General features: G+C 44.1%; 2 protein-coding genes and 1 pseudogene across 17 annotated transcripts; 1 reads left to right on the plus strand and 2 right to left on the minus strand.

The window, feature by feature from the left end:
- The first annotated feature begins 4,678 nt into the window (after nucleotides 1–4,678).
- MAP7D3 (MAP7 domain containing 3) lies at nucleotides 4,679–40,682 on the plus strand. 10 transcript variants are annotated; one of them, XM_067022978.1, is made up of 19 exons: nucleotides 4,679–5,011; nucleotides 10,958–11,056; nucleotides 11,151–11,234; nucleotides 12,447–12,610; nucleotides 15,605–15,716; nucleotides 16,261–16,359; nucleotides 19,648–19,737; nucleotides 24,335–24,804; nucleotides 24,853–25,758; nucleotides 26,385–26,515; nucleotides 26,781–26,989; nucleotides 31,758–31,890; nucleotides 33,396–33,531; nucleotides 34,474–34,578; nucleotides 35,563–35,616; nucleotides 37,219–37,321; nucleotides 38,355–38,550; nucleotides 39,476–39,747; nucleotides 40,334–40,682. In XM_067022978.1, the coding sequence occupies exons 1-19, from the start codon at nucleotides 4,957–4,959 to the stop codon at nucleotides 40,339–40,341; spliced, it is 3,426 nt and encodes a 1,141-aa protein (XP_066879079.1). In that variant the 5' UTR covers nucleotides 4,679–4,956; the 3' UTR covers nucleotides 40,342–40,682. The 10 variants fall into 10 exon arrangements, with proteins under 10 accessions (XP_066879079.1, XP_066879076.1, XP_066879077.1 ...); XM_067022975.1 differs by having other exon boundaries at nucleotides 24,853–25,842; nucleotides 40,334–40,681; XM_067022976.1 differs by having other exon boundaries at nucleotides 24,853–25,842; nucleotides 26,784–26,989; nucleotides 40,334–40,681.
- Nucleotides 40,683–44,263: 3,581 nt separating this feature from the next.
- FHL1 (four and a half LIM domains 1) lies at nucleotides 44,264–106,209 on the minus strand. Of its 7 annotated transcripts, none has more exons than XM_067023368.1 (8): nucleotides 106,029–106,160; nucleotides 81,730–81,802; nucleotides 48,686–48,867; nucleotides 48,369–48,543; nucleotides 47,590–47,759; nucleotides 46,957–47,143; nucleotides 46,184–46,383; nucleotides 44,264–45,828 (listed from the first exon to the last, which is right to left on the minus strand). In XM_067023368.1, exons 3-8 carry the CDS (start codon nucleotides 48,839–48,841, stop codon nucleotides 45,745–45,747), a joined length of 972 nt encoding a protein of 323 aa, XP_066879469.1. In that variant the 5' UTR covers nucleotides 48,842–48,867; nucleotides 81,730–81,802; nucleotides 106,029–106,160; the 3' UTR covers nucleotides 44,264–45,744. The 7 variants fall into 7 exon arrangements, with proteins under 7 accessions (XP_066879469.1, XP_066879470.1, XP_066879472.1 ...); XM_067023369.1 differs by lacking the exon at nucleotides 106,029–106,160 and adding an exon at nucleotides 105,805–105,881; XM_067023371.1 differs by lacking the exon at nucleotides 46,184–46,383 and having other exon boundaries at nucleotides 106,029–106,209.
- LOC131748890 (chromobox protein homolog 1 pseudogene) lies at nucleotides 95,448–98,054 on the minus strand (annotated as a pseudogene).
- Nucleotides 106,210–144,179: the final 37,970 nt, after the last annotated feature.

A 144,179-nucleotide genomic window follows, 5' to 3' on the forward strand; every position in this document is an offset into this window, starting at 1 on the left:
GAGGTGATCTCCCTGGGCTATGCGGCTGCTTCCCACTAGCTAGCTATTTGACATTTGGTAGTGTGTACATGTCCCTGCCCCTCTCTCACTTCGTCACAGTTTACCCCTCCCCCTCCCTGTGTCCTCAAGTCCATGCTCTAGTAGGTCTGTGCAGCCGACTCCTCTTGTCTTCTCATTTTCTCCCATCTAGATTTTACCAATCTTTAGCTCTATTAGAAATTCCAAAGTGTCTTTAAAGGGTATTCCTTGATATTTTATGCTTTTTGGCATCCCCTGAAACTTCCTTTATATTATAGGCCCCGTATTTAGAATGAGAAGGCACAGCCCGTGTTTGCTCTACTTTATTTGAAGTTAAGGAAAAAAATGAGGACATTTTCTTGCCCTTTAATAATTTTAAGTCTAGACCTTTTCAACACCCCGGTGGCCATTGAAAATTCCTCCTTCAGTACTGTGGAGGCTTTCAATACTCTTTCATTCATTCAACAAATATTCATCGCAGGATAAACAGTGCACTAGATGTGGCACATTTTCCTTTACACATGCATTTTGAAGTCAGTCCTGTGTACCTGGCATTTATGGACCCTGTGAGCCTTTCTAGAAGGAAGACTGCTTAAGAGGAGTCTTATTTATCTTTACTACCAGACATAGTAAACACCCATTTTTTCAATGGTTTCTTATGGAATAGTTTAAGTCAATCCTAGGAAAGACTTAAGAGACTGCTGTAGTGATACTTGGGTTAAGAGATGTAGTTGTACGAAGACGTTACCACTGATAAAAAGTGCATCTCGGGACTTCCCTGGTGGTCTAGTGGTGGAGACCCCGAGCTTCCACTGCAGGGGGCACGGGTTTGATCCCTGGTCGTTGGGAACTAAGATCCCGCATGACACATGGTGAGTAGCCTAAGTGCGGGGACTGGATCAATGGAGAAGTGAAGACGTGGGTTAGGAGTTGAGTGGACCAGGGCTCATCACCTGGTAAATTGGGAGACACAGTGGAAGGAGTACTAGATATACATGGCTTTGAGAACTGGCTCTGCCACTTCCTAGCTGTGCTAACTCTAGGGAGGTTAACTCTTTCCTTATCTGTAAAATGGGGATGATAACAGAAGCTATCTCATGATGCAGTGGTGGGGATTATATGAAACGATCCACGTAAAACCTTAAGCACTGTGCCTGCCAGTGTGTAGGCACTGGACAAATGACACATCTCTCACTGTTTACTTGTGAGTATCCAAGACGCAGCAGCTACTGCGCCAAGCAGATTGCCACGGCTCCCACCGTGCTCGTCCCCTCTGAGCTTTGTCTGATCCTACTGACAGTGTGGCCTCTTCTTCCTCTCCCCGGAAGCTCCCAGCCCCCAACCCTGGTGAGCTCAGGCCGTGAGAATCAGCCCCCCACCCTATCCCTGGAAAGAGAGCAAGGTTACCCTGGTCCTCAGGGCAAAGGGAAGGGGAAGGGGAATGGGGGAGGGGTGGTGAAGGGTCATTGTGGGGAGAGGGGGGCGAGGTGCCGCAGCAGGAATTCCGGAGCTGGGAGAGCTGCCATCAACCAAACAAGACATGACCAAAGCCTGAGGTGAGTCTGTAACTTAGGAGAGAAGGAAAGTGCAGATTTGGGAAAAGAAAGGAAAATGTGAGTAGAATTGGCAAGAGATGAGTCCAGAATGAAACATCACTCTTTCCCCTGCGTCACAGCCAAGCTGCAACAGATGCGAGGCAAGAGTCAGAAATGAGAGGAGAACGAAGAACCAGAGCCCCGACTCCGCTGTGCGTGTGCTGGATGAATCCGACAGGTAGCTAAGGATGGAGAGGAACAGCCATCTCAAGGCTGGGAAGCTTAAAACTCTTACTACAGAGCTGTGATGGTGGCAGTTTAAATGCAAATTTGTTAGACTTGATAAGTCCACTGGGTGTTTATTACCTGTGCATTCAATATTTTAGTGACACTTCCCAGAGCTATGATGACTGTGGGGTTTCTGAATATTTTTCCTGCTGGTATCAGGTTTAAGGGAAAAAATAGCCAAGTAGGAAAAAAATAGTGAGCAGGATTCCAGTTCTTTTTTGCTCACTGGGGAACGTAGGCTTTCCAAACACGGGCAGAGAGGGGTCAAGCCTCCTGGGTTCTTTCCCATCTCTGACTGAGTTGGCTCCAGAATAGACTAACTCTCCCCAAGCTGGCAGTCTTCAGTTCCAATATTTTTCTGAGAAATGTACAGACAGTCCCGTGGGGGGCTCCTTAGGGAGCTGCTCTAGCCCCAAGGAAACATCTGAGGGGATCTTTCCTGTCTCTTTCTCCCCAATACTGAATGAATGAACGAGTTGTAAATTTCACAGTGATCTGTCAAAGATGTTAGAGGAAAAGAAGGGTTTATCTATAGATTAAAAGGCGTATCAATTAATGCCATGTGTGGACCTTGTTCGGATTTTCATTTGAACATAAAAAAGGAGATAATTGGGAAAGTCGAATGTTGATTAGCTATCTGATCATTTTATTTGCCCTGCACCCTGTTTTGCAAAACTTTGAACTTTGTCATCATTGTTTAAAAAGAGATTTTACATTAAAACCTAGATTTCCATCTTATTTTGAGAAATAGTGCAGTCTAGCCACAGATGGGCACATTGCCTCACTAAGCCACCTGCGGACCTCTCTTTTGGTCCTCAGGTCCAAAATAAGTGCCAATTCTTCCACCAAGGGTTCTCTGATCATCCCAATCATGAGTGATTTCTCATCCCTCTGCGCCCTTGGGACCCATTTTATTTTATTTCTTGAAAAATTTTTATTGGAGTATAGTTGGTTTACACTATTGTGTTACTTTTAGGTGTACAGTAAAGTGAATCAGTTATACATATGCATATATCTACCCTTTTTTTAGATTCTTTTCCCATGTAGGTTATTACAGAGTACTGAGTAGAGTTCCCTGTGCTATACAGTAGGTTCTTGTTGATGGGACCCATTTTAATTACTCACCCAGCTCCCAGCCTATGCCTCCTGTATTTGTTTTCTTGTAGACCTCTTATTGCTACTCCTCCCCGCCAATACACACCTGGGCAGGATTAAGACCTTTAGAAGTTCTAAATGCTGCTAAGATTATGGAGGGTGTCTCCCTGTATACGTAATGCCAAATCAAGTTTTATTTTTCGAAGTGGTGATGTTTAGAAGTAAGCTGAAGACAATCTTTCTAGATTTAAAATAAATTCTCCAACTTATTTTGAAAAATTTCAAACCCATGTTAAGAGTTGAAAGAAGAGTAGAACAAGCCTCTATGTAACCATCTAGAGTCACGAGTTTTTAATATTTCGTGATATTTGCTCTGTTTGCTCCTATGAACTACTTGACAGTAAGTTTCAGAACATTATGATGCTTTATCCAGCAGTTACTTCTTGAGAAAAAGGACATTTTCCTACATGACCACGATACATACCATTCTCACACCCAAGAAAGTTGACTTTAATACAATAATATATAGTATACAGTTCATATTTGAATTTTCCCAATTGTTCCAATAATAAATGCCTTGTTAAAAAATTTTTAAATCTAGGTTCTAATCAAGGATCATGCATTATTACACTTGGTCTCTGTTGCCTCCTCTGATCTGAAACACTTCCCTGATGTTTGTTTTTAATCTTTCATTTTGAAGCATCCAGGTCAGTTATTTTGCAGAATATGCCACAGCTTGGATTTGGGCGAATGTTTCCTTATTATTAGATGGGTTCAACATCTAACAGTGGGGGTCAACATTTTCAGCAGTTTTGCAAGAAACTACAAAGGTGATATTGCATTTTTCTAGATTTTCTGTTTGTGAAGTTCCAGATAAATTCATCAAAGCTGAATTTGTGTGTAGGTATATGTATTTTGCTGGTGCCTTAATCATGTGTGTCATAATAATCATAGCTACCATCACGTGTATCATGCAAAGCATTAGTATCTGTATATATGTAGCAGCAGGGCTTCAGGGGATATAACGCCAAACTTTTTCCCCCCACTAGTGTTTTTTTAATTGAAGTATAGTTGATTTACAGTATTATTTTTCTCCACTACTATTAAACTATTTCCTAACCAACACTTATTTTCCACTCTTTAATTTTTGCCAAATCTGTAGGTGTAACACGATATCCGTGGTTTCCTTTTGTATTCTCTTGAGTGCTTAAGAGTTTGAGCATCTTTTCTTATGCTTATTGACCATTTGTGTTTTCTTTCCTGAAAGGCATCTTTATGCCTTTTGCTCACTTTTGGGGGGTTGCCTATTTCTTAAGTAATTTAAAAATCTTTATGCATTCTGGATACTAATCATTTACGAATATTATATATCTATCTATCTGGCGAGATTAACACCAATAAGTCCTCTCCTTCACTGTAAAGACCCACAAACACCCTAAGATAATTCACACAACTTTGAGACCTAACCGTGTCACGATTTATTCTCAACAACTTAAAGTCTTTACTCGTGATCAGGACCCCTAGCACCTCACAGGAACCCATCTCTCTCCCAACCCCTCTCTAGGCCTCTTCACCCAACTTGGGCCTCTGTGTCGTGTTTCAAAGACTAGCAAACTCTTGATGTAAGCGCACGCAGGAGGCACTAGGGCTCCCTAAGTGAACGAATAAAGGAAAGAACGTTACTGCGTTTCTAGGTAACAGAGATGAACAGAATAAAGGAACAGTGGAGGGCCACGCCGGCTGATGATTGGCTGGCACCCAGGATGGAAGGTGCGGGGAGAACACGGGACATTGGAGACGGTTTATTTACACCAGGTGGTCGCCGCCCAGCGGCTCACTAAGTGGTGCGCAAAAAGCTGCGCTGCGGTAATCGCTTGTCCGAGGCTTGCGCGGCGGCCCTTTGGGCCCCGCCCCTTCCCGCCCCCCGGAGCCACGGACCCGGCCCCCGCGGCGGCCACGCCAGAGCCTGCGCACTGGGGTCCCAGCGCCTGTGGCGACTGCCCGCTCGGCTTCTCTGAAGATGGCGGAGCGCGCCGGTGGTGGCACATCCCTGAGGGGGCTGCGAGAACGGATGGGTGAGCGAGCCGGCGGCTCCCGGGGGGGCTCGGGCCCGCGCGGGAGGCGGGGTTCCCGCGGCCACGGGGACTGTCGGAGCGGCGCGGCTCGCGCCGGAAAACTTCACTCCCGAGTCGCCTCGCGCGCCGTCGGGTGCTCCCCTCACCCCCGCCGGAGCGCCCTAGGACGGGACGGGGCGCCGAGAGGGGACGCGGGCGGGAGGGGAGACGGCCGGCCTGCGCCACCAACGACCCAAGCCCGGCGGCCCAGCTGCCACCGCCAAAGGCCGTACCCCCGCGGGCGGGCGGGGCGCAAGAGAGTTAACGGGAGCTGCTGGGGCGGGAGGGCGGGGGCCTGGCACCCCGTAGCCCGCGGACGGTCCCGAGCCCCGCCTGCCATTGGAGAGAGGCGGACGCCCTCGCAGCCGCCGGAACGAACGCGCCGCTGCCCGGGAGGTGCGGGCGCCGGGACGGCCTCGCGGCTCGGGGCGCTCGCGCTTTCATTCTCTCCTACGGTCGCAACCCCGGTCTCTCCCGCATCCTCCTGGTTAAGGTCCGGTGAGGAGGGGGCCTTGGAAGTCTGGCTTTGAAATTTGGGATGAAACGTGGTCCCCTGCTCCTCCTGGTTTGCCTCAGCACATGACTTCGCCAGGATGTCACCTTCCGTGGGACATCTGCAGACCTTAGGCTGAACTGAACGGGACTCAGCGCTTCAGAGTGCTTTCTTTTAAACTGGTCCCATCGCCAAAAAGTACCCCCCCCCCCCAATAGTTAATTTTATAAAATTTGGCAGGATTTGGCATTGCTTAGCCCAGGAGACTGCTTCACTACTTGAGCGAGGTAGTATTTCTTGCTTGTGGGAGGTTGCTTTTAGTTCTCGGGCTAGTTTCCTCCTATATGAGCTTGAATAAAACAGCTTTGCTGATTTTACTGAAATCCTTAGGGATTGTTTTTATTTGCAGTTGAAAAATTAGACCGGCTGCGATTGGGAGGGTTTATGTTACTTCAGAACGCTTTGAATCAACTCCCCAGAGAATAACGTCAGAAGCAAAAACACTTTCATTATTGCATAGCGTGAAAAACTCTTCTGTCTCTAGCTTGTTATGGTTCACCTACAGGGAGAGTTTGCAGTAAATTCATTGTTTTATTGCTTATTGACACCTAAGGTCCTCTGACATTGAATTATTTCACTGATTTAAACTAACAGGCCTTCTGGATAACCCCCCAACGTATTTGCACACCGAATGTTGAAAAGTATTTTTAAATTTTATATGGGACAGTTGCTTGAATTCACAGTATTTCAAACTAAAAACTTAAGCAAAAAAAGGCTTAACCGAGAACCTAGTTGACCTCCTTTGCTGCCCATTTTATATTAGGAATTGAAAACATCACATGTTAAGCTTTTACAGAGGACCACCTTGACCAGAAAGTAACTTACTTCATGGTCTCAGCATTTTCCTGAAGGCGACAAAGAGTCAGTGAAATATTCTGCCACTGTGTGGCAATTGCTTCTTTTCTGTTATCCAAATTAACAGTGAGTAGACTTTGTTGCTGTTTTAGGCAAAGCTCCCTGAATCTGCCTTATTTTTGTGGTTCCCTGATTGCACATGTCTTTGGTTTTCTATTTTTTTCTAATTATTTTATCACCCTCTCCCCGGCCTAATGACATGCACCCTGTAATAAGGCCATGAAGAGAGAGACCCTTGGTATGGGTGGAATGGATCTGCACTCCCCACTGCTCAGCTTTGAATGAGGGTGGATCCAGGACTGGGCCGGCAACTGTGCGAAGGGTCAGGGACTGGGCTGCTGGAAGAGAGTCTGCTGCTAGACACCCCCCAGCCTACACTTTGAGGGCTACATCCAGCAGGAGAGCAAGATAAGACTTTGTAGCAATTGCTTCTTTTTATTCTATTATCCAAATAATGGTGAGTAGCCCTGTATCCACTAATCTGTAGCAGTCAGCCGTAGCCCTTCTTACAATAATTTTTAAAAACCTTTCAATCATATATATATATATATATATATATATATATATATATATATATATATATATATATATATATTTGCAATCTACGCCCTTTGCTACCTAATGAGAAATACTAGTTTACTAGTTTGTGTGATCTAATGTTTCTAATTAGTACAGAAGAAAGGTCATGGAGAGGTGGGGCTACAGATTTTAGGTCCAACTCTGACTGAGAGTGATGTCAAGAGCAGCAGCTGAGGCAGATGATACAGAATTGCTAATAAGTACTGGGATGAGTATTTATCATTGGCATCTCATGGGATTAAGCATTTGGGGGTGATTGTGCTTGGGTGCAGCTTTAGGAAGATTCTTGAACTAATTGTCATGGAAAAGTGTTCTTCCTCCCTTTCTTGCATTTAGCTTGCCCTAGTGGAGCAGAGCTCTTGTGACACAGGTGTGTGTGTGTGTGTGTGTGTGTGCGCGCGCGTGTGCGTGTGCGTGCGTGTGTGTGTGTGTGGGGTGTGTGTGTTGGGGGAGTGGGGTTTCTGGAGAGAAGCAGAAATATTCCACTATGTTGAAGTCAGTAGTGACCTAAAATGCTTTATGTCCAGAAGGGGCCTCAAAATTTCAATGACATCTTTTAGAAATCTATCAAGTGTAAAGCATTCTTTAATTTTGGCATCTTAGTGGCAACTATTTTTGGTTCATTTCATTCTGAGGTTTTTATTGGGCTAGATGACTAGGATGATTGAGTTTGTTGTTTTCCCATCATAGAAGGAGAATGGGGGAATTCCATGGTGGTCCAGGGGTTAGGACTCTGCACTGTCAGTGCGGAGGGCCCGGGTTCAATCCCTGGTCAGGGAACTAAGATCACACAACCCGCGAGGTGTGGCAAAAAAAAAAACACAAAAATGGAGAATGATTTTCTTTTTGTAATGTCTTTTGCACATTTTCTCTAAACTTAGGCTTTTCTTAGCCACAGTATAACAGTGCTTACTTTAGAGAAAAAAAAAACAGTAAATGTTTTATTTTAAAATATTTCCATTGCTGTATTTCCAAAGTATGTTTTAAACCAAAGCCCATATATTTCATTTACTTATTGTTGAATAAATTTTATACATTTAGATCTTAATTCCTTCATTGTGATATTTTAAAAAGAAGTAACTTTAGAAGTAACTGAGGTGGGAATATTAAACTTAAGTCATATAAAGGTTGATGTGGGTTTTGTACAGTCTGGTGCTTGATAATTATGTAATGTTTCAAAGTTAAGTTGCTTTTTAATCTACAATTAAGTTCTGGCTTTACCAGTTGCTACCTGTGTGATCTGGGAAAGTTATATTTAGCCTCAGTTTTCTCATCTGTAAAAAAAAAAATGAAGAAAATAATAATATCCACTTTATAGGATTGCTATGAGAATTAAATGAGGTAATAACCAATGAAAACAACTTCATAAATGGTGGTATACATTATTTGTTATGGCAATTTTTTGGAAATACAGATTAAGATTCATAATTCAGTTTTAGTAATAAACTGTACATGTTTTCTTATGTAATCTCCAGGCAAAAGGTAACTTTTAACTTTAATTTTGGATTTAGAGTTAGTATAAGAACTATAGAAGTACTCTATTGCACCTGTTACTTTAAAGTGAATTAAGTAAATTCTCTCATTGAATGGAGTTGAATAAAATGTTCATTTTGTTAGGTCCAGACATAAAGGCTTTCTCCCATTGTTTGGATATTTTTAAAGCCTGTTCTTTTGGTGAATGTGTTTCTTGCCAGTAGGAATTTGGACGTAAAGATCTAAAAATAAGATTTGAGGGGAGTTCCCTGGCGGTCTAGTGGTTAGGGCTCAGTGCTTTCACTGCTGTGGCCCGGGTTCAATCCCTGGTCAGGGAACTGAGATCCTGCAAGTGGTGCGGCACAGCCAAAATTTTAAAAAAATAAATAAAAATCAGATTTGATAATAACCTTTATATGATTTGGTTCATTATTGCCACCACAGCTATTTCTTAGGTTACTTCTGATTAATAAGATCTTAAATCTGGTAAAATTGTACATTTTGAGAAAAATTGTCCTTATGGCCAATTAAATTATGCCAAAATACGGACTTCCCTTAGGATTTTTAAGCAGGAAAACTGAATGTGCAGAAGCAACAGTGGTTTTCTCTATGCTCACATAGAAATGTTGTGAGTGGAAGGGAGGGGGTGTGTAGGATGGTTTAGTTAACTTATAGAGAATAGTTAAGAATTTTCTTAATTTTCTTAATACTCAAATTCAGAGGATAATCGTGGTCCACAAAATTGATGCTAGTTAAATAACTGAAGAAGCTGACAAGGCTCTAATCTTCAAATTGCTAGATCATGGATTATCTGAGCTGTTAGGTCTCTGAGATTGAAAAAAAAATCCTTTTCCCCTTTTGAAATGGCGATCTCTATGGCAACAATTGTGGCATCACTTTCAAGGTTACTCTATAAAATGGCTCCCAGATATTTTTCCTCAGTGGCAAGTAACATCTCAAAGTCCATTCATTCTGAGTACAGCCACAGTCCCTCTATTCCCTTATTTTATAGTTGCCCATCTACAACTGTTTTATATTTTTCTTGATATGTAGAACCCAGAATTGTATGCAGTATCACCGGGGCATATTTCCTGTGCTCTTATACGAGAGTAGAAGAGTTTTCAGTGTTATTCTCCAGCTCCTTGCTGAAGATGCCTGGTACCATGGGGCATTTTAGATACAGCCGTATATGGAGTTAGAGTTCAGGGAATTCCCCAAGAACTTGTGTTTGTATCATCTTAGAATTTTAGTTTTTCTTACTTTCCCTCAAATTGTGCCCCCATACTCGTATATTTCACCCTTATTGAAGTTTATTTGCCATTTTCTACCTGTTTACACAAGATGTGTAAATTTATATTATATAATCTATATTTATTTGCTTGACATTTTCCTACCTAGAAAAATACCATCACATTGGCAATTCCTTGAGTGTTTTTTCCGCCTTCACTGTGCATCAGAATAGGGCTTTTAGCAACTGCAAAGGCCTGGGCCCCATTCTCAGAGAATGGAGGTGGGAAGGGGAAGGCTTTGCTAATTTTTTGAAAAAGCAATTTGGGTGACTCGTGTGGAGCCAGGGTTGGAAGCCCCTGATCTGGGTAGTTTATAAATACACTCCTTATCTTGGGCCCAATCTCTGAGGCTCTCACCGTTGACACTTTTGCCTCCAAATTCAGATCCATAAACTCCAAATCTTTTCTAAATTCCCCCAATTTATGGCGAAACATTTTTCCAAATCCTTGCCAGCTCAGTTTTTCTAGTACTTGCTGTAATGTCTGTCTGAGGCATTTTTCAAAGCTATTGATCATTAGCTCTTACTCACCCACCAGCTCGCGCTGCTGCTTCTGCTGGCAACTCTGTGGGCACAGGTAGGCCGGCATGTCTACGGTAAACACCGTTAGTTCTTTGTTGAATTATTGTTGAACATCATAGGTACTCAGTATGTCTTTGCTGACCTAGAGTCTGTCATGATTTTGCCGTGTATAAGAGATTCTGTCCTTTATCATTGAAGATACAATTGGCTGTGCTTTGCCACCCCTGGATTAGCTGTTCGTATTCTTTTTTTTAAATTAATTAATTTATGGTTCTGTTGGGTCTTCATTGCTGCACGCGGGCCTTCTCCAGCTGTGGCGAGCTGCGTCGTTGTGGTGCGTGGGCTTCTCACCGCAGTGGCCGCCCCTGTCTCAGAGCACGGGCTCCAGGTGCGCGGGCTTCAGTAGCTGTGGCACGCGGGCTCAGTAGTTGTGGTTCTCGGGCTCTAGAGCCACAGGCTCAGTAGCTGTGGCGCATGGGCCCACTTGTTCTGGGGCATGTGGGATCCTCCCAGACCAGGGCTCGAACCCATGTCCCCTGCATTGGCAGGCGGACTCCTAACCACTGCGCCACCAGGGAAGTCCCACTGTTTGTATTCTTGATATCAAATCCCTTTCCTTTATCTCCCTGTATTTTAGTTGCTGCTGCTAATGCCATTGCTGAAGAAAGACGGAGTCAGGGTAGCTTTAGCGCTCTTCCATCACAGCCCTCAAATATAAAATCAGCGTTTAAACCAGGTATAATTTCTAGAATGTTTTGATAGATGTCAAAGTGTTATATCCTTAAAGTTTCATATCCTATGTCTAACTGTATTCTTTCTTTTTTTTTTAGTAATAGATGGATCTGTGCTAAAAAATGATGTAAAGCAAAGATTAGCAAAGGAGCGCAGAGAGGAGAAAAAAAGACAAGATGATGGTATATTTTAGACTTTTTTAAAAAATTAAAATGAATGAATTTTACGTTAAGGTTATATATTTCCAAAGTGGTTTTACTTACTTTTTAATCTGTTCATATGATAGATTACACGTTTTACAGTATGTGTTGTATTGGATTAAAAGCTTATACTAAATGAGATAAAGAAGGTCCATGAAAAATATTTGACCAAATTGTTTTATTTTTGAACTAGTACTTTCTGTTAGCTTTAATTTTCTTAAAATTAAGGTATGAAAATTTCTTCAACATTTGTAGAAACAAGCAAAATGGGATTTCAGAAAAATGACTTAGAAACAAAAATGAGGGAATTCCCTGGCGGTCCAGTGGTTAGCTTTCACTGCCCGGGGTGGGTTCAAAAACCAAAACCAAAACCAAAAAAACAAAACGTGGAGTTGATAATAGTCCTAACATAGATATGGTATCTTTCACTGATTGCTATGCTCTTCAAGTGTAACTTGTTATCGATTAGGATCTAAAAGAATAATATCTCTACACCTTGAGAGAATACTTTTTCAACTATGTGTTTTTCTCATCTGGCCCTGTAAATCCGCTGCAAAACTAGTGCTCAACTTCATTCAGATAAAATAGCAATTGTCTTTGTTTGGGTGAGGAGCTGTGTCTTCCTGTAGCTCTTTAGAGGAGTATTTTACAGCTGCATAGATGGCTCTCCAGGCTTTAGTGAGGGGAAATGTGAACGCAGGAAAACATCATGCTGGTCAGTAATGTGCCTAAAGCCCATGAAGGTCAAAGTGGCATACGCTTAACGTCATTGTCTAGATGAGGCTTTGAAAAGAAGTTTCCTAGTAGAAGGGAAAAAACATATATTCTGGCTACGTGTTGTTTTCACGTCTTGTTTTAATGTATAGCATATTAATCTGATGGGGTTTGACTTTAGCTCAAGTCAGCAGAAACATCACATGAAAGACAATATTTCTTCTGAATTTGGAATTTTAGTTCGGACAGGAGGAGAGTCATCTAAGCCAATTCAGTTCTCAGGAGTTAAATGAACACCCAGTGGAAATGATTCTCTTGTGGCCATCTCTGTTCACTTACATAAGAAGTCTTTAGTCATTAGCACAGGTTATGTTATTTTTAAGAAAGATAATAAAATATAAACTTTTTCCTTCTCTGTCTGTAATGTGTGGAAAACTTAAATATTTTCTTGGCTCTTACCTTGCATTTGGAATATTTCAGCTAATAAAGAGACACAACTACTTGAAAAAGAAAGAAAGTCTAAGATCCTATACGAAAAACAGATGGAAGAAAAGCAGCGAAAGCTGAGGGAACAGAAAGAAAAGGATGAACAACGGAGAATATCTGCAGAGAAAAAGAGGAACGAAAAGTTACAGGAAGAAAGGGTACGTGTTTGTCTAGCCTGTTAATCAGATGATGCACTGTGTTGCCTGGTTCTGCAGTACTTTTTTCTTAGTCCTCTGCTTTTACTGGAACCAATCCCAATTCTTTCATCTTTCCTTCAAATTAGCACCTCTTGCCCCATCCTGATCCGATCCTTGCACGTCCAGGGAGAGAACCCTGTCCACTTGCAGGGTGCCTGCGGCCTGGGCTTTGCTCTAAGCGGCTTTCTCTCCTACAAAAGGTGTTGTCCCATTGCTTAGTGTTCACCTACCTACCGTCCCGGGGGCGTCTGACCCTGACCCGCTCTGCTTCTCACCACCGTGTGAGTGGCAAAGGCCCAGCCAAGCCAGAGCCTCGCGCTCTCCCGCGGTTCCCTGGCTCCCTCTCCTTTGCACTCTCCCCCCTCCCCTTCTTGTTCCTTTTTCTCCTCTCTGTTGTTTTGTAGCCCCGCTCTCTCTTTTCCTGTCTGGACTCTGTTTTGGTGTCTTTGGCACTCTGTTGGTATGAGTCACTGCCTCTGTTGTGCCCTCTCTTTCTCCCTCTGTCCCTCTTCATTCAGTTTGTCTTTGACTGTTGTGTGGGCATCTGGCTGCCTGTCTCAATCTGTATGATTCTCTCTGGCACCAAGTTTTTCTCCTGTAGGCTGTTCCACAGCTCTACTTGGAGTGTCCTTGGCTCCTTCTGAGTACACATGTCCTGGCTTGTTCCTCGCTGTCATTCTCTCTTTTCTTTGTTCCGGTGACTCTCAAGTGTCCCTGAGTGAGTCTTGGTCTGTCTTCGGCTCTCTGTCTGACTGACTCTGGCCTTTTTCTGCCCGGGGCACCTCCCTTTTCTTTCTGCTTTCTTTGTCTCAGCTTCTCCCTCTTTTCTTTCCCCATCTTTAGAGTTTCTGCCTCTCTCAATATGTGGGGTTTTTATCTCCCTCTCTTTTTTTCTGTTGCTCCAATTTTTTTTTTTTTTGCGGTACGCGGGCCTCTCACTGCTGTGGCCTCTCCCGTTGCGGAGCACAGGCTCCGGACGCGCAGGCTCAGCGGCCACGGCTCACGGGCCCAGCCGCTCCGCGGCACGTGGGATCCTCCCGGACCGGGGCACGAACCCGCATCCCCTGCATCGGCAGGCGGATTCTCAACCACTGCGCCACCAGGGAAGCCCTGTTGCTCCAATTTTTAAATGTTTTTTTCTCTCCTTTTCTCTTTGGTTTCATTTCTCTCTAAGAGCCCCCTTCTCTGCGTCTTTCTCTGTGGTGCTCGCTTTTCCTCCTAATTTTTGCACACAGTTGGCTCTTGGAAATGCCTCACCCCCCAGCCCTTACCCCCATTGGCGAATCTTCCTTGTTCTAGGACTATTCCTGTGCTGTTTCTTCCCTGTCCATGGTCCACTAGCACTTTCTCTGTCTTTTTTTTTTCCAGCACATTCCAGTATTTAATGAATTCTCATTCAGAACTTGTGTCACTCTCTGGCTTCCTCTGTGAAACATCTCCTTAATTTACTTCTCTGTGGTAAATAGAGTGAAGGCCAGAGAGACTGAATTAGGTAAAGAGAGAACCAAAGAAAGTAAAATAGAAAACTGTGTGCAGAGTCGGAGAGGTTCCCTGGAGGAGAGAGAGTCCCGGGGACTGTGAGAAAAAAAGACCATCTTAAAGAAAGAGGAACCTGAGAGAGAGAACACAGAGAAAGAAGAAGCAACAAAAATACTATAGACAGAGCGGGAGCCAGAGACAGGGCAGGAGAAGAGGCTTGAAGACAGGGAGAAAGGGCAAAAGAGAACCGACCCCAGAGAGCCAGCATGGGGGAGTCCTAGACATAGCAGGGACCGTTTGACACTGTGAGGAGGCTGCACGGAGGAAAAGAGAGAAAACGATTCATTCGAGAGCACAGAGGGTCAGCACACCTAGAAACAGCAGCTTAGAATGCTTAGGAATCAGAGATGTTTTAGTAATACAAGAATATTCTCTGTTTTTAGTCTTTATTATACTTTTTGGGTGTCTAAGTAATTTAGAACAACTTACTTTCTGTTGGAAAATGTGATTTTAAAATATTGCCATTAGATAAGTTTTATTTTAAGAATTGCAGTTGCTTTTCTCCTCAGGATAAGGGTGACTTTCTGTTTTCCTAGTGTGTTTACCCTATTTGGCCTCAGAGAAATGGTGGGAACATCATAAGGATGATGTTGCTATGAAACGATTGTTGTCAGGGAAGAATAGGAAACCTTCTGGCCCTGAGTTGATTTGCTTACCTGAGTGTAGTCCATGGTATGTTACAGCACAGGATGAGGAATAGCTGAGAAAAGAAAACTGCCTCTCATTTCCAGCAGTGGCCTTGTTTCGCCACGGTGTAGCATTTACATTTGTAGAGCTGTTATCCTGCCCAGTTCAAATTGAAGCTGAGGTCAAGACAAACACATCTCTTTTTAAAAATTTGATTAGTTAACACCAGAATTTAAGATGTTACAAATGTGGGTATAACAGATGATCTGGCATAGATATCACATATGTGTATTAGTTGATTTGTTTTTCCTGCCTCATTCTACAAAGAATTTAAGGTATATTTTAAAAAAGACATACCACCACCAGATGAGAAAATAAGTGGTTGAGGGAATCGAGCAGAGGGGGAAATTAAAGTAGGAAAATAATAAAACATAAGGTATGATTAGCATACACCAAAGTGTACCACTCAGTCTTTGTATAGTTGCTAGAATAGGCTACCCGTTTGGTTCTAAATTTCCCAATGATATAAGCAAAGAGGGAAGCACAGTCAGCTCCTCGATTCATGTCCATAAGATTAAAACCTAGTTATTCGGGAGAACGTGGATTGATACCTGAGATGTATTGAACTCTAACTTTTTACCTGAGATGTTTCCAGTTCTATCTTTTATTAAAAAAAAATTTGCCTGATTGAAAAATTTGGTAGTGGGGGTATTTTATAACCGACAGATCAAAATTATACTAACCAATATAATGCATATGTAAAAATTTGTTGGCATTTGTTTTAAATAGGAGAGATTCAAAGCTGTCCTTCATCGTACACTGGAACGGAGCAGCCGTATTGATCATCAAAAAAGATGGTCATGGGAAGGCTCTATAACAGTAAACTCTCAGAATAAAACTGGTAATTAATACAACTGCTAAACTTTAAGTTCATTCATTTTCACATGTAAATATTGGCTACTGGTATAAGGTTGCATTTAGTACAAAAAGTTTTGAGCTTTGTATCCTAGGTGAAAACACTGCCATGTACTTACTCTTTGGCATGCGTTTAAATTTGTGTTATATGAGATCGCCAAAGAACCAGGTGAAATTTTATAGTAATTTTATTTTATCTACTATATCCAAATTCTTACCATTTAAACTTGTAATCAGTGTAAAAATGAATAATAATTGATAAGCTTTACACGGCTTTATCCAGTGCGTATTTTAAAAATAGTCCTGTTTAATATTGATGTACTGTAAATTTTTCCTATGTGTGGACATAATTCTATACAGTTGCATAAAATGTAAGTTAAATTTATATAGTTTGTAAGGAATGACTGACAGCATTGTGTACCTAATTAATACACGTTTATGCTCCATAGAAGTACATCATGAACTCGTTTTGTTTCAGCTAGTGATGCTTTTTTAAATATGAGTACAGTAAATCTTATACCTTTTCTCAGCCAACAGACATTCTGTATCTACTGAAAAGCTTGAACAGGGGACTTCTGGATTACATAAACAGATGCCATCTGCAAGTCCTCAATATTCTCTTGCCAAGAGTAAGTCGTTATTTCATGTATTCTACTGAGTTTCCAACCAATGAAATCAATTCTTTATGTGTATATCCACAGTACCACTTATTCTTTAGATTGTAGGACATTTAAATATTTCAGAAGAGCACCACCTTGTTTTACAGTAGAGATGGTCATTACTATTCTGTATTTTCATCAGTATAAATCCTTGTTTCTTGATTTGTGTACTAATCATATCAGATGGGTTTGTTGGGCTTAGGTAGCCCAACAAATATGAAACATATTTTGACCAAAAGACATTGCCATTAGGTGGCACAATAATTTATTTTATAATTAATTCATATTCTGTCTAACCTATAAATGAAATAACTTTTTCTAGGGACTAGACTAGTCATTCAATTTGCATTAAATTTCATGAATATTACCTCATTTACAGAAAATAATAGCAAATATATAGCAGTGGACAGGTTGATCTGCTTCACATATATATAAAGTTGACAGGCAAGTATAATTACCTTCCTAGTTGTATAGTTAAGACCCCAAGAAATTCGGTGATTTCCACTCCACCATACTTACTTATGGTTTATATTTTGGTCATCTGATAGATGGATCATGGTATTTAAATTGTACATTCCACTAGCAAGTCCATGTTTTCCCCCAAAGCAAATAAAGTGGTAACAGTGTTTAATGAGAGAAGTATTGCTAAGCTCCACTTTACAACTCTTCCTAGAGGTAATGCAGTGTTCTTTAAAATAAAACAAAGTTATCTACTATGGATACTTCAAATACCTTTTGCTCCTAGTGTTTGCACTTTTAATTAGCGTTCCTTTTTTTTTTCTTTTGGCTGCCTGGCTTGTGGGATCTTACTTAGTTCCTTGACCAGGGATTGAACCCGTACCCTACGCAGTGAAAGCACGGAGTCCTAAGCACTGGACAGCCAGGGAATTCCCTAGAGTTCCTTACTTTTAAAAAAATCTTTACTAGAGTGTGTGTCAGTGACCATTTCTGGCTTGTAGTACATGGTGCTTCTCATTGATAATTGAAATGGATTAGACAACCATACCCATCCGGAGAAAAAAACAGAAGTGATCTGGGCAGGAAAAAGACATGGCAGGCATATTCCACATTACTCCCTCAAACTTAGCCATAAGAAAAGAAGAAATACCACCTTTGTACTTTGTGAATTGAGACAAAGGCATAATTATAGTTTGAATTAAAAATGTTTCTTTTGTATTATTAGGTGCCTTGGCAGTTCTTTGAGCAATACTGATTGCTCTAAAATTCCACTACAGCAAAAGATTCTGGACCTCATTTAAAATATAATTAGTTAATTGTAGCAGGGGTTAACTTAGTAGGAAAGATTTCCATTTTTGTCTAAATATTATAGTTTTAATATGTTGAAAAGGATTTTTGTTTTGTTCTTCCATACGTTATTTGTACTTTTAGAACTCTTACAGTTTCCAACGATGAACTTGAGAGGTCTTTCATTGTTAGTCAGTCTTGGTGCATCTAATTTTCTCTTGTAATGGTCCAACGAAAGTTGATCCACTTTCCACTCTTACCCTCAATATGCTTTCCCAGAGCACTTTTATGTGTAGCCCAGGTTCATTCATAGATTGTGGGAAGATTTTCTCTAGCACCTTGCTTGTCATGTAATTAATTTATTATTCACAAACTCAATCCTTTAGAAAAATTAGGTAACATTCTTTGCAACGTTATGTTTATATACTTTCATTTTAATTTATTTTAATTGTTTCATAAGCATTGGCCATGTTTTACTATCTAATTGCTTGGAGGAATTAGCAAAGATTTCTTGCACAAACATTTATTAACATTTTTAATATAATGAGCAGACACGTGTATTTTCATTAATATGTGTGCCTGCTGTATCAGTGAGACATGTAAAGAGAAGGGACAGGTGATGACTTTCAAGTTAATAATCAGTTAAATTGCACTGAAGGAACAATTCCAAGTAACTTTTTAATATAAGAAGGTATGTGTGGAAGATACTTTATGAAGGAGATTGCTTAAAGTTACAGTATATTGCACACTCTGAAATGAATGCCGTTAAATTAATGATTCCAATAATTTTATTGAAAATAAAAGCAATATTGTCAGTGGCTTACCTTTGTAAAATCCCTTCAAATTGAAATAAAACCTGTTCAATCCAGAGAGATGAACATTTCAAACTCAAATGAAGTTCATAATCTAACCTGTGATATTTTTGCTTTAAATCTTGACTGATTCAAATAGTCTGTTTTTCTTCTGCTCATTGCTGACTTATAATAACTGTTCACACTATTTTGTCATTTCTTGCAGTGTGATAATGAGGGATAGGTGATTTCATCACATGGTTGAATTGATTACACTTCTCTGGTTCATGCTGTGCAATTACATTATCGATTCAAGAATTTTCACAAGACCCTATATTGTCAATATGTACTTTTATTTAGAGGTTCCCAAAAGAGAAGTTCTTCTTTAAAGACTTTAATCAGTATCCTGAGCCATAATATTTCAAGGGAAATGGAAAAGACACAAAAGTGTCTTTTCCCATATGACTGGTTTGGGTTGCTAAAATTGTGACATCTATACCAAATGTTAATGATCATTTTTATTTAAAAAATGCTAGTTCTTCCCTAGTGGCACAGTGGTTGAGAATCCGCCTGCGGATGCAGGGGACACGGGTTCGTGCCCCGGTCCGGGAAGATCCCACATGCCGCGGAGTGGCTGGGCCCGTGAGCCATGGCCACTGGGCCTGTGCGTCCGGAGCCTGTGCTCCGCAACGGGAGAGGCCACAGCAGTGAGAGGCCCGCGTTACCACCAAAAAAAAAAAAAAAAATGCTAGTTAAGGGACTTTCCTGGCAGTCCAGTGGTTAGGGCTTGGTGCTTTCATTGCCTTGGCCTGGGTTCAATCCCTGGTCAGGGAACTAAGATCCCGCAAGCCGCACAGCACAGCCCAAAAAAAAAAAAAAAAAAAAAAAAAAAAACAAGTTAAAACTAAACTATAAATTACTTTAGTAATAGATGTTATGGACTGTGTCCAAAATTAAATGTTGTGTATTCCTAATTTGGGAACTATGATGTTGTCAGTATCAGATTTTCCCACTTAATTTTTACTGTTTCCTAAATAATTTTATTTCACTTCAGATAACTTACTTAAAGAGTAAATTAGTTTTAAGTTTGGGCATGTAAAATTTCTGCATAATACTTGAAATTTAAATAAGATAAAAAATGTTTGGAAACGGGTGGCTCACCCCTGAAATAATATATATAAACAGCTTGTAAAAGGTAATATTCTTTGCCCTTGATCTCCAGAAACAGCAGAAAAGAGGAGAAGCTCATCACTGAATAGAAGATGTAGCAAACTGCATTCATCTACTGAACAAGTGGAAGAAAAAACACCTGGTTAGTTATTTCTATGTACTGATCTTAAACGGTGGTTTAAAAGTGTTATATTTATGTCAACATTCAGCTGCTTGAAAAGCCATTCCAAAACATTGGAAGCCAAAATATCCCTTCTTAAACTAAAAAATGTACTTTGGTGCCATACTTATTTGACTGAAGCCAAAAGAGTCTCTTTAAATGAAGTACATAATTCTGCAGTGAAGCTGAGGAGCTAGACCACAGAATGCTGGCATAGACAGAGTTGTCCTGAAGCACTTGATCCCCTTCAAACGTTTCATCAATTCACACATTGAAGTTCTAAATTACCGGCAACATTTTGAACTTCAAAGCTTTGCTTTGGTAGGCCTGTGTCTTTATTCCTGAGAATGGACTTGAGGATATGCGGAGGGGGAAGGGTAAGCTGGGACGAAGTGAGAGAGTGGCGTGGACATATATACAGTACCAAACGTAAAATAGATAGCTAGTGGGAAGCAGCCGCATAGCACAGGGAGATCAGCTCGGTGCTTTGTGACCACCTAGAGGGGTGGGATAGGGAGGGTGGGAAGGAGGGAGACACAAGAGGGAAGAGATATGGGAACATATGTATATGTATAACTGATTCACTTTGTTATAAAGCAGAAACTAACACCATTGTAAAGCAATTATACTCCAATAAAGATGTTTAAAAAAAAAAGCTTTGTTGCTTCACAGCATAATCCACATCTATCCTTTGGGCGTGTTTTCACTGCTGATGATTACACGCAAGATTTCAAAATTATTACTGAAGTACTTCTTTATGTAAAGTTGTTTCTAACACCCCCCCTAAGTTTTCCCTGTTAAACATGATTTTCCTTTTTTTTCCGTAACAAACTGTTCACTTACAGAAGACTCTCCATTTAATTGATTCAGGTCACATCCTGTTATAACAAATGTCATTGTCACAAGGATCTTTCTTTTTATAAATTTATTTTTATTTTTGGCTGTGTTGGGTCTTTGTTGCTGTGCACGGGCTTTCTCTAGTTGTGGCGAGCAGGGGCTACTCTTTGTCGCGCTGGGTGGGCTTCTCGTTGCAGTGGCTTCTCTTGTTGCCGAGCTCGGGCTCTAGGTGTGCGGGCTTCAGTAGTTGTGGCTCATGGGCCTAGTTGCTCCGTGGCATGTGGGATCTTCCCGGAGCAGGGCTCGAACCCGTGTCCCCTGCATTGGCAGGTGGATTCTTAACCACTGCACCACCAGGGAAGTCTCCACAGGGATCTTTTTGAACATAAAAATTTATTGGAGCAGGCTATTTACAAGATTTACTTTTAACAGAATAATTCACTCAGTCTCTTGGAGCTATTGGCAATTGACTTGATCAATATGACTGTCAGTGACATACATCTGGAGGAATCCATGTCAGAGTTGTTTTGTCATGTGCAACTATTTTCTCCACGTGTGAGTTCCTCTGTAGAGACTCCATACATTGGGTATGGCTCTGCTGGATACATTACCTGGATCCCTGCTTTGGGGTTACTGTGGTGTGCCTGGGGCCTTTTCCCTAGCGGTGTAGTCCCGTCAGGTGGCAGTTTTCAGTCCTGTTACATATGTGTGGCTCTCATTGCCTCTGCTTTTAGGCTGGGAAAGTTATCATTTGCAGCAGTTCACATTGCTCCTTCTTGCTTTGCATTTATTTGTGAGACCTCAAATCAAATCCTTTCCGTTTGTTCTCATCATTTAGTTTGTCAGCTATACACTAGTCTTTGGGAGAATAATCAGTCGCCTGTTCGTCCTAACAAAAGTGTCGGTAGCCAGGAACAAAAAGTACTGCTTCATTATTAATTTCTGGAAGCAGTACTCCAGGTAACAGGCATAGAGTAGAGTGCTTGAAAGTGTTAGTATTTGTGCTTAAAAGTAGGTTGTATCACTTAATTTTTTACAGTAAGGCATAAAAATAATTTGAATCAATACTTTTTGAAAATGAGTGATTCTACCCAACATTTTATGTTGCATATTTATGATTTCTAGCAGGGTAGAATAGTTATCAGTGTAATTTATAGGATGAGATAGGGACCTTTGGTTGTTAAATTGTAAAACAGTGGGTTTCTTAACCTGTGTTTAAGTGTATCACAGTACTGTAAAAAGTACTGGATTTTAAAAATATAGAAAAACAAATAATATCAAGGGAGAAAGTGTCCTACTCCACCCTTCTTTTTTTCTTAAAATGTGGAAGAATAACATTGAGTGGCTCTTTAGCTTTTAATTAACATAAAGATTGTTAGTAAGATAAAACAGATCTTCAGGGTTATGTGGATTTTCTCATTTATAGGTTACATATCATTTTAGACATGGCTTTAGGTAGTAAGTCCTTAGTAATGTAGAGCTCTAGTGCATTGTTCCCATCCTTTTTGTCTTTTTTTCTCCACTTTTTCCTTTCCAGAATATATCCCACCCCCTTTGCTTATTTTTATGTCAATATCCATATGATTAGTAAACCAAAGTGCTGTCATAGACTTTGTGGTAGTGCAGCTTTACTTCTCTTGGTTCAAATTCCCAACTTTGTTTTATGCCTAGATGTGTGTCAGATTATTTTCTACCAGTCTCCCCTCAGTCTATTGTAAGGTATTCTAATTACTTTCATTTTATTTTAATATATTACTCCTATCAAAAACCTCAATATTTTGTCTTAAATTTCTGTAGCTATTAGAAATCTAGTTATTATACTTACTGTATTTTCTGTAGCACAGTCAGTGTTAAATAAGTGACTGTTTAGGCACATACAAGTATGTAAGTAAAATGCTTTCTCTACCAAAAGTGAGGGACTAAAAAATAACCGAGTCTTATATTTACCAAGTTTTTAGAAAGCCACCACCGAATACCGTCCTTAAAATGTTTACTTTAGGGAATTCCCTGGTGGTCCAGTGGTTAGGACTCCATGCTCTCACTGCCGAGGGCCCGGGTTCTGTTCCTGGTCGGGGAACTAAGATCCCAGAAGCCACGTGGTATGGCCAAAAAAAAAAAATTCACTTTATTATAAAGCAATAAACATTTAGCATAGAAAAATTTTAAATATTATTTTCTATTATTCCAATACCCACTGATAACTGAATATTTTCTTTACATTTACATATTTTTTAATAGAATGGGATCATAACCTGCTGTTGTTTAAACTCAACATATACCATTTTCTATGTCCAAAAATTGTATATTATTACTCTTAATGACTGTCTTAGTATAGTCAAGTTTTGTGTTAAATATTTAGTTTATATTTAAATATAATTATTAAATTATATTATTAAACAATGTTGTAGTAAGTAATCTCATACATACATTTTCATTTATTTATCTGACTTTTTCTTCAGAATAACCTAAATGTGAAATTGTAAGAACAAAGAGTGGACTTTTTATTTTAAAAAAATATTTATTGATTGATTGATTTGGCTGCGTCAGGGCTTAGTTGCGGCATGCAGGATCTTTTTGGTGGCGCACAGGCTTCTCTGGTGTTCACGCATGGGCTCAGTAGTTGCGGCATGCAGGCTCTCTAGTTGTGGCACGTGGGTTCTAGAGCGTGCAGGCTTAGGTGCCCAGCGGCATGTGGGATCTTAGTTCCCCAACCAGGGCTCGAACCCTTGTCTCCTGCATTGGAACGCAGATTCTTAGCCACTGGACCATCAGGGATGTCCCAAGTGTGTACTCTTTAGAATGGCTTTTGATACACTATTGCCAAAATGCTTCCCAGGGAGCATATACCAATGCATAGTTACACCAGCAGTGCATGAGGTTGCCTGGTTCCCAACATTGGTATTACCACTTTCCTCTATCTTAGCTGGTACCGGATATTATAATTTTTGTCCATTTGTTAGGCTAAAAATATTTAGATTGTTAAAGCTGGAAGAGACCTTGGAGTTCCAGCCCATTCTGATTAATGTCTTATTACAATTTTTAGTATGGGTGAGAAAATGTTCTTTTTTATACTCTATTTTAAAACAATCACATATAGAATGCCTTATGTAATCACCTGTAATGGTAACATCCCTGGCCTTGGTGACAGTTTAGATTACTTTTTTTTTTTTTTTTTTTTTTTGCGGTACGCGGGCCTCCCACTGTTGTGGCCTCTCCCGTTGTGGAGCACAGGCTCCGGACGCGCAGGCTCAGCGGCCATGGCTCATGGGCCCAGCCGCTCCGCGGCATGTGGGATCCTCCCAGACTGGGGCACGAACCCACGTCCCCTGCATCGGCAGGTGGACTCTCGACCACTGCGCCACCAGGGAAGCCCCTAGATTACTTTTAAAAAGCGTTGAAGGTCTTGTAATTTTCTATGAAAATCATTCTGAACTATAGTGTGATGAAAATAGAAATGGCTTACGGCAAACATCAGCTTTGGAGAAGCATCTTATTTTCATCTGGAGTGGACTCTTGTTTCCACAATGCCTCTCTTGGTGGTGGTGCTGCTTCTGAAGTACCAACTTTGCCATGCTTCTGTTCTGTGTCTGTGATCCATTTCAGTAAACATTTCTGTGTTGTGTGTAATCCCTGTCATTTCCTAATAAATGGAGTCTCTTTTTATATCGTTACATGGTACATTTTTGTCTCATCAAATTTCTAGCTGTGTGGAATTTCACTCTCTGTCCTCATTTACTTACAGGCATCCACAATATATTCCAATGTGTAAACATGCCCCTGCTTAAGCATAGCAGTGGTGAATTGAAGAGTACCATGGTGCCTCACAAGTCAGCGCTGGTAATACCTCCCCAGGAGAAAGTAGACACACCCTCCAAGACAAGCGTGGAAGCGGCCCCCAAGGCGAGTGTGGAAGTGCCCCCAAGGGTGAGCGTGGAAGCACCCCCCGAGGCAAGCATGGAAGCACCCCGTGAGGCGAGCGTGGAAGCACCCCGTGAGGCGAGTGTGGAAGCACCCCCCGAGGCGAGCTTGGAAGCACCCCCCGAGGCGAGCTTGGAAGCACCCCCCGAGGCGAGCTTGGAAGCACCCCCCGAGGCGAGCGTGGAAGCACCCCGCGAGGCGAGCGTGGAAGCACCCCCCGAGGCGAGCTTGGAAGCACCCCCCGAGGCGAGCGTGGATGTACCCCCCGAGGCGAGCCTGGAAGCACCCCCTGAGGCAAGCTTGGAAGCACCCCCTGAGGCAAGCTTGGATGTACTCCCTGAGGCGAGCGTGGAAGCACCCCCCGAGGCGAGCGTGGAAGCACCCCCCGAGGCGAGCGTGGAAGCACCCCCCGAGGCGAGCGTGGAAGCACCCCCCGAGGTGAGCGTGGAAGCACCCCCGGAGGTGAGCATGGAAGCACCCCCCGAGGCGTGTGCAGGAACACCCCCCGAGAGCGTGGAAACATCACCTGAGGCAAGTGAGGATCTGTCCCTTGAGGCAAGTGTGGATCCGTCACCAGAGGTGAGCATGGACTCATCCCCAGAGATGAACGTGGACTCGTCCCCAGAGGTGAGCACGGGAGCGTCATCTGAGGCGCGCGTGGAAGCATCTCCTGAGGCGCGCGTGGAAGCACCCCCCGAGGCGAGCTTGGATGTACCCCCCGAGGCGAGCGTGGAAGCACCCCCCGAGGCAAGCTTGGAAGCATCCCGCGAGGCGAGCATGGAAGCACCCCCTGAGGCGAGCTTGGAAGCACCCCCCGAGGCGAGCATGGAAGCACCCCCCGAGGCGGGTGCAGGAACACCCCCCGAGAGTGTGGAAACATCACCTGAGACAAGTGAAGATCTGTCCCTTGAGGCAAGTGTGGATCCGTCCCCAGAGGTGAGCATGGACTCATCCCCAGAGATGAACGTGGACTCGTCCCCAGAGGCGCGCGTGGAAGCATCTCCCGAGGCGCGCGTGGAAGCATCTCCCGAGGCGCGCGTGGAAGCATCTCCCGAGGCGCGCGTGGAAGCATCTCCCGAGGCGCGCGTGGGAGCATCTCCCGAGGCGCGCGTGGGAGCATCTCCCGAGGCGCGCGTGGGAGCATCTCCCGAGGCGCGCGTGGAAGCATCTCCCGAGGCGCGCGTGGAAGCATCTCCCGAGGCGCGCGTGGAAGCATCCCCAGAGGAGAGCACAGAAGTGCCCTCTGAGGCAAGTATGGAGGCGCCCCCTGAGGCCTCCCCTGAGGTGACCATGGGAATGACTTCCAAGCTGAAAATGAAAGACTCTCCACAGGTTTGACAAGTGCCTTTCATTGAGAAATTTTCTATTAAAATCTGTATGTTTTGTTGTATAGATTATGATAGGTCAGATTTCACAACATAAGCAACTTATTTATAGTGTTCTGTGATAAAATAAATTCACTTTAATAATCTAAAATTATATGATATTCATTGTTGCAGAGTTTACCCCCCAAAGCTGGAATATTAGTTAATTTTTAGTAGAAGAGACAAAATAAAGCAGTTTATATGAACTGTGTTTCTAAACTCTGAAGGAATGTTTTTGAGAACTATTGCAAACCTCAATTAGGATTTAAAAATAAAAGTAGGTTTTGAAGTAAAAGAATTCTTTTAAATTATTTCTATGGCATGCTTGAATTGTGTAATATAAATTGTTAGTCTGGAAGAATGTATCTCTGTATCTAGTTCTCATGCATGAAAGGAAAATTGAGAGTTTAAGGAGCTATAATTATGTTATTCAAAATATTTTTCTCTTGAAAAGCCAACTGCAAAAGGTAATGGTAGTAATTTCTTATCTGATTGTATTGATCTGTTCAGAAATCAGAAACGGACAAACAGGCCTCAAACCCGATTACGAAGAAGCGCCTACCACCATCACAGATACCGTGTTATAAATGGTCATCTTCTCCTACAAGCAGGTGGCGTCCTCCATCTCCCATCAGTGCTAGGTAAGTAGCTTATTTGCCACTGTTCCTGATACATATTTTACCAGGATAAATTTCACATCAGTGTTTCATAAATAATATAGTATGCATGGTAATGTAAATATAAAGGGAAAAGCCTTTAAAAATGGATTTACCTTTGTCTGTTATAAAATATCATTATATCATAAAGTCAGGACATTATAGTTTATGAAATGGTACACTAAAAATCATCACATATGTATTACAAAACCATACTAGGCTTCCCCCATTAACTATTACTTTTTCCCAGCAGGCAAATCCAAAAGAATCGGCCCCCGTCACCTTCACCCGTCACGTCAAAACAGTCGACACAGTTTTCTTTTTCCTGTAGAGTAATTCCTATGCAGCGTACCGTATTTGCACAAAATGCATTAGGTACTATTGGAATGAAAAGTGAAGCCATCTCTAACACCATTAACAGCTCTGAGGCTGCAAGCCAAAAGGATATGATCTGTGAAGGTGAGTTCCTTCACTGAGAAGTCCATTTCAGCAACACAGAAAATCTTATGGTAGTTTGGGAACTGTCAACGTCATTTTATTCTCCAGTTCAGAAAACTTTAGGAAGTGGACTTTCTTTTAAATAAAGAGAATTTCACCAGTCACACTGGCACACTGCTTTTTTTTTCTTGCTGGAACTTCTTACCCCCATTTTTGAAACTGATGTTGGAATTATGGGTGGGTTGGATGAGCGCCATGGTCTAGGTGGTCCCTGCAATTCCTTCCAGCTCCGATAGTGGGTGGCCCTAAGGTATTTTCCATCCTTGGAGAGAGCACTCCAGCCACTTGTGGCTGAGCAGGTTTCCTTCAGGAGCTGTATGGCAGTTTCCGTACATAAACCATACATGTGTCAGGTCAGTATGTGGGTTCCAAAAAGTATCATATTGGTAATTTGCCATTCTTTTTTTTAACTGAAGTACAGTTGATTTACAATGTTGTGTTAGTTTCTGGTATACAGCAAAGTGAATCAGCTATATATGTATTCTTTTTCATATTCTTTTTCATTATAGGTTATTACAAGATATTGAATGTAGTTTCTAGTGCTATACAGTAGGACCTTATTGTTTATCTATTTTATATATAGTAGTTCATATCTGCTAATCCCAAACTCCTAATTTATCCCTCCCCCTGCTCCTTTCCCCTTTGGTAACCATAAGTTTGTTTTCTATGAGTCTGTTTCCGTTTTTTTTTAAATTTTAATTGAAATATAGTTGACTTACAATGTTGTGTTAGTTTCAGATGTACAGCAAAGTGATTCAGTTATACATATATATATAAACATACACATTCTTTTTTTACATTCTCTTCCATTATAGGTTATTACAAGATATTGAGTATAGTTCCCTGTGCTATACAGTAGGTCCTTGTTGGTTTTCTGTTTTATATATAGTAATGTATATATTTCAATCCCAAACTCCTAATTTTTAAAAAAATTTTATTTAATTATTTATTTTTATGGCTGTGTTGGGTCTTCGTTTCTGTGCGAGGGCCTTCTCTAGTTGTGGCAAGCAGGGGCCACTCTTCATCGCGGTGCGTGGGCCTCTCACTATCATGGCCTCATTGCGGAGCACAGACTCCAGACGTGCAGGCTCGGTAATTGTGGCTCACGGGCCTAGTTGCTCCGTGGCATGTGGGATCTTCCCAGACCAGGGCTCGAACCCGTGTCCTCTGCATTGGCAGGCAGATTCTTAATGACTGCGCCACCAGGGAAGCCCCCAAACTCCTAATTTATCCCTCCCCACCCCTCCCCTTTGGTAACCATAAGATTGTTTTCTATGTCTGTGAGTCTATTTCTGTACTGTAAATAAGTTCATTTGTATCATTTTTTTAGATTCCACATATAAGCAATATCATATTTTATTTGTCTTTCTCTGTCTAGCTTACTTCACTTAGTATGGTAATGTCTTGGTCCTAATACGTTGCTGCAAATGGCATTATTTTGTTCTTTTTTATGGCTGAGTAATATTCCATTGTATATATGTACCACATCTTCTTTATCCACTCCTCTGTCGATGGACATTTGGTTTGCTTCCATGTCTTGGCTAATGTAAATAATGCTGCTGTGAACAATGGGGTGCATGTATCTTTTCGAATTAATGGTTTTCTCTAGATATATGCCCAGGAGTGGGATTGCAGGATCATATGGTAGCTCTATTTTTAGTTTTTTAAGGAACCTCCATACTGTTCTCCATAGAGGCTCTACCAATTTACATTCCCACCAGCAGTGTAGGAGGGTTCCTTTTTCTCCACACCCTCTCCAGAACTGATTGTTTGTAGACTTTTTCATGATGGCCATTCTGACCGGTGTGAGGTGATATACCTCATTGTAGTTTTGATTTGCGTTTCTCTGATAATTTGTGGTCTTGAGCATCTTTTCGTGTGCCTTTTGGTCATCTATATGGCTTCTTTAGAGAAATGTCTATTTAGTTCTGTCCATTTTTTTATTGGGCTTTTGGTTTTTTGTTACTGAGTTGTATAAGCTGTTTATATATTTTGGAAATTAAGACCTTGTAGGTCACATTATTTGCAAATATTTTCTCCCAGTCCATAGGTTGTCTTTTTGTTTTGCTTATGGTTTCCTTTGTTGTGCAAAAGCTTATAAGTTTGATTAGGTCCCATTTGTTTATTTTTGCTTTTATTCCTATTGCCTTGGGAGACTGACCTAAGAAAACATTGCTATGATTTATGACAGAGAATGTTTTGCCTATATTCTCTTCTAGGAGTTTTATGGTGTCCTGTTTTATATTTTAATAGTCTTTAAGCTATTTTGAGTTTAATTTTGTGTATGATGTGAGGGAGTGTTCTGACTTCATTGACTTACATGTGGCTGTCCAGCTTTCCCAACACCACTTACAGAAGAGACCGTGTCTTCTCCATTGTATATTCTTGCCTCCTTTGTCAAAGATTAATTGAGCATAGATACGTGGGTTTATTTCTGGGCTCTCTATTCTGTTCCATTGATCCATATGTCTGTTTTTGTGTCCGTACCACACTGCTTTGATTACTGTAGCTTTGTAGTATTGTCTGACGTCTGGGAGGGTTATGCCTCCAGCTTTGTTCTTTTTCCTCAGGATTGCTTTGGATATTCTGAGTCTTTTATGTATGGTTTCATAAAGATTTTAGGATTATTTGTTCTGGTTCTGGGAAAAATGTCATGGGTAATTTGATAGGGATCACATTAAATCTGTAGATTGCTTTGGGTAGTGTGGCCATTTTAACAATATTAATTCTTCCAATCCAAGAGCATGGGATATCTTTCAATTTCTTTAAATCATCTTCAGTTTCCTTTATCAGTGTTTTATAGTTCTCAGCATATAACTCTTTTATCTCCTTAGTCAGATTTACTCCTAAGTGTTTTATTGTTTTTGATGCAATTTTAAAAGGGATTTTTTTTCCCTTTCTGATACTTCATCATTAGTGTAAGGAAATGCAACGGATTTCTGTACGTTAATCTTGTATCCTGCTACTTTGCTGAATTTGTTTATCAGTTCTAGTAGTTTCTGTGTGGAGTCTTGTGTGGGTTTTCTATATATAATATCATGTCAGCTACATATAATGACAATTTTCCTCTGCTTCCAATTTGGATACCTTTTATTTCTTTTTCTTCTCTGATTGCTATGGCTAGGACTTCCAATACTGTTGTTGAATAGAAGTGGTGAGAGTGGGCATCCTTTTCTTGTTCCAGATTTTAGCAGGAAGGCTTTTAACTTTTCACTTTTAAGTATTAGATTGGCTGTAGGTTTGTCAAAGCTTTTATTATGTTGAGATATGTTCCCTCTATACCAACTTTGGTAAGAGTTTATCATGAAGAGATGCTAAATTTTGTCAGAAGCCTTTTCTGCATCTATTGAGATGATCATGTGGTTTTTGTCATTTCTTTTGTTGATGTGGTGTATCACATGGATTGCTTTGCATTTGTTGAATCATCCTTGTGACCCTGTGATGAATCCAACTTGATCATGGTGTATGATCTTTTTTGTGTCGTTGGGTTTGGTTTGCTAACATTGTTTTTGAGAATTTTTGCATCTGTATTCATCAAAGATATTGGGCCTGTAATTTTCTTTTTTGGTATTATTACATGCATTCTTCTTTTTTTTTTGTAGTACGTGGGCCTCTCACTGTCATGGCCTCTCCTGTTGCGGAGCACAGGCTCCGGACGCGCAGGCTCAGCGGCCGTGGCTCACGGGCCCAGCCGCTCCGCGGCACGTGGGATCCTCCCAGACTGGGGCACGAACCCGTGTCCCCTGCATCAGCAGGCGGGTTCTCAACCACTGCGCCACCAGGGAAGCCCTACATGCATTCTTAATATCCATTGACATTACTTAATTTTAAATACACTTGTGAATTTTGCTTTTTGAAGGAATTCCACTGTGAATTCTTTGTAACAGAAATGATCTTTTTATTACAAATTATTTATTCCTGATTTTTTGAAATCCTCATTTTTGTATGTAGTTTATTTAAAACAAATTCATCATACTTAAAACAAGTTCGTCACATGAACTAAAATGTTATGCCTCCATGTGGTCACCTTATTTTACTGATAGTCTTGGTTCCTTTGGTTATCTACAGTTAGCCACTTTATGATCAACCAAATATATTAGCATACTATTATCAACAGTTAGCTAAACAGTATTTATTTAGTAAAGATGATGCACAATGTATGCTGGATATATTATTTTTTTTAATCGAGTAATTAAGATTTGTACACTTCAGGGAATTCCCTGGCGGTCCAGTGGTTAAGGACTTGACGTTTTTACTGCCAGGGCCCAGGTTCGATCCCTGGTCAGGGAACTAAGATCCTGCCAGCTGCATGGCATGACAAAATAACTTAAAAAATAAAATATCTGTACACTTCATTTGGACCTAGCATAAGCTTGTCTTCCTCTATATTCAGTATATCTTAAGTTTTTTCCCATAGAGGCAATTCAGTCAGGTATCTCAAAACAGCTAAACCAAAGCAGGAGTACATTATTTCATTTTGGAACAGGTAGTTGTTAAAAATCAACAATATGCTGCTTCTGTTGTTGGGGGGTGGGGGTGAGGGGAGTGGGAGCTGGGCTTTTGAACAAGAGCTGGTTACATAAATCACTTATAGTTTATTTATACATTTTAGACCACGGACATACTGTTTGGTTTATTTTAACATCACAGGTTGTCTTGCACCTCTTTGTTGGACTTAGAGGCAGTAAGTTCCCTAAACTTAACTGTTTTACATGTCAATTTAAATTAGAGTCTGGTAATAAAAGCACACCAGGGCCTATGAATGCTGAGGAGGCAACAAAAATTTTGGCAGAGAAACGACGCCTTGCTCGTGAACAAAAAGAAAAAGAGGAAGAAAGACTACAAAAAGAGATGGAACAAAGGTTGGCACAAAATCATCCTTTCTATACTGTAAATCTTGGCTGGGGCCTGAATTCTGGAAGTCACACTTTATCCTCAAGTTAGATGTATTATAAATTCTCAAATAGTAACTGACTTTTTCTTCAGTGTGAATCAGAAATGACTCGTCGCCTTCTAAACAAATGTGGGGAGCATTTCAAGCAGACAGGACGCTGGTGTGTAGATGAGTGTATGGTCCTTTTTAGTCTCTTTGTGTCATGTGCCGTCAGCTGTGCTGTAAAGATGCATAGAGACCTGAACGCACGTCGGGGGCCTGGATCTCAGTGGGAGCACCTGAGTGATCACACAAGACTCTCTGTTGCCATTCACTGGCATCAGCCCCTTTCTTTATTTCAAAAGTCCTTTATAACTTGAGAATTTGTAAACCTGTTTAAGAATAAGTTGTACACATCATGACCCTTTCCTACTAAATACTTCCGTGTATACTTCCTAAGAACAAAAGCATTTTCTGACATAACCAGAGTATAATAACTAATATAAGGAAATTTATTATTTTATTTTCTTATTCAGAGTCAGCAGTTCAATTTGCCATTTGTCCCAGTGACATTCTTTATACGGTTTTTTTTTTTTTTTAGTTCAGAATTCAATCCTTAGATGGTTCATAAAAAATAATATATATACACACGTAGAGTTAGTAACTGGTAAAGCAACTTTGCTTGAAACGTTTTTGTAAGTTTGAAAATAAAAAGTTACCAAAAAAAGAAAAAAATTGTAAACCTGGAAAGGACACTTCTTGTGTTTTACTGGGTTTCCAATGACGTGTGGGCTGCCATTGTCATGTACAGTTGTGTGCATTCTACCTCAATCTAAAGGTTTCTTGATCTTGGATCTCAAGGCCCATTTGATTTGGGGCCTTCTAATGGAAACCTCTGTCCACTGCCTGCAAAGAATAACTAGTCCTGACTTTGTTTTTAAGGATTAAGTGTTTCTGAATCACAGTCACATGCTTTCCATGTACCTTATATGGGTTTGGGAGAAAGGAGGGGGAGACGTTGTGAATAGAAAAAAACCCCTATAACTTGAAGAATATTATTCATTGCTTCATGTAAACAAAGCTAGTTTAACATTTTAAAAGCCCTGAGTACCAGTCATTGTAGACGGGGCTTTTCTCCTCTGAGCACCACCAGACTCTCCTCTAATTTCTGTCTCTCACACCCCCATGTGAGACTGGGTGTGAGCATACGTCTAAAACAGTTAAGAAGGAGTGATTTTATATATGTGTGTGTGTGCACGCGCGTGTGCATTTGTGTTTTAAGACGCAAAGTAGCCCACTACTTGATAGAAATCTTTTTCTACTCCCAAGGGCTAGTTTCCCCCATTTAAAAAAGATGAAATTATGCAAATCCTGTGTAGTAACAACACAGAAAAAGTGGTGAATCTGGTGTAAATAGAAATTGTATTACGATACACAAGCAGCTTTACTATAAAAATACACATAATAAGAGTTATTTAAATATTCTATCATCAGGAAAATGAAAGACATAGCAAAGAAAGCCAATGAAGGCCAACAAGAGGAGTTCCCAAAATTTGGAGATGGGCAACCACCAGAGGAGATAAAGAAGAAAGGAAGTCAAGAACAAGAAGACCAAAAAGTAGAACACCAGGTTTGTCCGCTCCCCACTTGATCAAGGGATGAGAACCAGATTCTAAAATTCAGTAGAAACCCAAAGCAAAAGTCTATTTCTCCAAGACAGAAAACAAGCAGATGCTACACGCTCTGGTTGCATTCACATTACAGTCTCGCTATTACCAGTGTCTCTGTGAGTTGTTCTCAGCCACCCTTGGCCGAATCCCAGAATGTTTTCCAAGTGAAACAAAAGCAGAAAGCAGCAAATTACAGATGAGTGGTCCTTTAGTTTGTCTCCATAAATAATATTACAGCTTGGTTTCGGGAAATCCAGATCGCTCACAGAGATTAAACGTTCTGTCTGAGTTTTCCCAGCCCTGCATTCTGTGGTGACACTTAACACCTGCGCCACAACAGATGAGATACAAATTATGAATGCCTCATCAGATTCACTGATGACAATGTCACCCATGTAAATTTAAATCACCAGGTAAATAAACCCCCAAACTGAGCTCAGACTATACTCAGTTTATTATTGTAGCCTAATTTATATTCCAGTTTTAGTGTATCATTTATCAAAATCAATTAATATGTTACATAAATGATTGTATGCATTTGCATTCCTCGAGAAAGTACCTTTAGGAATCCTCTTGCTGCTTTTGAGAAGTGTAAGACTTGGCTTCTGATGCCTGTGTCAGTGGAAGACTATACAATCACATACATACTTGAAACGATTGTGGTCTGACAGCCCTGAGGTCCTGAAGGGGATTAACGTGGCTTGTAAATCCTTGTGATAATACTTAGGCTAGTTGTGTATATTTTTGCTAATGCTTTTAAAACTGTTGATCCATGAATGTTACATATGTGGGTACTCTCAATCAAAAGGTTACATTCTTTTATTCTGGACAACATCTTACTGTTTCACTGATGTCACTCAGATGTATTGAGATTAAATGATATTTTTATACAAATTTTCTAGAAAAGTGATGCCAAAATAAAAGCTCAGGAGGAGGCTGACAAACGCAAGAGGGAGCACGAGAGACTTATGTTACAGAATTTGCAGGAGAGATTAGAAAGAAAAAAGGTACTCCTTCTCTCTGTTTGGGGGGTTTGCTTCTTTGTTTAAAACAGTTGTTGGGCACATTATATCAAAACATGTTTTTGAAAATGACAAGTAAGTGATATGCTAGCCTTGGTTGTTTTCCCTCTGTACTCTTCGTATCCAAGGATCTGACCCCTTCTCCCTAGAATGCTCTCCTCTTACGGATCATACCTCTCCCTCGTGGACCACCGATGACCATTACAGGGATATCTGTATACAGCAAATCTCGGGGAACAAAGCTCCTTTGAACAGAGTCACTCAGGGCATGGTAGGGGTTGGTGGAAGTTAGAGTTTTTTCTAGACTGGCTGGAAATTGCAGCAGCTGCCTGGGAAGAAGCAGAAGGTGGAGGCTTCCCTGAGAGGCCAAGGTGCAGGCTGTTCGCAAGGTGGGGCCTCGCTTTGTGCGACGCTCGTGGCTTGTGTGGGAGCAAGAAAGGCCCTGGGCCAGGCAGGGTACTTCACGGCGCCTCTGTCAGGAGATCAGTCACCCTGAGGAGGCCAGAGAGCTGCAGCTCTCCTCGCCTTCAGGAAAGAAGGGAGCTCTTAGCCCTCCTGTGTGTGCTCCTTCTAGTAACAAAACCTCTGGCGGGGTTGCATTGCTGGGGTGCATTCTTTTCAGTAACTCTGCTTCACTCGTGGTCTGTTCAGACTAAAATCATGTTCACAAGTTCTAATTGGTTTGCAATAATATGTGCTTAGTCTAAGTAATAAACTTCCACGTCAGCAAAATCAGGAGTGAGAAGTCATTTGGATTTCTGTGTTAGGATAACAAGTACACCCGTCACTGCTCCGGGTGGTTTCTAGATGATCATGAAACGGGGCTTGAAGGAAGGCACAATATCAGTGACTGCTCCAGTGCCACAAATATTGTCTGCTTCTGGAACATGCAAATAATAAACTTCTTCAGGACCAGTGTTTTGTTTTTAATGTGTTTTCATGTTTGAATTTTTATTTTCCTTTAAATAGAGAATTGAGGAAATTATGAAGCGGACAAGAAGGCCAGATTCGAATACCTCAAAGGTAGTCTGTGTGCTCCTACCAGCAGTGTACAAGAACTCCTGTTGCTTCACTTTCTTTCCGACTTTTTAATTTTTGCCCATCTCTGGTGGTAATGAAATAACATATCACATTGGCATTTCCCCGATTATTAAAAAGGTTGAGCATGTTTTCATACCTTTAGTTAGCTTTCATGTTTTTTCTTGTATGGAACGCTTGTTTAGGTCTTTTGCCCAAAACTTTCTGGCTGACTTGTCTTTTCCTTACTCATTGGTAGTTCTTTAAGTGTTCTAGAAACTTCTTTCTTGCTTGTATGTGTTGCAGATATCTTCTCCCAGTTTGTGGCTTGTCTTTTCTTCTTGCTGTCTGCTGCTACATAGAAGTTCTTGATTTTCACATCACTGAATTTATCAGTATTTTTGGATGACTAATGGAGTCGGGTGCCTTATTGGCCATTTGGAGATTCACTTTGGGGAAGTGCCTTTTCAGGTCCTTTGCCCCTGCTTCCATTCAGTCACCTGCCTTTTCCCTATTGATCTGTAGGAGATTTTATCTGCTCTGCTTGTGAGCCCTTTGGACATCTGTACTGCAGTTATTAGCCCCTGTGCAGTAGTTTGCCTGACACTCTCATAATGTCTTTTGATGAACAGAAGCTTATTTTAATGAACTGAAATTTAGCAGTTTCTTTCCTTTATGGTTAGTGCTTTCAGGGTATATCTCATAAGTATTTGTTTACCACCACCCTTCCCCCTCCGGCCCCAGTGTCCTGTCTTTTGATGGTTTGCATGCATCTAAGGTCTCTTTCCCCCAGATTCTGTGTTCTTTACCCTCTGAGCTACAAAACTGATATTTTGCCTATTTGCAGTTGCCCAGTTGTGGTCACTCATATCATGAAAATTTAGAATAGAAATGTCATTCCTGAAAAGTGCTGGGAGTTGCCATCTCAAGGATCATTTAGCCCATTGGCCTGAGACGCCCTGCCTCAAGCAGCAGCCAAGAACTTTTTTAGCCAAGGCCCCACCTTGGCAGAGCCCCCATGCCAGCCCAAAGCTGTTGCCCCTTGGCTCCCACTCAGCGACGTCTTTCATTCTTGAGTGGCTTTCCCTAGCTGCAGGACACGGGCCACCTGTCCTGTCCTCTGTAGATTCTGTGGGCCAAAGAGGTTAGATTCTTTTTTTTAACCTTTTAACTGAAATGACAAAAATTAGCCATCAATCCAGGTGTGAAATCTGTCTTTTAAAAAAAAAAATTATTTGTTTTTATTTTTGGCTGCATTGGGTCTTCGTTGCGGCGAGCGGGGGCTACTCTTCGTTGCGGTGCGCGGGCTTCTCATTGTGGTGGCTCCTCTTGTTGCGCATCACAGGCTCTAGGCGCACGGGCTTCAGTAGTTGTGGCTCACGGGCTCTAGAGCGCAGGCTCGGGAGTTGTGGCGCACGGGCTTACTTGCTCCGCGGCATGTGGGATCTTCCCGGGCCAGGGCTCGAACCCACGTCCCCTTCATTGGCAGGCGGATTCTTAACCACTGCGCCATCACGGAAGCCCTGAACTTTCACTGTCTTCTTTGAAATAACTAAGTCAGGATGACTGACTATTAGATGTAATCATGACTTTCATTTTTCATGGTAGGCTACAGAGACATTCAGCAATGATGCATATGAGGAGGACGAGGCAGACGATGAGGACGAGCCAGAAAGTGGCAGTGATTCCTTTGATGACATGCATCCATCAGGTTTGCTTGCCTTCTGAGTTCTGTTAGTCACTATTTAGAAGCTGAACTGTCTAGGCTCATCCAAAGGTTTCTCTACTTCTGAGCTGTGTGGATTTGAGCAGGTTACTCAACCTCTCTGTTCAGTTTTCCCATCTGAAAAAGGGGAAGCTAATGTTGTCCTTTCCCTAGGGTGGGCATGAGATTGCACTGAGATCATGTAGTGCTAACAGTGCCTGACACATAGCAAACTCTCAATAAATATTAGCTGCTGCTACAGCTGTTACTGTGTTTCGGGTTGTGCTGAGAGACTGTAAATGGCAGCTCTTTCTCAGCTCAGTGTGAGGCTTATTAGCATCTCGCAGTTCAGGACCTTGTGGCGCATTCATGACTGATCATAGGTAGAACGCCACTCCCCGCCTCACTGAGAGAAAATGAGAATCACGTAGTGATATGAGTGCCCCTAAGTATTGTTGAGTCTCGTTCATTCCCTGGTGAGTAGGAGCCACTTAGTGGCCGCAGTAATGGCATTTGAGAAAACACGATTCGTTCACCCTTTATGGCGTAGCGGGTATCGAACACACAAGTCGGGCACTCTGCTAGCTACTGGGGCCTCAAGGAACCACAGACCGTGGTGCCGCCACAAGCTGGTCACACTTAAAAGAAGTTTGGCCAGAATGCCACGAGAACGGAGCAGTAGGGGCAGCTGAGCTGTAGGCTCCACCTTAGGGCGTTGGCAAAGGTTGAGGCCGGAGGCGAGACTAAAAGAAGAGGCTCATCAGGAAGGAGGCGCAAGAAGCGTGCTGCCATCCTGCCCTCTGGCCGTCATTCTCTGCTGGCAAAGGAGAGAGGGCAAGTTCCTTCAAGGTGGGGCTTTGTGCTTTGAGGGCTGGCTGGGCTTGTGCCCTGGGCAGTAGCCCAGGCCATGGCTCCGGGAAGTGCTGCCATGAGACAGCTCCTGCCTTCAGGCAGGCTTCCTCCCGAGCCGGCAGGCACCTTGCTTGTCTTGTTGAAACTCCAGTTTTAATCTTGTTGCTCTTTTTTTTTTCCCCTCTAGCTTTTATAAATGGCACGGAGTCATCCACAAAACCCAAAACACATTTAAAAAATGTGAAGAACACTCGCAAGCTGGTGTTTTTAGATGCGACTTCTAGCTACATCCGTAAAGAGACAAAAACACTTTTAAATTGTGACATGAAAACCTTCAGACAAAAAAGAGTGAAAGACCCTTTGAATCAGACAAAGAGTGCCAGGTGAGTCCCTAGGTGAGTTCATCAGAATACGCTTGGAGAGGTTATGATTGGCGTTCTTAGAAGGATGCATGAGATTATTGACTGAGCTCTTAGTTTGTACCAAACACTGTGTCAAGCACTTGACTTATAGAAACAAACTAATCCCCACAGCAGCCTTGCTTAGTAAGGCTGGGCACCCCTATTTTTACAGGCAAGAGAACTCAGGCGTGCAGAGATTATGGGCCTTATTTGCTCAACATCCCACTGTTCAAGGGCAGAGCCCAAATTCAAACCCAGATACACCTGACTCCAAACTGTTTTTATTCGTGCTGGCTAGTGTTGTCTCATACAGTCAGGGGAGGGGACACTGACTGAGTGACTACAGTATACCAGGCATTTTAACTATTTTAATTCTCGTGGCAACTCTGAGTTTGATATTAAAGTCCTCACTGTGCATATGGGAAACTGAGGGTCAGAGGTTAGGTCAGAAGAACAGGACCAGATTCCTGGAAAGGAAGGCTCCTTGGGCGATGGCCTGAAAAGGCGTTAACCTGCAAGGCCTGTGGAAACAATCTGCTAAGAGACTCACTCAGTGATGGCGTGGAAAGAGCACTGGAGCTGCCAAACCCACATTAGTCCTCACTCCGCCTTACTGACCGTGTCCCGGATCTGCTTGAAGTAGGGACAGCGTCCCTAGAGCCCTGCGTGCTCAGCTGCTCCCGGGGCCCCTCAGCGTCCCGTGGAACCCTAGGACCTGGGAGGACACAATTTGGAAACCAGTGTGTTCTGTGATCTCCAGGGTCCCTTCCATCCAGCCTTCCCATTCTGTGATTCTGAAAGTTTATTTATGTCCAAGGCATTTCTTAGAATTAAATTGTAAAGCTTCTTTCAGGCAAAGCCTTGGTTTGGGGATAATCCGGATTATAACCAAAATATCTCTTTCCAGATCCTCCACCAAAAGAACAGCCAACCGAGCAGCCAAAACCGGAAAGGCAGAAACCAGCAACACCGTGGGACCTTCCAAGAGCTTACATTCAGAGGCACAGGATTGGGTCTGTGACACGATTCCTGACATCACAAGCGAGACAGAACCACCTAAGTCCAGTATCCCTCCTGATAGCCGAAAACACCACCTGAAAGGTCCCATGACATCCTGCCTAAGTCACCAGCCGCCTATAGACAACAAGAAAACAAGCAGATCTGTTTCTGCTCCATCAGGTAAGGCCTCATCCCATCTTCACTTCATTTGAAAGGTAGTTGACCTTGAACCCTCCTGTGTTTCCAGCTGTTCCAGGGTTGTCTTGGTGAGGGAGAAGACAGTCGTTGGTCGAAAACTAGGTTGATGTCGAAGAGCCCTCCATTAAGTTAGTTTTGAGAGGGTAAATGACTTGATTCTAATTTTTATGGCCTGCATTTCCTGCCAGATATACAAAGTAGGGTTCATTTCAAACCCCAGACCCCTCAGGTTCCTCTGCACTCCTGACCCACTGGCTGCTGTACAGCGCACAAGTAATCATTTAGGGCAGAGGGCTAGTGAGTTTTTTGGAATTAGTCTCTCAACTTGTGTTTCTAAAACCAAAAGGCCTGTGTTTTTCTTTCCTTGAGAAGCTCTCTTTGAAATTGAGAGGAGCTTGGGCCCATTTGGGGCTTGGGGAACGTTTATAGGAGCACCGGTGTGTCAGCAACTCCAGGGGCGCTACTGAGGGTCCCAGGCCCACCTCAGAGCGGAGTCAGGGCCCACTTGGTGTGTGGAACCAGCATTTTCTCTACTAACCTTCATTCTTTTCTTTTTCCCTCTGGTCAGATATGTAAACCTCATCCAGCCTGGAAGAGAATCCATTCTCCACTCTGGTAAAAATCACGTCTCTCATTCTTGTGTTTTCCTGCCAACACGTTTGAGTGTGTATGAAGGGTGTCTTTATAAAATGCTAACTCTTGAGTTTCTGAGAGAATCTCTACCAGAGGAATGGTTTTTTCTCAGTATGTATTTGAAATCTGCAAATCGGGTTTACTTCATTTAACAATTACTTTAATTTACCAATTAAAATCTCACATTTGATCTTATAGAGATTCCTCACAAGAGCTTTGTTTGGATTGTTCTTAATATACAAATACAGAAGGTTGCAAAACATTAAATCACATTTTGCCACTGTGTCCGTATATTTCTAACTCTGCCATAGTCTGCCAGCCCCGTACACAGGCACTGATACCCCCAAATACTGCGAGCCCTAGAAGGTGTGGTCTTTAGCATCTTCCCTGCTTTTGGCAGTGTTTCATCTTGAAGTACATACTGCGGTTTATCTATAAAAACGTTATTATTTTTATTGTGTACATAAAGCCGTATTTGGCTGTTGTCTGATGGGGTAGGTTTAATTCCTCTAAATGTTTAGTGTGTATAATCTTTTTCAGCTTGTGCTCTCCAGGCCTGCCCTTCAGTATACACTCAGGCTTGAGATGTGGAATCAAAATTTGCTTGCCCTTCTCTAGCGGCCGGCTGCGAGTGAGTACAGGAGCAGTGTTATTCTTCGGTCCCCTTGATGGGCACAGAGACATACACAATGTACACGCACACACGTGTACACAGGATATATGTTTCCTGAAATCCATTGAATCCTGTTTAAACTTGACTAAAACTCGAATTCAAATTAGTGGTCCCGATGCTAATGAGTTTTCTGGTGCATCACAAATAGTTTGAAGCAGGCCTGTGTTCCTTTGTAGCCACCAGTCTTCGATTAGTAAAAGGAAGTAGTTATTCTCTCTGATTCCCTAGTTCTTTGCTATTCAGAGTACTGTATCTTTGTTACAGAACAGAGGTTGGTGCCTTAGATTTAAAAACTTTCTATATATTAGCTCTTTTATTAAAAAAAGGCAGAGATAGTCATCTTAACATGTGATTCTGGTATTTTTCCGTACAGATTTCACATGTTGAAACACTGTTACACCTTCATATAACTGTGTGTGCTCTATGCAATAAACTTTGCAGGTAAAGCAAGTTTTCTTATTTTAATAATAAAAAATGTACTGGTGGTGGTGTAAAGGTGACACCAGTTGTTAGCCAAGCCGTGAACACAGGCAACCAGTATGTTGGATAAGTTAAGTAATCAAACCCTCGGATGCCCCTCTGCAGTCACTTGGTGATTTGGCGGCGCTCCACCATGGGACATTAACATGTGAATTTTGAACTCTGGTCTTCTTCCTGCACCTGTTTCAATGCTTGTTAACTCTTCCCTGTGATGGCTCTGACTTATACTCGAGGCCAGTGATTAAAGTGTCTTTCTTTTTACTGTGGTAAAATTCACAAAAGTGGCATTTGGTACATTTACAGTGTACAACCATCACTGCTATCTAGTTCCAGAATGTTTTCATTATCCTAAAAAGAAACTCAGTACCCTTTAAGCAGTCACTCCCCATTCCCTCTCCCACAGCCCTTTTTTAAATGAATTTATTTATTTTATTTATTATTTTTGGCTGCGTTGGGTCTTCGTTGCTGCGTGCAGGCTTTCTCTAGTTGTGGCGAGCGGGGGCTACTCTTCGTTGCGATGTGCGGGCTTCTCATTGCGGTGGCTTCTCCTGTTGCGGAGCACGGGCTCCAGGCGCACGGGCTTCAGTAGTTGTGTCTCGCGGGCTCTAGAGCGCAGGCTCAGTAGTTGTGGCGCGATGGTTTAGTTGCTCCGCGGCATGTGGGATCTTCCCGGACCGGGGTACGAACCCGTGTCCCCTGCATTGGCAGGTGGATTCTCAACCACTGTGCCACCAGGGAAGTCTCTCCCACAGCCCTTTTAAACATCGCGTCCGGTGCTGGCTGCGCATGAGGAAAACACATTTGCGTTTGGAAGTCTGAGCAGTGCACTCGGGCAGTAATCAATCGTGCTCTGTTAACATGCGCACCCCTTCACGACGGCACTGTTACGGTGTGTGGCCAAACCAGTGTTTTGATCTGCCCGTAAATGTTTAGTTTCTAATCTGGAAACATGTTCCACTGCACTAGGTTTTGTGTTTGATAAGGTGAGGTCCTTGTTTATCCCTGATCTTTGGCACCTGGTGCTTTGAGAACAGCGGCAGCCATTCCCCACTTGGCATTCAGTGCCGGGCCATCCACTGGGGCTGTTGAACCAGGACATTCCCTGGTGCGCAGACAACCTGAAGTACGGTCAGAGCACCCTGCTGACAGCCCTGAGGTGATGGGCGCTGACCCGGCCTCCGCGCTTGCCGTAGGCTGAGGGCAGGCCCCTGGCCTCTCCCGGTGGACTCTGCAGATAGCGCATTTCCCACACCCGTGTCATCCGTGCCCCCCACTGCCCCCGTGTGCAGTGAAGCTTTTCAACAGCTCCGATCCCCGGCAACCAGAAAAACGCGGTGAGAACACTAGAAAGGATGCTGGACAGGAGGTCCGAGGACCCGAATTCCTGCTGAGGGGGCTGCAAGCCCTCCAAGCAACTCTGCGTCCGCCACGGCCCCTCTGAGCCGTTCCTGTCTGGTGAGCAGGCTGGGGGGCTGCGCTAGGATCTCAGAGGGCCCTCAGTTCTCAGGAGTCGCTAACTCACTGGCGAGAGCTAGAGGGTCGGGAGGTGGGCGTAGAACCGCAGCAGCAGCTGGCGCCAAGACGCACGGCCCGGAGGCAGACTTGCCCGCCTGTCCTATCAGGGTTTAGTCTGATCCCCGCACACCCCGCAGGCCTGGTCAGTTGAAACAGGTCCCAGAAAGGCCGCCTTGCCCTCGGTCTCCCTCCCCACCAGTCCAGTTCCAGTGTTTCCAGATGGGCTCGTCTCATAATTTCCCCAACTACTGTGTTGTAATAACTGTAGTTGTGTTTACGCATTCTATGTGCCAGGCACTTTACAGGTATCATTTTAAACCCTCACAGCCACCTTGTAAACTCCCTTGGGAAGCAGAAGGGTGCCATCCCAACTCCCTACCCCACCCCTGCTTCCTCGGTGCCCCAGATGAGCAGTCTCTCTCTCTCTCTCTCTCTCTCTCTCTCTCTCTCTCTCTCTCAGGGGTTCTGTCCTTTGATTAGCCCGAGCATGAGACGCCCCCGAGCCTCAGCCTTTAGCTGAGGTGTCCTGAGGAGTCTGCAGCGGACACCCGTGTCACTGGGCACCCAACGCCGTCCTGAAACGACCACATGGCGTGGACGGCTTGGACGCCCGGAGAACCTGAGCCTCGGGGGTGTGGCCGTGATCTACAAGCTACCTCCACCTCTGCCCACACTGTCCCCGTGTCCCCCCAGCCCTGAGATACAGGGGCCGCAGTGAGCAGCCTCCCAAATAAGCAGCAGCCTCGAGGGGGCGCCTTCTTCCGACGGTGGAGGAGCGGCGGTTGAGGGTGCAGCGGCTCTCGCCGCAGCTCGGGGCTCCAGGGGGCACAGGGAAAGGGCAGTCACCCAAACAGGGACGGATGACTTCTTGGTGACCAACTTCAGCCGCAGTTAGTTCCCCTCCCACCTCCAGTCCCCTGGCCAAAGGAAATCGGTGTGCTCTTTTTTAAGGGGTATGAACATCTGGGAAATGTTATTTTTGGGTCAGGATGATGGGGTTTTTTTTGTTACTGTTTTCAACTGGATCCGAGCGCTGTTACAGGTTTGTTTTTATCTTGTAATTCGTGTAGTTGCACTCCGGCGCACTGAACTGAAGCACGTCCTCGAAGGAAGGAAAAGTTAGTTATTCAGGTTTCTGGATCAGCAGTATCACCTTAGAACTGTTGCACCGGACAGAATTAGAAGTCAGGAGGCAAGTTATTTATATGCTGCTTTATTTCTGTAAGGATACACTGAAGTGTCAGATGATCATAGCTAATGACAAAATGTAGAAATGAGGCATCGGCTTCTCTAACCACTCCTACAAGAGTGTTAATGTGCACTGTCATTACATGTGTACTCTTGATATCGTCTCATTATACTATGTAATATAACAATGGAGCTAGAATACGGTAAGTAGGTGATCCTGCAATCTCAGGTAAGCGCTACGTGGAAATCCGGTGCTGCCTGCGGGGACAGTGGCCTCCTCCGCGTGCCCCCAGAGAGCCAGCTAAGCTCTTGAGGAACAGTCCTCAGAATCCCAAGGGAAGGGACTTGGCGGGCCTGCTTATCAACACACGGACACAGAGCAGGCAAGTACTGTGTTACACGGGATTCCACTTGTCACTGTTGGGAAATGTCATATCCGTGTCAATGACAGTCCTGGCGCCTGCTCACCTACCCCTCTCGAGTTTTATGGTTACTTCTGTAGGATGACTTTCAAAACTGCAGGCACGTCTGAGGGGGCTAAAATATCTCCATGCAAGTCTCCAAACCCAATAAGCTATGTTGCTATTAATTAAAACAAAAATATTATTAATTAAAAAAAAGATAAAGGACAGCTGGGTTAGTTTTGTTAAGCTTTCCAGAAGTATTCGCTGTGATGACGTTCTTCTGAAACAGGCCTGTTTGTTTTCTCAGATCTGCCTACACTTTCCAAATCACCTGCACGTTCCGTGTTTGAAAGTAGGAACGCTCAGAAAAACACGCCACACGGGGAAATCAAACGTTAGTACAGGGGAAAAGGTCAGTTGAGAATTACTGCTAAATTCAAATGTTGTTAATTTTCTGGAAATATCCGTGTTAGTCATTTGAAAGCACAAAAGAACAGAAGGAAGGTTTTGATGAGGAAGTTAAACCATGCATTTCGCTAAGTCCTTTCTGCTCACAGAACAGGGTGAGCAGCCGAGTTGGAGCAGCCGCTGCAACTCTGAAGTGTCGTGTGGTCGACACGGTGGGTCCCAGCTGAGCCACAAGAGGCATCTCAGTGGGGGGGCTTTATCTCTTAGGCTTCTTGCTTAACATCACTAAGCAGCTACATGGTCAGCACTTTTCTGCTCTATGATAAACATGCAGAAGAGTCAGTCTAGCTAAGTGTTCGTTTGCTAATTGCAGCTATGGAGGAATTAACTTGCCGCAGGGTTGCTTTGGCTAAGCCCTAACACGGCCACTGCGCGCTTACTTGAGTAGAAACTGTAAAACGGGAGGAGGGACAGGAGGAGCAACCCTGAAGGGGGGGAGGGGCCGCTCTCGCCCGCGGGGTGCCGCCGGGCAGAGGGCGGGGGCGGGGGCGAGGGCTCGAGGAACAAGACTCAAATTCCACTTCACAGGACAGGAGCCCCTGTCACTTTACAGCTTTTTGGCACAGTCGGGGCAATACACTTGCTCCTGATGGAAAACAAAGCGCTTGTTGGCCAGATTCATGGAGCATTTTTTGCAGTGGAAGCAGTAGTCGTGCCAGGACTGTCCTTCATAGGCCACCACACTGGAGCCTTTACCAAACCCTGTGGAGGAAACAAAAGCAAACAAAAGCGACAGCTGAGTGGACACAGGTGGCAGCCAGGCCGCCGCCTTGCCCATTCACGGAGCCGACAAGCACGCGGGCAGCGTCCGCCCGGCGCCCGGCCCCCCACTCCACCGCGCACCGTCCCCCGCGCCGCCGGGACCTGAGAAGATGCCGGAGCTCAGTCGAGGGCCCCCTCGCTCTCCAGAACCCACATCCCCTGCCACCGCCATCGCCCTGTGACTGATGCGCACCGACCTCCCAGCACAACCAGTTTCTTTGATTTAGGTCAGGGCCATGGCATCAAAGTGGCCACCAGGAGGCAAACTTGGGCTGTTTGTGGGGTGTGCACTTACCGGGCCTCGAGGAGCTGCTAAGCTTCGATTTTTTCTATAAAGAACCACCACCCACGAGGGACAAGTCCTCTCTCCACCCGGATGCCTGCCCCGGAGGTTGGCGCTGGGAAACAGGGTGAGAGGCAAGCGTTTCCCGTGGCACACTGGGGGCTTCCTAGCTTTAGAGACTGGGTGGCTCACTCTTGACACAGTCCTTTTCCCTGAGGATGGCAAAAGTCTTCTCAAATGTACATTTCAAGGCTCCCCGGGAGATGGGAAAATTGGAGGCGGGGGGGAGAGGGCCCAGGGCACGTGGACCGCGGCCGCGAGGTGAGGAATGAAGTGATTAGCTCGGCTCCTGATCGCAAAAGAACTGCCCCCTGGCACCTCTGAGCTAGCCTTCCGCTACGGGGTGCTCTCATCCCAGCTTCTCGCTCTCCGGCCTCCGCCCCCCTCCCCTCCCCTCCCCTCCCCCACCCCACCCCGGTCCTCTCCCCCCACCCCTCCCCCCAGCACCCCCGCGCAGTGCCTGCCCGTGGCCGTGGGTCTCAGGCTCGTGATCTCCGGCAGCAGCGTTAGTTAGTCGGCAGTCATCAGAAGTGTTCTGTGTTGCAAAGGCTAACCTGGCCTGAGGGAGAATCCAAACTATTTGGGGGCCTTCGGGACCACAGTGGCAGGGGGAGAGGGCATTCTTTGGGGCCTTTGTGGATGAAACCGACGACGTAGGAAAATGAGAGATGGTTACCATGCGCAAAACCTAGCCTGGCAGACTTAGCAAGGACTCTTTAGCCTACCAGTGATGGGGTTCTTGCATCCAGCACACTTCTTGGCCACAAAGTTCTTGTAGCAATCCACGCAGTAATACTGGTCCTCCACAGCGGTGAAACGCTGCCCAGCCAGCTTCTTAGAGCAGGTAACACACACAAAGCACTCGGCATGCCAGGGCTGATCCTGGTAAGTGATTCCTCCAGATGTGATGGCCTAGACCAGGGAGTGTAGCACCGGATTCAGATTCAACAACCATTTTGTTGAATGCCTACTACGTGCCAGGCACTGTGCTGGGCGCTCTGGTCTACAATATCTCATTGAATCGCCACAACGGCCATGGGAGGCAGGCGCTGTTATTATCCCCCAGTTACAGATGAAGACACTGAGGTTCAGAGAAGGCAGGCCCCTGTGCGAGGCTACTACACAGCAACTGGGTGGAGGAGGCCAGCCTCCAGAGCCAGTGCGCCCACGGGCAGCCTGCCCTGGCCTGGGCGCGGCTTTCTACTACCGCAGTCTCCTCATCTGTAAAACGAGAATAATAATTCCTACGTCGCAGGGCTGTCGTGAGGATGGAATGGGATAGTGTGTGTGCAAGTGCTCTGCAAACCGTCAAACGCCTCTAGAAGCGATGGTCAGCGCAGAACTCCCTTGACACGTACCTTGTTGCACTTCACGCAGTGCTTGGCAAACTTGGCCTCGTGGCAAGTCACGCAGTAGAAGTCCTCCCCTTTAGGGAAGAAGCTTCCCGTCCCGATGACTTGCTTGCAGTTGCTGCAGGTGAAGCAGTCTTTGTGCCAGACGGTGCCCTTGTACTCCACGTTCTGATCTCCTGCGGGGGGGAAGAGACGGGGTAGCCCCACTGGCAGTGCTCTGCAGGGGGCTGCATCCGCTGGCGCCGTCCGGGGCCCTCCAGAGGGGAAGAAATGCAGGCCCTGCAGTTCTTGGCCTCACGCTTCCAGTCACCTACCCGCAGGGGCTTCTCTACCGCGTCCTGTGCTCATGCCAACCCAGACTCGGTCAGGGAGGGGACCCCGGCTGTAGTGATTTAGGGTCAGATGCCCGAATCCCCGCCCGCCCCCCCCCCGTGGCCTTTGTGGACTCCGAGATTCAACGGGGGACTACGTGACCCGGAATTGCACCCTAAGGAAGAAGCATGCTTCGATCACTTACTATCCCAAGTGAGAAAGCGCTACATACTTTTCACTTCCTTCTCTTGCCACAGACAGTTCTCTCCAGTGTTCTTTAGTTGCCGAGTGTGTGCGTGTGTGCGAGCATATATGTGTACACATATATACGTGTATATATATGCGTGCATATATACGCTGAACTCCAGCCGCGGCTCCCAGCAGCACCAGCCCCATCACCGCAAGCAACCCCACGCCACGTCTGCCCTCAGGGCCTCCTCCCTGGCTGCCCCGGGGCTGAGTGCGGCCGGTACCTGCCACGATCGGCTTGAAGCAGCCCTTGCACTTGGGGGAGTCCTCCCGAGTGGTGCACTTGTTGCACAGGATCTTGTTGTCCTTGGCCACGAAGGTCTCATTGGCCAAGGAGCGGAGGCACTTGGCGCAGCGGAAGCAGGTGTCGTGCCAGTAGCGGTTCCTGTAGTGCACCTCCTGGGAACCAAGCAGGGGGCCGGGCGCCCGTGAGCGGGGCGTCCCGTCAAGATGACACGGTCCCTCACGCCAGAGCCGGAGCGGAAGGGCCGGCGCCCCGTCCAGGTCCACCCTCAGCCCCGCCCGCCCCCGCGGCCGCTACCTTGGAGTCGGCGCCGATGGGCTTGCGGCACTCCACGCACGTGTTGGCGCAGAACTTGTCGAAGCACTTGAGGCAGCAGTGGTGGCCGTCCTTCTGCACGTACTTCTTTCCCTGCAGGGAGTCCCTGCAGTAGTGGCAGTCCAATTTCTCAGCCATGGTGCCCACCTTGTAGCTGGAGGGACCTGCGGGGGACGAGCAGGTGGGACAAATGACCAACGGGCAGGCTGGAGCGTGGCCCGAGGGGCTCTGGGGAGGCCACCACGGGACCCAGGCGACAGGCGCTTCACCGTGACCGTGACTCCTGCGAAGAAAGCGCCCCACGGTGAGTCCCTGGGGCCCCGGGAGAGAGAGTCCCGCTGGGCCATCCCAACACAGCGCTGCCTCACAGAGGACACTGGGGGAGGGGGGCAGGGGTTCTGGTGGGCACGGGGCCCCAAGTGGTGAGGTGAGCGAGGGCAGGGCTGGGACGGGGCGGGCAGGAGAGGGGAGGCCGAGCCTACGCCAAAGGACAAGGACACAGCTCTCTGGGCCGAGTCTGCAGGCGGGCAGCCCAGCTGGCAGGGAGGGAGGGGCCCAGGCCCTCACTAGAGACGGAACCAGGAACCCCTGCCTACAACCTTCTCAGTGGGGAGAGCATCCTCCGGATGCCCGGCTGTCCTCCTACCTGCAAAGTGCAGTTCATCTGAACAGAAACTTACTGCTGACTCTGGACCACACTAGGCACGGAAGCAATGCTTATTAATCTATTTTAAACGTCCGCTTTTATTTTAAGTCTGCCAGAGCACTTTTTAATCCCTGAAAAGATCCTAAAGAATTATTTCCAAGATAGCTTACTGACTTTTGAGGCCCAAGCAATCAGGCAAGAGAGGACTTGTTTAAAATGCACTCTTGACGCATACCAGCCGGTTTTGCGAACTATCTGTCACAGTGATGTTCGGGTTTGTGATGCGCCGAAATCAAATCCCCCTTTGTTTAAGCAACTAAGGGTCAATACAGTCGATGAACTTATACGATTTAGGACATGTGCAATTTTAAAGTATAATCTGGGGGAAAATGGTTATTCCAAGAACCCCTTCCATTGCCTTCATATGAACTACCCCCTCCCACCCCACCCCACCCCCAGAATCACAGGCACTAAAAAGCACTCTGTTAATCCCGCCACCGAAGAGGTACCAAATGTGAGTTTCTATTAGCTCCCAACTTCTGTAAGCAGCCGCTAATTTCTTCCTCTCTCCCTGAGAAAGAAACTTACACGGGTAAATAGACAGCAATTATTTAATTTGCCCAGGAAACAGGAAAACAGAGACTACTTCTCCAACTACCCACAAACGTGGTAACTGTGCAAGCGAACACCCCAGGAGTAATTTAGAGAGAGAGAACGAGGGAAAAGAAACGAGCAGTTGCCCGGTACTCACCGCAGCTCTTCCACTAACTGGCCAGCCCCAGACTCCCACTTTGGGTCCCATTCCCAGTTTTTTTTTTTTTAATACAAACACATGTCCAAGTTGTTTGGATCCTGTTGCCGTAGGCAACCAAACAGCAGAGTGAGCTAAGGAAACCACACCCTGTGTCTGAGCACCGCCGGGGCTGGGCTAAGGCGGCGGACTCGCACTCAGACCAGCCTCCGACAAGGGCAGGTGAACAGCACCCCGAGGCCCACACACAGACCCTCCTCTCCAGACACCTGACGACTGAAGCCAGGGAGTGACAGTCCTGTGCGAAGACAGGTGCTTGGGACAGTCACGTCCCAGTCCAGAGATTTACTGAGACTAGAGAGTGGTTCTTACCGGCACTTCCCCCCCCCCCCAAAGAAAACCGGGGTGTTCCCTTACATAACTGGGTTAGAAAGGAAAAGTAGAGACATGATGAAACCAGGGTCTGTCTCCTTGAACTACGCACTGTTTACTTAAGGCAGCTTTTAAACTGTCTTTAGCCCCCGCGTACACCGGAAAGAGCACCTGTCACAGGGACAGAATGTTGAAAATCACTCTCCTTAATTCATTCTTGTTGGCCTTTCACATGTCACATAAAATCCTTGTCTTATTAGCTCTTCCATATTGAAACTGTGCACTCAGCGAAGATTTACTTTCTTGTTTAGAGCTGTGGAGAGAAACCAAATAAATCTCCGGTAACAGTAAGTGCCAGGAAATTAAATGATCAGTGGGTCCTAAATGCCATTTGGCAGGAAGTCAAAATTTGTAAGATTAGACAACGCTGGCTTCCTGCGTGGCTAGAGACTGTCTTCTTGGACCATATTTGAAAATCCCTCCTTCTCTCTTACCAGAGTCTCTATTTAGAGTTAAGTCTGAACCCAACTCATTTTAATATCACTCTCTTTTGATGTCATTCAAAGAAGAAACGGATTCTAAATATTTCTGTACTAGAGTACCATACAGAGACCCACCGAAGGGACGGTTCTGTCTCATGGTATTTCTGAATCCTAGCTTTATGGTAAAAATACAGGTACTTATGTCATACAAAGAACCAAAGTACCAGAAGACACAGTGGATTCCATTTAGAGCGTTTGGAGAGAAGAAAAACCACGATGGTTTCATGCTACCAGAGAGGTCTTACCTGCCAAGCCTTTCCCGCCTTAAAACCACATACTTTCAAACTATTATTTTACCAATGCCAAGTTCTTCATTGGTTAGTTTCATCGTTCTAGAACGTGACTCGCCCAAGAGTTTCTAGGCATCCACACGATGAACTAATCCATGGCTCAGCAATGAACACGGGCAGAAGCAGAGAGTGTTGAAAATGGAGTCACTGAATCTGTTCACCACTTTATCACACCTCCAGTGCAGGGTCGTAAAACCAAGCAGACGGGAAATTCAGTGAATAGCACGGAGGAAAGTCCCACCACTTGGTGTTTTTGAGTCCTAGCTGTAGGCGTTATTATTTTTGCTTTCTTCAGTATGAAAAGCCCACGGTCATCTCATATTCCCCGCCAAGGTATACTTAAACCCAGAGAGTGTGTATCCAGATGAGTGACAGATTTCAAAGGGCACACCCTTCAGAACAGCTTTCCACAGCTGCCTCGAGCCTCTTTCACGTGTGTGCGCACACTTACTTGTCGAGATAAAACAGGCACTTCTAGGAATGCGGGCCTTATTGCCTAAGAAGCAAACAGGCTGGAAAGACTTACAGCACGTTAACAATGTCGCTGTCAAATTCACGAACTTTAGTACCTTTTTGCAACACATCCAGTAAGTGGAACTGTGGGCGAACGGGAATGAGCTTACCTCGTACAGGTTTTCTAACCTTATGATTATTTGGTCCAAAACTATATCAAACCTTCACACAGTGTACTTAGGAAGAAGTTGGAGTAATACATTCCTGCTGCTGAGATAGTTACCACATCAGACCTCTGCATAAAATATGGACAACGTACAGAAGAGCAAAATATTTTGTTACTACTTATCCCCTAAGAGATTAACAACTCTAAGAAAACGGCTTATAAATGACAACGCCGACAGAGGTTCCTCAAAGACAGCAAATACCCTGATTTGTGGGCTGCACCAAATGAGCCACAGTTAAGCACTGACTTCATGAGGAGAGAAAAGCTCTACGCTCTCCTTGCTTTCCCCTTGTTAGAAATAAAAGAATAGAGAAAAAAAAAATGAAGGTGACATTTTTACCTCCTCTTTGGGGCTCTCTTTAATCTTAGTGAATGACATAGACTTAGGTGTATCTCTTAGGGAATAATTTTTTACCCCCTTAGCAATTTCTAAGTACATGAAATACAAAACCTTTTAAGCTTCCAAAACTTCCAGATCTGTTTGCCTTGACCTATTGCTGTTATCTGGGAAAGGGCGTCATCAATCGTGAGACGAACACACTGGATACACACCAGGAGGACACTACTTCCCTTCCTGCCTTTGTCCAGGACATGTTTGCCCCAGGGAAGCTCTCTGACTAATCATTTTATAACAAAGATTTCTGTTTGAGAAAATCAGGGGGCAGCGCCTGTGACCCTAAGGTGCTGATGTCTGACTGACAGTCCTTTATAAGACTTAGCCGGTTGGAATGCAGCTGGAAATGTGTCAAATTTTAGCTATTTATTCCAAGATGGTAGCCTGATTTTCTTGCTATGCCTGCTTCAGAAGACACATCATTCTTCACTTAATAAACAAGCTTCCTCTGTCAGAAAATTCCTGAAGTACATCCAACATTCTAAGAGGGGCCTATATAAACCTCAGTGTCTCAATAAGAAGTTTTGGCTTCCGATTTAATCATGTACACATACAAGAAATATAACATTGCAACATCTGTGATTTTTTTTTTTTTTTTTACTATAAACCTCATTAGAGAAGATCCAATTTGTATTTAATAGTCTTGTTTCTGCTTCATATGTATTCTCTCATGGATTTCTTGCTAATCTTCATTTTCCCCCTCCTGCCCAAGTGGCTCAAAATAAGAATATTTAGGGAAAAAGTGAGTATTATTACTAGGTAGCATTTTTCTAACTATGTGCTCTCCCTGAGTGGTATAATGTACAGTATAAACAATGAACAGCAACTCAAATGGGAAAAAAATGCAGGTTATTTCTGGTCTGTTACTGGCTAAGTGCAACACACCAGGACGTTAGTCACTCCACGTATGAGAACATTCAACACACGGAACGAAGCCTTCGCTGATGAAAGGGACGCTTGCGCAGCAGTCGCGCCTGCGGACCTGGAGGCGCCACCCCACGCGGGGGATAAAACACCTGCACAGCTGCGACAGGGAGGGGCTCACGGGTCACTGAAAAGTGGGTTTTCAGAGAATTTCACAGAAAATCGGAAAGTGGTTTTTCCCTTACAAACAGACCAGGTAAACAGTTCCATGTTATTAGCGACTTCGCCGGTACGCTGCGAGGAAATCCCCCGGCAACTCTCCTTTGGCTTGCTGGTCACAGGTAACCCGGTTTAGATGACACCCGGGATCGGGGGGGGGGGGGGCTGCATAGAGATGATCAAACGCAACATTACGTGCCCCTGAACTTACCCCGGGCAGATCCCATCCCAGAGCCACTCTGTCCTGACACGGGGCTTTTCTGAACGTCGCACACAATACGCGCAGCGCGTTCTGCCTCTCGCAGCGTAGAGAAAGGGCTTCCTACCTGGTAGCCAACTCAACATGTGTTTTCAGCTTTTCTAGTTGTGGCAAAGTAGCAGGCGGCCGTTTGGTGGTCGTTAAAAGTACAAAACGTTCAGTTTCACCCTCGACCAAGGCTTCTGACCAGCACTTTCCAGTTATTTCAGGAAGCCAGTACACCGGGTCTGCTCCCCTCACCCACCCGTTCCCGTCACATCCCTGCCTGGACGGGATGCTGGGTGACTTCGGTGCCCTCCCACCCACCCGGTCCTCAGCCTGAAAGGCCAAAGGGTAAAGGAATGAAACCTGCACAACTTTGCAGATGGTAAGTGTTGAATAACAAAAGGACCAATTCTTGTCCTTGAAACGTCCTCTCAAGGATGTGGATTTCGGTCCCTAAAAATGGATTCTCATCCATCCAATTATCCGAGCCTCTATTTTGTCCACGCAAAGTCCACTTGAGGGTACCGTGGGGCTTCTTTCTGTGAGCACTTCTTTCTCAACTGCTTTCATGGACCTATGAACCTAATGTAATAACACAAGATGACACTTCCTGATTTTAAAAATCATCTAGAAGGTGTCAGTTACAGCCTCCAGATTTGCTATAAGAATAATGTCAGGATTTGGTGCACTTTAAAAACCAAGGTTGGGTGTGTTATAAATATGTCACCTCTGAGATATAGTTCCCTATTCTGTCATTTAATTAGTAAACACAACGGGGAGTTAACGTGAGTTCAAGGTCCATTGGAACAACTGCTGCAGCTGACCGCTGTCTACACCCAGAGGATATGTACGTTGACCGACTACCACAATCTCAGGCGTGTGGTGCCATGTTTGTAAAATGGCTCCTGGGGGGCGGGGAGAAAGACAGGCAGCTCTTGAACACTTGGGAACAGGGAAGACATCGCACGCTGATTCATTAAAGCAGTGCATGCCATCACAGCATATTCGTTTTAAAACAACGAAAGAGAAATTTCTCAAAGTATTTCCATTGTTTAAGTATTGACAGGCAAGAAATATATGTGCATATATATTGACAAGCAGTTACAAGCTTTCAAAACATCAATTTTTCCAAAAGACTGCCGCTGATCATTATAACACTTTGCCCCTTAATCTGAGAGCTGGGAGATGGGACAAAGTGCCTGGTTGCTAAGAAAGGGGACTGTTACTTAGGCAGAGGGCAACAGAGCCACGGCGACATTCCTGGCTTCGCAGGAGAGGGTGGCAGCAGGCTGGCTCCAGAGAACCGGGCTTTCTGGGGAAACTGGCGGTCCTTCAGTCCCTATCCCGGGCGCGTCTTGCCTACGGCCCAAAGGGCTTCCTCAGTGTCAGGAAGACTGTCACGGCCATGACGACGGTCTAGAAGCTCCGAACCTCTGCCCCTTGGTCTGATCGGAACAATGAATAACCTACGTGTCATATCAAAAGTATCATAGCAATTTCTTCAGGAAGAAAAAACATGGCTCAGAAAAGGAGAAGACGTGGTTAAGTCAGTATGGACTTTCTTAGTTATAAATCTTCCTCCTTCCAGCTCCATATTCGATTGACCTTTTCTAAACACTTTAAATTCGATTTATAGCACTGTCCGGATGAAGATTTGTATCTTATAAATAACAAAAAAAAATTCCTAAAACAACAGAGAAAACCTCCTTCCTCACACAGTCTCTTTCAGCTTCATGAGATGTCCTGGAAAATGTACAATACAGTAGTATGTTTATACATTAAAAAAAAATAAGGCACTCAAACTGCTGATTTTACTTGAATAAGAATAATCTTTTGTCTTGGAAACGGCACTCGAAGAAGGCAAGGACAGAACAGAGACGAGCTATGAGTTACTATTTAGACAAGGCTAAAATCATTTCGTCGAAGAGTATCTTCTAGACAAATCATAAGATTCAGTGCCCAAATAAAACTGTGCTTCCTAGAAGATAAAGAATATGAAGCTTTTACCTGAGTGTCTATGGGAAGCCATGGCTTAGAGACCAAGTTCAGGAGCAGCACCTAGACCAGTCTTCCCTCAGGCCCAGCTGATAAGGCTGTGGCTCAGTTGTGAACATACATTTAAGGGGAAGCGGCTAACACAAAAATAACCAAGAGCAGATGGCCCACCCCTCCCCGGAGATCACAACCTTAATCCCACTAGAAAATTCTTAACCATTTTAGGTGATCCAAGGGAGAAGAATAGGACCCAGTAAAAATACCAAACACTACATATAAATACCTGTGGGGCTACTCAGCATCCAAATTAGCTCCAGAGCCAGAGAGGCCACATAGAAAGTGATCCCTGTACCGGAATAAAATTTGGACTCGGCCCTGGCATACCTTAACGCTGAGCCACCCTCATTAATCCACTTTATATGCCTAACGAGCTTGCATTGGGTCCTTTGAAGAATTCATTTGCGTGCTGGTAATGATAAAAGTAACTGTAAGAGACAGACTTATGCTACCAGTGTAATTAAAAGGGATTAGACACTATGAATATACAGATCAAGGGCATTATCTCTGTCCTACTTGGTCTGCACCAGAGATCAGGAGAATACTGAAGACAGCAATCCTAGCCTCGTATCTCCTTAGGGTCAGAGCGGGGCAGGAGGGAGAGACATACACACCCGCTATGTACACCAAGGAAGAGACACTGTCCCACAAACGAAATCTCTCGCTCTTCACTGTCGGGAAGAATGAATGTAAAAATATGGACGAAAACATGGCGCCCTAACATGTTGTAACGGCTCAACAGGTCATCCACTGGCCGGATCCGGGCTGGTCCTCAGGATGGAGCTTTCTAGAAGGAGCTGAGTTTCTGAGGAGGGCCTGCGAGTCCCTCCCCAGCCAGGGTCCTGGCGGCCGTCCCCTCAACACGGAGCCTCTCACGGCTGCTGCTCTGCTTCCCCCGAGGCTTTGCTCCAAGGCACTTTTTCGGTGCCGTCTTCTTTGGCCGCCCTGTTTAACATCGCAAACGTGCTCCCCACCCCACCCCCACCTCTTCCCCAATTTGCTCCCCGCGAAAACTGTATGTTGAAGACATGAATTAAAAGACGTGGAAAGTGTTAATCAAGTCACATATGAAACGGAAACGTGGTCCCACCCGGAACCCCAAAGTGGCTTCAGCCAGAGAACTTCAAGGAAAGGGGACCACCTGCGCTCCGGGGCAGGCCATGCCTCGTCTAGCGATTGTCACTGGTGTCACCCTCTTCATGCATCTTCCCCCCAGGCTGAGGGCCGGGGTCATGCTTTACTTGGCTTCCTGCTCCCCAGCACCAGCAGGGTAAGCGGCACACGCTTCACGAGGAATGACTCAATGAGCTTCACGGCGCTTACGCTCTTCAAACGTTTAATGAAAAGTTATTCTAAATAGATTTGGGACCCTTAAATGCAAAAATGACGAAAAACACAGCAATATTGTTATATGCGGGTTATATGAAACATACTCAGGAAAAGCAGCTGAACTGTCTTGGATTTATTAAAGTATGGTATGCATTCAACTTAAAAAAAAGAGAGCTAAAACTGTCAGTAACTCCTAGTTAGCTGGAAAATGATACAACAGTAAAGCCCCGGACGTTACAGGCAGATTTATTACATGTCAAAAAAAGAAAGATTAAAAACAAAAAAAGGAAAGCAAGCCTGGGAAAAGAAGGGAAGGGACGCTGCGCTCCCGCCCCCCCCCTCCCCCGCCCCCGCCCCCACCGTGCGCCCGGCCCGCCGCAGCCTTTCTTATCTCGGCTGATTGCGGTCTGGCCGGGAGGCTGGCCACGCCCCTAAAGCAAACTCAAACTCTTCACCCAGAGGAAAGGCTCTTAGCTTATCAGAGGATTAACCTTTACGAACCCTAAATTTTCGGTTTTAGTGAGGTGTATTTTTAGGTAGAGCTGAGGTATTTTTAAACGCCCCCCTCGCCGAGCCACCAACGAGCAGCTCAGCGCGCGCCCAGGGCTCTCCTCCGGGAAGTGAAAGGTGACAACAGAATACGGACACATCGAGAGCCATATAAAATGAGCAAATAAACCTCAATCTCTTTTGCCCGAAACACGAGGAAAAACCCCAAAAGCAAGAGAACTGCTTTCTGACCATTCGGTAGTCACCTCCGACCAGCCGGCGTGGGCCGGGAGCTCGGGCGACGACGACAGCATTTACTCCGCAGTTTGCACCGACCAGGTGAAGTCGGCCTTCCGAAGAACTTCACGAGGTGTGACCAACACCTGCTCTGACGTCTCTCCCCACCGCCCATGTCCTCAAGTCGCAGAGCTGTAACTTTCACAAAACCGAAACCGAAAATCAATTTCTCAGTAAGAAGAGTGGGGCCGGGGGGGGGGGGGGGGCGCTCAGTGGTTCAGCGACTTTGACCGTCACTCGGCAGACACCCGAACGGGCAGTGCTTTATCAGCGTCCGAGCCGCCTTCATTTCACGTCACCATCACATCACACATCACCAGCATGACGTGTGTGTACCAGCATCCCTAACAATCACTGTCCTGTTTACAAAGCGCCTTCCCACGCTGTGGGTGGAGCTGGCTGGTGTTTCACGAACAAATCTCTTTAGGGTCCGAAGGCCGCACCTCGGGCCTTCCGGCGTCCCCTGCTCTAGCGGGCACCAGGCTGGCTGGTCAGCGAGCGCCGGGCATCACAGCTCCGCGGCCCCGTCTCGCGTGGGGACCCCTGAGGCTCCGCTTGCCTCGGCTCATTTACACACCCTTGTCCCCCAACCGCGCTGCACTTCCATTTCACCTGCCTTTGGCTCCGCCTGTGGGGAGGGCCGCCCCACGCGATCGCTGATTCTATGGGAACACTTGCTGAACCCATGTCCTACGGTGCAGTGCACGACATTTTGCTGGTCACAAAGAATAAGAGACAGTCCTTCCTTTGCAGTGTACCCAGATGGACAGACAGATGAGTGGCGTGCAAGGCGCGGCACGGTGAGTGCGACGAGACACATGGGAAGTGGTGTCGAGGTTTATCACAGGCAGGGATCACATCGGGTTTGGGGGACCGGACAAGACTAGGTGGCTGGGACGGCATGTGCCCCGGTCCCCGAAGAACGGGGGATACTGCAGCACACAGGGAAGGGCGGGGGCCATTCCAAGAAAGGGGACAGCGCGAGCAAAGGTACGAGCGGGGCGGGGCCCGCTCCAGAGGCAGGACGCAAGCCCCTGCGGGCGGGAGCGCAGCACGGGAGCGCGGTGGCACACACGCAGACACACGCGAGGGGAGGGCACGGCCTGGCGAGGGATGGCGCGGGCAGCAGCCTGAATGAGGGCACTCAGGGCAGTGGGCACGGAGAGGAGAGCTGGAAGGGACACCGTGGGGCAGGACCAAGGGGACGGCTTCGGTATGTCAGAGGGGGAGGAGCCGTGACCCCTCTGAGGTCGTGATCCCGGGTGACGGGGAAGCGGTGGGGGCGTGGGGGGCGGAGCCAGGGTGGGGAAAAACGGCACTTTATTTTGGGCTTTATAAGGAGGTTCTTCTGAGCTGTCAACAACTAAGCCCCTTTAATAGGGTCCAAGTTGTCAAGCCGGGAGAGAAACAGGGATGAGGGTGAGGTTCCAGCGGAATCATGTTTGTGGGGATCCTTGCGCTGCAGTCGAACCTCAGAATCTCTACCTCACAAATCCCACTGGATCAAACTTCCAAAGTTCAAAGGGGTGCAACCTAAGAGTCAAACATGACAAATTCAGTGACCCAGTTGGCCCACATCTTGGGAGTTCCTCGCTCACGGCTTGGCTTCTGGTCGCCCTTCTCCCCTGACTGCAGTTTGCTTCTCCCGAAGAAATCTGAAAACTTAACTCAGGTTCACTTACTGGCTGTGAGTCGCCTCCCGAGGCAAGAGAAGGGTAAACAAGCCGGAATGGAGTCTTTGTGGCTGTTATCAGTGGTTTCATCGTAATTGTTCTCTCCCATTCTCCTTCTCCTCCCCATGCCTGCTACTATACTAATGCATTAACACACGGCAAGGTTTTCCTCGGTATAACTTTGTCAGACTCCCCAGGTCCCTCCACCAACAATCTTCCCGAGTGACTCCAGCTGCGAGATTAAGGCACCGAGTCCCACACCGAGACACGATGTGATTCACTGCTGAGCTCTCCAGAGTATTTCTGGCAAGAAAAAGCCCAGGCCAGCTTCTGCCATCATCATGTTCCTGTCAACCTTCACGGTGGGAAAGATTACTTTTTCTTAGCGAGTAGCCAAATTGTGCAGAGTCACCGCTTAAGTGTCACAACTCAGTGTCACAACCAGTCAAAGAATAAGACGAGGGGACCCCCCCCCGGAACCACACGGGGGGCAATTATATCAGGTAAGGCCCGAACGAAAGCAAACCTGGAATTCTTCCTCCCCAAAGGGCCTCTGAATCCCGGAGCGAAGGAAAGGGTGGCTATGAAAGGGGAAGCCCTGTTACAAATGAGATAAAATACATGAAACGGAAGAGCCTGGAAACGGCCAAGCACCTTGGAAGTGCTACTTCACTCCAGTGAAGGCCTGTTCATTTCACAATTCACCAGGGCTTAGAAAATCTCCGTGTGAGACTCAGAGATTAAGCATTTAAACACGTGCTGTGGCCTCTGCCATTTGATTTTTGAAAATGTCATTCCATGATTAGTAACAGTTTTAAATGTCTCCTGTCCCCAAAGCCTGCCCCTTCCTATACTGCTCCTAGACTCTTGCCAGGATGTAGGAACTGTACCAACCACATCCCAGAGATATTTCTGTGGGCTTCTAACCAGAAGTCACCACCAGGACAACACGAACAAATGACTTTCAAAGTTAGCCACTAGGATGACCTCAGATTTAAAAATATATACTTGAAGTGGCACTTAAAAGAGGAAATAAAGAGAAAACGACACAAGAAACGAAACAGAAATCAGAAAGACTTTTAGAAGGCAATACACAATACAAATACAGAATTTCAGATCAGAGGAGAATGAATATTTCATGAAACGGAGAAGCTTGTGGGGATAAATCTTTGTCATATTTTAGGTGTTAAAATTCTCTTCCAGTCTATTTCTACCACCACCCCCCTCACTTGTGATATATCTGTTTTATTTCCATGTTGCCATGTGCCATGACTCAAAACACCCTTTCAATCATGCTCACTCCTGGCATTCGCCGAGCCCACCTGTTACGGACATTTCAAGCCTCTGATAGATGCTTGAGAGCTAAACATTCCATGACCCTAGTCTATAATTTAGCCAGCTGATTAGTGTCCATAACAGGACAGAACAGCAAAATCAAAGAAGCTTGCATCTCCTTACTCTTAACTCTGCTCCCTGGGACCGAATGCCTGGACCAGAGGTGTGATCATAATAACTCACGAGCCCTGCTTTGGGGTGTGAGATCTCAACTAGTAACATACAACCTGTGTTCGGGTGCCAAAGGACTGGAGTTACTACATCCCCTCATTATGCATTGGTGCTTTCAACTCCGAAACAGGGGAAAGCCCCAGGATTCGGGGCAGAGGCTGGAAACACGAGTGGTTCTGCGGGGCTGGTCGTGGGGCACAGAAGTGGGTGCGGGTGCGGCGCACAGGGGGAGGAAGGGCGTCAAGCTGCGATCCGGGCGTCACTCAGGGAGTCTAGATTTTGCCAGGCGACAGCGCCGACTGTTTGATAGCAGGGCCAATCGCGTTTCCGGAGAATTGAGAGAGCAAACGTGAAGAACTTTCTGCGGCGAGAGCTACCGAGACGGAGTTAAGGCCGGTGCGCCCTGCCGTGAGGTTACTGCCCGTGAGTCTGTGCACGGGGAGGACGCGGCACGGGGGCACGGGCTCCCCCTTCATCAAGACCGCGTGACGACAGAGTCGGAAACGACCTCAGAGGCCTCATCTTACGGACGGGAAAACCGAGGCTCAGACACGGGCGGGGAGCACTTCCTCACCGCGTTAGCAGCAGCCCCAGGTCTGGAACCCGGGTGTCGGGCCCCCCAAGGCGCCGCTCCGGACACGCCACGCTGCCGCCAGCGAGGGCTCTACTCACGATGCCGGAAAACCTGCGCGCGGGTTCATTTATGATCAACGGGGGTCACGGCCCCTTGACCTGTCATCATCGGCAGAGGCTGGGGGCCTGAGTCACCGACACCGAGACTAAGGGACAAGCTCTACGACCTGTGGATGAAAACACCTCGCAGGTTCTCTCACGCTACAGCCAGGGTACCAGTCAAAGCGACCGTACACTTGAGCCGAGCTCAGCGGGAAGCGGCAGCTGATACGGGGCCGAGAGAGCAGGGCCCGGTCGACGGAGGAGCAGAGCGTCTCCCCGAAGCAGCTGACACTCCAGAAGCCCGAGCGGGTTGTTTCAAAGCGGGCAGCACACGAGCAGAACGACCGGGACACGAGGTCCAGCGAACACAGCCCAAGAAGGGGTCTGTAGCTGGGGTGGCAGGAGCCGCCACAGGTCTCGCACTCGGAGAGGTGACATCACGTCCCCCTCAAACTCCAAGCCTTCTTGCTGGCTTTCCAGCAGTGTGGCAATCAAAGGGAACAAGCACGTGACCACGGGCCGAGTGTAAACAAGACCAGACCTGCGGAGGCAGGGAAACCCAGACGAACGGTGCTGGTGGCCGCTGCATTCAGTGGAACACTCAGATGAAACGGTTCAGCCTGGACCATGACTATGTTTGAAGGCTTCCACGGAAGAAATTCAAGCCTTGATCTTGTATGAGATTGTCTGGGCAACCAACGTTGTTCTAAGACAAATGACACAGAGTTGGCCCTGGGTTTAATACGGGGTTGTTTTATAAAGTTCCTCAATTCGCTCATCTTTATTTATTTTTTATTTTATTTATTTATTTATTTATTTTTTTGCGGTACGCGGGCCTCTCACTGTTGTGGCCTCTCCCGTTGCGGAGCACAGGCTCCGGACGCGCAGGCCTAGCGGCCACGGCTCACGGGCTTAGTTGCTCCGCGGCGTGTGGGATCTTCCCGGACCAGGGCACGAACCCGTGTTTCCTACATCGGCAGCCGGACTCTCAACCACTGCGCCACCAGGGAAGCCCCGCTCATCTTTAAAATGGGGAAAACAAGAGCACCTACCTTAACAGGGCTGTCATGAGAAATCGAAAATGCTGGCAACACTTAGAACAGTGGCTGGCACACAGTAAGCACAGTGCGTTATTATTTGTTCAATCTCACCCTAAAAATATGGACGTCCCAAGGAGCAGATTCCCGCAGAAGAGGAATTTATCCTCAAGTTGACCAATCCACAGGGGACATGTGGAAAGAGACAAGAGCTCGGGATCTTGGCCCAGAGCCCAGCTGCGAGGATTACGGGCCTGAGAATGACTGGGGCACCCAAGAACAATTCTCAAAGTCCTAGGAACTCAGACGAATCGGCCCAGAGGGGTGAGCTGTGCCTCCCAAACGGACAAGGAGGGTTTGTGAACACACGACGGACACCTAACGGAGAACACAACTCCGCCCTTTCGATCCTCTAGTGAAAATGCAAGACCCACTAGGTCTAGGTCTCCTGCTCGGTCTTGGGCTGGGGAGGGGCCTTCCCTACAAGTAAGGGCCCAGCGAGCCCAATGGATGATCAGACCTTCGTACGCGATGAGTAAGGCCTTGCTTCGATGAGACTAATGAATGAGGTGGGCGCCTTGCGGCTCCCATCTCTGCTCCTCAGTTGGCCTACGAAGATCAACAACGAGGAGAGGCCGCCTGGACCACTGGGAGCCACAGCTCCGGCCAGAACACAGGTTAGTCTTGGATCGCATGAGTTCATTCGGAATGAATGCCGAGGACACGAACCCGAAGCCGCTGTCTTCTTAGGCCGCTTACAAGGAGGACTCAGCAGCTCGGCTGAGGTAGGGCTGCGTGGGGAGAGACTTCGCTTGAGTGAGCAGGCATGGCGAGAGTCCCGGGGCGGCAGAACTGAGACGTGCGTCGCCTGCCCCAGCCCTGAGCCAAGATGCACTGTGCTCAGCCCCCCATGCCCAACCCCAAGATGAGCCCAGGTTCAGGCACCTGGAGCTGGGAGGGCTGACGGAAGACTGTTATCTGACCAACCTACGGACGGGCCGGTGCAATGACGGCAACGGCCCAGCACCTGTGAACACTCCGTGACTAGGGGGAGAGAGGTCACACCGTCAGGTCCACCGATCTCACCCGAGAGCCCGAAGGCTAACCCCCTCCGATTAGGAATGGCCCCTCAAACCCCGAGACTCAGCTTGACCCAGGAGAGCCCAAGGAAGGGTGTGGGGCGGCTCGCTGGCGAGGCAGGCTAGGGGCCGGAGTTGCTCTGGCATCGGCTGCGGGGAGAGGAAGGGCAGCTGCTCCAAAGATTCTGGGGCTCCTTTGAGAACGCCCATAACCTTCTCTCCTCGTGGCAGGGAGTGGGCAAGGCCTGCAGCCACAATCTGTCAATCTCATAGAACTGTAAATCCTTTTTTCCCGCTTAAGATTGTTTTGCTTAAAATTCAATCAACCAGGGCTTCATGCGGGTTAACAATATTCCCCTAGAAAATACAACGATCACTGGTGGCTGTTAGTGAAAGTAGCTAAAGGATACGAAGTCTTCCGGAGTCATCAGCGATACTACGTAAAATAGTTTACAACGGAAAGGTTTCTTAGGTGGAAACTTAAGAAAGTTGTTCCTTGTTTAATATGCTCGCAGTGATTCTTAAAGTTTCCATGCTCATGACTTCACCAAGTTGTTTTTTATTTCACTTACTGTGATACAATTTACACAACATAAAATTCGTCCCTTGAAAGCGCACCCTTCCGTGGGTTTTAGTACATTCATAAAGCTGTGCAACCATCAGCCTTATCTAGTTACAGAACATTTTCATCATCAAAAAACAAACTCGATAGTCATAAGCAGTCACCCCCTAGTCCCCCTCCCCCAGCCCCTGGCAACCACTACTCGGCTTTCTGTCTCTGGGGATTTGCCTATTCTGGACATTTTCATCCAAATGGAATCACACAATGTGTGACCTTTTGTGGCTAGTTTCTTTCACTGAGCATGTTGTCAAGGCTCATGCATGCTGTAAATGGCTAAGTACTTCATCCCTTTTCATGGCCGAATGATATTCCATTGTCTGGATATACCACACCCCATTTATTCATTCACCACTTGATGGACATGAATTGTTTCTACTTTTTAGCTACGATGACGAGCGCTGCTGTGAACATTCTGTTTTGCACGTGGATTTATTGTATTTTTAAAATATCTATTGATGAAAAGGTAGTGAAGAGTCTTCCTCTCCTGCCGGGCCCAGACACCTATGTCCCCCTCTCCATCAGGAACCGACGATACCGGTGTCTTATGTTTCCAGAGGTGCTGGGCATATGAAAAATAGGCAGCCATGTACACTTTTTTCTTTTTCCTTTTTAAAAAACGGAACAGTGATATACTATACATACTCTTCTAGAGCTTGCCTTTTCCATTCAATATATTTTAGAGAGTTTCCATGTTAGGACATCAAGAGCCTCCACTTTTGTAACATGTACATACTATTCAACTGGGTAGATGTACCACAACCTACAGTTCGTTACTGATAGACATTTAAGTTGTTCCCAGCCTGCTATTACAAACAGTGATGTAAGAAACACACGAAGTTTAAAACGATGGAATGAATCAACTAAAAAAAGTACTGTAGTGAGTTTGACCAGACTGCCTTCCCCTAAGACCCGACAAGGGTCAGCTGCACTCAGAGAACCAGAGTTGTGATTTATTTACGAGGAAAGAGAGACAGAGAAAGGAAAAGGATGAAGGGATCTCAAGTGGATCAGGCAGCACCCACCAAGGCTTACTGAAGTGGTAGATTATTTTTTGTGCAGGCAGAAAAAAGACGCCATCTGGAAATCCCATGCCAACTATGCTAAGGTTACCCTCAGCTAACAAGCCACCCAGACAGGAAGTGGCTTTTGATTCCAAGTCGAGTGCTCTTTGCACCAAACCACAAGTCTTGGCCAATGAATTACAAGACAATAAACGGAGTCAAACGCTTATCCTGACAACGTACACACGTGCTCAGCGTTCATCAGGTCTTCAGGTGGAAAAGCTATAAAGTACCTATGGTATCTGACTTTCCAGTGTTCACATTCTCTGCTTTATCTATTGAACAAAATGAAAGGTGGCTTCTCAGCCAGGGTCTGGAGCCAGCTGAGCTGGGCACGGGAGCCCACGCTCAGCACCAAGCCGGTGCAGCTGAGTCACGAGGCTGACCTTCACCTTGCCTGCCTGGGAGGCAACATTGCACACCTTCTTTATGGCAACCTGTCAGGGATTTTCCAGCTCTGTCTGCATCAGAGCTTTAAATGAACCCTGCAAGAAGAGTAGCTTGATGTCTGTCGTCTCAAAAGTCAGTCGTTTCTGAAACGGGCACTTGGTTTTTAAAAGGTCGCATAACTAACGGAAGCCAGGTGACTTGTGCTCTGTGTGTCACTGATTTTGCAACTTAGATTGTACCTCCCTGTTTCTCCAACAAACAAGAAACAGAAGTGTCATTTGTACCCCGACTCCAATCTCACAGTGAACACTTAAAAAATTAACTCTTTGGGTTTTGGGAAAAGGGGTTCATGTTTGTAAATCAGCATAATATATGTAAATCATTAAAAAGTATGTCTACCAGCAGTTTTTGTTAGGTGTTAAAATAGGGGTCCTCGGTCATGGTGTCGCAGCAGGTCAGTGTGGAGGACCAGGAGTATAATAAAAATTATAACACTAATTCATTTCAATTCACTTCCAACTGTCTACTCATGTAATGCCATAAACAAATGCTAAATAAATGATCATATTGGACAAGGAAGTGTACAGAGAAGAGACGAATTCAAGAGCTGTGAAACAGGACATTTAATTCTGAAAGTTTTAGCAAGTGCAACATCAATTACAAGTTAATTCTGTCAGAGTAAACGGAGACAACGTTATAAAAGTTAAATTCATTTTAAGCTGGCATTTAATGAAAAGAACGGTGAACGTCTGGTTGGCTTCACTGTTTTGTAACTCAAGGAATGAGCAACAGATATGGAATCAAAAATCCCAGGTAGAGGGTTTCCCTGGTGGCGCAGTGGTTGAGAGTCCGCCTGCCGATGCAGGGGACGCGGGTTCGTGCCCCGGTCCGGGAACATCCCACATGCCGCGGAGCGGCTGGGCCCGGGAGCCATGGCCGCCGAGCCTGAGCGTCCGGAGCCTGTGCTCCGCAGCGGGAGAGGCCACAACAGTGAGAGGCCCGCGTACCACAAAAAAAAAAAAAAAAAAAATCCCAGGTAGAATCCCTGACTCTGTTGACCTGCTCACAAGCCAAGTCTTTGTACCTCAGTAGACAGTGTCTTCTAAGTTTTCGAGTGGATTTCATTTTTCACACGACTTACAAAGTTTTCACAGTAAGCACATACCCAGTTATACACCATACACCATAAAATCTAGTAGCAGAGCATCGTGAAAAGACTGGCGCGCTCTCTCACATTAGCCCGAACTTCCAAGGGTATGGAATTTAAAAAATAGTCAAATGGGTATTCGAGTTTTACTCAGGATCTGGCTATTTAATCCTCTTGCTATTTAGTTAATATTTGATTCTTTGCAGAGGCACAAGTAGCTGGGTACAAATGTATTATAAGCTAGCTGCACATAATCTTGGTTCTTTGCTTTGATCTAAAAATCAAAAGCATACTCCTCTGCCTGTTTGTAGAGGGTAATTTTTGTTGCTTTAAGTAACTGACATGGTTTATCCTTCATTCTTTACAGAGGACAACTTGGCAAGCTCTCAGCAAAAGAAAAAAATTAAGCCAAGGTTAGTCAGAAGACTTCTTTTCCGGAAAAATTAAATAAAACTAGGAGCACTTTTTATTTGTTGTCGAAAGGACTGGAGATTCAGTAACCACTTGAAGAAGTGAGTTTATCCCTTTGTAACACAGCCAAGACAGGGTTTATTTTCCTACTGTTATGATGGTAACTTAGAACACACAGGACAACAATATCAAATATCAGTTCCCTCCAGAGTTGTAACTTTCTAAATGTAGTAATTAGTAATTTGTCAAGATTACCATTCAACATACAAATAGTATCTACAGAGTAATTCGAACCTTGATGCCACCTTCTATATCAAGTCCTCAAATGCTATCAAGTATAAACCAGGTACTGTTTTCATGAAAGAAGAGTACAGGTGTTACACATGGATAAACTGAGACGTTAAAAAGATTAAGTGTCTTGCCTTAAGAGAGGGGAACAAGGTCAAACTAAGAATAGAAGCTCACACCGTCACCTGTCGTAATCATAAATCTAGAAAACTTTCCACCTTCCTGCCAGCAATAGGTACACAGTCCAATCAATTTCTATGTGTTTTAAACATCTGTTTTGCCGTCAGGAAATGAACCTTCTAAACTGATTTGTGGACATATCATTTACTTAAGGGTGGTACTGTACATATGAATGACAGAATATAAAGTATTCCTATACAAAACAACAGTTTTGAAACAAAATTAAATCGGAGTAATCTTAATACCTAAATGTTAATAATTCAAAAACTTGAGCTATAACGGAAACTAGATACAGTTTTAAATGTCCCTATTATACTATATACAGTAAATCAGTTTTATTATCTGTGCTTATGAAAGAAACCATCACAGAACAAGTCAGTCACATTCTGAGATCAAAGAGCAGGTCGGTGGTAGAGGAACCGAAACCTCTGCAACCTAATAGTCTCTTCCAAGACCAAAGGGCCTTATCCTTCCATGGTGCCAAGAACTTTTTGCAGGTTTTAAAGAGTAGCGTGTCTGTCTGAAGGCGGTGCTTAAGGTTTTACAACTCCCTATAGGTAATTTTAAATTTCATGTTCTACTGACACGTTTAAGATATATGTAAGCGCCCAGTTCTTCACCCGCACCCCGCCACCTAGTCCCTGCCCCAAAGATTTTCTCTCCTAACTTTCTGTTGTTAAACATTAAATTTTCTTGGAAGGTCCAGAGATTGGCAGCATCGCAGAGATCTGCTTCTACCCAGGCGATAGCAGCTGGAGCTGAAGTGGAAACTGCAGGATTAGCCCCTATAGGGGGAAATGCTTTTAAGGGATCTCCCACCAGCTAACTCAGGAGTGCGAGGGAAGACTTCCAGAAGGCAATACACCCAGCCAACCCCCGGGGCCAAGGGAGAGTGTTTAGACAAGGTTCTGGGGATCGAGAGTAAAGGGAACAACGAGGCAGCTTTGCAAGGGTGGAGGGAGTGCTTTCCGCATAAAGGGGGTAAAAGCCGCACACTAAAATCTCTCATCTCCATCACGGTCTCACGGTTCCAATTGTAACAAGAGTGGTTTTTAAATAATTTGCACTTAACATCTTGACACCAGGGTTTGGGATGGGATCCAGCACAGACCAAACTGAGTCCTTAGTTAACTGCTCCCCTGCTTTCCAAATACAACAGATTCTGTTGGAGTGACCAACACCATGTATTTTGTAACACTTTAAAAGATGATCCTGCCTCTCTATAAGAACTGGAAGTTATCTGGCTCCTGTCTCAAGGATGAAAACAAAATTTACAAGTACAACCCCCTTCTCTATCAGAGGTCAGCAACGTCTGAGTCACGAAAAAGTTCAGATTTCAAAATAAGCCAGTATTCTTTTCCAACTCCATGCCAGAATTCCAGAAACTCTGTGACTTTTTTTTCTGGCCGTGCTCCAGCATGCGGGGATCTTAGTTCCCTGACCGAGGATCGAACCCGTGCCCCCTGCAGTGAATGCGTGGAGTCTTAACCACTGGACCGCCAGGGAAGTCCCCCGAAAATCTGTGACTTTTAAGAAAGGCTCCTGAATTGTTTCCCAGTGAAAAGGGGGCATTTATTTGACAGCTTCTTTCACAGGACTCGATGCCGATTTAGGCACATTTGTATAATGTTCGAAAAGCCAGACTCAAAGTGTGTAAAATATATGAACTGGGCTTCCCTGGCGGCGCAGCGGTTGAGAGTCCGCCTGCCGATGCAGGGGACACGGGCTCGTGTCCCGGTCCGGGAGGATCCCACGTGCCGCGGAGCGGCCGGGCCCGTGAGCCGTGGCCGCTGAGCCTGCGCGTCCGGAGCCTGTGCTCCGCAATGGGAGAGGCCACAGCAGTGAGAGGCCCGCGTACCGCAAACAAAACAAAACAAAACAAAACAAAATATATATATATGAACTTATTTGACTGGTGAAATCTGCCACATTTACTTTGAAATGCATCCCCAAATCATATGCATTGATGAGTAAAATGCTAATGGGAGACGACTCCAGCCGCTGGGGATACAGGTGTTCACTGCAACATCATTTCAACTTTGAAAATCTTCATACTAAAATGTTAGGAGAAAATAAAATATAGATAAGCAAACATTTTCAAAATCGACTGCAGCTACAAACAAGCAGGTACTGGCCTAGATACAGGCACAGAATGTGGTACCACCCAGAACAAAGGGACCAAAGTGAGAACGGTGGCCTCCAAGTGAAAGAAATCTGCCAGAGCCATTGTAAGGCTTTTCGGGCGTAATCAAAGAAGCCCTGAAACTCTCATAACGAACCGTACTATTGCACCCATGCGTTTTCACACTTGTGTTGAGCGGTTTGAGCTATGGGCTAAGAGAGGGACCTTTTGAAAGGTTCCCTAATCCATTCACACGGCCCCACCTGAGGGATGGCACTGGAGCCGGCCTCGGGCCTCTTCACTACCTCTCCCCTTTTATGGTGGTTTCAAGTTGAAAGCATATACTTGTCTGTTTCCAGATTCCTAAAGGTACTAGAAAAAAAAAAATCTAAATATAACAGATGGATAAGTGCTCACTGTAACTGGAAACCAAAATGTAACTTCAGCTTTTACAGGCCGATGTCCTAACGCCATGGCTTTAGTGTAACGGTCTCACTGAAGACCTTTTGTCTTTATTCCCACAACAGAAATATTATCCTGACTTTGATGAATGACACGTAAGTGTTATTCAAAATTTTATTTTAAGCTGACATGAATAACCTTTACTTATTTTAAAGCCATTCAGTAAGTGTTCTCCAGCACGTTAAACTTTACTACAAAACACAGTTGAGTCTGTCTGTCGTTTTTTACGAGCGCTTTCTAAATAGCTCGATACACTTCGAAAGAAATCTAATTCACGTGAGATTTTAAAATGTTGGTGAAACCTCTGAAACATTTCTATGAGTTCTAGGCTTCCACGGAATATCACCAATAGGTTAGAAGGACCCTCTATTTGTACTGTTAGTGTTTATTAAATCTACCACCTTTGGGTGGTATAAACAGCCACTAAACCCTCTCGAGACCTTGTATAAGTAGGCGGTATCACGCTGGTAACTCCCTGCCCCGCTATCCTCAACCCCAGTTCTCCGCTTTTCCTCATATAAACCAGCCTCTCAACTTTATCTCCTAGACTGGCCTTCCAAATTTCAACAGTACAAATAAAAATGTGACCGTGTAAAGTGGGAGGAAAGGGGCAGTGATACAAAGTGTTTGTTTACTTGCTGGTAGTTGGAAACAAAAACTCCCCCGGGTCTGAAAATGGAGCTTATTTCACATTCAACTGACCATCTTTTCCTAGCCACGAGCAAAATAAATGTCAGAATCTTAGCAAATCTGACAGCAGCGCTAAGAATGTCAAAACTGCAACCACACGCGGATATGCATGCTGCAGTGTTCAGGGGTAAAGTGTATGGATGCCCGCAGGCTGCTCTGAAATGCAGCCAAGAAACGAAGACGGGCCAACGGATGGAGGGGTACGTAGTCATGCGAATGCAGCAAAATGTTTACCTATAGGATCTGGGTGGTGGGCAAGGAGTGTTGGCTGTATAACTTCAACTTTTCTGTCTGTCTGAAAAACTTCATAACAAAGTGCTGGAAAAATGTGATGCTATGCTCTGAGGGATTAGGTAGGAGGGACTGTTCCATTCAAGAATATGCTCCAGCCATGTCAGGAATACTGATATTAGAGGAACAGGAAGTCAAACAAAGATCCTGAGATTGTCCTATGTAATTACCACGGTAATGCTATGGTTTGTAATTTATAAAATGCCTTTCATTTAGTTAACTGTATTCTCCAGTAAATGCCTCTGGCATAAATCATAAATGACTTGGGGGACACCAGAGAAATCATCAGCAATTCTTGCTCCCAAGGAGCTTCCTGGGGAAGGAGAGCACTATTTAGGGCAGCAACCCCAGCCAAATCCTTGACTCAATTTGCGCCTTAGATTGTCCTAGTAATAAAAAAGAGCGCACAGGAGAGGACCAAAGGAGTTTGGGTCAAGATCCTGTGTAAAGTCTACAAGGACTGACGATACAGAGGACACAGCTAGGAACATAAAGGACAGGCTACAAATAACAGAATATGTTGTACTGCTTCCAGGTTCAAACCCATCATGTGAGCCCGATGCCAAGGGTGGAACTCAGCCTCTCCAAGTAGTGAGCGCTTGAACCACTTTAGTGAGCAAGAGACACTACGGATTATGAATCCCCTGGGCACATACACCGAGAACTACGTACACAAACCCGTCACCTGAATCCACAGAGAAAAACCTCCACTGGTTCTGGGCAAGAAACACTTGGAATATCTTAACGTAAATTATTAATTCATAGCCCCGAAGAAGGTATAAAAGTGGTCGTACCACAGGGTTTAAGAGGTGTCCACAGACCCGCAAAGACCACAAATTCTCACCAAACTACCGGAGGACCACTGCTTTCCTACCTCGGTGAAGAACTGTTACAGAAACTAACTGCTCATCCAGTAAATGGAGATCCTTCAGTGAGAGATGCTAGACAAAGGGGGAAGCTTATCTGGTTGACAGGTACATTTTTATATATATACTTTCTCCTGTTTAAATTTAAACTGATTCGATCCCTAGAGCTGTGTAAGCAAAACTGAAATATTAAGAACTAAAGAGATGAGGAAGTAACTTATAACTGTTATTAGCACAGCTCTCCACACTGGGCTGTCAACACACAAGGCTGACACGATGATAATGATGATGACACTGTTAACAGCTTTGGGCCTTAACGTTTTGATTTCTCTGAAAGCTTTGACCTGAGCTATGCTTATCGTACTGACCATAATCAAATGTATATGACTTAGCTATGGCCCTAACCTCATACATTTTCTAAGTTCACGGTTATAAGGCACATGAGCAAGGTTTCAACCCCAGAGTATCCAACATTCGTCTCACAAGTATGGGTCTCTTTCACAAGTGAGCATCTGTTGTTGGCTTCTCAAGTCTCTGTACTATTAATAGAAGAGTTGATGATGGAGAAAATCTTCAAACAACTTCCATATCCATTGAGTCTTATGATGTTACAAAATCTTAATAAAAACATTAAGTATTCACAAGTTCCTATTGGACTTGAACTGAACTTGATGACAGACCTTAACTCTAATATTTTATTGAAGAATAAGAATGTTAGGGCACTTAAGTCGCTTCTCTTGTCTCAGTCTTTGTACAATCCTTATTAATCATTTACTAACTCCTTTGTTTTGGTTTTAAAGAAAATTCACACGTGTGAATTTGTTCCTAGAGAGGGTGAAAGGACTTGCAAATAGATAAGTTATCCATGAGTAAACGAGCACAGTATACACTGGCATTAAATAAAGCACTCTGACTTGATTTGGGGCATATTATTAAACTTCCTAAAACTGGAGTGTCCTTGTGAGTCTTAAAGCACCATATGGAAGAAGAGAAAAAGTTTTAAAGGATCATTTGAACCAACTCAAGTTCAAGATGGTTTGACTCTAGCTACCTTACAGGTCAGAGATCCGTGTCTTCATTTCACATCAATTAGATATGGACAGAACACTAGATTTGAATTCCAATGTCCAAACCTGACTTCTTCCGTGCAAATCCTAGTCAAACCTAACCTTTACTGTGGACTTCCATGGGCACAGTTTAATACACTTGAACTCTGATATACGGTTCGAACATTTCTATGCATGGAGACTTAGAATCCTGTAATGGATAAAGGACATACTTTTTTTTGTTTGTTTGTTTGTTTGTTTTGTGGTACGCGGGCCTCTCACTGTTGTGGCCTCTCCCGTTGCGGAGCACAGGCTCCGGATGCACAGGCTCAGCGGCCATGGCTAACGGGCCCAGCTGCTCCGCGGTATGTGGGATCTTCCCGGACCGGGGCACGAACCCGTGTCCCCTGCATCAGCAGGCGGATTCTCAACCACTGCGCCACCAGGGAAGCCCAGGACATACTTTTTAAAAATAAAAAAAATGTAATATCCAACCAATGTTCCCATTGATTTAATATTCTTAGAAAAGATTCTCTTATAAAAAGTTCTCACTGGGGCTTCCCTGGTGGCGCAGTGGTTGGGAGTCCGCCTGCCGATGCAGGGGACACGGGTTCGTGCCCCGGTCCGGGAGGGTCCCGCATGCCGTGGAGCGGCTGGGCCCGTGAGCCGTGGCCGCTGAGGCTGCGCGTTCGGAGCCTGTGCTCCACAACGGGAGAGGCCACGGCAGTGAGAGGCCCGAGTACTGCAAAATAAATAAATAAATAAATAATAAAAAGCTCTCACTGAAAATTCACCCACATTAACAAACAATAAAGACATGACCCTGGGAAATACTATTGATACCTATATTTTCTTCAATGTGAGATCCGGGGAACCTCAATTTCCTTAACAGTAAAAAAAAAAAAAAAAAAAAAAAAAAAAGGTCAAGTAACTTACAAGACTGCTTATATAGTAGGATTAACAAAGAACCCAGAGATCCCTTTAAAGGACTTTAAAGACTATTCAGATGAAAAAAGGATGGCGCTTGCCGACAGTGACCAACTACGTGAATATTAAAACTCCAGAAATTGGGCTAGCACAGAACCAGGCAGTGGCCTCACATAATTCAAGGGCACATATTTTATTTAAAGCAAGAAAGATTCTGGCTCTACAGAAGAGGCACACCCGGTCCTGATGCTACCCTTATCCAAGGGGGCAGGATGAGTTATGGTGCACTGACAGAGAGCACCTGGTGCTGAAAACACTGCTCACGAAGAGGACCAGAGTTGGCCAGGAGGGCTGACGGGCGGTGTGTCTGGAAGCAAAAGTGGGGGCCACTCAAAGAGTCCCCTGAAGGCTGCTGCCCAACACATATGCCGTTAGTCCTTTGGAACTGATCGTCTGACACCACGTGAGTCAAATTAGGAATTCATTTCTCCCTGTGTGGCAGAGCACACGGTCACTTGGGAACTGTACTGGACCCGCTGGGAACGTGCGTGTGCGCGCGCGCATATTTATCCAGGAGACTCCTCCGCTTTCTCTACGGGTGCTACATGAACTCGGATCAAAGACAGCAGAAGAATCAAAGACTCTGGAGATGCCACTTTTCCAGAGTCCAGTTAGGACCCTTTCTCTGAGTGAGGCAATTTCTCTCCTAAGGTGAAAGTGAATTCCTTCTATATCAGAGGCTGGGAAAGTCAGGAGATGTACAAGAGGTCAAAATTAAGTCCATTAAATCCCAGCCCCGGATTTAGTCACCATAGAGACAGGGGAGATAAATAAACCAGCAACTTTAACAAATGTGCTGCACCTTTGCCAGACATCTCTCTGACTTACCGTTATTTTTACTTAAGTATCTTTCAGTCCAAACATAACTGACGACGGAGACTACAAAACCAAACAGAACGGGGCCCAAAAGAAATAGGAACACGCATGCAGGCGAGGGCAGGCAAAGAGTCAAGAGCTGTCCCCTCTGTTCCACTTGAAAAACGATTGCAACACGAAGCTGCAGAGGCAGTGACAAATGGGGAAAATATGTGGCACCACAGCCAGAGGAAACCATGTCAAAAAAGAAAAACAGACATGAAGTAACTGACCCAATTAAAGGAGGAAAGTATACTGAGAGCAGGGAGATGGGGAACACGAGTGGAGGGGAGGGGGCGCTGGGAGAAGGCTCAGGACACCGAGGGGGGGCTTTGCTGCTTCTCTGAAGGAAACCAGAAGCTGAGATGGGCGTTGCCCTTCCTCGCGGCTCGACTGCAGCAAACACGGAGCCCGGGCACGTGATGGTCCAGGCCCCAGCCCTGCCGCACGTCAATGAGAAGCTCCGAGACAGACATGTACGCTTTGTCACGTGGGACACCAAGATGCCTCTCCACCGACCACAGGAAGCAAAAGGGGGGCTCGGGATGGTGGAACCAAGCAATCAAGAAGGAACAATACCATTGGAACTCAGCGTTTAGGCCCTGAGCAGGAGTCCTCATCATGTTTCACAGCTATTTACTAAGCACCTACTGTGTGATCAGTGGAAACATCACTGCTTGTGATGTGGCGTTGATTTAAGGAGGTAAAAGCTGAAGACTCTCAACCTCCAAAATGTACAAGCAATAGGACGACAACGTGAACAAAAGCTCAGAGTGCTACTTACATGTGTCCAGGTACCTTCTAGTTCGTGTCCATACGTACACATCACTTCACAAGGTAATCATCAGAGCACATATACCATTTTGCATCCTGCGTTTTTTAGTAAGGCTGTATTATACAGATTCTTTCATACTGCTCTGCAGGCATCAAAATTTTAATTTTGAACAAATGCATGGAATTCCACTTCAAAGCGATGTCATAGTTACTTAACCAAAACTATCTGTTGAATAAATGAACCATTTCTCTAATGTCGGATGTTTAAATTCTAATTTTTTGTCCTTACAAATAACACTGGGAAGAATATCCATAACACACAGCTTTTTTCGTTTCTTAGAACAGCTTGTTTCTTCGAACGCACTTCCCCAGATAGGGTTACTGGATCAAGGGGGTACCAATCTTTGTGACTTTTGCCAAATAATGTTCCAAAAAGCTTTTTACCAACTTACAATGTTACCAGCAATGAGTAAGTGTTTACTGGTTCCAAGGTAACCATGTTAGCATTGGGCTTTCTTTTTGTGTTTGTTGATTTAACAGATGGAAAATGTACCTCACTGCTGTTTGAATATGCTCATCTTTTTTTTTTTTTTTTTTTTTTTTGAGGTACGTGGGCCTCTCACTGTTGTGGCCTCTCCCGTTGTGGAGCGCAGGCTCCGGACGCGCGGGCTCAGCGGCCGTGGCTCACGGGCCCGGCCGCTCCGCGGCACGTGGGATCTTCCCGGACCGGGACACGAACCCGCGTCCCCTGCATCGGCAGGCGGACTCCCAACCACTGCGCCGCCAGGGAAGCCCTGAATATGCTCATCTTTGCATACCAGTGAGGCTGAACCTTTTTTCATGCATTCATTCACTCTGTGATACAACAGGAATGTCTTTTACCCATCTACCTACTGGAGAAGTCACTCAGCCAAGTTATGGAGCATGTCCTTTTGTTTTGTGTTTTCCTTTCCAGTACTTTTTCCCCAGCTCTACTGAAGTATAATTACAACAACTGTACATATTTACGGTGTACAATGTGGTGGCTGGACATATGCACACACTGTGAAATAATTACTGCTATCAAGCTAACACAGCCTTTACCTCACAGTTACCAGTTTGTGTATGTGTAGTGAGAATACTTAAGGTCTACTCTCTCAGCAGCACAGTTTTATATATTTGAATCCACTGATCTCTTCCTTTCTGACTTGTATCATTTTTTTTTTCGGCTGCACCGCGCGGCTTACAGGATCTTAGCTCCTCGACCAGGGATTGAACCTGGGGCCACAGCAGTGAGAGTGCAGAGTCCTAGCCACTGGACCGCCAGGGAAGTCCCCTGACTTATATCATTTTATAGCTACAAGGTTATCATACTTCCAGGGATTTGATTATTATCCTATTTTCTGTGGTCTTATTTAAATAAGTTTCTAGGAGTCTCTCATAAATATTTTCCCCTATAATTCATTATACAATTTAAAGCTCTAATTCCTACTTCATGATTCTTGACCTTTAACATATCTAGCTTTTTAATCAGAAGCACTTAAGTTAAAACAAGATTTAAAATAAAAGTTGGACTTCTCTTTTACACAGGCTATGTTGTATGAAAAACGATTAATTACAAAAAAATGTATCCTGCTGCAACCAGAAGTGAACCCGGGTTTGTTAATGAAGATTCAACCCCAAAGAGCCTGGTTAAGACCTCCTTCTCTTTCTCAGGCCAAAGGACGAGATATTTAGAACCGCCACTGCATGACTGCTCTTTCTTAGGACTGCTTTAGGGTAGAGTCCCCTTCGCCACTCAAAGAGGCGAGTCCTCAGAGTAGCCGTGGTATGAGCAGCTGCTGGTCGGAACTGCAGAACCTCAGGCCTGACCGCAGACCTGCTGCACCAGAATCTACATGTTAAGGGCTGAAAAGCACCGACACAGACCTGCTCGGAATCAGGCACCATCAGAAGGCATCCCTCCCCTCAGATGTCTACCCTCAACTCTTTTTTTTTTTTTTTTTTTTTGCGGTACGCGGGCCTCTCACCGTTGTGGCCTCTCCCATTGCGGAGCACAGGCTCCGGACGCGCAGGCTCAGCGGCCACGGCTCACGGGCCCAGCCGCTGCGCGGCACGTGGGATCTTCCCGGACCGGGGCACGAACCCGCATCCCCTGCATTGGCAGGCGGGCCCTCAACCACTGCGCCACCAGGGAAGCCCCTACCCTCAACCCTTTTAAGGTACCCCCTTCGAATGGACATCGCCCAGCACATCATGCACCTGAACATTCACACGCTGAGGTTTTGAGAGGAAGGATGGCTCTAACTTTGTAGTCGCAATTTCACCCAGACCCGGGACTGAAAAGTCGCATGCACGTGAGAGCCAAGCAGGTCTTACAAATGAGTAAGACATTCAGATAATGGCACCTGACCCTTGTCCTTAGTGTCAAGGAGATAACACGGCGCTGGCGACCGTGGCAAGTTTCCGAGTTCATGCTCCATCTACAGATCCAGCGGCTACTGGCTCCAGCCCAGCGTTGCCCAACAGGAATGCAGGCTCCCTGCTGCCAGATCTGATATCTCAAGAGAAGATGAAAAGCTGCATTTTTAAAAAAATGTGAAATCTCTCAACTTCTAAATGCTTGGCAATTCACTTAAAATTTTAAAGGAACCCCTCTGTGTGCCAGATCCAGCCCACCAGTTTCAGACCTTGGCTCCAGATGGACGATTTCCGAACTCTTTAAGCCTGTGTGACCCATCTGTGCACCAAGAAGAGAGGTCACGTCAAGATCAATGGTACATGGCACTGACATATACACACAACCAAATGTCAAATAGACAGCTAGTGGGAAGCAGCCGCATGGCACAGGGAGATCAGCTCGGTGCTCTGTGACCACCTAGAGGGGTGGGATAGGGAGGGTGGGAGGGAGACGCAAGAGGGAGGGGATATGGGGACATATGTATACGTACAGCTGATTCACTTTGTTATGCAGCAGCAACTAACACAACATTGTAAAGCAATTATACTCCGATAAAGATGTTAAAAAAAAGTCAACCAAGTTAAAATAAAAAGATCAATGGTACAAATCAAATAACTACGACTACTGCTTTTAAAAATTTTGCTTTGTGAATATTAAAAACTGCCAAATCAATCATGAAAGTGACCGCATGTCAATGATACAGATACTTCCTAGATGTGAAATAAATGTCTCATTAACAATATCGTCTCTACTACAAAAACAAATACGTAGTGTCCCCAGCTCAAGTATGCATTAAGAATTATGTTGTGTTCCAGTTTTTGTTCCAAGTAATCCCATACCTAAAGGGCAGCCAAATGGAACAATTTCAAGTCCCTGAATTATCAAGTTTACCTGTGATAAATGCTGTACTGAACATAAAACGGGACACATTACCATTAAAAAAATATATCCTCATGTGGAAACCGCAGAGTCCATTTTCCTAAACTGTCCAATTTTTCCAAATAAACTTCAAAAAACTAGCATGTGAAATATACAGTTTACATTGGTTTTCATTTTGGGGGCATTTGGGTCCCCGGCACAGCTGCATCCCCAGGAATTAAGGTGTCCTTTACTGTTTGCACACGCTTATACGGAGACGGCATAATTCACAGGATCAAGGAGCAGAGTAGAGACAGGGACTTTGGTTTGTACCCCTGAACCCATACTGGTCTACTCAACACTGGGCAATTTAATTTAAAAAGGCAAATCGATTTTCAGTCTCCTCTTCCGCAAAAGGAAAAGTAATCTAGGGATGTCCTATACTTGAAGACCATCCGACGAAAATGTATCACATTCTTTGTGTTTTGCAAAAGGTCACTGCATCGTGACTGCAGAACTGTTTTACATCAATCCCAGAGATTTCTGTCAGGGTGAAACACAACTTAATGGATTCTATTTCGTTAACTCACTTGAGAAACTCACTGCTCTAAAAGAAAACCCAAAGATGCTAAGTTTTGGTCAAATTACAGATGTCACTGGGGTATTCTTAACATCACAAAACCACTTCAAACGTGTGTTCAAAGGACTTCAAATTAAAATGTTCCATTTTAAGAACACAGTCTTGTACACGTAGTTTGTATTAAAGTTTTCTTACTGACAGGAGTTCGTCGAGGCTGCAGACTGCTGTGGAATCACTAAGGGCAAACAATGCATGTGAACGGCCAAGCTTCACGTGGCCAGCACTTCCAACTCAGTTGATGGGAGGATGTTTTTAACTCATCTGTGTATGTCCCTTAAACCATCTCGTCTCTCTTGCTGTGGAAAATTAAAAGTAAGAGCTGTGAAAGGGCACAGCGTGAAAACCTCTGCTCCTTAAACAGGGCACTGCTTTTCAGCTGCCCTAGGGCTCCTTGGAGGAGAAGAGTCGCAGCCTCCTACTTGAGCCCAGGCAGTTCTGGTTGGGTGTTCTCTACTGGGGTTTTAGACCTCATGTTTTTATTTGAAGACAGGCTTTCATCACTTTAAAAAAGTTTGCAAACAACCCTTTTAGGTAAAGGCTGTGGATGATAGTAATGCCAGGGCTTAAATCTGAAGATGGAAGAGTTGACTGAGGCTGACAGCTGAGAGAAACTGCCGAAGCTTTTTGTCACAGGGCCAGTTTAAAGCCCCAGGCCCTGGGAACGACTGCCAGCTACCATCATAATGGATGAAATTGATCAAATTCAGATTAAACACTTCTAAAAAGCTGTCCTACTTTTTCACTCTTTAGGGTCTATGTTTTAGAGTCGTCTTTGAGGTTTAACATAATATAGTTGCATATGTATTTTAAAATCTCTGGAGAATCCTGCATCAAGCAGATGTAAGAAAGGCAACCCTCACCACCTAGGAAGCACCAACCCTAACTGAAATAAAAGGCCCTACATTGAATGTGGGGCTGAGCGTGGCACGCGGCGGGGTGGAGGGGAACGGATGCAAGTGGAAAGCCTGAGCGTCCGGTGCAGCAAATGTCACCACCTCTCTTATAAACGCAAGGAGACTGGGGCCCAGAAAAGCAGAAAGACCCTGTGCCTGGAGGAACCGTCTTGCAGACTCCCTCCCTTTCCACATCCAAAGGTGAACGTCCCCCATCTCTCAAGAGAGAGAAATGAGTGAGGCGGCATCATCACAGAGCGTCCAGAAGCCTCCGAGGCGAAAAGGAAGAGGACGGAGGACGCCTAACCAGGGCATGTTAGATGGAAGGCCCAGCACACCCACGCAGCCGCGCTTAGAACTTTAGTCCTAGCGAGAAAAAGATGTGGCGGCCCACGTTACTGTGGCTCCATGGAAACGCTCCAAATCACCAGATACCGCAGCGGCAGCTCCACGCCCCGGCTCGGCTCACCCCGGGCGTAAGGGTCCTGACAGCTGAGCGGGCGGCCCGGCCTTGCCGGGCTCCGGCCCAGGCTCTGCTCCATGCAGCTTTCCTGCTCCCTACCGTTCACGCGGCAACACGAGCAGATCTATACCCTCAAGCAGACGTCTAGCCATTCGGCTGTGCTTGCCACATTCACTTGCCATGCCCCCGGATGAAAAGCAAACGAGATGTGTTTGCCCTTGAAAAGGCATTCCCCAGAGACCCAGTATCTAGGGTAAGCGGGGATGCCGCTCAGCTCAATGAAAACAAACCCCCTTAAAGTCTGCGGTACAGACAGAGATCTTTGTACAACGCTGGGCCCAGCACCACACATCAGGAGGTGGAGGTCGGTGTGATGCACGTGTGGCGGTTCGGAAAACTTACCTCACGCTGGATGTGTGCAGAACGGGATGTATTCAGGGAGGGCGGGCGCAGCCGACAACGACCTCCGACGTACCTACGTTAGGAAACAACGAGGAGCAAGAGGTCAAGTTACCTTTGCAGAAGAAAAGTTAGAAGTTGCTAAAAAAACAAAAACAGAAATCAACTTCCTTTGAAATGGCTCACGGTAACACGTTCTACTTTGTATTTACAACCCTTAGAGCTAAAGGAAAAGTGCCAAGATGTTCTGCATATTTCCCCAAATGTCTGTTTATCATATAACATTCGCACCGGCAGTGGATCTGGCCCCCTCATTATCAAGCTGTATTAGCTCAAACACTCAGCATTGTTAGCGGAGTGAGCTCATGGCCTATTTCAGTTTTAAATTAACATTTGGCAAATCACCCGGGTAATCAAAACAAATGACTCAGTCGTTTAGAATAGATTTATTAGTTGAGCCTTTTTTTTCCCCCTCTTTTAACAGCTCTAGAATATTTTGCCACAGGAGGGCTCAGATCCAGACAGAATGTAGAGCACAAGTCACCAGAGGAATATTTAGAGGTGTTGCCATGGAGATGAGGTGCCTTGCGACCGCTGAAGTTATCGCCAATCAACAACAGGATTAGGACGCAGGCTGGTGGGCGTGCCTAGGAAACAGGTGTGCCCCGTGCTTTTCGCATCACGACACAAAGACGGTACACCCTGACACGCTGCCCTCTCCGCATCCGTGAGGCGTCACCACGGGCACGCTGGCATCACCACTTTAGCAGCCCCCCATCATTCAGAAAGGACTGGCCGGGGCTAAGGAGAACGGCGGTGTGATCACTGCATCAGCCCCAACGTGTGAAATCCGGAAACTCACACCAAAGGCACTTTTATAGGAACTGTAAAATGTACACGAGCAAATGAAATCTGAGGAAAAGACATCTCCCAGAGAGGAGGGACCCCCCCCCCAGCCCCGTCTCCTCTGTTCACCTGCTCTATTCCTACACCCAGAACGGTGCCTGGCACACAGGAGGCGCTCAAGAAGCATCCATCCAGTGAAATAAGGCAAACATAAACCAAGGATTATAACCAGGCTCATAACTGCCCCCCCCGCACCCCAACCGACCGGTTCCAGGCCGATCATCGAACAAGCAGTGGTGAGAGATTTTTTTTTTTTTTTTTTTTTTACTGTTAATGAATGGGAAAATAAGAAGTACCTGGTCCAGTTAGTTCAATAGGCTAATGGGTTCATCTGTTTAGAGACCTTAATGACAACTGTCACAGTTGAAGACAACTCTTCCAAACTTGAAATGGATGAATCTAGAAGGATCACCACTTGAAATGTGTAGTATATCTAGTAGATAGATACCTTTTAAAAATGTAACCTCTCTTTTCCCAGACTGAGTAAAGCTAAAACCTTTCTCTTTCCAAATTTTGAAGAATATTATATCATATAAAATAATAAATGTAGAAACTTGTGTGGAATGAATGATCTTCCAGACACAGTATAGAGTATATTATACTCAGTCTAAGGACACAAAATTAGATTTTATTATATTTCTATAACATAATATCCTCTTGGATTTTGTTTATTAAGTTAATGTGCTGGTAAAGATGCGATGATGTTGCAGATCCTGATTATGTTGAAATTATTAAAATGAGGCATCTTTTATCTGAACCATTTATTTATACCAATTAATTCTTTTGCCAGATAAGAGCCACTTTATCAGCTCTTCTGCTAAAGGAAAGAAGCCCAGAGGAAGGCAAACTTGTGCCAGCGACGAAGAGCTAACTTTCAAAAGCAAATGCCTGAAAGTGACTGACTCCAACAGAACACCTTCTGGTCCCCTTCCCACCTATACTTAAGTAGAGGTCATATTTTCTTATTCCATCATATGAATAATGCATCATTGGTTTTATATTACACCTCATTTGTCTAACAAGACTTTAAGTTTCTTGGTGACAGGGACAGAAATCCCTGATCTCTCTTCTGTCTCCCAGGACTTAGCATGGTATGTACACACAAAAGGTTTGGCTCAGTCTCTTCTCCCACCACCCACACCCCACTCACACAGAACTCAGTTTCTAGAAGGTGCCACACCCTTTCATGCAGCTGCGGGGAGAATGCAGCATGGCGCAGCTGTTCGTAGAAAGAGCGCCAGAGTCAGACTGCCTGGGTTCACGTACTGGCCCCGCCTCATATTAACTGTACAACCTCTGGGAACCTCATGTTAGCTGACCTCACAGAGAGGCTGCAAGGTGGCAACAGGGCAGTGCGTATAAAGCACTTAACAAGGCCTCACGCATACGAGGTACTCACTGAGTACCAGATATATAATTATCACTACTATCAAAGCAGGCGCAGAGTGAAAAGGTTATCAAAATTGGATAACCATTTAATACGCTGCCTCAGATACCTGGCCCCGAATATACCCCCTACTTAGATCGAACCCAACTTCAACTTTGAACCTGAATCCATCACACCTTAGCCTTATTACACTAGTCCATTTTACTCACCCTTCCAGAACCAATTTTTCCTAGAGATGGGTTTGATACATGCTGGGCTCTACTTGAAGGAATCCCGTTCTCTAAAGAACCAGAATAGCTTCCTCCCTGAGACCCCAACCCTGCCAGTACCTTCCCTGCCTTCTCTCTGTCTGCTCCCTACCTCTGCAAATTCAGGCTTTGATGGGGCCAGGGGAGGCCAGAGAACTTGGCATCTAGTAACCGCACCAAGATGCCGGCTGTCCCTCGCAGAGGAAGTCCTTGGACGTCATATGCCCTGATGCCCTCCAGAGGGCAGGAGAGAGAAAGGCCCAAAGGCCGAGCAGGCAGCGCTCTCGCACGGGGGTCCAACTTGGGCCCCTGCCAGAGGAGTCTTGAGCTGCACAGTTCATAGTTTCACCATCAAGAACGAGCCCACAAAGAAAGATAAAAACGTACAGCAAGCTTTTGAACAGCATTTCTCTGTCCAGTTCACTGTACTGTGTCCCGCTTAACATTCAGTTGGGGATAAAGGCACTCAGGGCCGTAGAGTTGTGTACACTGTTCAATCTGCAGCGTGTAACTGTGGCTCTGACCAGACATAACAAATTGTGTTGATGATATTGCGCAAGTCAAAGAGTAAAAACAGAACAGCAGCCAAACACACTGGGTAAAATGTGATGACAGCAAAGTAATCCAAAATAAAACCCAAACACTTTGGGGTCAGTCATGCTTTAAAATAAATCACGTTAATCTCACCCCACCCTGACAGAATTAATAAGTGAAATTAGACAAACCATTTATGTTATTCCAGAAGCCAGAAGCTATGTTCTAGTGACATTTAACATACACAATCATTCTCCTTCAGGTTTAACAATGGTATTTTGGTCACAGACACTGTCAATCCTACCACTATGGACAGCCAAGCTTAAATGATCTCCAAATCACCAATCACTTGGGTGAATTACGTGGAAAATAAAATCCAGAGACAGCAGCTGTTTGAATGAATCTAAAAGACCAGTTGAATCAATCAAAATGGATGAGCCCCACAGATTCACTGTCTCCTCTAACTCTTTGAATGCGATTGTCATGGTAACCATTCCTTAATCATGTCCTTCAGAATATTCTCTCCTACCTAAGAAACCAAAGAGCAGTGAACCCCAAATACCTTCTTAATTAGGTACAGTTGTGATGGTGCTTACGCTGCTATGGTCGTTAGAGACATCGGCATCTGCACCATCCACACACACATTTGAAGTGTTACCATAACACACAATAAGAAATACAAACGAGATGGCCACTGGCTTCTTTTCTTTAGCAGAAGAGCTGATAAAGTGGCTCTTATCCGGCAAAATAATTGATTGGTATAAATAAATGGTTCAGATAAAAGATGCCTCATTTTAATAATTTCAACATAATCAGGATCTGCAACATCATCGCGTCTTTACCAGCACATTAACTTAATAAACAAAATCCAAGAGGATATTATGTTATAGAAATATAATAAAATCTAATTTTGTGTCCTTAGACTGAGTATAATATACTCTATACTATGTCTGGAAGATCATTTATTCCACACAAGTTTCTACATTTATTATTTTATATGATATAATATTCTTCAAAATTTGGAAAGAGAGAGGTTTTAGCTTTACTCAGTCTGGGAAAAGAGAGGTTACATTTTAAAAAGGTATCTACTAGATATACTACACATTTCAAGTGGTGATCCTTCTAGATTCATCCTTAGATTTTTATAGTTCCTTCAGAAAACTAAAAAGGGCACAACTTTTCCAAAGTTAGAGTGGTGACCATTTAAAAATTTTGCACTGCGCTTCCCTGGTGGCGCAGTGGTTGGGAGTCCGCCTGCCGATGCAGGGGACGCGGGTTCGTGCCCCAGTCCGGGAAGATCCCACGTGCCGCGGAGCGGCTGGGCCCGTGAGCCATGGCCACTGAGCCTGCGCGTCCAGAGCCTGTGCTCCGCAACGGGAGAGGCCACAACAGTGAGAGGCCCACGTACCGCAAAAAAACAAAAAAAAAAGAGAAAAAAAAATTGCACTGGAATATATGGAACACTTTAAAATATCAAATTTGCTGTTACAGGTTTGCAACTAGTAATAAAAGGTCTTTCCTTCCAGATATGGCACAACCTGTAAACTAACAAAAGGACGAAAGGTATGCAGTGTGCCCACCGGGCCCCAAATAAGCTCTAAGGAGCAATTTCGATGGGCCATTTCTGGATGCAAACGTAAAGAATTTGTGGTCACAAAGGGGGGATAAGAAATAAAAATACATGCGCTCCTTTTTAACTGGCACACTAAAACATCAAGAATACTTTTGCTACAAACACAAAAATAATCAAGTGGGACTACATAAATTTAAAAAGCTTCTGCACAGCAAAGGAAATGATCAACAAAATGAAAAGGCAACCTACGGAATGGGAGGAAAATATTTGCAAATCATGATAAGGAACTAGTATAAGGAACTAGTATCCAAAATATACAAAGATCTCATACAACTCAATGGCAAAATAAACAATCCAATTAAAAAAAATGGGCAGTGGAGCTGAATAGACATTTTCGCAAAGAACACAAGCACATGGCCAACAGGTACATGAGAAGACGCTCAACATCCCTAATCGTCAGGGAAATGCAAGTCAAAACCACAATGAGACACCATCTCCTACCTGTCGGAATGGCTATTATCAAAACACCACAAATAACAAGTGTTGGCAAGGATGCAGAGAAAAAGGAACCCTCTTGCACTGTTGGTGGGAATGTGAATTGGTGCAGTCTCTAGGGAGAACAGTATGGAGGTTCCTCTGAAAATTAAAAATAGAACTACCATATAATCCAGCAATTCTGTTTCTGGGTATTTATCCAAAGAAACGAACTCAAAAAGATATCTGCACCCCCGTGTTCACTGCAGCACTAGTTACAATAGCCACGATATGGAACAACCCACGTTCCTATCAATGGATGAATGGCTAAAGAAGATGCAGTACATGTATACACAATGGAATGCTACTCAGACATAAAAAGAAGGAAATCCTGCCATTTGCAACAACATGGATGGACCTCCGGGGCATTATGTTAAGTGAAATTAGTCAGAGAAAGACGAATACTGCATGATCTCTCTTATACACAGCATCTAAAAATTAAAAAACAAAAAAAAAAACAAGCTCATCGGTACAGGGAACAGATTGGCAGTTGCCAGAGGCAGGGGGTGGGGAAATGGGTGAAGGGGCCAAAAGGTTAAAAAAACAACCCAGACTATACGGATTGTCTCATATGTCTTTACATTAACTGCTGCCTAATGAGCTTTATTAAGACTAAAGAAAAGGAGAAAAACAAAACAAAACAAAACATTAAGAATACTTAGGGGGCTTCCCTGGTGGCTCCGTGGTTGAGAGTCCGCCTGCCGATTCAGGGGACGCGGGTTCGCGCCCCGGTCCGGGAAGATCCCACGTGCCGCGGAGCGGCTGGGCCCGTGAGCCGTGGCCACTGAGCCTGCGCGTCCGGAGCCTGTGCTCCGCAACAGGAGAGGCCACGGCAGTGAGAGGCCCGCGTAACCGCAAAAAAAAAAAAAAAAAAAAAAAAAAAAAAGAATACTTAGGAATAAAAAAGCCATCAATAACAGAGTAAAGAGAACTAAAATTATCAGGCATGAGGAACAAGTAGGAACAATGCAAAAAAAAAAAAAAAAAACCCCAAAAACCCCAAACCAAAAACAAGTTAAATGGTGAAATCCAGCAAGAAAAATGGAGCAGCAAATATTTGCTAAAGTCAAAAGGTAAAACCTCGAAATTCTTGCCCTTTGCCCTAATGTTCGATGGTATTTTTGTTTTGTTTTAAAAATATGGAGATTGATGTTCTTTCAGTGACTATTAAAACAGCTCCCAAATAAAACAAATGATAAAATAAAAATTCACTTAATTGACTGATAGGCTTGAATTAGTCATTGCCAAGTTTACAACTTTCCCACAACTCCGAGCATTCTTTCATCAAGAGAAACAGGATTTTTTCCCCCCGCCCCGATGACCACGGGTAGCTTTCTGGACGACTACAATTTGTGTCTTTCTATAAGTCACTGGGGGAATACCCACCCCCCAAATTAGAACTTCAAACTCAAAGCAATGAGGGACAAAGGATAAGTACAGATGCATTAAACGTGACGATTCTGATAGCTGCATCTGGAGAGCACTGGCTGTCCCAGAAGAGAGGAACTCTTGAGCCAAAGACTCATTCTAACCCTGCCTTCACCCCACAGCTATCACCAAATCCTAGCCATCTGTCCTGCAAGAGAGTTTTCATCCTTTTTCTTCCTTATAAACACATTTCTACATTCCTAATTTGGTTCATGATTACTTCACACCTAGACTACTTCAGCAGACTTCCTGACTATGGACGCACTCCCGTCTTCACGGAAGTGCCAGAATAACCTTTCAAATGTACCACCTTGAACGGATCACTCCCTTTCCCCCCAGCTTTCCTCCATTGTAATCTAAAGGCCAAATTTGTAGCATGCAATTCAAGGCCTTGCAGTCATACTCAAACCCGCTTTTCCCCTCCTCCCACACTCAGCTCTGGCTCTGGCTGACTCTGTGCCTCTGAGCCCTGTCACCCCTACTGAGTGACAGGCGCTCGGGCGCGCGCCACCGTCCCCACGCCGCTGAGTCTCAAATTGGCTGCACCTGAGGAGCCAGAGCAACCAGTAACGTCTCAGTGCCCCCCGCCCCGTGTTCCCCCGGAGGGATCTAATGTGCAGCCGAGTCTGAGAACCGCCGCCCCGAATTCCTAGAGCCCACACTCGAAAGTTCAGTGGGCGCGACCACTTCCGGGAGGGGGCGGGGATTATTAAAACACAAAGTGTTGAGCTGCATTCCCAGTGCTTCTGATTCAGTAGGTCTGGGATGGGGCCCCTGAAAGTGCGTTGCTAACGAGCTCCCAGGTAATGCCGATGCTGCTGGTCCAAGGACCCTACTTTGAGAAATACTGGTCTATAGTCATAATTAGCATAATGATACAGTATACATATATGTATCATTTACACATAATAGTGACTATCATATGCATGCTTCATTTGGCAAAAGAGACCGTACCGTCTTCTGGAATCCTATTACTGTCTGGTACTGTTGTTCACCTTTTGAAGCCATTTGTTTGTGAGCCAATCTATAGAAAGTCTGAGGGATTATCCAGTCCGATTCCCTTTTTATAAACTAAGTACTAAGGGGAAGTACTCCGCCCAAGGGATCAGATGGTTATTGGCAGACTCCCTCCTCCTCCTCCCTCTCAGTTCAGTACTCTTTCCACCACATCCTCAATGCGTCTCTAACAGCTTCTCCAACGAGAATGGGTGTTCCTCCCTTGAAGAGATCCTTTTTGCTTTCAACGTTTCCCACAGCATCCAGCACATAGAGGCAGCAGTCAATAAACGTTTGCTGATTTCATCTGACGAAGTGTTCGGACTCGTACTCTAGAAGCTGCCCTTGGTACCCTATGAACTGTTTCCTTGCACGCTGCCCACTGGGCAGCCCTGCTCCAACCAGTGAGCCACAGAAAAAAATCCTTCACATCGGCATGCCCGCAGCCAGTGCCTGCTATAGGGACAATAACACACACATAAAGGAAAATTACAGGGTCTTTTTTTTTTTTTTTTTTTTTGGCGGTACGCGGGCCTCTCACTGCTGTGGCCTCTCCCATTGCGGGGCACAGGCTCCGGACGCGCAGGCCCAGCGGCCACGGCTCACGGGCCCAGCCGCTCCGCGGCACGTGGGATCTTCCCGGACCGGGACACGAACCCGCGTCCCCCGCATCGGCAGGCAGACTCTCAACCACTGCGCCACCAGGGAAGCCCAGATTACAGGGTCTTAAAAGTGGAAGGAACGATAAGTTTATAAGGTGACACAAATCAACTTTCACGTCATATGTTAGAAACTTTTACAAGTACCCCAAGTTCCACCTGACACCCAACAGGCCCACGCGGCTGTAACAGCCCGGCAGTGGGGGAAGTCTGGGCTTTGGTGCTGAGGTCCTGCTTCCTTGTTCCTTAACAGAAAATGCACAAGTAACTGAACCCAGGGTAAACAGGAGATAGATGGGGAAGGGAGATGACGAGCAGCCAAAGGGCGGCGAGCGGCGACTGGGTGAGCAACAGGGGGCAAGAGGGCGTCGAGACATACCCGCCCTGCCCGCCAACGCCACTGCACCTCCGCAGGCCTTCTAGCTACTTCCAGCAGCCTGGCTGGGAGGAGCATGACTGGGGCAGGCCTCCGGACAGACCGGGCCTGTCTCCAGCTGTGGGGCAAAGACAGGATGCTTTGGTTAGTTCTGCCGCCTCTACAATGGACAGGAACTGCTGTACGATCGTGGCAGCTCACAGGGCCTGGTGTCAATCGTGAAGGTGACCACAAGGAATGCAGCGGCTGTGCCACCGTTTGCCTCACCACCAGCCCAGAGTAACCCGTGATCTTGGCAGCCAAACTGGAATCCCCCGCCTCCATCATGGACTGTGACTCAAGGGAGAGGTTCTCTCTGTCCCCCCTTTCCCCTTCCCCCCGTTAAAATCTGCTGCTTCCAACAGAGGTGGGACCACATGTACAGTCGACCAGTCAAGCAGCGAATCAAGAAAAAAAAATAATACGTGAAAGCTTCTCTAATAACAGGTATAACGATGAGCATACGTAACAGATCCATACATCAAAAATTTTCGTCCGATATACAATACAATTTAATAAGTTAAATAGGTGACCTCTATGACCAACTCCCCCCTTCATGAGTATTTTCGCAGCTAACTGTATGAAGTTCTTGACCCTGGGTCTAATCACAGACCTGATGGACGCATTCCGTGAACAACCAAACCCCCAGGACATCCATTCCTTGAGTCCTTGAGTGACTGCCATCATTTATATTCCAATTCTTGATGCTTTCTCAATTTTTCCTCTTCCAGTGACTTTAACACCATCCCAATGTCTGCTTGTCTCCCTCAGCCTTAATGTCCTTCTCAGGCCTGACCCCCCCCACACGCCTACTAACGCCTACAGAGACTGTTCTGTTTCCATAGCCAACTCAAGGAAGCAACACGTACTTGTAGTCGCTCATTAAGAATCACCCAGGTCAAAAAGGAAGAATCACCCAGTTCCAGTATATAGAAACCACTGGCAACAAGACCTTAAAAGACCTCATCTTTTCACATGGCTTTACGGTCACACTGGCCACGCCGAGGAATTGCCCAGAGGTTCTGGTCTCAGGTCCATATGCTGCTACAAGCCAAGCAACAGCCTGTGGCCGAGAGCAATCAAACTCTGACCTGGATACTGGCTGCAAGAGTTGGCATGAGCTCACCGACTGTCACTGTTGCTAGTGACATACCACAAATGCAAGGGTCAGAAAAGGGCTCCCTGGGTTGCGGGGCACGGACTCTGTCAAGCCCGGGGCTCCACTCCACCACAAAGATGGCGCGATGCCCCAGTGGTGGCAGACAAAGTCCCAACGCGGTGCTCACGCTAACCTGCTCAGTGACTCTTGTGCAACCAGACAGCGGCGAACAGCGCCGGGCAGCTCCCCCGGGAACTCACGTGTTCACTATTCGGGGAACCCACGATACAAGTTACAGCACTCGCGAAGAGGCACTTCTCTTACGTTACTAGTACTTAAAAACACACGCTGCGCTTGTATCTACAAATTAATAATAAAAAGCAACTGATGTATTGTACTTTTGAATCTCAAGTGAAAAATAATAGATTTGTAATAGATTTTTTAAAAGCAGTTTTAGATTTACAGAACAATTGAGCAGCAAGTAGTTTCTACATACCTCCTTCCCAGTTACCTCGATCTTTAATATCCTGCATGACTGTATTTTTTTGTTTGTTTTTACAGTTCATGAGCCATCACTGATACATTATTATTAACTAATGTCAATAGTTTACATTAGGGTCCATTCTTTCTGCTGTGCATTCTATAGATTTTGACAAACGTTGAAGTTTTTTTTTTTGTTTTCTGAAGCAAAACAAAAAAACCCCCAACCCTTTCCAGGAATTCCCTGGTGCTCCAGTGGTTAAGACTCCAACACTTCCACTGCCGACGGCCTGGGTTTGATCCCTGGTCGGGGAACTAAGATCCCGCATGCTGCGCAGTGTGGCCAAAACAAAAAACAAAAAACAAACAAAAAAAAAAACAAAAAACAAAAAACCAAAAAACCCCCACCAAACCGAAAAAACCTTTCCAGTACATTCTGAGGAACAATAAATCTCCTTACCTCAAGACCATCTTAACTGCTGTTAGCTTTGTAAAGGGAAGTTTCACAGGAACGCTGTAATGTATGTACATCATTCATTTCTTTGCAATGATTCATGGTTTCAAAGACTGACCACAACATAGCCCTGCAAACGTATTCAACTTTGATTATGTGAAAACCAACCGTTCACAACTCTCAGACCTCCGGCATGGCCCCCCAAAAAGGAGTCTGAAGAAATTCTTGGACCACAAAACAAAAAGTAAGAGAAACAGTCTCCAAGATGACATCTGACATGTTGGAATTAGTCTGCTGATGACTTGCTCCGGAGACGTTTATAAAGACAGCCTTGTCGTGAGAAAGCAGAGCAGTGGAAGAGAAGTAGCATCGGGAGACAGAAAAGAGGAGGAAGGAAACTGGGAAAGGACAGCAGGGAAGAGCAGAGACAGCAGAAATCCGCAGTGGCAGATGGGCGCTGGGTGCGATGGAAAGGAGAGTCAGCTGGACATAAAAGGACCGTGACATGAATTATTTTGAGGGGGTGAGTGAGGAAGGAACAAATCGCGTCTCAGTACTCTAGCCCTTAAATTGCCTAATCATTCATTCAACGGAATATATCAATGGGAAAGCAACATTCAGCATGTTAAAAGCCAGCTTTGCACGTAAGTGTGTAAAGATGGCACACCTTTCATCCCTCTGAAACCCATTTCAGATCTTTTGGAAGCCCCAAGGGATAGGGTTATTCCTGAACAATGATTACATACACACACTAGCTGGAGGTATAGACCTACAGCTGTAAAACGTTTATTCTGATGCTTTCATTTTTAATTTATGAATAAGTGTGCAGCAAAATTCAAATTACTTTATTTGCCCTGTCCTTGGGGGACTTGACGTCTCACCCTGTCTGCTTCCGAAGAACATATACTGCTTCTCTGTGTTATCAGGATTGTTTCTCTCTTGGCTCTGATTTCCCTTCAATCCAAGTACGTAATGAGGCTATTCAATAAAGAGACTGTGGTGTACTCGCCGGCAAAATCTTAAGCACTCGCCTTTAGGCCACCAGGAGAAGGTTCTAAGAAGTCAAACCTGGAATCCCCTTGTCATATTATTTGATCTTAAATACAGAGAAGAAAACAGCGCTCTGGATTTATAGCTGGTCTCTGGATTGAGAAAGATCCACAAACTTTCAAATCTACGTTTAGAAAGCAGCTCTCACACCAAAGCAGGTCAGTGGTTGCCTGGGGAAGGACATGCGCCGCGAAAGGAGCAGGAGGAGAGCGTGGGGGACTGCGCGCCACACGGCCTTACGCCTCCGCCGCAACTCGTCAAGTTGTAGGCCTTAACTGGATGCAGTTTATTGTACATAGATGATACTCCATACAGTGGGTATTAAATTATCTTGATAAGCATTCCACAGTGTACATGTATATCAAATCATCACATTGCACACTTCATTTTTTTTTTTCGTATTATTTTTTAAACCATTTTTAAAACTGAAGTATAGTTAATTTACAAAGTTGTATTAGTTTCAGGTGCACAGCAAAGTGATTCCCTTATCCATATATGAATATATCTATTCTTCTTCAGATGCCTTTCCATTACAAGATATGGAATATAGGAGGTCCCTGTGCTATACAGTAGGTCCTTGTTATCTATTTTGCTTTTTGTGTTTTTTTAAAAATAAATCTATACTTTCATTAAGACAAAAACTGACAGTGTTGGTATGGAGTTTAACGGTTAAACAAAAGTTTTCACAGAAACCTAACACAGGCCTAAAATGAGTTTACAATGGAGTTCTAGATGCAGGTCTAGACGATGTCAAGAACTGAAGGATCTCATGACTCAAGACAGCATTTGGGGTTGTAGTTAATTCTTAGGATTAAAAAAAAATCGCTTTGTTTTAAAGTGAACCACTGCCCCAGTATGAAAGTTTAATCTTCTCCTGAGACCAGGGCTTCAGAAATCTTTCAACTCCTGAAGTGATTCAGTGAACTTGTGCTGTCAGTGACTGAACCCCGCCACCAATGGTTTCAAAGTTCAAGAAACAGAGGCTCCAAGAGTTTTCCACCCTAAGAGCATCGGTCCTTGCCTTTCCCTACCCTCCCACCTCCTATACCACCCTCTGCCCTTCTCCAAATACTTCAGCCAGTGGCTTGGGTGGAGAAGCTGATATTCATAACTTCATAATTGGAAAAGAAAGGGTCTTCTTGTCAATTTCAAGAATCAGCACCTCTAAGACAGAATGATCTCCCTGTGTATGCACTCCAATAAGACTTTTCCTCCTCAACCAGTTTCCATCCCACAGACGACACCTTTGGTAACTTCTTAACTGGCTTAGCCCTTTGTTGGGCACAGCATTAAGCTCAGGCAGGGAACACCTTGGCTTCTAAGTTTCAGGCATTCACAGCTTTTCAACAGTCTCTCTCAGTCCTCATTTAGGTTGCCAATGACACGTTTTGAAAGGATGAAATATTCTGGACACAGAACCAAATCATCATTAGTTGTTCTTCCCTTTGTTTCACCATTTCCCCCCAACAGGCCCCAAATTTTAACAAAAATGATCCTAACCCATCTCCCTTTTTTCCCACCCCATCCCTCCCACCCCAAATAATACACCAGAAATAGCCAAAAACTACATACATGCTACGCTGTAAAAATGCAGAGTTAACACTACTGGGAAGAAGGCCGTGGGTTGTGGAGATGCTCTTTGAAGATCTACAGCATCTTTACAGCTCTCCCACATCCCATTCTGCAAGTTTTGTCCTTCGTAGAAGGCCCTTTGCTTTTCTCAGCAAAGTTCAGAATGGGTTGCCTTGAAACACTGACCCTCCTTCCCCTCCACTGGCACGGCTGTGCAAACTAGACAGCATGGAGCGCCTTTAAAGCACCTGGGCTGCTGCAGGGCACGGAAACTACACTGGCTCTTCAAAGGACACCTTCTCAAGCCACCTCTACCGTGTCAAGACAAGTAGAACTCCTTCTTTCCCCACTTGAAACCCACAGTCAGATGGGACAGGGGCTGGTACTCAGGAGAGTTCATTCTTGTCATCTTTTTTGCCATCATCCTCCGAGGGGTAGGAATGCCACGTCGGCCTTGCCTCATAGGAGGCTATGACAACCTGTGGGCACTTGACATTGGCTTCCTTGTCAGGGACCAGGTCAGCCTCATCAGAGTTTTTCCACTTCATCAGGAACACGAGTTCTCCACTGGAGTCCGTAGCTCCAATAAACCGCTCCGGCTCCAAGCCCCGGGCAACGCCCCTCGTGGCTCTTCGGACTCTTCTTTCTTCTTCTTTGGTTTGCTCTCCTCCCCCTTATCTTCCGCATCAGAATCAGCGTTGCGCTTGCCTCCCTCTGATTTATCTGTCTCGTGTGCTGTTTTCTGTGACTGCAGGAGCCCAGCAATGAGGCCGGGGCGATCCAGGTTTTCTTCTGGTTCCCATGTGTCGTCCACACCTGAGGACCCCTTCCACTTTAGGAGGTACTCCACTTGGCCCTTTACCACTCGACGGTCGAGAACTTTCCCCACCACATCTTCTTCTTCCGCGGCTGCTAGCACCTCGCCCACTTGCTTCTTATTTGGCTTTCCCCAGGGTGCCCTCCAGCTTTCCGGTATAAAGGGTGAGGCTGCTCAGAGCAGCGCCCACGAGCCCGAGAGGAATCGGTGCCCCGCTACTGGCGCGTCTGGTCGGGCTGGCCGGGGGGGGGGGTGGCGACCAGAAAAGCAACAAGCCTGCTGACCCCGGCTGAGCCCCTCCCTCAGCCGAGCCTCTCTTTCGTATACAGTACCGTGTATCTGTTCATCCCAAACGCATCTGTCTGTTGTAACTTATTTAAAATAGATTTATTTGTTGTACCACGTGGTACACTTCAACTATAGACAATTATATCTGTTAGTTATTCTTTAATAAATTGGGGGGAGTTGATATTTAAAAAGTGTCTCTAACAAAGGCCGACTGCTTTATCTGTAGATGCAAGTATACATTTGCACCTCCTATTAGCTCGGCTGCTTGGTTTCTTTCCTTAGTGTGGTTAGGTGTGCTTACTACATTGGAAAGTGCTGCGTCTTATGGCCTAGAAGGGAAGGGCCTAGAATTTGAACATTTGAACTGACCCTGGCATCTGGAGACGTAGAATATTTGACAAGGAACTTAAAGTGTCTCCTTAGCTTCTAGAAGCCATCTGCCTGAGGACTTTTTATAAAAATCGTTTTAAGTATGTGAAACTACCATTATTTACAGGGTGTTTCTTACAAACTATTGAAAAACAGAAAATTTTGTTAATTCAAATGTCTAAATCCACTACTATGGCTCAGTGATACAAAAATTTTTGGAATTTATGTGTGTGTGTGTGTGTGTGTGTGTGTGTGTGTGTGTGTGTACTCTTTAGTCTCTAAGAAACCTGGAGGGCCACCTGTTACTTTAGTTCAACTGGTCACACGAAAGTACAGATGATTGATTATGTCTATAGACAGATGCTGGCCACCAGCTTCCCAAACAAGAATAAAGTCTAATACTAGACCCGGCAGAGGTTCACTGAAAAGCCAGTCCTTAACCTCTTCCTAATAAATCACACATTTTTAATCTGACAGGAGCCAAAGAGCCTTATCCGCACTCTAAAACTGCAAGTGAAGAGCAAAACTTGTTAATCCAGTAGAGAAATGTACTTTTGTACCATCCTCCTCAAAACAACGGATTCACTTTGTTGTAAAGCAGAAACTAACACATCATTGTAAAGCAATTATACTCCAATAAACATGTTAAAAAAAATCAATTCCAGACCTAAACATAAAAGGTAAAATAACAACAACAACAAACAAAACCTTGACGACAACATGTCTACATTCCCATGTATCATGTCCTCAGTATCGAAAAGCACACTTAGAACTCGGTGGATATTGCAAATTCTTGTGATTAGAAGGTCTATGGAACATTTTATGCCTTGAATATATGTAAGAACCAGAGTTTTTTGGGGGTATTTTTGGTTTGTTTGTTAATTTTATTTTTTCAACATCTTTATTGGAGTATAATTGCTTTACATTGCTGTGTAAGTTTCTGCTGTATAACAAAGTGAATCAGCTATACGTATACATATGTCCCCATATCCCCTCCCTCTCGCGTCTCCCTCCCACCCTCCCTATCCCACCCCTCTAGGTGGTCACAAAGCACCGAGCTGATCTCCCTGTGTTATGTGGCCGCTTCCCACTAGCTAGCTATTTTACGTTTGGTACTGTATGTATGTCCATGCCACTCTCTCACTTTGTCCCAGCTAACCCTTCCCCCTCCCCGTGTCCTCAAGCCCTTTCTCTACGTCTGCATCTTTATTCCTGTCCTGCCCCTAGAACCAGAGTTTTTAGGTGCGTGAATAAAATATAAATCCCACAAAACGTAGAGTGCTGGCAACCAAGAGTTACTTTGACTGCTCTTTTCTTTTCCTAGGTTTCACTGCACTTACAAAGCCAGTACACACGTATCTTCTATCTGTGTACTTTTCACCCATAGTAGTTCCAAAAGGAAGCTCAAGCAAATCTCATTGGTTTAAATACAGAGCAAAACCCATTTTCAGAAGAGAAATACAGTGTACGGCAGGAAGCTGCGAAGAGCTGGCGGCTCGCTGACAATGCACATATTCATTAGCGGGCAATAATAAGGAACAGGAGCAAAAACTACTTCACAACACACCCCTAGGCAAGGGTACAATTTTCTCATTTGTTCAAACAGTAAGCCCTTGGCAGTGAGTATCCATATTCATTATTTCACGTAGCTTTAGCGTTTGCTGGGGCTCTGGCCATAGAGAAGGGATGATTTTGTGTTCACAGGTTTACATGTGTACACAGCCTATGTAATCTCCAGATGTATTTTGTGAAATTCTGTTCTAACAGTGACATTTCTGTATCAAGGGACACCAGGTCTCACCCGACACCTGTTCTGGAGAGCAGCTTCCCTGACCATCCTAGGCTGGAAAACGCACCTGGCCCAGGTTGGGGGCAAATGCGGGAAGGGGAAGACGCGGCGGCAGGTAAACATGATGATGACTCTGGAGCCCGGAAAAAGAAAAGCGGGCGGAGTCCCCTGGCCCGAAAAAAGGTCACCCTGAGAGTAAAATAGACACCCAGGCAAAGGACACACGAAGAGAGAGGGGCCCACACAGCTACAGTAAGCACAAAGAGGGCGAAGAAAGAAAGGACGGGAAGCCAAAGAACTTATTTTGTTTTTTAACAGCGCCAGATTTAAAACACAATCCCACGTGAGGGTGCGCGCGCACTGCGCGTGTGCCAGCATTTGCTACAACTTGACTTCCTACCTGAGTCTGGAAGCAAATGTAGTCTTTACAATTTCTTTCCCACCATGTGAACTTCACCACAATTTTAACAGACATTTCATTTTATAAAGGAAAAGAAAACTTTCATGCAGCGATGGCTCCGATTGGGGTCTTTCAGGCTAGTATGTGTAACGGCTCTTACGAAGTCGTTGCTGCATTTCTGTGACTCTACGCATATTCTATAGGCCTTGGTACTTGTACTTGCTCCCTAGGCCAGAGGAAAGTAAAGGCTAGGTGCACAAAAGAGGTTCCCCACCACTAATATTCAATTTCAGTAAAGCAAATAATATGATAAATTTCTGCAAACAACTGTTTTGATCATTTTCTGAAATTAGGAAAAAACTGGCCCTTTTGGTATCCTTCAGTATGTAGTTAATATACTTTCACCATAATAACTTGTTCTTTTGAGGGACAAGCCAACAAAAAGTTCTGGCTGTGAAGAGTTTTTAATTAGGAAATTAAAACTTACCTACCTATGGAGTACCTAAAACTTCAAATTGGAACTCCGACATTAACACATCATATGACCTTGGATCAGGTGCTTGGCCCCTTTGAGCCTCAGTTTCCTCATCTCTAAAACAAAGCGGGGGTGGTGGTGGTGGAGTGGGTCTTGACAGCCCCTTCTAGCGCTGAAATTCTACTACGCAAGTTGGAGGAGGAAGAATTTCAAGGAGCTTACATGAGGAGGCCACATGATCATTCTCGAAATCTCAGGTGGTGTTCCCATTTCACTCTTCATGACCATGACTTCCATCTAGAGATGCAACAGTAATTCAGAGGATCTTTTGGTAAAAATTTTAAAGAACCTTAGACTACACTTATAAGTTGGAGATTCTGCAATGGACTTGAGTCCACCATGAAAAAAATCACTGCATTTAACAAAGAAATACAAAACATTGTCACTAACTTCTGGGTGGTGGATTACAACTGATTTTTATTTTCTTTAGGCTTGTCTGTATTTTCTAAATTTCCCTACAATGAAAAAGTACCACTCTTATCATTTAAAAAATAGAATTTCAAAAGGATTAGTGCATTCTTGCAAGTTTTACCAGATCTCTCAAGTCTACTCTAAAATCATGGGGGCGTGGTATGAAATCAGACGGTATCACAATGTGTGTCTGCACACAGTGCTTGATTACCCAAGTGGCTGGCTGGCTGCTGTAGTCAGAATCAGGACATTATTATTATAATCAGAATCTATGGCTCACAGTCCTACGTGGAAATCAAAACATACGTTTTATCTAAATAACTTTTTTTCCCCCAGCATCCTGGCCCTTGAGAAGCATGGTTAAAATTCCTTTCCAGTTTAAAGTAAATGAAATGAAACATGAGGTACTTCTTCTACCCACACACACACCAAAAAAACCCAGCTTTCCAGACAAAAATATGGTTGCTATTGGGCTGGGTTGGTTTTTTTTTTCCTCTTGCTATGCTCGAAAACACAACATATCAAAAGTTAAAATAAATATTTAGCTGTCAAAACAAAACACACCCCCCATATGGAAAACACAAATATGAATTTGATGACGCTTGTTATGAAAACAACGTCCACAGCAAAAACAAGTATTTAAATTGTGTCCAAAGACTATGAAACTAAATGTTATCATTAAGTTCTATACGACAGTCCAAAAAAGGTTCAAGGTAAGCTGCGGAAAGGATGTAAACACAATTAGGTAACTTCCAGCTTCACCACCATAAAAAGTAAAATTTTCAGGGAAGATAGACAATGAAGTTTCCCAAAATGACAACTGCAGGCTCAGTGCGGGTAGATCTCTAGAACAAACTTCATGTTCAACTGAATTATCCTCAGTTGAGGAAGGTATAGCATAATAGTTCACCTCTCCATTCTCCAGCTGGATGTGATCTGCGTCTACAACACATTACCTCCGAAATGCTTTTTTACCCAGGCCCAGCCACTCACCTCTCCGCAGCAGCGTCCTCGCCTCACTCCCCTTCAGCAACCCCAAGCTCCAGACCGTGCAGCAAGGGACAGTGGCTTCGTCACAGGACTGAAGTTCAAATCCCAACTCTCCCGCTTCTGAGTTGTGCAATCTTAGACAAGTTCCTTAACTAACCTCATCTGTGAAATGTGCATCATAACCACTTTGCAGAGTCCCTCTGAGGATCAAATTACATAATGGGCGTAAATTCAACCCACATATTTTCTAGAACTATAGTAGGCCTTCAAGTAACCAGTTCCCTTTCGCCCCCTACTCCTGGCCACTTACTGCAAGTATGATCAAGTTTAACGTTCATGGTTTTAATTACTCTCCAGCAAACTCAATGGTATGTAGCACATGTAGTCATTTTAATTTTGTTAAGACTTTGAATAGAGCACACCACAAGGGAGACAGTACGACGTTGTACTCAAAACCATGAACTTCTTTTCTCCCGTTGCGGAGCACAGGCTCCGGACGCGCAGGCTCAGCGGCCGTGGCTCACGGGCCCAGCCGCTCCGCGGCATGTGGGATCTTCCCGGACCGGGGCACGAACCCGTGTCCCCTGCATCGGCAGGCGGACTCTCAACCACTGCACCACCAGGGAAGCGCCACCAGGGAAGCCCCACCAGGGAAGCCCATGAACTTCTTAGGAGTTAAGACGATCTTAATTCTGATGTCTCCTAACCACACCCAGCTGTGCAACTGAGGGCAAATTACTTTACTTCTCTGAGCCTGGTTCTTGTTTTGTTACGTTTTGTTTTGTTTTGTTTTCCGGTACACGGGTCTCTCACTGTTGCGGCCTCTCCCGTTGCGGAGCACAGGCTCCGGACGCGCAGGCGCAGCGGCCATGGCTCACGGGCCCAGCCGCCCCGCGGCACGTGGGATCTTCCCGGACCGGGGCACGAACCCGTGTCCCTCGCATCGGCAGGCAGACTCCCAACCACTGCGCCACCAGGGAAGCCCCTGAGCCTGGTTCTTAATTTAAAAAATGAAGAGACTAGACAATGTATACAAGTGCCTGGCACAGAGCTAAGTACCATATATTGTAGCTCCTATTGGTCTTCATGATTTGGGTCGATGTTCAGGTACTAGTCACTTTCAACACTAGTAAAGTAAGCTTAGCCAACAACTCAGTCACATCAAGACACTGTTAGTGTTGTCTACTCTCCTGAAGTTAAGTTCTACTGCATTTCATAGAGGAAATTACATCAACCTTAGCGCTATTGACAATTTGGGTCAGATGATTCTCCATCGCGGGGGACTGCCCCTGGCATCCTAGAATGTTTAAGCCCCTTGCCTGACCTCTACCCACTAGACACACCCCACGCTGTGACTGCCAATACTGTCTCCAGACATTGTTCAATGTCTCCTTGGGGACAAAACTGCCCCAGTTAAAAACCACTCGTCTAGCACTTTCTGCAGATGGGAATTCTCAGCCACCTCGGTGGTAGGCAGCCCTGCAGGAGGACAAAGGGTTACTCGCCCTCCCATTTACTCTTATCTACTCCTCTGGGCTCCATCATTCATTAGTACCTGTAATTCAAAGGTGACCATAGAAAAATAAATTTTTTGGCCCAATTTGCTGTCAGAAGCTGCTTTAAGTCACAGGAAGGAATGCTGGCCTGGCTGTCTTTTCACTACTCTATACAGTCATACAAAATGCTGAACTTTAATATCAAGGAATCTGCTATGTCCTAATTACTTTACATAAAATGTTAAAAGGCCATTGACCTTAAGATGACTTATAAACCATGTTATTACCCAAACTGACAAAGTACGTCTTCATTGGGAAGGTGAGATGGAATTTATGCAGTGACTAATACCCTGGAAAGAAACGGCTCCCCTGTTTGCATGGCTGAAGCATGTTTACTGTACATAAAGTGCTATGTTAAAGTCCAAAAGACTCTGGACACCTCTTGATTATTCACAACGAATTCACTGTCTGTTTTTCATTTTAATAACTGCACCAGAAAGCAGGAGCCATTTCTTATCCACTGTGCATGCTGGCACCTAGCACAGAGCCTCCAACAGAGGCGGCAACTCGGTAAATGTTGGTTGAATAAATAAATGGTCATATATTCTGCTTAATTAAGTACTCTGTTGACAAGAAAAAAATGAAAGAAACTTTCTTTGCTCTCGTCCAACAGGAGCTGAAAGAAAAGATGTGTTAAGAGAAAATAATTACAGTGTGCTCCCTTTTACTCCAAACCCAAACAACTGGAAAATTCAATTAACCAAAAAAATTTTGTAGGCAAAAGTTGGGGAAAGCAGCCAAACAGATAAGGCCCAAAGTTCAAGCAATCACGAACATTTGTTCAACTCCCAGAAGATTGTAAAAGCCAAAGTCACCGGCACAAGAGGGCAAGAAGGCAACCGGGAGGTGGGAAGCGGTTAAACAGGGCTGGATCAGCCTGAGGAGGTTAGCTGCCATCCTTCAGTGGACAGTCTGTTTTTGTTTTTAACATCAAAACTTTAGAGGTAAGAGTCAATGTCTCATGCAAAGCCTTGACTTACAAATTACTTTTCAAATGGATATGAGCAAAAATTTAAAGAATATTTAGAAAGATATCTGATCATATTTTTGTTAACTTTTCAAGTTTCCTTATCTTTTCTTTTCCCTTCTCCAGTCCCGCGGGGCAAACAACAGGTTCTTAAAAAGCTGCGTAAAAGACACTCCATTTACTCCTTTTGTCGAGAGAAACTTAAGGCCCACCACCATCACATGCTTCTCTCTGCAAAAGATTTCACCACGCCCAGCATTCTATTCATAAGAGAAAAGAAACAGTCAGATTTAAATTGTATTTTTAAAGTATTATTTTAAGATCATTGTCCTGTATACAGAAAGGGTATCGCATTAACATTAGAAATGGTGCAAATAATAGTGTTTAAATGCATTCTCGGGGCTTCCCTGGTGGCGCAGTGGTTGAGAATCCGCCTGCCAATGCAGGGCACACGGGTTCGAGCCCTGGTCCGGGAAGATCCCACATGCCGCGGAGCAACTAAGCCCGTGCGCCACAACTACTGAAGCCCGCGCACCGCAACGAAGAGTAGCCCCCGCTCGCCGCAACTAGAGAAAGCCCGCGCGCAGCAATGAAGACCCAACACAGCCAAAACGAAATAAATAAAATAAATTTATTTTTAAAAAATACATGCATTCTCGTCCACCTTTGAGACCAAAACCTCTATCTCCACTTAAAGCACTTCCAGTTTATCATTTCCAGTACACAAACAAATGATCATGTTTAAGTGGTCCATTAGTTTGATCCGTATTACATTAGCTTCAATTTCCTGGTATCATATAAGAGGAATTTTCCCAATTTAAATCTTACACCATTTTTTTAAAGTTTCACTCAAAAATCTAGACTTGGTTAAAAAAACCCCAAAAAACAAAAAAACCGCTTGCCTTCTCCAAAAATTCAATATGGGAATGGAAGCCTAGAATTTCAAAAACCATATATGCTCACAGAATCTATATGGTAGTCTTAGGCTATATACTTACTGGTAGGTGGTTCACACAAATCATGGCGTATCTGACCAATTTCCTGTTGCATAAAGATTATATTTGCTCTGAAAAATGTTAAGTAAGCATTTTTAAAGACTGAAGGTAAAGACTAGATTGGAACCTTATGTAACCAAAATGGGAAAGCACGTATAGCGTCACCACATTAAAGGCCTAAACCTTTTCAATATGTATTCTTCCTAAGCAAATATGAGCATGAGTTTCCAAAGGCAAAGCTACCATCCCAGAAGCCCTCGCTTCCTCAGTGTAAAGAATGGGGAGGGTTCTGTTCCTGGAGATGAGCTGGGGAGGGAAAGGCTTTGCAAAATTCCAAGGGGCTCATAATTTAAATGTATGCTATTCTGCAAATGCTCACATTTCCAAAGAACAACATAAAATTTACATTAAAACTGTCTTAATCAAGATAACGAAAAAAATTATTCTTGCTGCTCTATAAGCTTGCCATAGATTTGATAACCCAGGAAAGAATTACAGGCAATTACAAAATGATGGCTCCAATTAGGAAATCTGGATCTATTCCAAATTCAAATCGAAGGGGGCTCAGATAATCCCGATGGAATAATTTAAATGAATATAGGGGACTTCCAGCAAAGACATACGTTTATTCTATTTCTACGTCTTCTGAAAGCCAAGCAAAATGCTACAACGACGTATCTCTTGCACTTCAGGAAATTCAAAAACCGAACCTGGAGTCCCCTTAATAAACCTTGTTCTCTTCTTTTCCCAAGGGGTTTCGCTGGTACAGGGTTTTTATTGTAAAAGGGCAATCAAAACAAACCCGAGAATCCTGCACAGTCTCAAACGCAGAAGATAATATAGCACCGAACACGAACCACACACAATCTTTCCTTGCTGATTTCCAAACCTCCACCTAGTCCTGGAAGCCTGAGAAGAGGCCGCGAGGGATGGAAGAGAAAGAGAAACTTCGAAAGCAGAAACCTCTCTCCCAGAGCCTAGAACAGACGGCACCTGGTAGGGATTTCACGCTTTTTGAGACGGAAAGGTCACACCTGCAGTTGTGAAAATCCACCTTCTAAGGCTCAACCCATATTACAAAACCTTCCTCCTGCTTCTCTAGGTTTCGCGCTGGAGCTGAACCCCCCCCCCGCCCACCCCCATTCGCCAACCCCCCGCCATCCCCTTAGAGAAGAACCAGCGCGGGTCCTCCCCCTCCTCCTCCCCACCACAGCATCCCCGACGAGCAAACCTTGGAAGCCCCTCACCTCCACTCCCTCCCACGCCCACCCCCGCCCGCCTCGCCGTGCGAACCGAGGCCGGTTCCCCTTCACTCCCTCCCCGTCCTCGAGGAGGAAACCGAGGGGAGCCCCCCACTTCATCTTCACCCGCTCTCCCCACCCGGCCGGCTATCCTCGTTGAGAAAACCGAGAGGTGCCCCCCACCTCGCCCCACACCCCCACTGCCCGCCATCCTCGGGCAGAAAGCCCAGGGGCCCCCTTCCTTCTCTCTCCACTCCCCACCATTCCGCAGAGGAAACCGGGGAGAGCCCCCTCCTCCCTCCCGCTTCCCACACCTCCAGGCGCTCCCGGTCCCCTCCGCCCGCCACCCCTGCGGCGAGAGCCCGAGGGAGGCTGAGGCACGCACCGGCGGGAGGGCAGAGGAGGGGACCCCGCGGCCGGCCATCCCGCAGCTCCCGCTCCCGGCCGGCCGGCCGAGGCCCGAGGCCCCAGGTACCCGCCCCGGGGGCCAGCCCGCGACCGGCGGCGGCGGGGCAGGAGGGCAGCCGCTCCCCCGGGACGCGGGACGCGGGCCCGCTGGGCGGGAGGCACACACGCACGCACGCACACGCGGAGAGAAAGCGGGCTTACTGCCTGGGGATGCTCGCCCGCGCGGCTGTCTCGGCGGCGGCCGCTGCCAGCACCAAAACCAAGGCGCGGCGGCGGCGGCGGCGGCTGCGGACTGAGCCCCCTCGGCCCGGCGGTGGATCTAGGGCGCGGGAGGGGCGCGAGGGGAGGGGCACGCGGGGGAGGCGGGGAGGGAGGGCGCGCGCGCGCGGGGGCGGGGGCGGGCGCGGCTGGCCCGGGGCGGGGCGGGGCGTGCGCCAGCCGGGGCTCGGCCTGCGGGGGCTGCGGTGCGGGGCGCGCGCGCGCGCGCGGGAGCCGGCCGGGCCGCGGGCGGGGCGTGGGCGCCACGCACCCCGCGCGGCCAAGGGCCCCCGCCTCCGGGGCGGCCCGCTGACTGCAAGGCGCGGCCGCGCGGGGAAGGTGGCTGCGAAGAGACAGGGGCGAGCGCATTCCTGGAGGGCCGGCTCCCGCCCCGGAGGCGGAGGGGAGGGCGGGCTGGGGGCGCCCGGGGCTCCCCCGCCCTCGCGCCGCAGCCCTCGAGGCCGGCGGGGAGTCACGAGTCACTGCAGGCAGCCGCGGCCGGCGCTGGGGAGGTGGGAGCAACAAAGAGAGTCGAGCGAAGGTGGCCTCACCGGGGGCCTACGCTAGCCAGCGCACCCCCTGCAAAGCGCGCCCCAATTCGGCCCCAGACTGCAGGAGCCCCGTGGTTCTGAGCGACGCTGAAGGACGCACCGGCGACCCTTCCCCTTAGTAATTGGCCGGGCGGGGGGAGCGAATGGAGCCCCATCATGAGCCCAAAGCTACCATGCAGAGGGCTTTGCATCATTCGAAAAGGCACTGATGGCAAAGCGGCACGTGGCTACTCATTCATTCACTCAACCTTCGGCTTACTGGGCCCTCACCGTGTGCCAGGCACAGTGCCAGGCGCAGTGCCAGGCGCTGAGGATACATGGCAGAGTCAAGCAGAACACCCTCCACCCTGCCCTGGGAGCTTGCAATCTAGTGGGCAGACAATTAAGAAGTGAGAAAATAATCAAATTTGGGATTAGGCCTGTGCAGCAAGAGGAGAGGGTGCAAATTGTGTGGTTAGGAAAGGAGGAGGTGGCATTTAAGCTGAGCCCTGAAAGTTATGGAAGAAGCAGCCATAGGAAGAGCCAGGGAAAAGCCTTGCAAAAAGAGGGAGCAGACATATGAAAGCCAGGAGGGGGCAAATCTTGACTGCTTTAGGACTAAGAGGTGGTGGTTGTTATTGGCACCAGGAGAGCTGGGGAGGGTAGCATAAGCCTGGACAGGCTGGCACAGACCAGATCATGGACTGCATCCTAGTCAATAGTCAGACGGTTTTATTCCAAAATCAATGGGAGGCTAGTGAATGAATGGCTTCACCCCTGGGGCATGACATGACCTGATTTATATTGCTTTCCTATTTCTTTTTTCTTTGGGGATAATTGTAGATTCACACACGTTTGTAAGAAATAACACAGAGAAGTCCTACGTACCCCTTACCCAGTTTCCCCCGATGCAAAACTGTAGTACAAGATCATAACCAGAATACTGACATTAGTACAATCTACAAATATTATTTCCCTGGTTTTACTTGTACTAGTGTGTATATTTAATTCTACCCAACTTTGTCACGCGTAGACTCATATATCCACCACCACAGTCAGGATACAAAGTAGTTCCATCATTACAAGAATCCATCCTGTTGCTCCTTTAGCCTCAACCCCCTCCCCATTCCCCCCAGTCTCTTGCCATTGGCAACCATTCATCTGTCCTCCATTTCTACCATGTTGTCCTGTCAAGAATGTTATGTAAATGAGTCATACAGTTTGTAACCTTTGGGGATTGGTTTTCTCACTCAGCTTAATTCCCTTGAGAGTCATCCAAGTTGTGTGTATCCATAGTTTGCTCTCTTTTATTGTCGAGTGGCATTCTAGATCCTATTTGTATTTTTATTTATTTATTTATTTATAACATCTTTATTGGAATATAATTGCTTTACAATGGTGTGTTAGTTTCTGCTTTATAACACAGTGAATCAGTTAGACATACACATATGTTCCCATATCTCTTCCCTCTTGCGTCTCCCTCCCTCCCACCCTCCCTAGCCCACCCCTCTAGGTGGTCACAAAGCACCGAGCTGATCTCCCTGTGCTATGCGGCTGCTTCCCACTAGCTGTCTATTTTACATTTGGTAGTGTGTATATGTCCCTGCCACTCTCTCACTTCGTCACAGCTTACCCTTCCCCCTCCCCATATCCTCAAGTCCATTCTCTAGTAGGTCTGTGTTTTATTCCCGTCCTACCACTAATCTCTTCATGACACTTTTTTTCTTAGATTCCATATATATGTGTTAGCATACGGTATTTGTTTTTCTCCTTCTGACTTACTTCACTCTGTATGACAGACTCCAGGTCTATCCACCACATTACAAATAACTCAGTTTCGTTTCTTTTTACGGCTGAGTAATATTCCATTGTATATATGTGCCACCTCTTCTTTATCCATTCATCTGTTGATGGACACTTAGTTTGCTTCCATATCCTGGCTATTGTAAATAGAGCTGCCATGAGCATTGTGGTACATGACTCTTTTTGAATTATGGTTTTCTCAGGGTATATGCCCAGGAGTGGGATTGCTGGGTCGTATGGTAGTTCTATTTGTAGTTTTTTAAGGAACCTCCATGCTGTTCTCCATGGTGGCTGTATCAATTCACATTCCCACCAACAGTGCAAGAGGGCTCCCTTTTCTCCACACCCTCTCCAGCATTTATTGTTTGTAGATTTTTGGATGATGGCCATTCTGACTGGTGGGAGGTGATACCTCACTGGAGTTTTGATTTGCATTTCTCTAATGATTAGCGATGTTGAGCGTCCTTTCCTGTGTTTAAAAGACTACCTTGACCACCATGTGGAGAAGGATTCAGAGGAGACTGAGGATCGAAACAGGAAAACTAGTTAAGGTGCTTTCCCAATAGTGCCTATCAAAGCGGATGGTGGTTTCGATTAGGGCTGTGCCTGTGAAGGGAAGTGGAAGGATTTGATGGAACAGGTTCGGAGAGGAAATGGAGTTGAAGTAGAGACAGCATAGTATAGACAATTGTTTTGCGATGTTTCACTGTAAAGGGGAACAGAAGTGGAGTGGAACGGGAGGGACAATTAGGGACAAGAGAGGATTCCTTTCTCTCTTTTTCATTTGAGAGATGAGAGCATGTGGAGGGATAATTAGTAGGGACGGATTGCTGATGAGAGAAGCCTGCCTAGCCCAGAGCAAGTGAGAGCTGGAGTTCACCAGGAGGACGGGCCCCCCATCTGCTGAAAGGAATTCTCTGCTGTAAAGATGCTGATCAGGGGGCTGGGTGGAGGGAGAGCAGCCGTAAGTACAGATCAAGCAAATCCAGTCTGATGACTCCTATTGTCGCCAGGGGTGCACAAACTGGGCGCTGGCCTCCGTTATGAGAGAGCCTAAGCCCTTGCAAGGTTCCCTTCTTTCCCCCTGGCACCAGGCGCGTGGCCCTTCCCTTGTCTCATAACGAGCCCTCAGAAGCGCTGACATTTGGTCTTTCTGGTTGGCAGGAGAGGCTGTGGCTTCCCGCTTGCTAGGAAAAGAAGTCGATCTGCCAGACCCCGATCCCAAGAAGGTTCTGAACAATTAGCTCCGCTGCAGGCAACTCCCGGAATAGAGTAGCAGCCCAGCGCCCAACCCCCAAACAGCCAAGAGACATCCAAGCAGCATGGCTCCAGAGCCCACAATCCAAATCAAGACACTACACTTCCGAAACAGTGAAAGAGGAGAGTTAATCACTTTTACTGTGGTCATCCAAAGTGTTAGTCGTGGTTTATTCCTCACAGGATCCTTTTCTTCCTCCCCACTTCCTTTCTCCATCTTTCCTTCCCCCTCCTCTCCGCCCCCCACCTTCAGATATTCCTGATGTGCTCCTACTAGGTGCAAGGCCCAGATCTCCCACGTTGCCCACACTTGGTCTACACCCTAGGCCAGCCCCGTCTGCCTCTGAACTCTTCATCTCCTTGGATTTGAACTCAACTTTTGTGGGTCATGGAAACACAATGTTCCACTTAAAATATGTGGGAGACTGTGCTGCAGAGTAAGCAAAACAGATGAAAGGAAAGAGGAGGCCCAACTTGTGAACTTGTGTGCCACATTCTGGTAATGATTTCAGCGTCAAGAAGCAAACAGAAATTAAACAGACTGAAATCAGATGGTATGATCTCAGATCTGATCTTTTTCATTTCTGTTTGAGTAATGAAACAGGCCTGAGGAGAAGGGTCTTAGATTTCGACAGAAGTTAAAGCACCCTGGGAAGGAAATATGAAGCATTTATCGGCATATGAAGTAGTCGAGCCCTTTGCCTTCTTTTCAAAAAGTGCATTCTGACCAGTGATTCTAAGTTATTGAAACTGTGTTACATACCTGACAGTTTACATGCATCATTTTATTTGTTCCTCATTTTATTTACTCTTTGCGTCAGACACTATTATCCACACTGTACAGGTGAGAAAACTGAGGCTCAAAGAGGTTAAGAAACTTTGGAGCCAGAATTGAAAAGCAAGCAGCATGGCTCCAGAGCCCACAATCCGAATCAAGACACTACGCTTCCAAAACAATGAAAGAAGAGAGTTAATCACTTTTACTGTGGTCATCCAAAGTGGCTGCTTCTTTCTGGTAAATGATTCTCGTTACAAAGTGATGCTGAGTATTTCATCTTCATGACTTCTCTCTCCATGGAACCCAGAGAGTTCAAGCGTCTTCTTCCACAAGGGGCCTCAAGCCTGCTGACAGTTGCACCATTTCATGATCATCACACGTGGTGGCAATGGTGGAGTCCAGCTTAACTCCCAGCGAGCACATTGCCCCTTCAGCCAGCCTTACCTCCCACCTCTTCCCTCTCAGACCCTATGGACCATCAGCCTGAGGTCTCGGAGGGTCTTGAAACGCACCCTGTACATCCCCCTTGGAAACCTTTGTCACTTCTGCCTAGAACACAGTTTCACCGTCTTCCTGGACATCTCTACATTTCAAAGGTATACCCCTGATACCTACCCCTACCCTGACCCATATCTCTTCCTGTATTCCCTGTCTTCGTGAATGCTGTGCCGCCCCCGCCCAGGTGCCAAAGGTAAACTTCCATTTCCCTCTGCTCCTTCTTCCATGTATAATAGGTCTCCAAGTCCCATAAATTCTACTCGTGAAACGGTCAAACCTTACCTCGTCTTCGGAGTAAACCCTGACCGAGTCAGTCAGAATTAGTTGCTCCCAAGGCAATTGGTTTATACTGTGAGTACAGCAGGTGATCATTTACAGACCTGTTCATTTGGGGGATCTGTTTCCCCCACCAGATCATAGGCTTCTTGAGGGCAGGCAATGTGTCTTTCCTGTTTATACCTCTAGTCACTTGGAATATGGTAGGCATTCCATTAATATTTCCTTAGAAAATATTTCATTATAAAATATAAACATATACAAAACAGAGAAAATAGTGTAATGAACTAACATGTACCCAACATCTATCTTCAACAATTATCAACACCAGTTTTATTTATTTCATTTACATTTCCCTATCCATTTCCTCCAACGCGCACACACACTCTATTTTATCTTACTTTATTAAAGGAATTTTTACAATTTAATTAATTAATTAACTAATTTTTTTTGGCTGTGCTGGGTCTTCGTTGTGACACACGGGATCTTCGTTGCGGCATGTAAACCCTTAGTTGCGGCATGCACGCGGGATCTAGTTCCCCAACCATGGATCGAACCCGGGTCCCCTGCATTGGGAGCGTGGAGTCTTACCCACTGGGCCACCAGGGAAGTCCCGCGTTTATCTTTTCGAGTTAGTGTTTTTGGTTTGGATAAATATCCAGAAATGGAATTGCTGGATCATATAGGTAGTTCTATTTTTAATTTTTTGAAAACGTACATACTGTCTTCCATAGTGGCTGCACCAATTTACATTCCCATCAATAGCCAGAGCAATTAAATTGAATTTTTAATATTTCCTATCACCATAAGGCTCTATGTGTTTTTAAAAAGTTGTCTGAATAGAGTTACCCTTAATAAACAATTGATCCAAAAAATTAACTCTTTTATAAAATTTGAAAAATAATTTAAATGTACAGTGTAAAAATGTTTTGGAAATGTATCTTAGAGATGGATAAGGTGTTTCTCAATTAGTTCATGCATTTGTGGATAAATATTACTTATTGCTAGAATGAGATAGCGTTCAGTATCGATTTTATTTTGATTCTTTTTTTACTATTTAAAAACGTAAACACCAAGAAGCTTTGGTCACAGAAACAGAAAGAAACGAAATTTTTTCTCACAGCATTGTCACACAATTCTTTGTATTTCTTCTGAGCTGCGTACCCAAGATCCCATCGTGATCTATCATCAAAAATTAATTTTAATGCTATATTAACTGACAACTCCATTAGATCCTTCTGCAATTTTGTTGAAAACAAAGCATTAGAATCCACCTTTGTTGCAAAAGTTCTTGTTAAGCAGTAATTAGGGTCATTCGTTTTTCCACACCAACACCCTTTATTGTGTCTGGTCCCTTTGTTAGGTACCAGGAGGTCCTAACAAAATCAGATTAGCGATGGAGGGGGGCGGGGGAAGAGGATTGTTCTTCTTTTGTAAAGTGTGAGAAGGGCTGTTGACAAAGAGGAGGTGGGAAAGCAGAACCCACCTGCGGGAACTTCACTGTTCTCTGCAGATCCACGCTAGGAAGTTGAAAGTCTAGACATTGATTTCTTTACAACTCAATGTGCGCATGAACTCCTGGCAATTCTTCACGTATCTCCAGTGATATTCGTAACCTACTTTGGCTTAATTTCCCCATCCCAGTTTCCACATCTGCAATTTGGGACTCGTATTATCTAAATCACAGGCTTAATATGAAGATGGAATGAAATTACATTCCACATGTAGAGCAGAGCATAATGTCAGACATAACAGTCGGCAAATATTCAGCAAATATTAGATTCCTTCCCCACCTTTCCACCTCAAAATGCCCATTTTTACAAGTACAATTGGTAAATCTTTTTCTCACAGTCTAAAAATCATGTTAGAATAAAGTTATGTGATTTGCTCAAGATTACACATGAAATCAATAAAAGTGGGCTGAAAATCTAATTTGACATTTCCCTATATATATTTTTAAACTTTCAGACATTAAAAAAATGTACAAAGAGTAATAGACTAAACATGCTTCTGTCGCTCAGAATTAACAGCTGTTAACACTTTATATTTTAAGTCTCTTTGGGGAAATAAGATAATTAAGTAGCACAGATTAATATTTAATACTGGCCACTGCCTTCAGTTCTATTCCCTTCTCTCTCCCGAGTCAACCACTCTTATGAGTTGGTTTTGTTTTACGATTTTATGTTTCATGTACAATACTGGTACCATTAGTATATATCATTCTGCAACTTTTTTTTTTTTTTTTTTTTTTTTTTTTTTGCGGTACGCGGGCCTCTCACTGCTGTGGCCTCTCCCGTTGCGGAGCACAGGCTCCGGACGCGCAGGCGCAGCGGCCACGGCTCACGGGCCCAGCCGCTCCGCGGCACGTGGGATCCTCCCGGACCGGGGCACGAACCGGCGTCCCCCGCATCGGCAGGCGGACTCTCAACCACTGCGCCACCAGGGAAGCCTGCAACTTATTTTTGTTTATCTGTTTGACTCAACATCATGACTTTATTCCTCTCCTTCTCTCCCTGCCACCATCGTTTTAGAAGTTATACATTCTATTTAGATCATTTAGCCTACTGGAATGAGTATCTCTACCCTTCTCCCAAACAACTTCTCCTACCTCCACCTGCAACTCTTGTGTTTTTGTTGTTTATGATTTTAGTTCCAAGTTTTGTTTTGCTGTTTTCGTAGAACATCTTGACTTGGTATATTTATATATTACGATATGACTGCCATTATAGCCTTAACTAACACCTGTTGGTTTTTTAATTGAGATATAATTCACCGACCATAAAATTCACCCTTTAAAAGTGTATAATTCATTAGTTTTTAGCATATTCACAGAGTTGCAAGCATCACCACTATCTGATGCCAGCACCTCTTCATGACCCCAAAACAAACCCCGTGAGCAGTCACTCCCCTAGCAATTTCCCATCCCCCCCCTCCCAGCTCCTGGCAACCACTCATCTACTTTCTTTCTCCATGTACTTGCCTATTCTGGATGTTTCATATAAATGAAATTACACAACATGTGGCCTTTTGTGTCTGGCTTCTTTCACTTAGCAGTGTTTTCAAGGTTCAGCCTTTATAGGGCTGAATAACAGACCACCACATGGATATTTAGTTGGTGCATTCCATTTTGTTTATCCATACATCAGTTGAAGGACATTTGAGTTGTCTCCACTTTTTAGCTATTATGAATAAAACTGCTGCGAATATTTGAGTACAAGTTTTTGTGTGGACATATGTTTCCAATTCTCTTGGATATAGACCTAGGAGTGGAAATACTGGGTCAAACGGTAACTCTATGTGTAAACTTTTGGGGAACCGACAAACTGTTTTCCAGAGTGGCTGCACCATTTTACAATTTCGCCAGTAATATATGAAGGTTCCAATTTCTCCACATTCTCACCAACACTTGTTATTGCCTGTCTTTTTTAGTACAGCCATGCTGGTATGTGTGAAGTGGTATCTCACTGTGGTTTGCATTTGCATTTCCCTGATGACGAATGATGTTTGTCAATCTCTGCAAAAAAGCCAGGTGCGATTCTGGTAGAGATTGCATTGGATTTGTAGATCAATTTGGGAAGTATCGTCATCGTCGCAAATTAAGTCTTCTAATCCATCAACATGGGATGTCTTTCCATTTATTTGGGCCTACTTTAAATAGTATTTTATAGTTTTCAGATACTTTTTTGGTTATATTTTATATACTTTTTTGGTTAAATTTACCCCTGAGTATTTTATCCTTTTGATATTGGTATAAACGGAATTGTTTTCTTAAGTTCACTATTGGACTGTTCATTGCTAGCATATCAAATTACAGTTGATTTTTACGTATTGATCGTCTACCTTGCAACTTTCTTGAACTCATTTATTAGTTCTAATAGGTTTGTTTGTGGGCTCTGTACACACTTTCACATGCAAGATCATGTTATCTGTAAGTAGTGATAGATTTACTTCTTTCTTTCCAATCTGGATGTCTTTTATTTCTTTTTCTAGCCTGATTACGCTGGTTAGAACCTCCAGTACAATGTAGAGTAGAAGTAAGAATGGACATTCTTGTCCTATATCTGCTCTTAGAGCGAAAGCTTTCAGGTTTTCACCGTTAAATATTATGTTAGTGGTGGATTTTTGAGGAGGAAGGTCCTTTATCTTGCTAGTTTGTTGAGTGTTTTTATCATGAAGGGATGTTGGATTTTGAGAATGCTTTTTCTGAGTGTATTGAGATGATCACATGTCCTTTATTCTGCTGATATAGATATTCTATATCAATTCTATTGATTCTACTGATATGTTGAATTACGTTAATTGCCTTTCCGCTGTTAAGTTAACCTCAGGTGTATAATACTTCTTATATATTTACATGTTGCTGACTTTATTTTGCTAGTACTTTGTTGAGGATTTTTGCATCTATATTCATCAGAGATGCTGGGGTATAGTTTTCTTTCTTGTGACGTCTTCATTTGGCTTTGGTAACAGGGTAATACTCACCTCATAGAATGAGTCAGGATGGGTTTCCTCCTCTTCTACTTTTTAGAAAAGTTTGTGAAGAATTGATATTAATTCTTTTTTAAATACACTAGTGAAGACATCTGATCCTGGGCTTTTCTTTGCATGAAATTTTAAAATTACTAATTCAGTCTCTTTACTTATTATACCTCTCTTCAGATTTCCTATTTTTTGAGTCAATTTCAGTAGTTTGTGTCTTTCTAGGAATTTTTCTTTTTTATCTAGGTTAATTTGTTGGCATATATTTGTTCATAGTACTCACTTATAATCCTTTTAATTTCTGTAAGTTCAGTAGTAATATAACTTCTTTCATTTCCGATTTTAATAATTTGAGTCTTCTCTACTTTTTTCCTTTGAACATTCTAACTAAAGGCTTTCAATTTTGTTGATATTTTCAAAGAAACATCTTTTTGTTTTGTTCTATTGTTTTTCTATTCTTTATTCAATTGATTTATAATTGCATGTTCTGATTTCAAAATCCATTATTATAATTTTATGTATGCTAATTTCCCCTTTGTATCATTGGAAATTTTGTGGGTATTTTGTTTTTCTCAACTTTTATTTTGAAATATTTCAAACCTTTCTAAAAGTTGCAAGAACGGTATAATGAAAATCCATATATATCTCACCTAGATTCACCAACTGTTAATAACTTTCCACATTTGCTTTATCTGTGTGTGGATGTCTATATCCATCTGTCTATGCATCTATCTATGTATCTATCTGTCTATCTATCTATCTACCTGTACTGTTTGGTAGCTGTGGTTACACGTGACATGACACTTCACCCCTAATACTTCAACATGCCTTTTCTAAAAATTAGGGCATATGCCTACATAACCACAGTACAATTATTACACTTGGGAAATTTAACATTGATGTAATATCATTGAATTTGCACCCATAATCAAATGTCCCCAGTTGTTCCAATAACATCCTTTATAGGTGTTTTTAATCCAGAATCTAATCAAGAATCCAGCATTACATGTCATGTCTCTTTAGTCTGCTTTGATCTAGAATGATTTCCCAGTTTTATTTTTTGGCTTTCATGATATTGACAATTTGAAGAGTCCAGGTCAGTTTTTCTTCTAGAATGTACCTCAGTTTAGATTTGTGTGACTTTTTACATTTTGGCAGGGATGCAACATAACTGATGTGTTCTTAGTGCCTTAGTGCATCACATCAGAAGGCACATGATGTCGGCTTGTCCCATTATTGTAATGGGAGGTTTGACCACTTGGTTCTGGTGGTTTCCACCAGACTTCCCCATTGTAACGGTTCCTTTTCCCCCTTGTAACTAGTAAGATCTGTGAAACGATATTTTGAGACAGTGTGAATGTCCTAGTCCTCAACATGCTTTCACCTGAGAGTTTTAGCATCCAGTGATGATTTTTTTTTTTTTGGCTGCGTTGGGTCTTCGTTGCTGCATGGGGCTTTCTCTAGTTGCGTCGACTGGGGGCTCTTCATTGCTGTGCACGGGCTTCTCTTTGTGGTGGCTTCCCTTGTTGCAGAGCACGGTGTCTAGGTGCGCGGGCTCAGTAGTTGTGGCTCGCGGTCTGTAGAGCACAGGCTTAGTAGTTCTGGCGCCCGGGCTTCGTTGCTCCGTAGCATGTGGGATCTTCCTGGACCAGGGCTTGAACCCCTGTCCCCTGTGTTGGCAGGAGGATTCTTAATCACTGTGCCACCAGGGAAGTCCCCAGTGATGATTTTTGCCTGAATCAGTTGTTAGTGTGGTGGTTATAAAATGACTTTCTATCATTTCTTCTACACTGACCAGTTGGAATTCTCCTATAAATAAGAGCTTTCCCTTCTCCTCCCACTTTTTTTGGAACTTTTTTTCAGTATCAATATGAACTCATGGGCTCTTTTTTATTATTATTCAATGTGTTATAATTCTTTCCTGACCTTATTCATTTTGATGCTCACATTATCTCAAATTTGGCTAGTGGGGGCCCCTTCTAGCTGGCTCCTGTCTTTTTTTTTTTTTTTTACAACAGTCTATCAAATTTGGGGCATTTCCTCACTTTCTCACATAACAAGATGCTCCAGGCTCACTTTGTTCTTTCCTTGCCCTGGACATGGAATGAGCCCCTTTTCCCAGGAGATCTAGCTCCTTTCAGTGAGGAACAGCGTGATAGTCATGGAGATGCGCCATCCAGATCACCCTGTAGGAAAGGACTTACTGCCCAGCTGTGGGGAGTGTAGTCAGTGGGTAGCCTCCAGCTGTCAGCTCCTTCAGGGTCTGCCTCAGCTGCAAAACCACTTCACCTATACGCATGCCCTCCTGGAGGAGCCCACATCCAGTGACTGAGTGAGACAAGAATATAAAGACCCAGCTTTTCACCTTGATGTGGGTCACTCTTTGGGGGCAAAATACCAGCTCCAGAGCTCCCTGTTGGGTTTACTAAAGCTTTGGCAGGCTTGCAATCTTCTTTCTCTCCTCAACACTGCTTCCTCCCCACCCTCATCTTTATACATTTATTGATCCCTAGTAAGTATCTTGTACTTTGAACTGCATCCCAATGTCTGTTCGCAGAGAACTCAAGCCGAGGCATGTGGTATTTAGAGTACAAATCAAGGTGCTGTGTGCTCATCACAAGTGGGATGTCATTGCTTCTAAGCCCTTTTAGTAGATAGATATATATTTTAAAATCATGAGTTCATTCTAATAGCTATATGCCAGTCTAACACCACATGGTTCTTCCTCTCTTTTCCCCGAAATGTAGTCTGTACTTCCCTTTACCCACGCTGAGAATCCTGACTCCCAATGTATTTGCTCATTTACAGTATATTTACTTATTTGCTCAATCCAATGATAGGTACAAAATAGCTTCAGAATTGCTATAGCAATATTTCACCAGTAATAAACCTGCTAAAAATGTTCATGATTGCTTTGCAGCTATTTTTTTATCTGTATAATATAGCCTACTGAGGGTGTACAAGTGTTAAAAGTTATTGGACTAATTCTTTTTTATTCTACTGTGTAGTTATATTTTCAATGTGATATACAGTTAGGTTAGTTTATTTGTTTATACTAAATTTTAGGTTTTTTCTCATACTGATTCAATTTTATTTTATTTTTATGTTTATTTTCAATTTTATTTTTAAAAAATCTAAAATATTAATGTAATTAGCAGACAACAATACCCTCAGGGAAGTCCCATTGCCTTCCCTTGCATCCCATTCATATCCACTTATTTTAGGCAATGAACTTCCTTAATTTCTGGTTTATCCTTCCTGCAGAAGATATTTTGCAGATATTAGCAGATACATACATACATATTTCTCTTTCTTTCTTACACAAAAGCTAGCGTACTATATAATGGTATTTCACAACATGCAAACACAGTATAGTCTTTGAAGATTTCACACAAACTTGCTTAACGGTCCTTTATAGACTATTCTGTTATCTCCATTTCCTCAGATATTGGGTCTGTTGACTACTTTTCATGGTGTCCAACTTCCTATAAATTAAACAGTTTTGTTTGGGAGCTAATCTTCTTTGGGGATGTTCTTCAGCATGCCTGTCCCTGTGGGGGTGGTTTCTCAGCTGCCTCAAGTTACTAGGAGCTCAGCTCAAGGCTTCTTCCCTGCAAGATTTAGCAGTCCTAATGCCTATACCCACATGGCACAAGCCCAGGTATAAGTCTCATGTTAATTAGAGTTCTCTGCCTTAGCCGCCGCCTAAGACAAGCAGGAGATCCTGGCCCAATCCCCGTGGGTAGGCAGAGGTCTTTCAGCCACTGCTTGCAGGAAGAAAGCATGGTCCTAGACTCTGGCTTCATACTGGGATCCTGGTTCCAGTCCTGTACCACATACTGGGCAAGTTTGGCCCCATTCCCCCATGGACTTGAAGTCCTGGCCCCGACTGCTCGTGGCTTACCACTGGAGTTTAGATCCGTGCTGATTTTCCTCTCACGTTTGATTATTATGTACTTTAAAATATATCTTTAAAGACCTTATAGACCGTTCCTATGTGTTTGAAATAGTGTGGGGAGAATTATGCATATGCTCACTTCACCATCTTGACATGAAACCATTCATTCATTTATTCAACAAATATTTATTGAGACCTACTACGTGCCAAGCACTGGTCCAGAGTCTTGAGATACCAAAATAAATTTTAAGAAATTATCACACTGAGGGTTGTCTTTTCCTCTTATGTTTTCCTTTGCTGTGCAAAAGCTTTTAAGTTTCATTAGGTCCCATTTGTTTATTTTTGTTTTTACTTCCCTTTCTCTAAGAGATGGGTCAAAAAGGATCTTGCTGTGATTTATGTCATAGAGTGTTCTGCCTACGTTTCCCTCTAAGAGTTTGATAGTGTCTGGCCTTACATTTAGGTCTTTAATCCATCTTGAGTTTATTTTTGTGTGTGGTGTTAGGGAGTGTTCTCGTTTCATTCTTTTACGTGTAGCTGTCCAGTTTTCCCAGCACTACGTATTGAAGAGGCTGTCTTTTCTCCATTGTACATTCTTGCCTCCTTTATCAAAGATAAGGTGACCATACGTGCGTGGGTTTACCTCTGGGCTTTGTTATAAAGCAGAAACTAACACACCGTTGTAAAGCAATTATACTCCAATAAAGATGTTAAAAATAATAATAAATTATCACAAGTAATCAAAGCTCACATTTCTTTTTCGTTCCACTTTGTTCATTAAGAATGTGAACTTTGCCTTCATAGTACAATAAAAACATTAAAATATATTAGGATTGCTGGGATCTCTTGGAGTGTCCATCTCACCCACTTTCTCCTCCCTCCACCTGTACCTGGATATACACCCTCAAAATAAAAGAAGCTTTTCTGTAGAAAATAAAAACTCACCCTGAAAAGAAAGCTTTTCCTTTATCCCTTTAACCCTTCCCTTCAGTTGCACTGATGATGCCCTGGAGCCCTTAAATGCTAAAGTAGACCACATGAAACTGCTTCTAGAAAAAAACCCGCCACCTAATCAATATTCTGTATTAGTCCCTAGGACCTCTTGTGTAGATGGGAATCTTGGCTTAATGGTAAATTATTTTAAAGAATTTACTTGTGATGATGAATTCTGGCTTCTGGGCAGACCTCTTACTTTATGCTGCTATTCTCCCAGCGTTTCTCCTCTGACAGACACATACTTAGGCTGTGCATGACATTTTTCCTGATTATTGTGTTTCACATCTTTTTATCCTCCTCTGGAAATGCTAAAATTAGATGCATTTTCAGTCTCTGATTCAATGCTGAGACAAAAGGCCTCCTCTGCTCTTTGATATTTAACAGGCTGATGTGCTGACTAATTCTGCAGCAGCTTTCTCTATTAGTTCAGTTGCTAAATATAGCAGTGGGCTTGGTGTCTGATAAAAAGTTAATTAAACATTACTTTTCAACCATTAATTTTTCAGTTGTTCACTGTTTAAGAGCAAACAATATCATTGGAGAAAAAGCAATTCAAAACAAAGGCACATACATATTCAGAATATTTAGGTGTAATAGTCAACCATTTTTCTGTTACTTGAGAACTGAAAGCCACTGATAACTGTAAATTTTTTTTTTTTTTTTTCAAAATGCGGTCACACGTATCATAGCCTAACATTCCCTTTTTAGAATTACTAGAGCTGAGGGTGGCCAGAGAGACCCAGTGAGGAAAAGCCAGCTTAGGTTTGGGGGATTTGTTCTGTTTGGGATTAAATCATGTCAGTATAATTATCTTCTTAGTCCAGATCATCACATGCAGACTCCTACCTTATATGCTTATAGTACGAATACACATCACTCTCTCCCCCTCAGTTTAAATCGAGCTTAGAGTTAGCTGACTGTTAACAGCAGTTGAATTCTGAAGAGCTAGATGACTTATGTTGTTTATTGATTAATGGGTTTGGCAAAATTGAACAAAAATGGAGGCAAAATAATTCTTGACTTGTTTTCTAGACTGGAATGATTTAGGAGTGAGAGCCATTCTCGGTGGAGTTAGGTCTATATTTGGGAATTGGGTAAGAGGCACTTCTCTGCAAAACTCACTATGAAGACAGCCATGAAGTAGAAGAGACTGACTGAAATTACCATTGCTTTAAGGCATCACTTTTTCTTATCTGCTCCAACCCCCAAGTCTCTTAGCTCGCATTCCACATTGTCAATTGCTGCGAATTCAGTACCAATGTAAACTGCCTTAGTTCTACGGGATTTTTTAAAACAAGGCAGGAATAAAGAAAGAAAAATAGCTCATGTTTGTTGACCGCTCTGTGCCTGACATTTTAAAAAGAACTTTACATGTACAACCTCACTGAATCTTTTTACTTTTTTAGGAAGAGAAAAACAAATTTAATTACTTATGTCCGGGAGCTCCATAAAAATATGAGACCCAAAGGCAGGTCGGCCAGTTGAGGCTTATAGGCCAACCTAGCACCTCCACAGAGGAGGTACTATATTATCCTATTTAATAGATGAGGAAACTGAAGGTTCAGAGAAGTTAAGCAACTTCCCAAGGGTTGCACAGTCAAGAGGGGTGTCCGGTATTCAACCCCAGGCACTCTATGACTCCACTACGCTTGTACAGATTGACTTCTGTTCACGTATGTGTTCCTCACCGTTGCGTATAATTTTTAAAAGAGATATTGGATCATGATTTACCGTTGACTTACGTAATCGTTTTGGGGGAATTTTGGATCATAGATCGGCAAGATTCCCTTCTCTCTGTCACTTTTAATAATAGAAGGAATGGAAGGTTCAGGACTCTGAGACTGCAGCCAGGAGTTCTCAGTGGAACCCCTCTAGTTTTTACTAAGATACGATTTAGTAATCATCAGATATGACCAGCTCTGGTTTCTCTGATCTCTACTGGGAGTTTTCTGTCTTAATTTCTATAGTTCGAGCAGATTCCAGAGGCCAACCTCCCCCTCACCAATACACACACCAGCTGCTACCTGCAGTCCTCCAAGGGCCAGACAATAAGAGGCTTGTCCACAGCCAAACACTAGAGCCCCACCTGGTCACTGCTTCTCCTCTCGGAAGAGACCCGTTTCTATCTTTTATACCCAAGAGGATGGACACTGATGACATTCAGTTACAATGTCTCCTTTCACATTTGAGGGGCTGAGTTGCAGGTGTGCTCACTTCTCCATGGAGGTATTACAGAGTTCTCATGACCTATGTGAGAGGTAAAAAGACCGAAGAACTCCTCATGCTTGCTTTATTCCCCTTGTTTTATCCCAGGGACGTTATCTCTTGCAAATAGGGCATTCCTAAGCCCTGCCATACCAGGCTCTCCTACTGACAGCCTGCTCCTAGAAGACTGTCCAGGGTCCTTGACTCGATCATCAACCGGCTAATGAATTGATTAGTATTTATTCATGTACTACTAAGTGCCTAATGCTGTGCAGTCTGCTGTGGAAGACTCCCAAGAAATATAAGCCACGACCAATATATTGTAAACTTCACAAGAGACTTTTGGCTCTGTCCTCTGTGCCATCCCAAGTGCCTAGACCAGCCCGTGGCATCTCGCAAGTGCTCAAATAAATATTTATTAAATGAATGAATGCTTACGTACGAAGTTCCCTGTTACCCGGGTCTATAAGTAAAGCTTACGAGTTCAGAAGAAGAGGAGAGAAATGAAAGAAAATTGTAAAGAGGAGGTCAGAGTTAAAGTGGGACACGGGTTTAAAAGATAATGATTCCAAGCACATTTGATTGTTTTAAGATGTGTCCGATCTTTGTTTAGCTGTGGCTCCTTTTAGCTCCTCTCTCAGTTAATTATATTTCAAAAGCCTAAACACACCAATGGAGATGCCATTCAAGCAAGAAAATCCTTTGGACATTTAGAAGAATAAGCTCTTCCCTAATTTTATCTGTTTATGAATAATACTCTTGGCATTTGAGTCAAAACAAATTGAGGAATTGATATGCAATCAGCTGATGACTAGGTTTGAGCAGTAATCTCCAAGCCTGTCTCCAAACCTCAGGAGGGAACTGAATTAGCTCAGGAGTCACAGACTCAAAGGCCTCCTGGGGTCAGACAGGTCAGGCAGGGAGGACCTTGACACCCGGGCGCATGCTTGCCTCCATATGTGCCACGCTGCAGTGTGGGCCTGACATGGCCGGGTTTATCCACTTTTTCAAGAAAAGCCAGAAATCCAGATTTTTATGTGAAACTGCCTGATTTTTCAATGTTGGCAACTAATCTAAATAGTTTTAAAATATTCACAGGGGCCAAGTAAAACATGTCTACAGGCTGAACTTGGCTCATGGGCCCTTGCCCTGGCTTTCTAAGTTTCCTTCCAACTTCTCTAATGCCTCCAGTCTATGAAATTTCTTTTTCAAAGTTGACACAAAATCTGGATAAACATTTAAAACCCCTAATTAGCACAGAAACCATTTTTTAATATCAAAAGAAGACATCGTTTCAAGGGAAATACATTAATATTCACTGTGTACTTGAGTTCTGACCAATATACTAGATGTTTTGATGAAGTTGTTCACTATTTAATTAAGCATAGAGCAGGGGTAGCCAGCCACCTAAGGATAGGAGAGCATGCTAGCTGTGACGTCTAAAGGCCAGGGTGGAGAAGAGATAGAGAGATTAACCTCTGTAGGTGAGGAGTTGCTGTGAATTTATGTCTAGTGCAAAAACCAAAATTCATCCAGAACTTTAACAGCAGAGTCCTGATCATGGTCTGTGAGGAAAGTTTAATCTCATCAGATCAGATTCTCAGTTCATTAAAGAAAGGAGGAGATTAATACTGGCACCCAGGAATTTTCCACGTCCTCTAGAAAACTATATAGAAATACCCCCCCACGAAAGAAACATATTAAATACCTTATTAGCAGACAAGTTTCTGGAAGAACCAAAGTAAGCAGTTTCATATTAACTTTTCTCAGATAGGATGGGGTTGGCTTGGAATTTTTATGATAATATTAAATCCACTAGTGAAGTCAATTGTTTCCACATTACCAAAACATACTAATGAGATAATTTTTTAAAGCTGTATTACTGTGTAAAGTATTGTAAAACATCGGGACCCCTTGAAAACAGCAACATAAAAATATGAACAACCTTTGATTCTAAACTTAGAAGTTGCTCATGGTGATTTTTTACCTCTTATTCAAAATGTCACAGTAACAATCTGAAAATAAAATTAAGAAAAATTCCATTTACAATAGCATCAAAGCAAATAAAATACTTAGGAGTAAATTTTTAAAAAGAGGTATAAAACTTCTATTCTGAAAAGTATAAAACACTGTGCAAAGAAATTAAAGAAGAACCTAAGTAAATTAGGACATCCCACATTAATGGAGCAGAAGTTTTTTTTAAAGAATTTTTTAAAAATTTAATTAATTAATTAATTAATTTTAGGCTGCGTTGGGTCTTTGTCGCTGCGCATGGGCCTTCTCTAGTTGCGGCGAGCAGGGGCTACTCTTCATTGTGGTGCATGGGCTTCTCATTGCGGTGGCTTCTCTTGTTGCTGAACATGGGCTCTAGGCGCGCAGGCTTCAGTAACTGTGGTACTCGGGCTCAGTAGTTGTGGCTCAGGGGTTCTAGAGCACAGCCTCAGTAGTTGTGGTGCAGGGGCTTAATTGTTCCGCGGCATGTGGGATCTTCCCAGATCAGGGCTCGAACCTGTGTCCCCTGCATTGGCAGGCAGATTCTTAACCACTGCGCCACCAGGGAAGCCCCAGAAGATTTAATATTGTTTATTTTTTTTTAAAGCTTGGTTAGTATCTACCAAACATTTTAATTTTTATTTATTTATTTATTTATGGCTGTGTTGGGTCTTTGTTTCTGTGCGAGGGCTTTCTCTAGTTGTGGCAAGTGGGGGCCACTCTTCATCGTGGTGCGCGGGCCTCTCACTGTTGTGGCCTCTCTTGTTGCAGAGCACAGGCTCCAGACGTGCAGGCTCAGTAACTGTGGCTCACGGGCCCAGTTGCTCCGCGGCATGTGGGATCTTCCCAGACCAGGGCTCGAACCCATGTCCCCTGCATTGGCAGGCAGATTCTCAACCACTGTGCTACCAGGGAAGCCCTTAATATTGTTAAGATGGCAATACTCCCCAACTGATCCACTAATTCAATACAATCCCTATCAAAATTCCAAACAGCTTTTTGTTTTGCAAAAATGGCAAGGCCTATCCTCAAATTCATATGGAATCACAAGTGATCCTGAATAGCCAAGACAATACTGAAAAAGAAAAATAAAGTTGGAAGACTCACACTTCCCAATATCGAAACTTACTACAAAGCTACAACAATCAAAACAGTGTGGTACTGGAATAAGGACAGGCATATAGAACAACGGAATGGAATTGAAAGTCAAAAAATTAACCCATTAACATGGATGATCAATTAATTCTTCACAAGGTTGCCAAGGCCATTCAGTGGGAAAAGAATAGTCTCTTCAACAAATGTGGGGAGAACTGGATATCCACATGTGAAAGGATGAACTCGGGGCCCTACCTCATACCATATACAAATATTAACTGTGAATGGATCAAAGACCTTAGTATAAGAGCTAAACTATAAAACTCTTGACAGATAAACCACAAGGTCCTAATGTATAGCACAGGGAACTATATTGAATATCCTGTGATAAACCATAATGGAAAAGAATTTTTTAAAAGAAAAAATATGGAGACACTGGGAGGAAATGTATCAAAATGCTAATGGGTTATCTTGATGGGGGGGGATTATGGGTGAATGTTAGTTTTTACTTTATGCTTTTATGCATTTCTAGTTGTCTGTTATGAATATGTATTGCTTATAAAATTAGAAAGAAAACAATAAATACTATTAAAAATAGAAAGAAAAAAATTAAGTACGATATTTTAACTATGAGAATGTTTACTCTAAATGTTTACTCTAAAATAAAGAATCTTCCGCTCAACAATAACAATTTAGTGAAACAAAACTAGTACCCTTTATAACAGTCAAATATTTTAAATGGAAAGGAAATAAACCAAAATATGAAGAGAAAAAAAAAAAAACTCTTGGAAGAAAATATAGGAGTATATCTTGCTGACTTTGGGTTAGAGAAAACCTTCTTAGATATGACACCAAAGGCACAAGTGACAAAAGAAAAAATAGATAAATTGGAATGCATCAAAATTAACAACTTTTGTGCTTCAAAAGGGCACCATCAATACATATATACAATGGAATACTACTCAGCCATAAAAAAGAACGAAATAATGCCATTTGCAGCAACATGGATGCAACTAGAGATTACCATACTAACTGAAGTAAGTCATACAGAGAAAGACAAATACCATATATCAATTATACATGTAATCTGAAATATGACACAAATGAACTTATCTATGAAACAGAAACAGACTCACAGACATAGAGAACAGACTTGTAGTTGCCAAGGCGGAGGGAGTACGAGAGGGATGGACTGGGAGTTTGGGGTTAGTAGATGCAAAGTATTCTATTTAGAATGGATAAACAACAAAGTCCCACTGTATAGCACAGGGAACTATATCCAATCTCCTGGGATAAACAATAATGGAAAAGAATATAAGAAAAAGAATGTATATATATGTATAACTGTCACTTTGCTGTACAGCAGGAATTAACACAGCATTGTAAATCAACTATACTTCAATAAAAAAAGGGCACCGTCAAGGAAGTGAAAAACCAACACACGTGAGAAAACATTTGCAAATCATATATCTTGGAAGGTGACTGCATACAGAATATATAAAAAATACAACTCCATAATAAAAAGACAACCCAATTAAAGAATGGAGAAAAGACTTGAATAGACATTTCTCCAAAGAAGACATACAAATGGCCAATAAGCACATGAAAAGATGCTCAAAATCACTAATTATTAGGGAAATGCAAATCAAAACCACAGTGACAGAGTAGATCTTAAAAGTTCTCATTACAAGGAAAAAAAATTGTAACTATGTGAGTTAATGGATGTCAACTAAACTTATTGTGCTATCATTTTGCAATGTGACATATATCAAATCATTACGTTGTACACCTTAAACTAATACAATGTTATATGTCAATTATCTCTCAATAAAACTGGAAAGAAATTAAGTGAAAAATTATTTTTAAAAAAGAATATAAATTTTGGAGAAGGATGTGGAGAAATTGGAACTCTGTACACTGTTGGTGAAAATGTAAGTGATGTAGGCACTGTGGAAAGCAGTATGGCAGTTCCTCAAAAACTTACACATTGAATTACTGTATGATCCAACAATTCCACTTCCGGGTATATACCCAAAATAATTGAAAGCGGGCTCTTGAAGAGATATTTGTATGCACACGTTCACAGCAGTGTTACTCATAACAGTCAAGAGGTGGAAGCACCCAAGTGTCCCTCAGTGGATGAATGGATAAATAAAATGTAGTATACACATACAACGGAACATTATTCAGCCTTAAAAAGGAATGCAATTCTGAGGCACGCTCCTACAGGGATGCACCTCGAGGAGAGTATGCTAAGTCAAAGAGGCCAGTCACAAAAAGAAAAATACGGTATGATTCCACTTCTATGAAGTACCTAGAGTAATCAGATTCATAGAAACAGAAGTAGAATGATGGTTGCCAGGGGTTAAGGGGAGGAGGGAAGGGAGAGGCATTGTTTAATGGGGACAGAGTTTCAGTTTTGCAAGATGAAAGAGTTCTGGAGATGGATGGTGGTGATGGCTGTACAGTGATGTGAATGTGCTCAATGCCACCCAACTGTACACTTAAAAATAGTGAAGACGGTCAAGTTTATGTTATGTGTATTTTATACAATTAGAAATATTTTTTAAAATTGGCAAAGGATTTGAATAGATATTTCTCCAAGGAAAATATACAAATGGCCAAGAAGCATGTGACAAAATATCCAACATCATTAGCCACTAGGGAAACGAAGGTCGAAATGAAATACCAATGCACACCTACTAGGATGGCTATGATTCAAAAGACAGACAATAAGTAGCATTCTCCAGGAATGTGAAGGAACTGGACCCTTCATATATTACTGGAAAAACTGTGCAGCCACATTGAAAAACAGTTTGGCTAAACATGGAGTTAACATGTGTTCTAGCTATTTTACCCCTAGGTATATATCCAAGAAAAAGGAAAACATATGTACACACACACATATATGTATGTATGTGTTTGTGTGTACACACGTGCTATATATATCGTGTTCATAGCGACACTATTCAAAATAGCCAAAAAGTGGAAACAAACTAAATGTCGTTCAGCTGATGAATGGATCAAGTGTGGTATATTTATACAATGGAATACTGTTTGTCAATAAAAAGGAATGAAGAACTGATACATGCTACAATATGAACCTTGAAAACATGCTAAGTAAAATAAACCAGTTGCAAACCCCCACATATTTATGGTTTCGGTTATATGAAGTGTCCAGAATTAGAGACAGAAAGTAGGTGCTTGCCATGGGCTGGGGATTTGGGGGGTGGGGAGTGTCTGCTAACGGCTACAGGGCTTTGCTTTGGGGGGATGAGAATGTTTTTTTTTTTTTTTTTTTTTTTTTTTTTTTTAATTTATTTATTTTTTTTGCGGTATGCGGGCCTCTCACTGTTGTGGCCTCTCCCGTTGCGGAGCACAGGCTCCGGACGCGCAGGCTCGGCGGCCATGGCTCACGGGCCCAGCCGCTCCGCGGCACGTGGGATCTTCCCGGACCAGGGCACGAACCCGTGTCTCCTGCATTGGCAGGCGGATTCTCAACCACTGCGCCACCAGGGAAGCCCGAGAATGTTTTAAAACTGAGTGTGGTGATGGCTGCTCAAGCCTATGAATATACTAAAAACCATTCAACTATACAGAACTGTCTGGCATGCGAATTATATTCCCCTAAAGCTGCTAAAATGTGACGGTATTCTTCCACGTTTACAAAAATCGCAGATTTATTTATTTCACAAACATCGACAGAGTACCTACTATATGCCATTTGGTGTGCTAGGTGACTTTGGAGCCAAAACCCCTACATTTTACATTAGAATCGTCACAAAGAGTTTTCAGTACAGTCATGTGCACCAGTGACTATAATACATGGAAGACAAAGTGAAGACCGAAGCCAAAGAGGTGCCAAAAGTTCTGATGACGATAAGGTCAATTCTTAATTTGGGCAGGCACCATTTGAGGCGTTGAAGGGTAGTGGAGTTTTACCAGGTATCGTTCAGTGAGAGAAGCATTCTAGCTGTGTGTGGGATACCAATGCACAGCAGAAACAATGGAAATGAGAGGCCCCTATTGTGTTTGGGAGATGTCAATACCCTAGTTGGCCTGGAGGTGAACACTGGGGTTTAGTGGCCCCCTAAATCAGGACCGGAAAGTTAGGCCATATCCTGGAGGGCATTGAATGCCATGCTAAAGAGTTTGGAGTTGGCTTTACTGGGCAAGAAAGAAACATGAAGGCTTTTGAGCAGGGGCATTACCTGATCAGATCTGCGCCTTAGACAGATACCCTTGCCCCCCACCCTACCTCCACCGCCACCCTCGCCCTCACCCTGGAGCACCCAGCGACACCTACACCTCTCATCCTCAAGAAAGAGATCCAAGCAAATGGACTAGAGAGGCTCATGACTTGAAGACACCAGGCACAGCACAGAGGAGGCTGAAATGTCAGAACAATAGGGACTTATGGAAATATCTTAAACCTTCTGGAAAACCAGTCACATGTGATACCAAGGAGAATCAGAACACTATCAGGGTGCTCAAGAGCGACACTGGAGGCTAGAAAGTAATGGACCGATGCCATAAGAAATGCGAGGAAAAATAATATTCAATCATTAATTCAGTGCAAGAAAAGCAAAGGATCATGCATCTTTCTTAGAAACTACTGGAAGATATGTTCTAGCAAAATGAGGGAATTAAACAAGACTGGAGAAGAAATGGGATTCAGGAAACTGGATCCCACATGGGAGTGTGGCATGGGGAAGTTTCAGGATGAAAACTTAAGCAGGCCTTAAGTCTAGACCGGTGCGGGAAGATAGGAGACCCTAGGAGCGTGATTTCTGGGGGAAATAAAGAGTACTTGATGAAATATCTAATATTATGGAGAAGTTGTAGAGCATTTAGGGTATGTAGATTAATAGATAAAATACAAGAAAACAAAACAGTAGGTAATTAGACATGCCAGAAAAAAATAATATTATATTATTTGACTCCACAATAAAGGATATTAACAGTTGTAACGGTGTAAACACTTGTTTTATTTTAAAATATATAATTACAACAGAACTATATAGTGTAAGATTGTTAGATCTTCATCTATTTCGTGCTGTTTGAGTGTAACAAGAAATCAATAGATGATGTCTGAAACTGATGAACCTAGAAGTACCAATGAAATCATACTTTAAAGAAATGTGGTCATAAGTACTAGAAGAAACAGCAAAAAGTATTTAAGTGGTCACTTCTGTGGAACAGAACTAGGATGTGGTAAAATGTGGGTAGGAGGACTGTAGTTTTTCATTATGTGATATTTGATTCTGAATTGTTTGTTTTTATAATTTTCATATATTATATAATACATATTTAAATTATGCAATTATTAAAAAATCCAACCCTGGATGTGTTGTGAGTTTGACCTGGAGAGGATTGACACTTAATTAGAAGGATGGTGCAGTAGTTCTGACAAGAGATAATAAGGGTCTAAACAAGGCTGGTCAGGCAAACAAATGTTCAACCAGATTTATTCAATTTACATTCATGAAGACCTTTTCTGTCAGGAGACTCATTAGAATGTAACCTCCTTCCAAGAAAGAACCTTATCTATCTTGTTCACTACAGTATCTGCATCATATAGCACAGTAAGTGGCACCTGTAGAAACTTGATAAATATTTGTTGAGTGAATGAATAAATCTTGACACATTTTGGCAAGGCCAACTTGCATTCTTTCTGATTCCTAAGGTGATGCTTATTTATAAAATAAATGCTTCCTTAGATGGCAATAAAACAATAGCTATATCACTCTTGTCTCTTCTGCCCCAAAAATGACAGAATAGAGTGAGACCCACTTAACCTTATGGAAAGCAGGGTGACAGCTTGCTACAGGAGCACAGGCAAGCTCTGTAACGCTGACGTGTATAGCCCCAGGTAAATGGTTAGTGGGGATGGTGGGTAGGGATTGTTCTAGCTGGACCTAAGAGCTTTAGGGTTTCCAAGATTCCATTCTCTTTATCTTTAGCAAATAGAACAGGATCAAAGGAGTTGAAAGACCATGATCTGGATATTCTCGAACAAGGTATTTTAACAGAATTTTGTACAGAATCCCCATAGACTTGGTTGGAATTTGAGAAAGCAATAACTCAAAAGGCTCAGTGCCTGAGAAGTATTACACCAAGCTCTACAACAGTCTATAATTAGTGCCAAAGGAGTTTTGCATCAATATATTAGAAAATAAGAAAGACATGTTGGTTCCTAGCTGAAAACAACTGAGAGTACATTTAGTCTGCAAGCTCACTTCCTGAATCCTCTTGGAACTCTGAAGATCTAACTTTAAGGAGAAGTAGATGGGTAAAGGACACAAGCAAGCCAAGGTTCTATATAAACCCCGCCATCTCAGCAATTGCTAGGCAGGTTATAGACTAAGTCCATTCATCCATGTGTAGTGTTTGCAAATCCCTAGGCATTTAAGTTTAGAGTCTTATTGAGTATGACATGATATTGTGTCCATAAAATGAAAAAGACCTGTTAACTGCAGGAAGACAAGTTACCAAGGCAGGAAGCCAGATACAGGGGTGGAGGACAAAAGAGTCATGTTAGTGGCGGTGAGAGGCAAGGTGGGGAGCTGGGTCCACCCCACCACAACTCTCAGCAGGTGCTCCACCTCAAAGACGATCTCCTTCAAAATTTGGGACCCTCCCAGTTTGCTCCAACTTGTAGCAGTTAACTCTGTTAATCTCTGAATTTTCTAAGCTAGTCAATGTAGCTTGTATTATCTGGTTTGGCTTCATGGCTACTTCTGTAATATGAAAAAGATTTTAAAAATTAAGAGCTGGGAGAATGCTCAAAAATGAGAGATTGTTTGTATTTTCACAGTGCACACAAGGCATAACATATGTTTCTCAACATTGCAGCTGCTAAGTAACACAAATAGTTTTCTAGTCTCCTAAACACTTGCTTATGCGCTTCTGCATTCCTATGATACCATTCAGAAGTTGTGCTTAAGTTCTCCATGATTTAGGTGCACAACCGGCATAGGAAAGATCATTTCTCATTTATTCTTATTTCTTTTGCTAGACTGAATGTTTGTATGCCCCCCTAAATTCATATGTTGAAATCCTAACTCCCAATGTGATGATATTAGGAGGTGAGGCCTTTGGGAGGTGGCTAGGTCATGGGGGTGGAGCCCTCATGAATGGGATTAGTGCCCTTATAAAAGAGATTCCAGAGAGCTCTCTTGCTCATTCCACCATGTGAGGACACAGAGAGAAGATGGCCATCTGTGAACCAGGAAGAAGGCTCTCACCAGACACCAAATCTCTCAGCACCCTGATCTTGTACTTCCAGCCCCCAGAATTGTGAGAAATAAATTTCTGTTGTTCATAAGCTACCCAGCCTGTGGTAATTTGTTATAGCAGCCTAGACTGAGATGCCTTTGGACTTAGCAGCCACCACCACCACAATTCTAGACTAGACAGTTAAAAGCAGTCAGTGTTTATTCAGGAAGAGGTGACCATGGCGTTTTGTCCTAAACACAAATGCTAAGGCTCTGACATTCATCCAGTGTCCAGGCCTGTGCTGGGTACAGGGGATATGGGAATGAATAAGACAAGCCCATTCCCTGCCCTCGTGGAGCTCAGAGTCTAGTAGAGAGAGCCAGACCATAAACAAGAAAAGAAAGAAAGAGCATTTCAGGTTGTAAGGACAGCTACAATGGGAATAAACAGGGAGGCATGGTAAGAGCCATGGGGGGCAGGGGATACTACTATGGGGGGGTCAACATTTTTCATAGGAATAAGACAGCCTTGCTCTGAGAAGTTTTCCTTCTAGGGAGGGAGACAGATTACAAATAAGCAAACAAAAGAATTAACCTACTTGTGGGTTATGATAAAAGAAACAAACAAAGAAACAAAGGATGGTCAGAGAAGGCCTCTCCCAAGAGGTGCTATTTCAGCTGAGGCCCCATGGGTGAAAAGGAATTAGCTAAGCCCAGAGCTGGGGAAAGAACATTCCAAGCAGTGGGAACAGAAAATCTGATGTCTCCAAGATGGAAACAAGCTGGTCATTTCCAGAAAGGTGGCCAGTGTGGCCTAATGAACAAAAGGCAGACTAGAAGGAATCAAGTTTGGTGAAACCCACAAGGACCAGCTCCAGCCCAGTGTGAGGAGCAGGATTCTTATTCTATTTTTACTTTTTTAAAATTTTTGCAGTACGCGGGCCTCTCACTGCTGTGGCCTCTCCTGTTGCGGAGCGCAGGCTCCGGACGCGCAGGCGCAGCAGCCACGGCTCACGGGCCCAGCCGCTCCGCGGAACGTGGGATCTTCCCGGACCGGGGCACGAACCCATGTCCCCTGCATCGGCAGGTGGACTCTCAATCACTGCGTCACCAGGGAAGCCCTGGATTCTTATTCTAAATGCACTGAGAAAAGAAAACAGTTGCTTGCAGTCTACTGTTCCTTGCCCTTTTGGTCCAGACAGTCTTTCTCTGTAAACTTTCATTGGGAAGATGGGTATGGGTTGTTGAGAAATGTGAAATATCTGGAGAACCTACTGTACAGCACAGGGAACTCTACTTAGTGCTCTGTGGTGACCTAAATGGGAAGGAAATCCAAAAATGAGGGGACATATGTATACGTATAGCGGAGTCACTTTGCTGTACAGCAGAAACTAACACAACATTGTAAAGCAACTCTACTCCAATAAAAATGTAAAACAAATGAGAAATGTCTGAAAGCAGAATAAACTAGTGTTAGCTTTAAAAATTTCACTGATGTCCAACTGAACATTTGAATATGATGGTAATATGCAGTCCTACTTTTTTTTTTTTTTTTGACCACGCTGCACAGCTTGTGGGATTCTAGTTCCCCAACCAGGAATCGAACCCGTGCCCCCTGCAGTGGAAGCACGGAGTCCTAACCACTGGACCACCAGGGAAGTCCCCAGACCCACTCTTGTAGATCCCTACGACCATTTAACCTGGTAAGCCAAGTGGAGCTTGAGTTCGTTCCTCCTTCACTTTCTCTAAAATGGTTAGGGACAGTGTTTTCAACATGGAGTAATATTTGTTATATTTGTACTGCCTTCCTCTGCTAGTAAGAAACTAAGGTAGTAGTTTGGTCAGTTATATACTGCCTACTTCCGAAGAGGATGTGAAGTGGGTCATGTAAATCCATGTATTATAACAGGATAAAACAATAATCAATATATAAAGTTCACTACCGAGGGAAAATTCAGGTAGGAAAAAAAAAAAACAAAATTCAAGTTAAAACAGTGTGCGGAAATGCTACAAGTGGATCTCAAACCTAAATATGGGCTTCCTGGTGAACGAAGGAAAGGAGGAAGCAAGACCAGGTTCATATTGTCTCTAAGATAACCCATAGTCTTGCTCAGGATAAGTTCAGTTTTTCCTGACATAGAAACCGGAGAGAAATTTCTCTCATGAATCCTATTAGACTGGGGACATGGTGCTGAAGTGGACCTATATCTATTTTCATAAGCAGCTTTATTAAGGTATCAATTACATACCGTAAAATTCACCCATTTTAATTGTACAATTCTCTGTGGCCCTATGTTTTCTTAAAGACGTCTGCATAAGAACACCTAAGGAGATTTGTAAGCAGAGGACAGAATTATTATCTTTCCTTCAAATAAAGGGATTCATATGGGTAATCATACTCTCTCTGAGCAAACAGCTCTATAATTGTTGGCATATTCCTTCTTAAAGATTACAGTATTTGTTCCATTTTATAAAATGGAGAGCCTAAGGAGCAGGGAAATTAAACAATTTAGCTGAAGTCAGACATTTAGCCAGGGCTAGACTTCAAAATCGGACTGTTACACAAGCCATATTCTGATTCTAATTGCTTAATATGGGATGATTTTCCCTGTTTACAGATGGCTACTCTTGTAGTGTGTTCCTCTCACTCAATTGAAGTCCGGAAATGTGAAAAGGCTCCAGGAATTCAAACACCCTTAAGGTCCCATTTCAGATTGCTAAACACAGATTAAGTGTGAGTAATACACTCCAGTGCTATAAGTGAAGAAATAAGATGGTTGCTTCTTCATTTTTGGAGAAACATATGAAAGTTTATGCTGAACCTTAAAAACGTAGGTAGACCAAATGTAAAATAGATAGCTAGTGGGAAGCAGCCTCTTGGCACAGGGAGATCAGCTCGGTGCTTTGTGACCACCTAGAGGGGTGGGATAGGGAGGGTGGGAGGGAGACGCAAGAGGGAGGAGATATGGGGATATATGTATATGTATAGCTGATTCACTTTGTTATACAGCAGAAACTAGCACACCGTTGTAAAGCAATTATACTCCAATAAAGATGTTTTTTGAAAAAAGTAGGTAGAACATTCCATCATACTGGTCCAGAAATCAATTTCTCAGAACTTTGGTTAATGGCATGTGGCCCAACAGGAATGTATAGATAATTGCTCACAAGCAGAATGTGAAATATGAAGATATTATTGCAAAAGACCTTGCTATTTTCCAGAATATATTAACAGAAGTATAACATGCAGTCCAAAACATTTGTAAATTCATTCTCTTTGTTTATCCAGCAGTTTTGAACTCCTTGTAAAGTATCCTACAGAGCCAAGCAAGGATTTGATCATTCTGGAACCCACAGTCCCAGAGCAGGAAATGAGTATGATCTCTCAAGGCTCCAGCCAGCATAGACTAAGAGCTGGGGAGGGACAGGGGGGCCGAAAGGTGCTTGCTGGGATCATCTGAGAACCTAGCACAGGGCTGGGAACACAGTAGGTGCTCAGTAATTGGATTTTAACCTGAAGACAATGGGGAGGGGAAGCAGTATTTTATTTTCTTATTGTTTGTACATTAAAAAAAATCCTTTTTGTTGAGTGTAAGTGTAGAGCTTGGTGAATTCTCACAAGCTGCCCACACCTGTGTAACCAGTCACTCATTTCCAATGGAGGATTTTTTTAAAAAACCACATCTTTTTTTAAAAAATAAATTTATTTATTTATTCATTTTTGGCTGTGTTGGGTCTTTGTTGCGCACAGTCTTTCTCTAGTTGCAGTGAGCGGGGATCCTCCTTTTTTAAATTAATTAATTAATTAATTAATTTAAAAAATTTGGGGCTGTGTTAGGTCTTCATTGCTGTGCTTGGGCTTTCTCTAGTTGCAGCAAGCGGGGGCTACTCTTCGTTGCGGTGCGCAGGCTTCTCATTATCGTGGCTTCTCTGGTTGCGGAGCACGGACTCTAGGCGCACAGTCTTCAGTAGTTGTGGCATGTGAGCTCAGTAGTTGTGGCTTGCAGGCTCTAGAGCTCAGGCTCAGTAGTTGTGGCGCACGGGCTTAGTTGCTCCATGGCATGTGGGATCTTCCCGGACCAGGGCTTGAACCCGTGTCCCTTGCATTGGCAGGCAGATTCTTAACCACTGCACCACCAGGGAAGCCCGCGAGGCTACTCTTCCTTGTGGTTGAGGGCTTCTCATCGTGGTTGCTTCTCTTGTTGCAGAGCACGGGCTCTAGGTGCATGGGCTTCACTAGTTGTGGCACGTGGACTCAGTCGTTGTGGCTCACGGGCTCCAGAGCGCAGGCTCAGTAGTTGTGGTGCACGTGCTTAGTTGCTCCACGGTATGTGAGATCTTCCCAGACCACGGATCAAACCCGTGTCCCCTGCATTGGCAGGCGGATTCTTAAGCACTGCGCCACCAGGGAAGCCCCACATCTTCTTTTTTAATTAAAAAAATTTTATTCTTTATTTTTTATTTTTTAAATTGAAGCATAGTTGATTTACAATGTTTCAGGTGTACAGCAAAGTGATTCAGATATATATATTATACATATATAATATATATATTCTTTTTCAGATTCTTTTCCATTATAGGTTATTACAAGATGTTGAATATAGTTCTCTGTGCTTTACAGTAGGTCTTTGTTGTTTATCTATTTTATATATATTTGTGTGTATTTGTAAACCCAAATTCCTAATTTATCCCTCACCCCACCATTGCCCTTTGGTAATCATGTGTTTGTTTTCTATGTCTGTGAGTCTGTTTCTGTTTTGTAAATAAGTTCATTTGAATCATTTTTAAAGATTCTACATATAAATGATATCATATGATATTCGTCTTTCTCTGACTTACTTCATTTAGAATGATAACCTCTAGGTCTATGCATGTTGCTGCAAATGTTATTATTTCATTCTTTGTTATGGCTGAGTAATATTCCATCCAATGGAGGGTTTTTAACAAAGAAATAAGCAAAAATGAGTAAGACCTGCCCTCTGCACTGGAGGAAGGCATAGTTCAATAGGGGAGACAAATGACAAACAAAATGATTACATTATAATCTATGTGCTGAGTGTTCTAATAGAATTGTGTACGTGGTCCCTAGGGACATGGTGGAGAAAGTGGTTCACTTTACCATGACTTAATGAAGTCCTCACAGAGAAAGGGACATTTGATATGGATCTTAAAGGATAAGAGCTTGTCAGGTGGAGAAGAGTGGAGACAGAACTTTGCACATAGAAAGAATAGCGTGGACAAAGGCAACTTTGGAAGAAATCTGAGAAGGCCAGTGCTGCAGGAGCCCTGGGGGCATGAACATTCCTCCATTGACCCCACAGCCCTCTCCATCTGATACTCTCTTTTTCTGCCCCCTTTATAGCCCAACTTTTCCAAAGATCATCTCCTTAACACTGCTTCTTCCTCCTCAGCTCCCATCTACTGCTCGACCCATTTCAATCTATCTTCCAGACTGTACTTTACTGAAACCACCCTTGCCGAGGCAACCAACTTCCATGTTGGCAAATCAAAGGAACATTTTTCCCTCTTTTACCTTGTGTCTCAGCAATATCCAGAAGTCAGTCATTGTTTCTTAGGAGAATCTCTTTTCTTGCTTCCTGTGACCTCCCACATCTTGAATTTCTTCAAGCTTCTCCTTCAGTGTCTTTTTGCTGGATCCCTGTCTTTCTCTATTCATGCAAAGAGTAAATAAGATAATACATTAAAAGTGCTTAGAATAGTTCATGGTAAATAGTAAGCACTTTATAAATAGTATCTATTATTATTTCTGGCCTTCTGATGGCATCTTTTTCATTTTTCCCGTCCTGCTAGTGATTTATTCTTAATTTATTACCCAACCTCTAAATTTCATTATTCCTCAGGACTCATGCTTTATATACCATCCATAATTATGAGTCACAAAATTTCTATCTCTAGCCTTTCTTATCCACTGAGCCCTTTTTTCACACAGCAGAGAGAGTATTCACTTTGAGACTTACATATCATCGTATTTACTGGTGAAATATTGAGTACTTTTCCCTAAGATTGGTAACAAGGCAAGGAGGTCCACTCTTATCACCTTTATTTAACATCATACCGGAGGTCCTAGCCAGTGCAATAAGTCAAGAAAAAGAAGTAAGAAGCATACAAATTAGAAAGAAGTAAAACTTTTTATTCAGATAACATAATTGTGTATAGAAAAAAATCTAAAGAATCTAAAAAAATCACTAGAGCTAATAAGCAAATTAAGTAAGGTCACAATATAAAAGGTCAGTATACAGAATTAATTGTATTTCTATATACTAACAATGAAAAATTGGGAACAGAAAAATTAAAACACATTATTACTTATGATAGCATCAAAAAAACTTCAAACACCCAGAGGAAAATCTAATAAAAGACATTTGTGCTCTCTGGACTGAAAAAGAAACACATTGTTGAAAGAAATTAAAGAAGACCTAAATAAATGGAGAGATACATCATATTGATGGATTGGTAGAATCAATATTGTTACAATGTCAGTTCTCCCCAGATTGATCTATGCATTTAATGCAGCCCCATTTATAATCCCAAGAAATCTATCTTGTAGAAATTGTCAAGTTGATTTTAAAATTTATATGAAAATGCAAAGGACCTAGACAAAACAATCTTGAAAAAGAAAAACTTTGGATGATGCACACTACATGAATTAATACATACATACTCTAAATCTACTGTGTGGTACTGGCATAAAGATGGACAAATAGATCAATGGAACTGAATAGAGAGCCTGTAAAATATATATATATATGTACAGTTGATTTTCAACAAAGGTGCAAAGGCAATTAAATAGGGAGAGGGTAGTCTTTTCAACAAATGGTACTGGAAACAGCCAGATATTCTTAGGGGAAAAAAATGAACCTTGACCCCCTACCTCACTGTTTACTTAAAAATTAATTTGAGATGCCTCATGTACCAAAATGCAGTTAGATAGTTAAAACTATAATGCTTCTAGAAGAATATATAAGAGAATAGTTTCATGACCTGGGGATAGGCAACAGGTTTTTAGACAAGATATACAAAGCACTGACATAAAAGAAAAAATAAGGATAAATGAAACCATCAAAATTAAAAATTTCTCCTCAAAAGACACCATTAAGACAATGAACAGTCAAGCCACAGACTGGGGGAAATATTCACAATACATAGAACTGACAAAAGACCAAAAAACCCAATAGAAAAATGGGCAAAAGACTTGACACTCTACAAAAGAAGGTAGATGGAAGGCCAATAAACACATGAAAAGGTTCTCAACATTATTAGTCATCAGGGAAAAGCACACTACAACTGCAATGAAATGCCATTTCACACACTTTAGAATGGTTAAAATAAAAAAGAAGAATAGCATAAAATGTTAGCAAAGATGAGGAGCAGTGGGAAAACTCACGCATTGCTAGTGGGAATATAAAATGGTAAAACCACTTTGGAAAACTGTTTACCAGATCCTGATAAAGTTAAATATACATCTTTCCTATGACCTAACGATTTCACTCCTGGTTGTTTATCCAAAATAAATCTAATCATAGGTCCACAAAAAGAGTCATATAAGAATACTTACAGCAGCCTTATTCATATAGTCAAAAACTAGGGGTGAAGGACCAAAACATACATCCATCAACAGGAAAAAGGGAAAACTGTGGTAAATTAATACACTGGAATATTAATCACCAGTAAAAGGAACAAACTACTGATACATGCGACAACACAGATGAATCTCAAAAATATTATGTTGGGGGCTTCCCTGGTGGCACAGTGGTTAAGAATCCGCCTGCCAGGGGTCATGATTTCGATCCCGGGTCCAGGAAGATCCCACATGCCGCGGAGCAGCTAAGCCCATGCGCCACAGCTATTGAGACTGCGCTCTAGAGCCCGCGAGCCACAGCTACTGAGCACATGCACCACAACTACTGAAGCCCGCGCGCTTAGAGCCCATGCTCTGCAATGAGAGAAGCCCCCGCAGTGAGAAGCCCGCGCAAGGCAACGAAGAGTAGCCCCCTCTCGTCGCAACTAGAGAAAGTCTGTGCGCAGCAACGAAGACCCAACGCAGCCAAAGATAAATAAATAAATATTAAAAAAAATATTATGTTGAACAAAAGAAGCCAGACATAAGAGTATATACCACGTGATTTCATTTATATGAAGTTCAAGAGCAGACAAAACAAATCTACAGGATAGAAATCAGATCATTGGGTGGGGGAGGGGCATGGAAGAACTTTCTGGAGTGATGGAAAGGTTTTATGGCTTGATTGAGGTGTTGGTTATGCAGAGGTATATAACTCATTAAACTTAAGGTTGATTAATTTTTATAAACTAAAATTCAATTAAAATACAATGAAAATTAAAACACAAAGCCCCAAAGCCTGAAACAACAAAAAGACTTCATATATCCAACGAATTGATTGAAGGGTGATTACACAGGCATCTCAAATGGAACTCAGATATTGAATGGTGGTCTCAAAATCCTTTGACACCATGAAGACAATAAGAGACGGTCTTGTGATAGAGAATGACCGGACGAAGGTCCGTTTTAATTTGGGTATTTTGGACGCCACGCAGTGAGCAGGGGCTGGCACATGCCTGGAACTTCGTGAGCAACGGAAAAGTGGTGGAAGATGCATCAAAGAGGAAGGGCCACGGTGAAGAGCTTGGACTTTATTTTATGTGTGATGAGACACCACTGGACGGGTTTAACCAGGCCCATGGTATGACTTGCATTATCAAGGATCACTCTGGCTGCTCTGTGGAGAATCGATTGGGGGAACGGGGAAGAGGAGAAGCAAAGAGACAGGTCAGAAGGTGTGCTGGTTATTCCCCTTACCCTCGTTATCTCTTACACCATTTCATTATCTGCCCTTCTCTGACCCTGAAGGCTGATGACTGCAGACAGCATCTCCAGGGCCCCTTTGCTGGCTGGTTTCTGGTTGAGTTGAGCTTAGGGCCTGAGAGGCACTGGCAGGAGATCAGGGGTGAGAGCAGAGAGATGAGGGTGTTCATCGCCACTGCCCCCTGCCCCACTTCCTTCCTTCCTCAACCAGGTCCTGTCTGGGGCTGTGTTCCTGCAGCTCCTGCCGCTTTCACTGGGACTTCACCGTCTTTGGGGGGTTTTCTCAAGCTTGCCCCCCACCTTGGTTAATAGTCGATAGTTAATGGTTTACACAGAATGGTTTCTAGTAACGTCATATAATACATACAGTAATACTATACAAAGGTTTATAGGTAATAGTCATTAGAGTCCTTTGGTGTCCTCAGTGGCACAGATGGTTGTTACAGGCGAATAAAATGCCGACGGCTTGCACTACAGTAGTAGGACTGAGGATAGTGAGAAGAGGGCCCATCTGAGATATATTCTGGAGGTAGAAACCAGAGGACATTCTTACGGATTAGATGTGGAGGATGGGAGAAAGGGAGGGAAATTCCTAGGACTGGGCCTGGAGTGATTGGTGGTGAACGTCTGAGGGAGATGCAGGCTCGTAGGGGCAGAGACGAGGGAATCAAGAATTTCTTGCCTGCCGTGGTAAGTTTGAGTCGCCCATCAGACACCCAAAGGGAGATGTCGTGAAGGCGTGTAGACATTCGAGTCTAAAGCTCAGTAGAGATGTTAGCTAGAGAGAGAAATCTGGGAGCCGTGAGTATGCTGTAGTGCTTAAACCCAAGGGGCAGGATGAGATCACTTAGGGACAGAGCGTGTTAGGGAACCCCTGTTGTATGAGTTGTGCTGGACACTCACAGCCCCTGACCCCTGGCAGCCCAGACACAGGCAGTGACCTAGGCTCAGTCAACCTAGGACTCCTGTCCGGGACTTGGAATCTGGAGCCAGTGTTGCAAAGAAGCAAGGGACAGTTCCGAATTCCTTCGGATGGCAGCAGCTGCGGCATCCAAGTGGCCACTGGCAGTGGTTGGTGGTGACAGTGTCAGCATGAAGTGTCCAGTCTGTTCCTGGGGTGTGAACTTGGCAGGGATGCTGACCCCTGAGCTTCCCTCAGTCTCAGACCGTTTCCAAGCCTGGTTCGCCGCCTTCCTGTCAACACCGTTTGCTACCTGATTTCCTGCCAGTGAATTCCTTTTCTCCTCAGGTTAACCAGAGTCAGTTTCCGCTGATTGCAACTAAGAACACTTTTAGCACAATGCCTTGAACTTGGAAGGCATTCAGCAAATATGTGCTGAATAAGTGTCTGAATAAGTTTCGTCCTAACTCGAAATTCGTAAGGAGTCCCATGCTTCTCCACCATGGCTGCCGTGTTCTAATGGAGAGTATTCTTTTTTGTTAATTGACAGCTTTCCTTGGAGTTTTCAGAGGACAGAGAAGCAAGAGGTCAACAGCTGAAGTCACTGTCATCCTAATCTAATAGGAATAAACATGTTGAGGCATTGGTGAAGTCAGTTTCCTTCTAAAGATGCCATATGGGAATTATTATTCAAGGGGAGGGATTCTTCTCTAGATCAACCCACCCACCATTCCCCATATTTTAAACAGCAGTTATAGAAACCTGTGAACTCCTGATTTTAAGATATGTAGCCACAACGAAAGCAATGATAACTTTTGTCCTTTGCAACTAGAATAAAGAGATCACGTTTTACTTTTCCAAACTTCTCAAGGTAATTCAATTCCTCCCTCCCCTCCAGAGCTTTGAAATGAGAGTCAACTGTTGTCTTTGAAGAGACTTAAAGAAATTATTGAAACAGCTGGAGTCTAAATCTGCTTTGGCAAAAACCAAAAAAAAAGTGTGGAATTATCCTACACTGTTCTATTTTACATTTTATTGAGTTTGAGCTGCTTAAGGGGCCATCTGCTGGGGCTCCTGTAAAGAAACCAGCTTTCTGTCTACAGCTAGCTCTGAACACAAAGAGAGGCTAGCTCCTCAGCCACGCTGCGAACCCAGAACAGGAGAGTGCCGTCAACTGGAGCTCTCGCTGATGAAAATATGGAAATGTCAGCAGCTGGAGAAATAAGTTAATTTTGAAAGGATCACTACATCTGATGCTAGATCCTGTCAATTCCACCTTAATAGCTCTGTCCTGTCTATACCCTCCTCTCCATCCCCATTCAGTCTT

The sequence above is a fragment of the Kogia breviceps genome, chromosome X (assembly GCF_026419965.1).
Source record: "Kogia breviceps isolate mKogBre1 chromosome X, mKogBre1 haplotype 1, whole genome shotgun sequence".
Taxonomy (NCBI): domain Eukaryota; kingdom Metazoa; phylum Chordata; class Mammalia; order Artiodactyla; family Physeteridae; genus Kogia; species Kogia breviceps.

Excerpts from the sequence above, each read along its gene's own strand:
- FHL1 (XM_059050272.2), bottom strand. The coding sequence starts at position 55,733 with ATGGCTTCCCATAGACACTCAG. Across the intron at positions 48,868-55,711 it reads GGCTTCCCATAGACACTCAG|GTCCCTCCAGCTACAAGGTG; the intron begins GTAAAAGCTTCA and ends CGTCCCCCGCAG. Across the intron at positions 45,829-46,183 it reads TAGCAGCTCCTCGAGGCCCG|GGTTTGGTAAAGGCTCCAGT; the intron begins GTAAGTGCACAC and ends TTTCCTCCACAG.
- MAP7D3 (XM_067022973.1), top strand. The coding sequence starts at position 4,957 with ATGGCGGAGCGCGCCGGTGGTGGCACATCCCTGAGGGGGCTGCGAGAA. Across the intron at positions 15,717-16,260 it reads AAACTCTCAGAATAAAACTG|CCAACAGACATTCTGTATCT; the intron begins GTAATTAATACA and ends ACCTTTTCTCAG. Across the intron at positions 35,617-37,218 it reads CAGATTCGAATACCTCAAAG|GCTACAGAGACATTCAGCAA; the intron begins GTAGTCTGTGTG and ends TTTTCATGGTAG.